The 126585-nt window shown below is 40.8% G+C and overlaps 1 protein-coding gene and 2 long non-coding RNA genes across 14 annotated transcripts; 2 read left to right on the top strand and 1 right to left on the bottom strand.

Annotated features, from left to right (window-relative positions):
* Positions 1-7557: 7557 nt before the first annotated feature.
* Positions 7558-61885, bottom strand: UBE3A (ubiquitin protein ligase E3A). 5 transcript variants are annotated; one of them, XM_051807019.1, is made up of 15 exons: positions 61436-61885; positions 57599-57688; positions 52366-52433; positions 44575-44721; positions 43847-43965; positions 40402-40446; positions 30292-30602; positions 25176-26431; positions 17386-17530; positions 13523-13728; positions 11285-11449; positions 10244-10399; positions 10077-10150; positions 9445-9588; positions 7558-9204 (listed from the first exon to the last, which is right to left on the bottom strand). In XM_051807019.1, exons 5-15 carry the CDS (start codon positions 43864-43866, stop codon positions 9084-9086), a joined length of 2643 nt encoding a protein of 880 aa, XP_051662979.1. In that variant the 5' UTR covers positions 43867-43965; positions 44575-44721; positions 52366-52433; positions 57599-57688; positions 61436-61885; the 3' UTR covers positions 7558-9083. The 5 variants fall into 5 exon arrangements, with proteins under 5 accessions (XP_051662979.1, XP_051662980.1, XP_051662981.1 ...); XM_051807020.1 differs by lacking the exon at positions 44575-44721; XM_051807021.1 differs by lacking the exon at positions 57599-57688.
* A 7606-nt stretch (positions 61886-69491) lies between these two features.
* LOC127479674 (uncharacterized) lies at positions 69492-78526 on the top strand. Its single transcript, XR_007907650.1, has 4 exons — positions 69492-69639; positions 71864-72130; positions 76103-76222; positions 78331-78526. It is a non-coding gene; the product is annotated as an uncharacterized LOC127479674 (long non-coding RNA).
* A 146-nt stretch (positions 78527-78672) lies between these two features.
* On the top strand, positions 78673-124413 carry LOC127479672 (uncharacterized). 8 transcript variants are annotated; one of them, XR_007907645.1, is made up of 5 exons: positions 78673-79100; positions 81609-81686; positions 82816-82923; positions 123188-123306; positions 124289-124413. It is a non-coding gene; the product is annotated as an uncharacterized LOC127479672 (long non-coding RNA). The 8 variants fall into 8 exon arrangements; XR_007907647.1 differs by lacking the exon at positions 124289-124413 and adding an exon at positions 112739-112836 and having other exon boundaries at positions 123188-123809; XR_007907643.1 differs by lacking the exon at positions 124289-124413 and having other exon boundaries at positions 82813-82923; positions 123188-123809.
* The last annotated feature ends 2172 nt before the right edge of the window (positions 124414-126585 follow it).

Below are 126585 nucleotides of genomic sequence, written 5' to 3'. Positions count from 1 at the left end.
GCTTTCTGCTACTTGCACACACATCACCTACCAAAAATTACCTGGCAGGGGCTGGGCTGGGCCTTCAACCCACCACGAGAGAAAGCAAGGAATGGGACAGCGCTTACAGAGTGTTTGAATATAGGCCCCGAAACTACAAGTGGGGGGTAACGGCCACTGTACCTGGGTCAATTGGGGGGTACTGCTGCTCCAAACTGTGTGTTCTGAGTGAAACACCAGATGGGCAAAGGAGATGTTTAAACATCTGCTCCACATGCAAAAGGAGAGTAAAAGTGGTGGAGCGGCACACCATGCTCCAACTGCTGCTCAGAGCTAACTTTTCTAGGGAAAAGGCCTCCAGTCATGGACCCTGTGCCCCGACAGCAAATGATTAAAGCCTTGCTACTCTTGGAAATGCTCTCAAATCCTTTTACCCTCATCCCCTACTATTATTTACTTTACAGTTTTTGCAGTAGAAAACTACTCTGGAAAATTCAATGTACTGGACAACAGAAGGGGCAGTGACAGCAAAACAGCTCCTGTATTTGTACAGCTGAGGGTTGAGGTTAACTTGACTGTGCAGCTCTGTCTTCGGGAACAGCCCAGAGAAAGTACAACCCTGCTTTTAATTCTTTTCTCTTAGGCATCTGCTTTACAGTTTTATTCCTGCCAAATATTTATTAACCTACAAGAGGGTTCTGCTTTACATTAAAAAATAAACTGCTCGTTTTCTTTTCCCCCACAAAAGCATCAGTGCTTTCTCTGAGCTGGTCTGTATGTTGCTGGCTTGGAAAACACATTCCTGTCTGTATCACTGCTGACACCAAGGATGAGAGAGAGGTTCATAGGCCAAACTAGTCAGGCGGACTAAAGGAGAGCTGCTCTTCACCCTGAAGATTTGCAAGATGACAGCATCTGCACTTGGCTTCAAAGGGTCCCAGCTCTTCTGTTAATGTTTCCAACCTGGAACAAACAGAAAGACTCAAACCCTTGTTTATGTAATTCAACATTTGTAAAAGCCCTGTGTGTATCCCTGAGAGCAAAATGAATTATGCACTAAGTGGATCTGGCAACCATATAGGCAGTTAAAGCACAGGATTTCAGCTGTGGCAGCTTTCCTGAGCGAAGCCATCAATCCTAGACTTCCACTCTCACCCCTTAGCCCCATTCACAGTCCAAAGCAGGAGGAGAATGGTGCCTGGGAAGTCCTTACAAGGAGGATGGGGAAGCCTTGCTCCCTTACACTCTGCCTTGGGTGGATGGGGAGGAAAACACACAAGCCCTGAGGAACAAGCTCTGGGGCTAAAAATGGTCAGGCCTTTTTGTTTCTGAAATTCAGATTTTGCAGCAATTTCCATCTCACAGATCAATGGCTGAGGCCTGTTGCTGCCAACTGCCCTTGCAGCTTCACTGTGGAAAATACAGTTCTGCTGTTCTGTGTTTGTAATCCTCCCCCTTTCATACCCTAGGAATGGAGTAAGGAGGAAGGACTTGTATTATTTAAGTAATTATTTAAGGATGAACACAAACATCAGCTTTACTGCAGACACACCAGCAATTCTCACACAGAGATTTCCTTCATCAGCTCTACTGATTCTGCTATGCTCCTGCAGGGAGAGCACAGGCTGCGATGCCAATGGCTCAACTTCCATGGGCTGTCTTCCCAACAGACCAAGGAGGACACTGTCCAGCTCTAACAGAGACCTGTCTTATTTATATAGGTAAATCAGGGGCAAGTTATTAACACCAGAAATAGAGATGCATGAAAGGAATTACTACTGTCTGCTATTCCATTTTTCTTTCCTTAGCATTTGTGGTGGCTGGTACCAACGTTTCTGTAATAGGCAACTGAAGAACATGGAAAATCAGAAAGCAGAAATGATGGGGAGCTTGATGATTAGCTATTAATTTCTCAGCTTTTTGTCTATTTTACAATGTCATTTCTTCATTTTCCTGGCAAGACAAAAAAAACCCCAGACCATTCCGTTCTTATTGCCAACAGTTATTCCCCCCATTGCTCTGGAAGTGGAGCCTGCCCACAGCAGTCACAATACCTGAGCAGCTCATCCAGGTGTACAGCATGGCAAGAACCCATGGGCACTACCTGCCTTTCCAGAGAAGGAGACAGAGAAGCACAAAAGGGTTTTATTTTGGCATAGCCTGTTTCCAGGGCTGATGAATCAAACCAACTGTACTGTAAAGATCTACTCTTTTTAGGAGAACAGATTGGCAGTTACTCACTGAAGTATTTTAATTGCAGAATAGCATAGATAATTCACCCAATTTACTTCAGTGGGATTCCCACTATTTTCAAATTACTTGCAAATTTAGGCTGTTTAGCAAGTCCTCAGGGGTGCTTGTTCACAGGTACTCCTCCGATGTGTGGCACAGGGAAGCCTCCCTTAGAGCAGCAACTTTGGGCACTCTTGGTGAAGGAAATGATCCAGAGGTGGGATTTGTAATAGTTCTGACTACTGAAAAGCCAATGCTCCACCTCTTTGCAATAGCACAGCTGCCTCTGACCACACTTGAATGAAGGCTAGGAAGAAAGCTTATGTCTACCAACACAAAGCTGCAGAGCTTTTCTAGGAAAGAACCCTTCCAAACACATCAGTTGCCACCACAGCTGATTTATCCTGTCAGCCACAGCCAGGCTCCTCCATGCCTGGTTCAGTCCCAAGTGCTGACAGTACAGATGAGGCTCACAGCTACCAGGCAGATTGACAGAGGAGCTGCCCCAAACAGAACACTTTCAGTTCAGCGATTCAAGGCTCACTGTTTCACCTGCCATAACCCAAATGCCGTTAGCAGTGGCAGCCAAAGGAGGAGGGGTGGGATGAGGAAGGAGAGGAGCAAAAGAGCCATGCAGCACCTCGGGACAGCTGGTAGCAGTTCAAAACCACAGCCGAGAGCAGGGGTGACAGACATGCAGGGCAAGGGAGAAGCACCAAGCAGCTCAGCTTACTGCCACTGGGGAAGGAAGGCTGTTAGAGAAGAGATGCTGCAATCTGCAGCCCAAGAAAGCAGACAGGGAAGCCCCTTTCTATCAACCAGTTTTCTGATTTACACTTGAAGTTTGGTGGTCAGAAGGGGCCCAAGCCAGATCAATAAGTGACAAGGACGACTCCGCTGCAGCACACTCCCCCCCTCCAGCTACTGCCAGTGCCAAGGACAGAAGTGCAGCACAGCAGAGCTGCCTACTCCATACAGGTTTCAGTCTTACAGAGCTTCACTCTCACCTCAGTAGGGGGAAGGGAAAATTGCAGAGCAAACTCAGGAGATGATGAGATCAACTGACATTGCCATCAGCCCCTAGGAAACTCCAGAGACCACAACCATCTTTGGGATGAGAGATTCCCACAGGAAAGGTGAAAAACAGCAGAGTATAGCTGCTGGAGGCTTTCACCTTACAGATTCTATGAAGAAACTGCTGAAAGAGTCCATTTTTACTACCCACAGCTCAGCAGCAGGAACGCTTGGAGGCAGCAGGCAAACGACTGCTGCCACTTCAGCACCACCAGCTGCCCCCATTGCCACTGCTGGTCTGCAGCAGCACGTGGCAGCCAAGAGTGCTGGCTCCAGGCCATCCCCTGTCCTGCAGGAGAAGCCAAGAGCACAAAAGAGAAAGAAGGGACTAAGTACATCTTCTTAAGGTGGGAACAGCTGCAGTGGGTGGTCCCAGAAACAGAATCCCAAATCCAGGAAACCTTTCCTAGGCCTGAGACACTGAGAAGGCCTCTCTTCTCCAAAGTCAAAGCCAGCAAGGAAACTGGCTTGGATGATAAAACTGTCCAAAAAGCTGCAAGTCTGGAGCAGGATTGCCTCAAAGGCCTGAGGACGCTGTCTGGAACAACTCCAGTGCAGAAGCAATGCTCTCACCCGGGCTGTTTGCTGGATGTTCCAACTGGGGCAGAAAGCAGAGCCTGGTGGCTGCAGCCCCAAAGCAGTCACAGGAATTTTGTTAGAAAGGGTATCTTCCTGTGGATTTTAGTTTGGGAATAAGAGACCCTCCACAGAGATTCAAGGTGTAAAGAACTAGCGCAAGATAAGAAACCCTTATCAGATGCTCATAAAGAAGTAAGTCTGTGTTGGGCTTTGAAAAGAATGTACTGGTATTGGTGAGGCCAGAATGTCACCTGCTTTGTTTCAGGTGACTTGCTACAAAATTCACAGGATTCATGCATAGATGGCAGTTAAAGAAAATTAAAAATCAGTGTGCATGGCACAGGGAGATTATTCTTTGAAAATTTGAAAATTCCTTTTCATTTAGGAAACATGCTTGTGCCGAATTTCCCATTTTTTGTTAAAAATCAATAGCATTAGGAAATAAACCCCCTTTATTTGTAACATTGGCTCACCTGATCTTTATCCTTGCTGCTCAAACACTGAGTGCTTGCAAGGGGAAATAACTAAATTAAATGTAGCAGCACACAATGTACGGCAGCTCAAAACTTGGAACAGAAAAGTTCAGCTAGTTGCCATGTTACAGACAGTTTCTCCTGAGCATCGTTGCTTGCACTGCTGTACTACACAGGTCTGGAAGCAGATGAATGCCGTGGGAAGGTAGATTTGAGGGATTTTCTCTGTACATGAACCCACTGGCACAGCAGATACACCAGAGCTTTTTGTGAAGTTAAAAAAGGCTTCATGTCAGCTTTGCACATGACAATAGTTCAGTCACAAATCTTCAGGCTGCTGCAGTTTTTACCTTCACCTGACATTGCTCAGTACCAGCTGCGAGCCAAGGCCATAGGAGCAGCAGCAGCATCCCTGCACACACAGTTGTTTATAGCTGAGCTGTGCTGCATGTCCTTCCAAAGGCAGAAGCCTAACTCCAGCAATCGCTGTCTGACTTTCAGAGCCAGCTCTGCTCTCACTCTTTTAATCTCAAAACTCTGCACAAACCTATGCAGCAAGATAACATAAGCAGTTCCTAATGCTACTTTATTGTCCTAAAATAGAATGATGATTCGCATCATTTTACTTGCACCTCCAATGTCCTTGACTCTTAGACATTTCCCCACACAGAAATCCCAAAGCAGGATATAATACTGAGAAAAGACATCCATAAACACAAGCACAGTAGGTAAACTTCAATTATATATCAGGATCACTTTCTTGATGTATCCTACTGCAGAATAGAACAAAACTATAGTTGCATATTGGAAAGATGCACATCTGCAATTAAAACCACCTTCACACACACATTTTAATTTTGTTAATGAAAAATAAAACAAATCAACAGCTGAAAACACCTTTAGATGCAGCACTAGAGAAAAATACAATGACATTATTTCATGGGTTTTCTGGGTGAGAAGTGACCTGTCTAAAGACAAATGGCAGTATTAACTCTTATTTCCAAAGCAGTATCCCTTCCATGATATGCTACAAAACTAAATTTTAAAATAAAATTAAGTCCTTGATGGTCTTACAAATTTGGTGACAACTTTAATTAAACTTTTAAGTATAAACAAGAAGTGTAGGTAACCTCACAGACCCTTGTGACTGAGATTAAACATAATAAACTTGACTCTTGTCAGGAAAGGCTTGATTTTGCATAGCTAAACTTGGAAGAAATTCCTGCTCCATCTTGCATGCTGAAACACTGGAGTTTTTCTGCAGAATAAATAAGGCACAACTCAACATTCCATCCAACTGAAACATCTTCATCCTGAAAATTCTTGAGGCAACCAGGAAATTTTTAATCCTCTAGTGAGATTAAAAATTTACCTGCAGGTAACTGGCTACAACAGTGCCAAGGAAACACCTTAAAGCTGATGATGTGGGGGTTGTCCTCTTGCAGAACATCAGCAGTGTGGAAACCTGTGTCCAACTCCCTGCTCCACAGAGCAGAAACCCAGGAAAGCATCTGGGTAGCCCACACTGCAGGCTACCTGGAGGCTCAGCCCACCAGGTCCATCACACCTGTGTGTTATTGCATGTGGTATGAAGCTCCTGCTTCAGCAGCGAAACCCACTGTTGGGTGAGAGGCACAGACTGACTGCTGAAACACAGTTGCTTGGAGCCCTGGGCCTATTGCCAGCCCATTCCAGCATCAGCTTTCCTCAAATTGCAGGGTTGGAGGGGTCCCCTTGGCTGCCACAGTCCCGTCTCAGGCTGCTGCCTGCCAAATGGAAGATAAACGAAGTCAGAAATTCACAAAATGCTGTTCCTTAGTTAACTGAACTGTGCTCACTCCCGACGGCCATTCTGGAAATCTTTTTAGCAAGAAGCAAAAGCTTTCTATTGGGGTGCAGAAGGAGATACTTGAAGAGGCATTTCTCATGTCAAATGAGGCAATGCTGAGGCATCCAACACGTTTTCTTGTTAACTATTAAGGACACCCTGTGGAGAGAGCACCAGCACACTGGCATCAGACTCCTCCCTCGGAAGAGGAATCTTCTGTCTCACTCACGAGAGTTATTTCAGCGACACATAAGTACACTTAAGTTTCCAAGGTAAGCTTTGTAGACCTAAAATATGCTAAATGCTGTTGAAGGACTAAGTGAGGATGCAAGACATTTTGTGTGTGCCTAGAGCTGCCACCCCCCCAAAAAAAAAACAAACCCCAAAAAACTTAAAATGGCATGTTCACTTTCAAGTAACAGAAGGTTGACTGGTACTTCTGCAGGGCAGGAATGCAGCCTGCAGCTACAACACTTCAAGACTTACTTATTTTACACTTTATCAACTGCTGCTGCTGGACGTTTATAACACCACTAAGGAGATATCGAAACTATCTCCTTAGTGGTATTTTGGGGGAGGCAGTATATATTTAAATGAGAAATCAGTCAAATATGAAGTATTTATATCTTACCTGAAAATGACTCCTTGACAAACAGCTTACGCTTTTAAAGGCCAATACAATTACGTAATATTTTAATCTTAATGCTAAAGGAAAACAGAAAAAGCATATTTACAATGTCAACACCTCAGTTAGAAGACTTTGTGTCGCTATCCAATTATGCTATCTGCATAGCTTTTAGACCTACATAAAGAACCCCAACATGAATCGTGTACCTGTCAGCTGGGCATACCCACATCAGAATAAAACAAGTTGTAGGGATACAGCTTACAGTATTGGACTGTTGATGCAGTACATACCACACAGCAGTATCAAGATGTTCTCATACTTGTAACGAAGCACCTCAAGGCACTCGGCAAATCTTGTTCTTACCACCTACAGCAAAAGATGCTCCAGACCTGAAGGGCTCAGCAAAGATCTGTTGTCAGCCACACTACTGAGAGGTAGGATATGTTGTGTTTTCCTCTTCAGGGACATGCAACAAGGTGGACATTCAAGAAGGCATGTCCTAAGGTCCACCTTGAGAGCAAAGGCCAGAAGACAGACAGCACCTCGCCCTCCCCAACAAGTTCCAGTCCCCATGTCCAGGCCATCTGGCATTGGCTTAGATTTGACAGGGGAACATGGCTGGACCCCACATCACTACAGTTCGCTTCTGGAGTTTCTGTAGCTGCAACCCTCAAATTATGCCGTACTAGAACATTTTCTAACCAAATAATTTAATATCCAATTTATCAAAGTAAGGAAGTCACTTGTTTTCTTTTTCACTGAACCGTGGTGAAAAAAGGTCATTGTTTTATTCAGCATCATAGTTACATAACAGTTGTCTGTTTCTATTACTAGAAAGAATTTATTAAAATAGTCCTGAAAGACATCTTTTCTTTCTGCAATGATTTCAAAACTATGCCTCTTAATGCCAATTCCACACAGTCACGGGTTTGATCGGTAGTAGCCAGTTATAGCAAATTGTCAAGGCACAAGCTCAGCTCTGCACACCCGCTGCAGCTTGTATTGCAAAAGAGATATGCCAGTTGTGTCGCCACTTAAAAATGCATAATCCCTTCATTGTGTATTGCAACAGGAGAAATTAACATTAAACACAGACTACGAAAGGTAAAGGATTTATTTCTGATATGATTTGTAGAGTTAAATTAAAAACCTACTGAATACTTTATGTAGTAGATGAACATAACCTTAGTACTTACTTTCTAACAGTTTAATGGTTGGAAGTGTACAACATGAAGTAGGCCTCATGTTTAATATTGTTCAATTTTGCTTATTGTTAGATGAGATTAAAACACAGTAGCCATCCCTTTAGATTATGGCGCAACACTGATCATGTGCCTTGATAGGTAGGAAAAATGATTCATTAAATAAATGATGATGACATAACATGTAGGGAAGACTTTGGATTGTCTATTTAAAATGTCAACATAATAGGCAATTAAGAATAAAACTTCATTTTAAGTGCACTTCCACATGCTTTTTTTATAATATAGCAAAAACTTCCTATCTTTTTTTTGAGACACTTCACTCCCTACTCTAAAGCTGTTCATTGAAAATGCACTTTCCCCAGTAAACTTCTTTTTTTAAAAAAGTAACTAAAATTTCTATCCTTTCATATGCTAAGAAATGTTTCCTAATTAAAAACACAGTTTATTACAAGACATGTGAAGACAACATATAGTGAAATGAATTTTAATTGTTGTGCTGTGACTAAAGTAAAGTTCTCAAGGCTGCAATTTAACATTCCAAGTTCTCCCTTCCATCTTTATTGATTCTTAAGATTTTGCACAGAAACTCTTTGGGGGCTAGAACAGCAGTAATTGCATCACACTGTTTTCCAAGACTTCAAGTTTCAAAAGCAAACTTCTCAAAAAGTACAGTTCTTGATTTGATTAGATACAGGGACAAAAATATAGCACATACTTGAAGGTTACATGGTCTACAAATGATGGCAATATTTTCCTTGGGAGAGTACAGTTTGTTTTCTTGTAAATACTCAAAAAGGCTCAACTTCAAGCAGTAATAAACACAAGCAAAAGTGATTTAACCCTTAAAATAAATATTCAGGAAAACCTCTCTGTACATACAAGTGAAAGAATATGTAACACTTTCACGCTAAAAGAAAAAATAAAGATTTTGTTCATATAAGCAGCTGAAATCTGCTGTTCCAGCCCAATGTCCCCAGTAAAGAAGGGAGGCACAAACACAGGTGACTACTGTAGCTCACTATCTTATGGCCTTTTTGGACAGGGACATCATCACCATCATTTTTTAATCCCTTTTGTTATATTTATTACAGCATGCCAAATCCTTTGGCATACGTGATGGCCTTCAATAATCTTTCTTTAAGCTTTTCTTTGCTTGAGTACTCCGGAAGCAAAAGTACATTAAAGCATGTGTGAGATGTAGGTAACCTGGGGGGAAAACAAAAACAAACAAACAAGATACTAATTCAGATCTGGGAACATGCAGTACATGCAAAAGAAATACATCGCTATTTCACAAGTACAAAATAATACATTTAAAGGAAATTTACTCTTCTTATAGATTCAACTTTCAGATTTAACTAGGTTAATAACTTAAAAGCACAGAATTCCCTTCCATTTATGAACAAACACAAAAAATGTAGGTGTTTTTTTTTTCTTTTTATTTACCTCTCTGTATCTGGGCCATTTTTGGCTATGATCATCTTTAACTTTCCAAGTCCTCCCACAGGGGCTCTGTCTGTGCCTGTTGTAAACTGCAAGAATAGTCTTTTCTGTTCATCCGTAAATGAATGGACTATTTCCCAGAATTCCCTACCAAGGAAGAAATCAAAAAGTAAGTAAACTGTAAATTTTCTTTGGTATAAATGAGACTTTCAAAAGTAATTGAGCTTTGAAGGTGTAGTAATTCTAATTAGGTTTAACATCAAGTTTACAAGTTGTATTCATAAACCAAAACTAACAGAATACATTTACCAATCAATGAGATTCAGAAGTAGAAATCAGAAATATTATCCAAACACCGCAGTTTAACTGTCTTTAAAACATTAACTTAGCTAGGAAGTGTTCTGCAGATATTCTTACTTTATTTTATTATTCCTATTTCCTAAGGAAATACTGATTCAACAATGCTTATATCATCTCCTCTTTCCTAATAACAATACTTGAGTAAAGTGAAATTATACATAAGACATTTGCATCTCCAGTACTAGAAAAATACCAAAAATTACAATATTAAATTCATTATTAAGACACAGGTAGATAAAGTGCTTTTTTATCTTTAAAAATTAGAAAAAAATTACCTAATAATAAGAGAGTCTCTTGTATAGCCACCATCATATTCTGTGGTTTCTTCTAGTGCTTGAAAATCTAAATTCTGTAAGAAGATGATATTTTTAAAGATGACCACTAATTATATATTTAGGATCAAAAAAAGCTCCACTCTCTGGTGTACATTCAGAATTCTTACCCTACTTCCACAAATAAGTAATTCAATTTCCTCTGGTCTAAATAAATATTTCAAAGGAGATTCATTGGTCACCATGTGGAATCCTCTCCGAAAGGCCTTGAACTGCTTTTCTACCGACTTATTGAGTATGTAGTCAGCGTACAGATTGACAAATTCCTGTAAGGAAATAAATCCCTTAGTGCTTCAACACATGCCACTTGAAGTACCTCCCAAAAATACAAGACCCCAAAATATGTGTAATTCTATAATTCTACATGGATTATCTGGGCTCAGCTTTTATTCAGCAACAATAAAGAATTAGTCTCAATGTTGCTCAAACAGGCCGAACACCACACCCAGAAGCTACAGGTGCATGTATCAATGCTTTCTTTAAGAGGAGCCTTTTCCATTCACAACTACCCTGTGGTATGCCAATTTTAAAAGGCTTTTAAATTTACATTATAAGTGAGACCAAACCTTTATAGAGCACTACATAATTCTACATATAGTAAGCATATCTAAGAACTACAGATCCTGTTTCATGGCCCCTGGCCTGGCACATAGGCGCACGGTGCGGTCCGGCCCCTGGCGCTCGGGTCCAGCCCCAGGCGCGGAAAGGAGAGAGAGGGGGGAGCTTCGCTGGCAAGGACTCATCTCATGGGAGATGAGAGGGGGAGCCTCGGAGCACACAGAGGAGAAGAACAACTCTAAACCTGGGCAGATGGAGCTCGATTAGCCCTGTAAGGCCATCCATCTAAGAGAAGGTCACTCTAAACAAACCTACATCCTGAGGACCTCGCTGCCACTGTCCAAGCTCGCTCGGCCCTGGCAGATGAACCTCAGGATTAAAGGGTGGGCTCAGTTCAGCGCACACTGTGTCTCACCTAAAAAATCCATTGTGCAGGCTCGAAGGCCTTACCCACATTTGCAAAGCCCTGTAGCGACATCTTACCAGCGCGCTTGTAACAAACGTGGGCAAAGCCCTTCCCAAATCTTTGTTCGCGAAGCCTAGCCACGACCCATGACCATGATGACAGATTCTGCTTAAAAAGTTGAGCGTACCTTTCTGTTTTCATTTGTAATAGGAATTTTATCACCGTTTTCCTTTAAATCATGCATCATTGGATTGCCAAAGAGATCCGTGTGAGATATTTGAAACGTTATCATCATATCATCTTCCACACTTCCTTCATACTCTAGCAAGTCTCTCAAGCTCTGGTAAAGAACCTAACAGAATAAGAAATACATCTCTGTCAAAAAATGAGCTTCAATATATTTCACCAAGTAATATCAGAGGACATGAAATCACCTGCCTCAAAAAAGGGTTGTTATATTCTATGACACAAGTCACCTGAAATCTCCCATGGCAGTCCAAACAATGGTTTATTAAGCTCAGCATTTGTAAAAATGAAAAACAGCAGATATTAAGATAAAAAAGAAACATGGCAATGAATATAACTCTTAAAAGAGCCTATAGTACCCAGCAATATTCCTAAATGCAATGATCAAACCTGCAGCTTAAGAGCCATTAATTGCCTCTTCTTAACTCTTTTGAGACGATATTTACTTTTGGCATCCAGAACACGTTACACTAGTAACTGGAACATTTATGTGTTAAAATCAAAGAAAATGCTGTATTTTATATCATATAAAGTTCAGGCACCAGGCTTTTATTTCCTACATCTTGATTTAAAACGCAAACCACATAGGAAGTAATCCTGAAGCAACAGGCAATCTTGGGGGGCAATCTTTAACATAAGAAGACATTTACAAACAACAAAAAATAAATCACAAGTTAGGTCAGAATTTACCAAGTGGAATCTGAAATTACCTGGAAGAGTTTGCTCTATTCAAAGGAGCAACCAGCCTTCCTCCCTGCTATGCCTTAGGAAAAGCCCAAGACTCTCTTGGAAACCAAAGGCTATGCAGAAAAGGAACAATTATTTGGCTGAGACAGATGTACAGAGCTAGAAAATGCAAAGGGAAGGTAAAAGCAACAACTGTGTGCAAGAAGTAATAAATGAAAGTAAGTCTCAACCTCTCACTATCTGTGTCTTTTTGATTCTTCCACAGGACCGTTAAAAATAACTTGCATTGAAAATGACTGGACTTGGAACTGTTGGTGAAGGCTGGTGAAAACCCTATTGTTCATGCTGTATAGCATTAGAAAAAACATTGTGCGGCTTGACTACTGAGAATTTCATTTTGGTTTGAAAAGCTCTGAAGTGTTTAAGTCATATTAGAATACAAAGAGTTAAAAAAGGATTATTTTAAAAGTCAGTGTAGGTGTCAGAGGAGCACAGGAGAAAGATTAGGAAATGCCCTGACTGCCTTGTTCCGTAGAAATAAATCCACTTTTTCTGTCACAAAAGCTTTTGAGTATATAATAAAAATCAAAGGAAACTCAGGGCACTGTCTATTTCTCAATATTATACAGAAAAACTGGTTGAATCTGGTACACTGTTGTATGTAGTCATCCAAAGCAAACTGGATAATGTATTTGTTGATCACATATGCCTCAATTTCAAAACTGAAAAGTTAGTTCTTTTTAAACAGTATCATTATTCATCTTCTTTGAATAGCCTAAGATTTTGCATAACTGCTCATAAAAGGGGAATGTCTCACCATTTGAAATTAAATGAAGCTTACTAACAAATCACACCAGCCAAGATGAGGGGAAGCTACCGGTGATCTCTGATTGCAGGTGGAGCACGGCCAAGACATCCTGCACAGACACTTGTATGCTCTACCTACCAAAGCTCACGTACAGCTCAGTGCTTTTGTACAGCCGCTAGCTGGGAAGGGGTGGGGAAGATGGATGCTGATCACTGCTCCCAGACTGTAGGGATATTCATTAACTGCCACATCTATCTTTTGCTTTAGACAAAAAATAGGAGCATCACACCTTTGTATGTCTACTATTACTTTGACATTTTTTTCCTAGAAATCTACTTCTACAAATAGCTATAAGAAGCCTAATTTTAGAAGTCTCTTTGGGAAGATACCATTAATATTTGTTTATGCTTAATAGTGCTTAACGATATTTAGCAATTCATGCAGTAAAAAAATAAAACGAAGCTTTACTGATACCCAGCCTTATTTGTTGACTTTACAGTTCTGCCTCCTCCAAACCAGAGGCTTTATTGCTTATGAATCTATTTTAACAAATACAGACTCTTCACATGAGTCACTGGTTATTTTACTTCCACTTCTGACAGTGATCTTGCGTTTAATTTAAATCTACATTAAGTTATTGCATGGAAAATATATTAATTAACTCAAAGAACATAAGGAACTTACAGGATGAGAGTCTGCCAGATCACGGAAAGTTCCTTTTTTGCCCATTAGCTTCCTGTAGACAACCATGGGAAAATGTACATCCAGTATACAGTTGTTGTAAATAGCCAGACCCAGTACTATGCCAATCAGGGTAAACTGACCCTCAGTTTCAAAAGAGGACGGATTAAACCAGAAGAGTTTTGTAGATTCATCGTATGTGAACATACCTATTAAAAAAAAAAAAGTTGAACAATATCTGTTACAATTCAATAAAAACAGCATGTAAAACTTATCGTTATTAACCCATTTGCATTAGCCTTGAAAACATGTTTAACTTAACATTATACTGAATTTAATGGCAAAGAGAAACTATTTACCTTAGGGTAAACTGGAGCTGCTCAAAACACTGTTACTCACATCACCACTAAAAATATGCAAGAGACCTGTGATACATCTGCAACACCCACCAAGCTGCACCTGTGCAAGCTTTCATCCCCTCCATTTCTGAGGAACCAGCAACACATTGTCAACATCGATTGTAACTTTGACAAATACAACAGGGCAAGAAAAGAACACAATCAAAAACCATGTGGATGAAACAATCCTGAAGGATTCCAATTACTAAAAAGTGACAGCCTTTCCTCAAAGGCTTTTTCAGGCCAGTTCCAGCAAATGAACAGGACTAGATGCAGCCCTATGACTGCATTAGAAACTACGAAGATGGAGCAGGGCTTGACTATCACACATGATTTTAGAGTTAGATGCCCAACAGATTTGTTTGCTTGTTTCAAGGACCATTGTTTCTGCAGCTATTACATACATCTGAACTTGAGGGGAAAAGGGACAATGGGACCACAGGAGGAGCTGCAATTTTACAGCCTCTCACTGTTCAAAGGGAGTCATTTTGCTTTGTCTCCCTCTCTTCATTCAGCTCACTATTTCAGGTGACCAATTTCTGCCCAACTCATGAGCTGAGTGCTGAAGTCTGCAACAAACACCTGAACGGGCACATGACAGAAGTTGCAGGGAGAGGATATGACTGTGCGGACAAGAGATAGGCAAAGAGTCTCTTACCCTTTTGGTTGTATCAAGACACAACATAGCTCTTCATGAAACCAGAGTTTGTATACAGGCTATAAATTATTTAAATGAATCCTACAATTAATCCATTCTTACCTGACTAGATACTGAAACAAGATAAATGCAAACCCCATAGACTTAAGGGGAGAGAGAGACTGCCCTGGACAAGTATAGTCCCAGTGACCTGTTGCTTGTACAGCTAAGTCTCATGATTCCCAGGTAGAACCTAAGAAAAAGTTCCCCAGGCTCCTTATTCCCAACACACTACAAGTCAGATCCATGTGGTCAAGGAATATCGACTACATTTGCCACAGGGATTTATCTTGCAGCTCGTAAAAGATATGCTTATTTACAAGCTATGTAGATGTACAAATTGATTAGTAAGCCACAAGAACAGAGCCACAAAATCACTCTTAACGACTGAAAATGTCACCTTCAGCCAAGAGATAAAGACTGATTTCTCATTCAATGTCAGGATATGAACTGCAAGCTCATTCAGAGACTCTGGCTTTTCCCCAAAATTGATTATTTATCTCAGTAAGGTACTAGGACAGGGTCAGCTATTCAGGAAGCACACAAATAACAGACTGACACATTAGATAAGGCAACTGGAAAATCAGAAACAGATAAGCAACTCAGGCATATATAGGAGAAACATTATATAGAATTATATAGAATCCTGTGTTCCATTTTCTGAATTGACTGAAGTAACTTCTGGATTACTGGCATATAAAAGCAATATGACTTGTACTTTCTGGAAGATGACAGAAGAGTTAAACTGTTAAAACACAAAACACACAAATCCACCAAATGTCTAATCACAATGGATTAACAGTTTACTCAGATCCACATCTGGAAACACTTTAATGTGAAATACAATATTTTATTCCCTGACCAAAATTAATACTACAGTACATTAAAATAATAATGAAACACCAGAAGAAACTGGAATCTTCAGTAAGAGGAAAACAAGTGTATAGTGTTGCTAGGGATATTATATGAAGTTATCACTTCTTCCCTTTTTCCATAGTGACTGTTGCTCATAAATCCAATATTTTTTCTGAGTTACTGCCTCCTCTGAGAAAAACTTTAAGGTAGTCTAATATGGAAACACTTGAAAAAAAACTATTACAACAATATACATCACTCCATACCTACCTATTAGAGGACAGAAATTTTAAATTCCATTTAAAGGATCTCCTTTGTTTTCTCAGGTAAATAAGTGTTTAAAAATCAACAAAAGGCACACTTGGTACATATGGTGCATACATAAACTGTTATGCTGCAATGCATATTAATAGGTGCCAAAGAAAAGACGACTGTGAATGCAAGCTACATTTTCTGCTTTTACATATTTATGCCAAAAGCCAATAAATGTCCTTTCCCCCTACCCCCAAGTTACTACGAATACAAAAAGCGTACATACTTTTTTGTATTTTGAATATGGAAGTAAAATTTAAAATGTGCATGCACATCTAGTCTACAAACACAGTAAGTATATATACATTGGCTGGATCTTAGCTGAAGCAGACTTTAGCGTTATTAAAAAAGAGTATTTCAATATAGGCACCCATACAAGTTCTGTTAGAGATAAACTTGGGTTAAAAATCTATTTATTTAGCATTGGAAAGATAACTTCATCAGTCAAAGTACTAAGACTTCCTTATTTTGCAATACTTTAATTTATTTCAAGTAAGCTTGCTATCTCAGATTCCAAATCTCTCCGAGTTAATAGTTTTCAGAGTAAGACTTGCCTATGGCTCTGTACCACTTGTTATAAGAACTGTCTTGCATATGGTGAAGGGCAAGTGCCAAGGTTCGTATTCTGTTACTGACTCTGGGGACTTCCTCTTTAACCTGGTCAAAACGCATTTCTCTGTATTTTTGTCAATTTTCTAAGCTACAAACCCAAGCTTTCCTTTTTAAAACTGTCCAATGAAACCAAATCAACTAATGGCTGTTGAGCTTCTTTAATGGAAGCCATTACAGGAAGTACAATGAAGTACAATGTGACATCATATATCACATAGAATATATGAAATTAGTATAGGAACCTGGAAGATCTCATTTCTATTCCAACACAAAGTATTTGTATAATTTCATAACATTTTAATCTTTTCAGAATAGCAGACAAGCTGCATACCAAAAGCAGCATGTCCTTGCATGTATAAAGACAGAAGCATAAAAGACTGGTGCAGGAAGCAAGGGAAAACAGGGTAAGATGGAGATGTGACTGCTACAATAGAAATGTTAATTTTTGGTTCTTAACTAACTACAATCAAATTTGACATCATTACGGCCACACTTTGGATCTGTAGAATTGAGACTACCAGATTTATTAAGCTGGAGGAAGGGGAGGAAATAACTCAAAAACTCACCATAGTCCTACTTTTGCTTTATTGCAGAAGCTCTTCCTCTTTGGTTTGATTACTAATTCTAGAAGCTAATCACAAAGCAAAGTGAGGAGAAAGGTGAGAGAACAACAAAGGAACCCTCCAAAGAAACCCTGTACTACTGACTTGTATCTAAACAAGCAATGACAGCTCTCACTAACTACACACAGTTACTCCTTTCATCATTCCTCCTTAGGAGGATGACTGATGATGACAATGAGCCTCAATGTGTGTCAAATACTCTCATGATCACCAGTGAATCTGAAGAGCTTCAGAGAGAAGCAGCAGGGGATACAGAAAGGCAATGTATAAACACAGAACAATCCATATTGGAAGGGACCTTCAAAGATCATCCAGGCAAACCTTTTGTGAGAACAATCCGTTAAATCAGTAAATTATTAGAACACATACCAATATCTGGATTGAAGATTTCTTCTACAACCAGTTGAAAAAATTCTTTGGAAACACCTCCTTCATCTACCCCTTGCTCTCCTTCAAATTCAACATACAATTGCTTCTTCAAGTCTGCAGGATTTTCCATGGCAATCATCTCTAGCTATTGAGTGAATAGAGAAATATTTCATTAGTAAATCTGTTTACTAGAAGAATTTAGTCAAAACTACCCTCCAAACTTAAGAAGAAAGCAAGCATAAATCAAAACAGTAAAACAACATAGAAACCAACAGTAATGCTAAACTACTCTAAACACGTTTTAGAATCTGGGGATTAATGCAGCAAGAAACTTTCCACAGATCTGATCTGTGAGCTCATTAAGGTTCACAGTCTGTTAGCCTTCTTTATTTCTATTCTTCTAAGCACTTATTTTAAATAAGTTATCATTGTGTTGCACACAATTCAGAGAAAACAGGAAGAAAACAAGATATATTACTGGGATAATTAAATTCATCTGACAATGAAAAGAGTCTACAATCTGATCTACATGTTTGACAATAAATGGTTTTCTGAAGGGATTACACAGATATGTTTTCAGAGTGGAAAACAGAAAACAAGCCTTTGATGAGTAGTTGCATCTCTCAAACAAAGAGCTGAGAAAAAAACCCCAGAAATAAAAAAGACACTAATATTATAGTCAAAGTGATCCCCTGTCCTCAACCTTTGTGAGAAAGTCTCAAAAATCTCTTGCTCTCATTTCTTCAGTGCCTTTAAATAGATCTACTGCATTGCTTCTATGAAAATGGAAGTTCAGTTAAGGTCAAACAGAAGTTCTGACATTTCATAATAAAGGGTTTCAAGTCTAGATAACGGCCATTACAGGTCATAGAATCACAAAATGGTTTAGGTTGGAAGTGACCTGAAAGACCATCTAGTTCCAACTCCCTTGCCATGGGTGGGGACACTTCCCAGTAAACCAGTTTCCTCAAAGCCCCATCTAGCATGGCCTTGAACAGTTCCAGGGAAGGGGCATCCACAACTTCTCTGGGCAACCTGTTTCAGCGCCTCACCACTCTCAGAGTAAAGAATTTCTGAACATCTAATCTAAACCTATCCTCCTGTCATTTGAAGCCATTCCTCTTTGTCCTGTCACTATGTGCCCTCATAAAAAATTCCTCTACAGCTCTTGTCAGCCCCCTTTAGGTACTGTAAGGTGCTATGAAGTCTCCCTGGAGCCTTCTCTTCTCTAGGCTGAACAAACACAACACACACAGCCTGTAAGGTGAGGTGCTCCAGCACTCTGATAATTTTTGTGTCCCTCCTCTGGACTTGCTCCAACAAGCCCATGTCATTCCTATGTTGGGGGCCCAGAGCTGGAAGCAGCACTCCAGGTGGGGTCTCACCAGAGCAGGGTAGAAGAGGACAGTCACCTCCCTCGACCTGCTGGCCACAATGTTTTTTATGCAGCCCAGGGTACAGTTGGCCTTCTGGGTTGTGAGTGCACATTGCCAGGTCTTTCATGTTTTTACAACAAAAAAGTATTCTTTCAGTAAATCAAAAGTTAAGCAAGAATATTTTGCAGTTGATTAGAAGTATGCTGCTTAAAAGCATAAACACAGTGGTTAAAGTTATGCAGCACGATTACACTAAACATACCTATGTGGCAAAGAAAACTCAAAAGTAATTTTGAGTAAAAAACTCAAAAGTTAATTACAGCACAGATGGACCTGTACACTCCTCTACCAAGACAATATTACTAGTGAGATTTGCCTCTCATTTGGGCCAGTGCAAATTGTACTTACCAAGTGTCCTTAACACGCTGAACCATTTCTTTTTATTTCGCTACCCTACCTTATGCACACACACATGCTGACACACTCTTTACAGTCCAGAAATTAATTACAGAAGTGTAAAGTAAAACAGGAACAGAAGAGAGAAGGTAAAGGCAGCAATAATGACGCCATCAAGTCATAAAATTACACCACCAGCAAGACACATTTTCTCCTACTAACTGCCAAGTCAACCATCCGTGTTCCAAGCAGCACAGCAGGGCTGGATGGGTGACAGAGCCAGGGTGGTTATCATAATGGCTTCGAAGACTTTGCAGCACCTCATGCAAAAGGAGCATGTGGAGAAAAAATTGCACTATCTGGTACTGAAAACTAGACTCAGAAAGAGAGGGAGTACTGACTTCATAGCATATAAAACTCAGTTAAAAAAGCACGAAGGCAAGCCATGAAGACCCCAATAATGAGAGCAAGTGAGATCAGTCTACATCTCAATCAGGTAAACGACAAGATTTTCTGAAAAATTTAGTTATGTACTACCTAATGTGTTTGGTATTCTATTGTATATCATTTGCAATAAAATATTTTTACCCCTAAGAAGACCAAATAACATTTATTCTTTGAAATTCACTGTATTTTATCAACAGTACTTCTGCTGCAATTCCCCCGTCACTGGTATTCTCATCCCATGCTTTCCATAACAGTGCAGTTTAGCACCTTGCCTTTTATGTAAGTCTTAAAATTATGCATCTTACAGATGTGTAAAAGATTTATTTTCATTACTATGATAACAATGGAGCTTAAGCCATGTTCCAAGTACAACTGTGACTTTTTAAAAGCAGAGAACTAGCAGTTATTTTAAAACTGTAAATACAGGTTATATGTTCAAGCTGGAGAGACACAAGTTCTCCTGTCTGAATTCCTTCCACTTAAAACCAGCACTAATAAAGCTTTGGTTTTTTCTCCCCTATTGGTTTGGTAGTATTTACTACCAGTAATTTAGTATACTGCAAGTTTTATGAATTTGGATGGGTTCTGAGAAAGCAAGTGTTGCCTCTGCATTTCTTTTGGGACAGCAACCCTCTGTCACAGTGTGAAGACTCTCTTGTGTCATGAAAATGCACTTATACCTAGGAAAGTGTTCATATTTACCATCATCATCATCATGGTTAGGCTTCGTGAACGAAGATTTGGGAAGGGCTCTACCCAGTTCATATTTATACATATAGAGCAACTAAAGAAATGTCAATGATTTATTTTTTTTTTTACTGAGAAAAACAGCATTAAAAAAAAGGGGAAGGAAACACTCTTAGTTGAGAAACACTGGCTAGGCAGATTGGAACAGCGTGCTGCTTGTGTGCAAGGGAGTCAGATACAGGATTACCCAAAAGCCAGTATTTTGAGCAAAGCCTGATGCTCCTTGAAGTAGATTCTATAAGCAGGACAATGTTGCTAAGCTGCTCAACTGACAGTTGTAGGTTTAGCTGCTCCTTCGAACATCTGTGTCAACACTGATGCTTCACAAGAAAAACTGAATTCAGCAATTACACACAGTAGTACAGAGGCACTGGATTTTAGCAGAACTGCAGCAGTGTTTCTGTAGCAAGGAATTATGACCTTCAGTTATAGTTATTTGGCTCTTGGTTGTTTTTTCCCCTCTTGTTTATAATAATCAGAGCTACCTCAATCTTGTCAACACAGATGTTGCTGGATAAACATCATCTATGTGTGTGAATTACCAAAGTTTTATATCATGATGGTTTGACTGGTCAAGTCATTGAAATCATCATTACCTTTTGCAGGGACTTCCTAAAAAGCACATGTGTAGCAGGTCTAAAGCAAGAGCATCAAAAATTGAGTATCTGTGAATCCAAAAGCTGAAAGCTGAGAGACCATGTCATGAAGAACATCTGTATTTTGTTTGTTGAAACATGACACTGTACCACAACTTAAGAGATGGTGTGATTCTACTTTGCTTACAGAATAACACTGTGCTTTCCTGAATTATGGGAATCTTCACTGAATGGCAGAAATATAATAACATTTAAAAGCTTAATGTAACACCAGAGTTTGCCTACTTGCTTAAATCTGATAGTAGCTCAACTAATTTCTATTCAATTAAAAATGGTTGAAAATTATTATAAACCACCTCAAGTTCTAGCCATGTAGCATAAAAGTTCTCTTTAGGGCAGTGGCAGGAATATTTTCCACGCTAGATGGCAAAAATGACAGAAACAGTGCTTATTGAAGTTTGAAAATATCAGTGACACATCATGGCATAAGTCAGTCAACACATTTTTCTAAAAAATGGCATGTGAAGCAATAGTTACAGTGACAAAGTAGTGTCCTCTCCAGCTGTACTTCAGAGTTTGAACACATCAGCAGTCACACGTACTCTGCATCCAAGGCAGACTAGTGCTGACATTTTCATCTGGACACAGAAACACTGACAGTCTAAAAGAACATCAAAGCTCCTGAAGTACTTGGTTGCTAATATACGAGAGAATCTGCCTATTGGTTGTCACAGTCATTTACATGCAGGAGAGGTTTGCTGCCTGCTAGCTGTCCACATTACATGTGAAATTTGTCAAAGCTAGTCTCTAATTTTCAAGCAAGTACAAGCCAGACTCTGCTGAAGGAATCCACCACATTTTCACTTGCAGAACTTGTGTGTCATAACTCACACCCTTTAAATTACTGCTGCCTGAGAATAAAGCCACATCTAACGTGGGCCATGGGGGTGGGGGAAGAATAAACTCAGAAGAAGGGGATGAAAGAAATAACTGCTGGGGGATGAAAAGGCAGAAGAAGGGATTTAAGGATATATTTCCTTTCATCACTACCACGTGCATGTACTGTGACTCAGCAGGAGTACAGCTAACCTATTAAACCTGTTAGACAGAAAAAAGCATGTTAACTGCTTTCAAGAATTGCAAACTGAGCTACCAACTCCCAAATGTAAGGGTTCCTTAAAAAAATGGGGACTAAGATGTTACAAATTCCAACGTTCCACTCCTGTCCCCAAGTGACTTTTCAGAATAACATACATACAAGTAAGCATAGAGTAAGTATATAATACAAGGAAAGCATGTTGTTTCATTAAATAATTTTCAATAAAAAAAGGAAAAATAAGTTTCTAAGGCAAGTTTCATACATGAAAAGAAATTGAACAATGAATATGTAAAGAGATTTTTTCCTTACATGTATGTGTTTCAGGGTGAACTAAGAGTCTCTTAATAAGCAACTTGAAACAAGTTATTGCTTCAAAAGTATTTAAAAGGTATTGCTTCAAATTCGTGCTAAAAGAAAGAAGCACAACAGTAATAATACTAACAAAAAAAAATAATCACTTACCAGTACTCGCATTTGCTTTAATGATGTCCAAAAAGTGAGAAAATATATATACTGAATTATAAAAGCTTAAATATTAAGTATCAATAGGTGAAAAACAGCTTGGAAATAACTTAATTAGCTCAACTAATTAGCGTGAAAAGGTCAGTGCTTAGTCCATTTGCAAGAAATTATGAAGGCTGATAGTTATATTTGTTTGAAAAATATCCAGCATCAATAAGGAAAATATGAATAAGACCACCTTAACCTCATTTTAGTCAATATTCCTGAAAATGCTTTTATCAGGAAGTTATCAGTTATTTGATATAACTGAGTTGAGTATATCTCAAAAATGTCTACACCGACTGTTCTGTAAAGACACAGGTCTGGTGCACTCAGTGCCCATCTTTGACTATTATCAGAAATATAGCCAGCTGCTTTAAAGTTTAAGACATAAGACTAAGAGCTTCCTCCACACCTATTTCATACCAATTAGGAAGTGGAAACAAATTGTGAAAATTACTAAAATCACTTCTCAACCAGTTGCAGAAAGTGCCCGTAACAACAGCATGGAATTCTTGAACAGATCAGGCACGCGCTGAAGGAACTGCAGGACAGTGTAGAACAGCACTTTCCCTGCAATACTTTTCCAGCCACCAACACACCTGCAGCTTAGGGACTCCCTGAGGTTTGTGTGGGGGTTGCATCAGAATGCCTTTAATGTCCATTAGCTTTTGATGGATCTTTCTTTCATGAACAGTTACAAGTTCCGGGCAAAGACACTCACCATTTTAAGGTATAGTGTGGAAAAAAATATGCCCCTTTGCTTATGCTAAGCCTACTTCCTGATAATAAGGCTAGGTGCTACCAGGTTGAGAAAATCAGATTTCCCATTCAACTTCTCCATTCCATCTTTTAGGTCCTCGCCATCATCTTTTTTACCCTTAAGAGGACTTTACAATTTCTTTGAAGAGACTCTGGGCTCTTGAAATGTATTGCTATTGCATTCTTTTTGATATTAAAATTAAAAGAAACAAATGAAAGAGACGTAGGCACACTATGGTCAACAGCAACATTGTATTGTTCCATTCACTTCTTTTTTAACTCTGAACACTTCCTGAGGAATATTTAAAATCTATTCTTTGAGCACTGATACTCCATATCATCAGTTAAGACGTATCAATAATTAAAAGGTGGATTCTGTACCCACTACATACATTTATGGATACAATTTTCCCCAGGTTCACAACATCCCACAACAGCTACCTTGTAGAATCTGTTTGAAAGGACAGGAACCCTTCCTCCAGCCAGGATGGTGAGTCTGCGCTCATCTCCATTTCACTGAATATAATCTACTTTCCACTTCTGAGAAATGGCTGGGCTGCACTTGGTCTTGATGATTACCACTACAGTTCAGACTTCTTGAATTTAGAACAATTTTATGTTTTCCTTTAATTTTCTGTCCCAGAATAAACAGTTTAAAATTCTTACTTTCCTCAGGGCTTTGACAGAGTCAGGTCACCATAATTTAGCATGTTCTGGCAGCTTAAATTAACAGTCATACAAGGATCCATGGCAACTGCCCAGGCACGTAACTCCAGACTGCTAGGCTGTGCAAGGGCTGCTGCAAGTGCATCACAATTCAAATCAGTATGTTTGAGCTGAATCTGATTTAAATTTCCTAAATTTCCTAACGACTAAAAGTGTGCACTACAGTGACTGCTGCGGCCTGATTGCAACATAGTTGCTGCAGCAACTATGATGTTGATGTTGCCCACGAGCTTTCTAAGCAACATTAAACTTTTTTTTTGTCCCCAAAGATTTCAACTTCTTTCCCAACAAACTGTATATGGAAGAATGCCTTTCCTGATATTTATGTATTTTCCTTCCAATTATCATCATAAGGAGGAAGCTCTGCTTTCCGTCTGCTGTAATTGACATTAAAAAGAACACCTCCCTAAAACTAGCTCTTATGCTCTTCTAGCCCATCCTCTCCTTAAGAGGTAGTACTGTCCCTCCCTTTTTTCCAGTATTTACATATCCCTCAGTTGAACAGTAAAGGAAAAACTCCCATTACATCAGTGGACAAAACATAACTGGATACAACTGTATGTCTGATAGGAAGTGAAATTACAAAGAGTATTCTTAAATTAAAAACCTGGTAGAGAGTAGGTTTTAATCTTAAAACAGTATATTTCTCAATTGTCTGTCTTCTCCTTTCTCAGTCATGTCAGTATTTGCACCAAATTGCAACAACACTTTACTTCTAGAAGTTCAGAAGTCCACAAGAAGAGTACACAACTGAAAGGTTTTAATTCCAACTTCCATCTGAAAAACCCTACTATCAAAAGATGATCCAGGACAGTCCAGAGGACAGAGAAGTATTGAAACAAGCTGGTCACTCTCACTGTTAAGAGCTGTAACAATGCAGAGTCTGACAAGGGAGAATAAGAACTATGACACTTTAAAACATCTAAGTCTGCAACCACTCTGAGTAGTAGTTCTGCTGAACATACAAATCTTCAGCATCACACTTAGAATTCAAACAATCTGGTAAAGGTATGTGAGATTCTCCTAGAGGAAATCAATATATATCCACTCACACCAAGTCCTTTTCAGTTAGTTAAGGTCCATGTAGGTTGCACTAGTCAGAACCAACAAACCTAAGTTCCATGTTGCTGTATGACTTACCCGGACAAGCGCATCATCTATGATGTGATCACGTCTCACTTTAAGTCGCAAATATGGGTTGAGCTGCTGTCCTTGAACTAAGCTGTAGAGTACAGTTATGCGTCTTTCACTGTACATCCGGATTCTATTGTCATAATACAATCCCAGGTTCTTGGTAACAGCATTCAATATGAAGGGACAGGTCATAAATGAGAATTTATTTTCTGTTTCTACTTTGAAGAAAGTGTAGTCCTTGTCCATTTCTAGAACATCATTCAGTGGTTCATTAATAAATTCTTCAAAAGGGATAAGTGGTTTTCTGCAATCTATAGTTTTAACACCAAGTTCAGTTTCCAGTGGGTCCACTCGAGGACCTTTTTTATTTCTTCTTTCCTCACCCAACAGCTCTTGAAGAGTTAGTTCACTTGATTCAGGGATGGGTTCCTCATCTTCCTCTTCATTATGATCTGTATCCACATCCCCTCCTACTACATTTGCATAGTAAACCATTTTCAAGCACTTTGAAGCAGCAACAACAGCATCATCATCATTCACTAGGTTACGACTATTGAACTCGTTGCTTATGACTTTGTAGGTAATAAGCTGCTGAAATGTTTCCATCATTCTCCGAATTTGGTCTGCTCTGTACTTCGACCACAATCTGACCAGTTTTGCTTGAGCTGCAAGGGGTAGTTTGCTCATTGCTTTGCAAAACAACGGTAGAGCCATTTCCAGATATTCTGGGCTATGAAGATTGCCATTCTCCATAACGATAATAAACAAATTCAGATAGTTAGGATCCCGAGAGTACACATTATGGTAAGTCAAGTCACATTCCACATTAGGTGACAAGTACACAAGTGCATTTAAAAAGGCAGTTTCTATTTTTTCATTAGAAAGTAACCTATCATAGACCCGTCTGACTGCTTCAATATCTACAGACACTTCATCTGGGCCTAGTTTTTGGAGGTTATTATCTCCCTGTGTGTTATCACCTATTCTTGATGACGAAGACGACGATGCGCCAGAATCTTCTTCCATAGCTGCAGCTGAACAGGCAGCTTTTTCCTTTTCATCTTCATCTTTGTCTTCATCCTTTCCTTGAAGGGACTTGAGCTCCTCCTTGGTGTGCTGCTTGGCTTTTCGGAAACTCTGTACCAGTGCTTCAGCACTAGAAAACACTCTCCCAATCACCCGGATTAAAGGGGAATAATCCTCTTTTTCTCGACATAGTTCAAGAATTTCATATATCTTGTCTTCCGTTAGAAAAGTCACATCTATAAAAAGATAAAGTTATTAATTTTATTTAGATAAATATTAAAAAGATAAAATATTTCTTATTTGCTCTTCTGAAGAAATCTGTGTGTCATATCACAAACACTGGAAAAACAGTATCAGTGCTGGATAGTTTCAAAACAGATACTTTATAATTTTATTAGCATGAAGAATCACAATTTCATTCACTGATTTTGTAAATGTAAAATACTTTATTCATGGATGTCAATCAGAATGTGCACAATGCTGAAACTGTTTTTCAGCCAGTTAACTATATTTGGTAGTTAACAGTACTATATTGTCTAAACAAGAGTAATCAGTAAGAGGTTTAAACTGCAACAATACAGTCTTCTGGTAGATCTGCACAGGTAATGTATAAATCATTCAACTAAACAAACCAGATTTTATCAACCGCTTTCTTTCAAATGTAGCATGCCTATGGACTTCACACATTCTTTCTCCCTTAAAAACAGATCTTGAAGAAAAGATTCAATATATTTGTTTTGTTGTTGTATGTTAATGGGAATATAAGATTTCTTATTTCTATTTTTAGTGCTTTCTGCAACTGTTTTTATACTAAAATTGTGCCTGAAAATCCTCCCAAAAACCACAGTGTATGCTCAGCAATGTATGCTGCCTTCTAAATTACACGCACAGGGAGGCATGTGGGTTATTTCTTTGTACGTTAGACCTCACTGAGATAAACAACTTGGGTATACTCATCAACACGCTATTCAGATGAACAAGCTGGTTTACAAACATCATCTGCTCCAAATACCTATCTGTTCTCCCTCTCCCCAAACTCCTGATACAACATAAGTCATCTGGGAGGCCCATTTGTTATTTGAAATCTCTTTCTCTTTAAAAAACAAAAAGAGAAAACATTATTTCTAGCTTTCTATGTTATTCTTAAAACAGAACCCATAGATGCTTTCACATGAGGTGATGCTTTAGAGTAGGATTACCACAATCAGACCCTGAAAAGATATTCTAGTTTATGCAGATTCTTCTGAACTGACACAATTTAGACCTAAAACTGAATCTATTTAATAGCATCTCTAGAGATCTAGAAAACACATATCTCAGAACTGTATTCATCAACCATGCTAGAATAACTAACTACCTCTGCAGAAAGAAGGAAGTGCATCACTGTAATAGACATTTTTAATAAAGACACTATATGTTAAAGTATTTTGAAATGTGATTATCTACACTAATATTCATTCCAAGCAGTCATTAAATTAAAAATTCAAACTAGATGATGCAAAGACAGACAATCTATTGACTTCCACAGAGCCCCACGCCACTCTTAAAGCACACATAACACAGGAAAGGTTAAGATTATGTCATGCTTCTTAGATTCATTTCCAATTAATCTGAAGACAGTGAAAAAGCTCAAAACTAAAATCTGTCCTGTTCAAAAAACAGCAGTACTAACAACATTATGAAAAGCTTAGTGCGACACCTCCTATTTTTATCTGCTGCAGTGCACGCTCAAGAAGCAAAACTCATCTAAAAGAAATTTAACTGCTGATACAGATGTTGTTCTATGACATGGCTCCTCAAAATGAGGACCACAGTCTCAAGTTCACTGACTCTGGACCACCGAGGTCATTCATAACATAAAAATTAGCAGCACAAGTTGGTAACTTAACAATATAACACATTTCAGATTTTCATACTTACAGCAAGGATTCTCAGTCATTCTTCTAAAGGTTTTAGTATTTCAGGAACTAACCATGTGCAAGTTCCAGTTAAAGTATTTAATATTACCATCAGCAGTTTCATAGCAGCTTTAAAAGTCATATCCTGTGACTAGTATGTAAAGGAGCTGCCATAAGAGTCTGCCTCATTTTTACTTTACAGCAGTGAGAACAGCTGGAGGAAAACAAATGTAAGTGAAGCTTCCTTCTAACACAAGCCAATTTTGGCTTACTTATGTCTGAATCTCTGAGCTTTTACATGCCTTCTCCTCTCATCTCTTCTATTTCAAAGAAGCAATCCAGTGAAGTAAATGCAACTCCTCCCAGACCTTGTTCTCAGTAACACTCCATAACAAATCTGTACATGAAGTCAAGCTCTAGCAGTGATCCTTGATGTGAAAAAGACTACCTGTGATCTAAATATTGCCAACAACACACTCCCTAATTAGCAAATTTATTAATTTTATTTTATCTCTTATGGAACCTTTTTAAAATTGTGTGCTTGCTGCCTAACCTTCTCTCTTTCCAATTTAATATTTTGGTGATCGAAATTGAAAATACCTTCCCAGGTAATTACAGAGATCTTTAAATGGTGCCTCCTCTCTCTCTGACAACAATTGTAACCTATGCTTTTTATATATTTGTGATTTCTCTATTTCCTTCCTTTTAAACTGCCATCTAAGATATTACTGAGATGCTTACAATGGCTTCCATGTAGCTTCTTCCCCAAAGGTAAAAGTTCTAGGGCTTAGCACTCCAGAAAAGTAAAGTAAATAATTACTTCTGAAGGGTATTTCTTTCAATTTATTTAGAACTTTAAATCCTATGTCGAGCATAAAGGCAAGCTACACATCCTTTTCCTTGGCTTTCTTAAACACAACTGCAGTTTTCCCAGTAAGTGTTGCAGCAGATGGACCTTAAAAAATTTCAGAGCGTTAGATTCCTTAGACATCATCCAGTTCCAAAAGTAACTAGGTCTCAGAGAGCATTACTGTTCTCTGTCTATACTGTCACAAAGAGAGGTCAATACTTGTGATGTTCCAATAGAGGAAGTCTGAGTCACTGCTGTAGCCAATAGTCTGTCTCTGAAGGTAGGTTGAGAAGACTCTGAGGCATCTACCCTTAGGAGAGGGGATGGTTAGAGAGAATGAGGAAAATTCTGTATATGCACAGCTCCATTAAAAATACACACAATCAAGAGACGAATCACAAAACAGACCTTATGTGCCTTTCAGCCACCTAATACTACACTGCCCCCCCTTTCTCCTCCCTACTGTTTGCCTCTCTGCTTATTTGGATCATAAATAATTTGGGGACAATTTTATCCTTGCATCAGATAAAGAACAAACTGACGCAGCTATTGACTGGAACATCTTAGGTCCCCTATAACACCGTACTATGCTTTATTGCTGACTCTATATGCCTCTTTAATTCTTTGCTGTAAACAATTTCACCTTCTTTAGCTAAAATGAATGAATCTGAACTTCTGTGTTCATACCACTTATTGTCATAATCCTTAAAAAGATCTGCTCAAAGGTTAATGGCTATAATTACATTTGACCTGATTTCTGTTAGCATCACAGGTTTTTGGCAACAACTAGCATTATTCTGTTAGTATGTACTTACTATTTGAGAGTTTGAAAAGCTACATAAAAGTTAGAAAAGATATACAGAACATCATTTCATTTTTGTACACTGGTTTAGAAATAACTTTGCTTAAACATTTTTTAGCTTAGTACATGTATTGCCTATCATCCACTGTATCATTTTTTTCATCTGTTAAGTTTCTTAACATAGAATCTGGAATTAGTTAAAGCATAACTTTTATAACCCATTAATTGCAGAAGAGTTATGAAACTAGTGAAACTAAAACAGTCATACAACAGCACCTAAAAAAGCCTTTCCATACTTGCAAAATCACTATTGTCACAAGACAACAAATGCATGTTGATTTTAACAGACAGGTGGTAAAGATCCACATTCAGAATCAGTATTCAGCATTAATCCAGCCATTTTTCAGAATCCATAGTAAAATACTTGATCGCCCAACATTGTATTTTACTTAAGAAGTCAGCAGAACCCCACCACAGTGAATTCTGTTGGCTTGTACTCTTGCATATGAAATGTGTTTTATTGTAGGAAAATTCTAAACATCTTACCTTTAAAGTCATCTCTTGGGCCTTGCATTTCCCTCTTGTTCATTTTTCTGTCAGTGCAGGAATTGTTATGGGCACCTTTGGAATTGTTTTCTAGGTAAGCTGAGCTCGTTCCTTTCTTGGAGGGATGAGGATCACAGAGTTTTGCATTAATCTTATAAAGCTCGAGGGCCTTAATGGCTGCTGCATTGTTATCCATACGGAGAAAAGTTGGACAGGAAGCACAAAATTCATTCGTGCAGGCTTCATTTCCACAGCCCTCGGTTAACTGGTGGTAGTAGCGCTCTATTAGATGCTTTGCAGCTGCTCGCTTCCTGTAGCAAACATTCAAACAGCAAGTACAAGGATTAGTAGAGCTTTCACATACAAAGCTCATTCAATAGCATCAGCAAGGCAGAGATTAGTCAGGCACTGAAACACAAGATTTCTGTCAGAGAGGACACATCAGGAGATTTTTTTTAAATGCAGGATTCTCATTTTGACAAATGTAAATATATTTAACACACAATTTAATTTATGGGTTCTATGTAAGAGCAAGATAAATCCTATTTATGCACAGCTTTCAGCTTTACATTGTTGTGCTATAGTGGAGACAATCTTCTACAGTTCTGAACAATCTCAACTGTCACTGAAAAAGAGCAATTTGGATGCAAAACAAGGCTGCAAGTGAAACAGAACTGGATCTCATACAGTTTTTGAATCTAATATATAGTACTGATGCACGGTTGCCACTGACAGAGGGAAGAGGCATGAAATACAAACAATTCAGACATTTATTTAGCATACTATCAATAGTACACTAATAAGATATAAAGCCTTTAAAAATCTAAGCCATTTTAGCAAGATTCTAGATGACTAAATTATCATATATTTAGTCTATTTAAACTCATATGAAAAATATTCCTTGATTAATTACACTGATGCCAAAACCACAATTACAGATGACCTAAAGGCTAAATATATTTCTCCTCAGCTTAAATAAATTCTCTAAAAAAAAAGCTATTTGCCAAATCCTTCCCTTTCTCCTGCCATTATAGGTGGTAAGCAAACATCTGAAAAATCAGAGCTGTATTGCTATACAAGTCCATGTGCTCAGTACTATATATACACACAGAAGAAAATTTAACTGCCTTATTAATAAGGTCACAGACTTCTACAGAAATTTGCAAATAGTAAAGAAATTACTGGAAAGCTGCAGGTAATCAGGACAGAAGCAGCTGCATGCAGTACTAAGAGCACCATAATTGACTGCATTTTGGAAAGAAACCCCCAAACTTTGACTTCATTTAATGAAAACAAGTTATTAATGAAAATTATCAACCAGGAAACAATTCAAACATTTTGAATAGGTGTAACATGCAGGCCTTTTATGCAACTTTAGTGATACAGTACTATAAAGATTAGAACATAGGAAGCAAGATTTTCATCAGAAATTGTGATATTAACTTAAAGTTGCCTTTCCTGATGTTGATGCATGCACAGATTCTGCACAGAACAAGTACTTCAGAACTTAAGTGCTAGACCCACTGGTACTACTCAGCACTTGCTGCACCTAGCTATTAACACTGGTTGGCTAAGTATCAGTTTCAATCCAGCTGCTTTAGAAGGGAAAATGTTCTGACTGTGACTACTGAGGTGTGTATTACTCAGCAATAACACCTTTGCTCCTTTCTGTTCACCCTTCAAGATCTCATTATCCTAGAGAAGAAAATATGCCTTAGAAAGAAAACCATGACCTCGATGTCTACCTGACCTTCCAAATGCTCCAGTGCACTACAAGACAAAAAAAAAACAATTGAGGAGAAATGTTTCCCTGCCACCTCGAGATGGAGGTAAAGGACCATAAAAAAAAATTAGGCAGCATGAGCAATATCATCAAAGCCACCACTGTATAAACAGGGAATAGCTATATTCTAATCCAATGAAAGAGTTCTATTCTCTCAAATTTTTATATGTATACTTAGGAAAATCTGCCTCCTTCCATGTACCTCTAAAAGTAAGTGGTTTTTAATCTTGTCTTTCGTACTTCAGCCATTAGCATAGATGCTTAAAAACACCAGTGTTTTAATACAACTTAGACCAGTACAGAATTTCACAGACATCTGTTTGTGAATACCAAGATTTCATGCTTTGATCATTCCTGACCTTTGATCATTCCAGACCTTCAGATTTAGAGTATGAAATATTGTCGTTTGTAAGCAGGTAAGTCTATCACATGAAAAAGCTGAATTTTTACACCTGAGCTATGGCCACATCTCACCAACATGCACACCTTTTTAGCCCACATATCTAGTTTGAATAAAGTTATCTAAATGTATAAACACTGGTATATTAACACCACATTTTAACATATTAAACAACACTTCCCTTTAATTAGGTCATATCTGAGATGCCAGGAGATAAAGATAAGCTTAGATTTGGCTCTAACAGTCAACTTCTGAGGGACTCAATATGTTTTCGTTTCTAATATTTAGCTACCAATTACTTTTCAAACTTTGCCATGCCTACAATAATGCTGTTTGTACAAATACTTTCATTTTGACTCATGGCTGCAGACTCACTGGCTCAAGTTCTGGTGAAACTTCATTAGAGACAGAAGCTCTGACTGAAGGTTAGATTTTTTATTTATTTATTTTTTAAATCAAATATGGAAGGAAACAATACGGTGTACAACAGTACCAGAATACAGCAGTATTAGAATTTCATAGAATGTCCTAAACTGGAAGGGACCCACAGGGATTATCAAAGTCCAATTCCTAGCATTGCACAGGACAACCCCAAGAATTACATCATGTGCCTGAGAGTGTTGTCCAAATGCTTCTTGAACTCTGTCAGGCTTGGTGGTGTGACCACTTCCCTGGAGCTTTTTCCAGTGCCCAACCACCGTCTTGGTAAACATCCCCTGACATGGTTTCATTTTGTTCCCTTGAGTTCTGTCACTGGCCCCCACAGAGAAGAGATCAGTGTCTGCCTTTCTGCTTCCCCTCACGAGGAAGCTGTAGACTGCAATGAGGTCTCCCCTCAGCCTCCTCCAGGCTGAACAGACCAAGTGACCTCAGCCACTCCTCATACGGCTTCCCGTCAAGGCCCTTCACCATCTTCATAGTCCTCCTTTGGATGCCCTCTAATAGCTTTGTACCTTTCTTATATTGCAGTGCCCAAAACTGCACTCAGTATTCAAGGTGAGACCGCTCTAGTGCAGAGCAAAGCAGGACAATCCCCTCCCTCAACTGGATGTTGATGCTTTTCCTGATGCCTCCCCCAAGGACACGGCTGGCCCTCCCCGCTGCCAGGGCACTGCTGACTCATATTCAACTTGCCGTCAACCAGGACCCCCAGGTCCCTTTCCATGGCACTGCTTTCCAGCATTCTTATTGCCCAGTCTGTAGGTACATCCAGGGTTGCCCCATGTCAGGTGCAGAATCTGGCACTTGCCCTTGTTAAACTTCATGTGGCTGGTGATTGCCCAGCCCTCTAATTTGTTGAGGTCTCTCTGTAGGGCCTCCCTGCCTCTGAGGGAGCCAACAGCTCCTCCCAGTTTAGTATCACTGGTAAACTTAGTATCCCTTTGAGTCCTGTGTCCCAGTCATTTATGAAGATGTTGAAGAGCACAGGGCCCAAGATGGAGCCCTGTGGAACCCCACTAGTGACAGGTTGCCAGCCTGATGTTACCCCATTCACTATTACCCCCTGTGCTTGACCTGTGAGCCAATTGCTCACCCACCACATGATGTGTTTATCCAGCTGTGTGATGGACATTTTGACCAGAAGGATCCTGTGAGAGACAGTATCGAAAGCTTTACTGAAATCCAAAAAGATTACATCAACTGGCTTCCCTTGATCAGCTAGGTGGGTTGCCTTGTCATCAAAAAAGAAAATTAAGTCTGATGAGCATGACTTCCCCCTTATGAAGCTGCACTGGCTGTGACTGATGACTGCTTTGTCTTTCAGGTGTTTTTCAGTAACTCCCTGAATCATCTTCACAGAAGTGAGATTGACAAGCCTGTGGTTTCCAGGGTCATCCTTCCTGCCCTTCTTGAATACTAGGCCAATGTTTGCCAGCTTCCAATCTACTGGGACCTCTCCAGATTCCCAAGATCACTCAAAAATCATTGAGAAAGGCCTTGTGATGACATCAGTCACCTCTTCAAGTGTTCCCAGATAAATCCCATAAGCCCTATAAACCTATAGCGATCCAGCTGGACCCCCCCACCTCTCCCTGGGCAACTATCCCACAGACTTTGGACATAAGCTCAGACAAATTATTTAAGAATACAAAAAATGGTGGAGACAAAGGGAGGATACAAACCTAAGAAGGTAGAATAAATTTACCGAGCCTTCCATAAGAGCTACCCTTACTGAGGTCCATTGTTGGAATTACTTACACAGAAAATGCAGTTCCAATAAGTCAATGTGTGATTTTACAGAACAGTAAGATATTCCACATCACATTCCCACTGGGGTACTTCAGGAATTATTATCACTGCTCATTGACAACAGCCCACATTTCCTATTCCCACATTATTCAGCAAAAGCCCCCATATCATACCTTCTGTGTTCTCCAGAAGTGAAAACCTGATCACTTTCTATATTCCCTTGCTCATTTAGCATGCAGAAAACTTAAATTCTTGACCTGAGGGATTAAAACTGGTTGATCAAGTGAGGTAACATAAAACCACTCTCTATTCTTAGCTCATGCTACACCCGTGAAGACCACAGCTCCCTTTAAGTTCCCATAAGGGGATCTAACTCTTCCCTTATAAACTCAAGGACTAGTTCACTGTACATTAGCACACAGTTACTATTGTAGCTAAAGCTGCAGTGACTGACCTGCATATACATTTCAGAATACTCATATTGTTCTTGCACATCCAAGTATGAAACTGCACTGGTGCAGATGCAGTTGTGAACATTTCACAGATATATCACAGGCATCTCCTTATGCCTTAAGGGTAACTCCCCACACAGTGGGCCTGGCATAACCTCCTCAAGCAATATACACTGCTTCAGTGAGGAGAAGAGGCACCTAAAATAGACATCAACTTCCTTCCCCAATGTCCAATAATTTTGTAAGCACATTACTCCATTTAGCATGAAATTAGTATTCACTGACTTACTTTTGCAGTACTTAAAGAAAAAAGAATGCCTTTAGGTTTTTCATTTGTTTTTTTTTTAACTAGTAAAAAGCCAGATAAAAAGTACTTCACATTTGTAATTTAAATGCTGCTAAAACTGTGGAGTATTACTAGAAACATACACCACTGATCCTCTGTGTTTGTAGATTCTTTGGCAAAGGTGAACTGGGCTGAATTTGGGTAGTAATTTTTGAATGTCTAAAATCTAAAGGAAATAAGATATTGAGTGTACTTGCTCAAAAGTTCCTATGAAACAGAATTTAATTTGCATTTCTCAAATATTTTAAACTAAATACAGAGCAATACTATGTAAAGGAAGTTTAAAATATCTGCATAATTGCATCATGTTTTGCTTTCAAGTTTACCTAAATTTCAGAAATACGCATGAATGTTTCAAACTTGTCTGGAAATACCAGCACAAAATTACATACTTCTGAATGGTTTCTGCTTGGGACATAACAACTTTTCTATTAGTTTTACACAGAAGTCTCACACTGGGTGGGAGTGTTGATCTACTGGAGGGCAGGAAGGCTCTGTGGAGAGATCTGGACAGGCTGGATCAACTAGGCCTAGGCCAAGGCCAAGGCCTATGGTATGAGGTTCAATAAGGTGAAGTGTCAGGTCCTGCACTTCAGTCACAATGACCTCACACAGTGCTTCAGGCTGTGGGCAGGGTGGCTGGAAAGTGGCCCAGTGGAAAAGGAACCTGGGGGTGCTGGTCAACAGCAGCTGAACATGAAACAGCAGTGTGCCTAGGTGGCCAAGAAGGCCAATGGCACCCTGGTCTGTACCACAGTATGTATCAATAGTGTGGCCAGCAGGACCAGTCAGTGATCACCCCCCTGTACTCCACACTCGTGAGGCTGCACCTCAAGTGCTCTGTCCAGTTCTGGGCCCCTCACTACAAGAAAGACATTGAGGTGCTGGAGAATGTCCAGAGAAGGGCCACAGAACTGGCAAAGGGTCTAGAGAGTAAGTCATGCAAGGAGTGGCTGAGGGACCTGGGGTTGTTTAGCCCAGAGGAGCTCTGAAAAGGAGGCTCAGGCGTGACCTTATCACTCTCTATGACCACCTGAAAGCAGGCTGTAGCCAGGTGGGGGTTGGCCTCTTCTCCCAGGACAAGAGGACAAGCTGCACCAGGGGAGGTTCAGGTTGGACATCAGGAAAAATTTCTTTGCTGAAAGAGTTGTCAAGCTTTGGAACAGGCTGCTCACAGAGGTGGTGGAGTCACCATCCCTGCAAGTGTTCAATAAACAACTGGACATGGCACTTGGTGCTATGGTCTAGTTGATAAGGCGGTGATTTGTCAAGGGTTGGATTTCATGATCTTGAAGTTCTTTTCCAGTCTTGATGATTCTATAATTGCTCCAAAATAGCTGATTTTAGTAAGTGGAAATTTACAACAGCCTGTTTTACAATGGCAATTAGGAATTTGGAAGTGTCAAAATGTTCATAAGCTATTTTCTTAACAGAAAAAAAAAAACAACAAACAACAAAACTATTAATATCCATGAAAACTAGAAGAAAATCTATGTTTGCCATTTGGATAGGAAAAACAAAACAGGGAACGGTTTTTTTACTACTTATAGCAAAATAACTTTCAGTATATGCATTAACAGACAGAGGCAGAAAGAGACTTATGCATCTGCAACAGTTCTACTACCCTTTGGAAACTAGATGACCAGTGGATCAAAAACTGTTAAAAAAAGTGTGGATTGTGGATGGATATCTGTGAAGTTAAATACTGCTTTCTGAGAGTTTCAGTTTCAAACCCTGCATGTTGGTTTCCTGCTTCTGTTTAGAGTAAGAGCAGCAGTGCTAGAGAAGACAAGCTTCCAGTAATAGCACTGCCCAAAGAGACCCTTTTGAAGTGCCCTGCACACCAAAATGCCAAACACTGCACCCAGAGTTGGAACCAAGCCTGCTGTTCCAGCAGTTTTGTAACACCTTTTCCCCACCTCAGCCACAGACACCACAGCAAATGTGCACGTGTGTGGAACTCACATTTGCCAAACCTCGTTCTTTCCAGTGTAGTGGACCCCAATAGCTGGGGTGCAGACCGTGAACCCCCCTGGACCATACTGGCTTCACCCAAGGGACCTCCCTCCCCACCATATATTCTAGATCCACTGTGCCTCTAGGAACACATTATGTGCTGACAAAGTCAGGCATGGCACTTCCTCAGGAAGGGTGAACCTGAGAACAGATCTCTCCTGGCTATATGGAGCAATGCAGGAAGACTGAGAGAGGGGGAATGAAGAAAACAGTAAGCATCTATCTCGTAAACTTGTCTCTCAGAAAAATTACCTTGCTACAGCCCTATTAGAAAAGCAGAGAGGAGTTTCAAAATTGCAAGGCATCCCATCCTCAAAAGCAGAGAGAGGAAAGATGAATGCACAAAAAGCCATATCAACACACCCAAAACTTTGTCTTGATATGTGACTACATACAATGGAGAGTGAAAACACATGAACAAGAAGTTACTGGTAAACAATTAAATTATGTAATTTAGTGCTAAAGAGGTTTTAAGAAAATTATACTAATCAAAGCTGAAAATCAATGGAGAAGTGTGACAGGAGCAGATAGAAGATACTGACCTTAAAAATTCAAAGACTTGAATGAATGTTAAGGTAAAAAGACTCCTAACTCTAAGCTAGCACCACAATGTTCACCACATGTAGAGCCAGAATTTGAAAAGCTTGGGATAAGCAAGACCTACCCATGGAAGATTTTGCTGTGTAAGAATCCAAGAGTATTTCTTTTTTAATTAATATTCATTCACACGTGTGAAACATGTGATTATGCTCTTGGTATAAAGCTTTGCAATGCAAACCACAGAAATAAATAAAGCAATTATATCAGCCAACCAGAGCAAAAACAACTTAACCATTCATTGTGGAAATAACAAAACACTTGCCTAAGTCCCTGCATTTACTAATGACTTATAGGCATGTAAATAACATATTTTAGCTACACATTCAGCCTGCCATTCCACCTTATGTAGCAAGAACAACTATGCAGCAGGATTGCAAAAATTCTCAGTAACAGGTGCCGTACACATCAAATTGCGATACAATTTTAAACAATTTAGTTTCACAAGTATACTGTATAGGTACTACTCAAATATGTGAATTCCTGTGGCTTAACTGGCTTACATCCATTACAGACAAATACCTGAAATCTATAAAGTCAGGACAACTCTGATTATTGTTCTGCACAAAATAAAGTACTCAGCTATCACGCAGAAAAGCTTACTACTGTAGATTATTTTTTCAGGTTCAGTTTTAAGGAGGACAAACAACATACACAAAAGAATTGTCAAAATTCTAGAAGGAAAAAAAGACTTCTACTGTCTTTTCCTTCTGATTTATCATAAGTCCTTACAGAGTCTTTGTTTCACACCACTCTAGATGACTGGTCCTGATACATCTTTCCTTCCAATGTGTAAAAAACAGTAGTCCAACTGACAATATCCAGAGTGGACTACAGCCAGCCTGCAGCCTGATTTCCCCCGTTTGGCTAGGCCAGGGAAACAAAAGAACACAACTCAACTTGCTGCAGGAACAATAAAAGACAATGCAGCACAGGCCACTACTGGAGCAGAAATAAGAGACTATGGCAGGGCTTTAGCCCTGCAACCTCTAACATGTGTCCACGTAGTGACAGCCAGTCATCTCTCAGGTCTGGATCCCTATTAACCTGTACTCCTAAGGAAGCAGCCAGACAGCACTTCTGCAACAGATGGCATGAGAGAGGGAAAAGAAATTTGTCATCCCAGGAGAAATGCTACTCCTAGTGCAAGAAAAGGCAACACTGCAGTGAATTGCTAAACACACATCAGAAAAGCGTTCTTGCTTCCTTCTCATCACTTTTAAAATTAGGTATGCAGCCCAATGTGTGTGTGGGCTCAACCTCAGTTTTGCACCTCCCCAAGTTGGGCAGCTACAGTAGAGAAGTCCTTGAGCAATTCACACTATGTCCCTAGCCTACAAAACATCCAGAAACTGGCATCCAGCCCATGGTGTGTAAAATACTAGACCACTTGGGGGGCAGGCGTGGAGGAGACAGTTTAAGGTCAGAGAGGAAGTTTGTGGCAGAAGAAAAACAAACCCAGATCCTTTGAAGATTTAGACAGTACACTAACCATTGCGCTTACACTCCCTCTATTATTTTGGAACTTTGCTGTAAGCCAGAAAAGCAGAGTTTGTGGTTTCCCTATTTGAGTTCTATGACAGGACTGTTTGAATAGCTAGGAAAGAATCTTTGTTCGCTAACTCACAGAAGAATAAAGTGTCAAATAACCTTTTTTTTTAAAAAATGGTCCTCTCATTCCTGCAACCCTTTTGAATTTTTAATACAAATGAACATTTCAGCCCATCGCAATCTGCTTCTAGTTGATCTTGGCTTCTATGCTAAAGGCAGAGAAAAACAAGACTCAGAACTGTCAGCATGATGCTATGCAAGATTCACTGTTTAGTGAAAGAGAGCCAATTTGTTGTTTCTAGAATTAACTAGTATATGAATTCACCAAATTAAGTCAGACTTTTTTTTTTCTTAGTTCAACAATCCATGCCACAACAGATATCAGCAAGTGTTGTGCCTTAGTACTGAAGTGTCTTCAAACCCATGCAAGATGTTAGTGAACAGCAGGTAGAAATTACACCCTTACTGTCAAGTCTGAATGTAGGCCCTCAGATTTCTGACACTGTATTATGCTACCATCTACTGGTTCACATTAAGTTAAACCTCTAAACTTTCCCTTCAACTCATTCACCCGCCCAAAAAAAATCATCAGTTTATACAGAGGCTTGAAATTATTTTTCCATAGCAAAATATTAACTTGAAACTTTCTAAGGTAATTCTGCAGTTCTACTCAGCTTTTGTCTTCTTTTTATGAAGCAGATGCAAGAGTAGTTGTTACATAAATTCAAAAGATTTTTAAACAAGATACACCAAACTCATCCACTCATTTACTTACATTCGGCTAGTTTCAATGTTCTCAGAGTGAGGTTCTCCTGGTGATCTGCAAAACCAGATAGAAAACCTTAACCTTTTGTTCTTTTAAGTCATTACAATATGAAAAGTTATGAAAGGTGGAAAGTAATGGTAGTGTACTATTGCCACTAACACCATCAACTTTTTGACACTTACAGATTTAATTTATTTTACCAAACTCTAGAATACAGCTTGTAACATAAAACCTGACAGTATAATTAAGCCAGATTTCTTTAAGGAGGACAGTGCTTTTCCCCCACTGCTTATGCAACAGTAGCCATTAGAGTAGAGATCTGCTGGCAGTACTTCTGTATTCAGGCTGCATAGGGCACCAGTTCTGGGCTAGTTCTTCATAATCACTTCTGTAACCAAAATGTATACTCAAAGTTTATCAGTGATCAACTGCAACAAACAGATTCTCTACACAGTTGGACTCTAAAAAGTAGAAGCTCAGAAGCAGGTTCCAACAGAATCTCATAACAAATTTCATATCTCTCTCCACCTGAATTTGTAGACGTAATCTCAGATAGCTTTTTGTTTCTTCATTCCAGCCAAGAGATCAGACAGTAATATTCAGAATTAGGTGTTATTGTCTGGCATTTTTGAATACACAAGCAGTACCTGTGTTTAGCTTAGCAACCCCTTTGACTTAATTTACAGAATAATTTAAGGGGTATAGCTTCATACTAACTTAAGTAGGCTACATTATATCTATTTAGCTCCTCCTTACTCCCATCTTCTTCCTTAAGGAAGTACTGATTTAAAAAGTTAACTTTTTTTAGGCAATATTTTTTTCTTCCCTTTGGGACTTCCCCTTAGTCAGTGAATTTGTAACTAGACAAGCCAGAAGACAAGGCAGTATAAATGCAGCAGTTTTGATTTTCATTGCCTTACAATGCCTTGAAATCACACCCTAAAGGACCTTATCAAATCTTTACTTGGATATGGATTTTGGTACACTTGACCAGAACTGCCACCCTGGAAATATTCTGAGGAGTGGAAACAGTCACTCCTCAGAGTGTAGAGCACAGCCACTACAGTAAAACTCTGCAGCTTACATGAACAAAAGTCCCTTTCATGACAGCTCTCAAACTAGAAGTGAGCTAAAATAGAACTCACTTTGTAGGTTTCACCAGAGTCTGCTGGAGGACTTCAGTTAGGACAGCTAAGCAGGTTTTCCCATAGCTTTTTCAGGAAAAAAAAACTTTGTTTATAGAAATGGAATTTCTAATATTTACTACATGACTATCTATAATATTCTAAATGATATTGGAAATCTCCATCTGTAGCCTGATACATTCTTTTTTTTCCATGTTTAACTGTGCTATATTACTGGATGGTCTCTAAAGCTTGGATTGTTCTCCAAATTCTCTACTAAAATTTTAGTTCCTTTATTAAAATTCTGTACCTTAACAACTTTCTGCATTTTACCAAACAGACCCAGTGCCTAGAAAGCATTTCTGGCAGACAACTTATAATTCCTAGGCTAGCTGGATACTATGCAGTGACAGACGATGCAGAACACAGTACACTATTTGTTTCTATTTCATTAACTTTTAAAATTTACCTGACATAAGGACAAAATTCCGAACTTCCTATTCAGTTACCTTTATACTCATGCTTAAAATGTAAATGTTCTCTAACTGGAAAATAACATAAAAATCACCCAATCTCAAAATTTGGCCTCTATTTATTCCCTCCAATTATGTTTCCCTTACTCCTTAAGTTCAGGACAAGATAGTTGTTGACAAAAATAATGCTCAGCAGCAAAACAAATAAAAAATTAATTTCCCTTCAACTCCAGTGACCAAAACAAGCCACTAAATACTTAAAAAAACAATCTCAGTTTTTCTTTTCCAATTATTCACCAAAGCATTAAAGCCATACAATCTGAGAAGCACGTGTATATCCATACTGGCTAGCTCCTATTTACTTCCAGGACTTCAGAAAATGATAGCAAAAAGTCTGGATGTTTGAGGTGTTGCTATCTTTAATTCAGTATTGGGAAATACAACACATTGAAGCTTTGGGAAAGAGTAGTGCTTCCAGTTGCTATGAAAATATGAGTGAAGTAGTGGCATTAAAAGAAAAACATCAAGAGTACTAATCACTTTGAGCCTTTAAAATAAACAGCAGTATGAAGAATTAGAGAAAAAGAGCAGTTTGGTATCCAAACTTCGCAGGTAAAAAAGGTAGCCTGGTGATTTGCAGTACAGATATGTAAACACAGTTATCAGTATATCCAAAATCCTTTCCTATCCTCATAATTTGTAAGTATTTTATCTGGGCTGTAAAGAGACAGTACTGTTCAGTACATGTTACTGTGAAAAAAAAAATTATTCTATAAGAGAAACAATTAAAAACCCAACAAAACCCCCAAAACAATAAAAACATTTCAGCAAAGTTCAGAAAAACTTCAATGTAGTTGAGTCGAAAAAGGTTTGGTCCTCTAAGATAAGTGGTTCTACAGAAAACAGGGATCAAATTCCTTCAGCTCATTGTTTTCTAAAACACGAGCAGACCTGCCATAATTCGGATTTGCAGAACTATTAAAGCAAATATTATCTCGATTTTAAAAGGTTTCAAATGGCAATGTAAGCACCAAATAAAATGAGCTTTCAGTACTCATTAAATGAAGTGGAAGATCAATCTAATTACAAAAGTTGTACCTGTTTGCTAAGAAGCTATTTATTCTGCAATACCCAATTGTTTACAAACAAGATACCTTGTTATTTTCTCTGAGCAGGCAATAGTACTGAAAAACAACTATATAGTACAGCAAGATGTCCTTTCATTATGTTTAAAATCTGAAACAAGAGTTCTGTTCAGAGAAAATCTCAGAGCAAATGCTCTTAAAAATTTCAGCTTTGAATTAAATTGTAGATACTGATCACAAGACATCAACTAATCTGAATACTGCAGTATAAGCTAGCAAATTAAAATGGTGGCTCATTTCCAACAACACAGGGAGCAACTTCCCCATTCTGCAAGCCAATCCTTTTACCTTCAGTGTACCTCTTCAGGAGAGGAAAGTAATGGTATGCATGCTTACGCATTTTTAACATCATCAAGCCTCCTGGACAAATACTTTAAAAAAAGAAAAATGAACAAACTGCTTAGATAAGTATGCTAAACAATTTATACAGAAATTCAGTATGACAGTAAAAACCACCAGAGAGTTTTAAGTGATAGTATTGTTCCTAAGAAGGTTTTCATGGAGCACTACAGCTCCAAAGGCAAACGATGTGAGCTTTGAAATCACTGTTAGCAAGAGTGTAAGTCAACTTTGCCAGCTACTTATCTTAAACAAACAATATAACTTACTACTATTTATAAAATTAACTTTAAGCCATACAAATTAAATACTTTAAAATAAACATGATAAGTAAGAAAGTCCTGAGAAACAACCTGCTATGCTTTATACTTACCTTTTACAAGCTGTGGCCATTCGGTGACATCAGGGTGATCACAATTTTCAGTCACTGATCAAAACCGAGTTGTCACACCAGTCCTGTATCACGCTGGGCTAAGCATAAGCTTAACAACTCTAAATAAGTAAAAATAATGTAGTTAAAAAGCCCTTAAAAATTATTTTCAGCCAGTTCTCTAAATAAAAAAACCAACATAGAACAGAAGAAAAATATTGATACTAAGCATTGTTTTATCACCAAGATTAAGACCGACTTACAATCATTTTTTGCAAGGCATTCTACGACTTCTAGAGTAACTTAGTACAGTGCTATCAACTAGTGACTTGAAAATTCAGTAACTTACTTTTAGTCTTTCTAAAAAACCAAAATCCAAACCCATCTTTGGGACCAGTGGAAAGCACCCAACATTAATACAACAAGCATTCAAAGATCTGGAAGCATCTGTGTAAATATGAACTATAATTTCTAACTAGAATAAAATTTCATTATGTGTTTCCCTGATACAACTCAATTATCATTGTTTCTTAGCAAGGCTCTGTTCCCAGGGGAGCAAAAAGTAACCTGCACTTTGTTGTGTGCCTCTCCCCAGAATGAAGTAAGCTACAGCTATGTAAAACTTTCAGAAGAGCAACCTTTGCTATCTGTGACAAATCTTTAGATTCTTTGGTCCATTTATATCATGTGTCCTCTCTCCTCTCCCTTAAATTTTCAAAAATGTATTTTACCTGTCAATTGTTTCCCGTGATCTGGCTCCACTGGTATAAATTGAAGGGTTGGTCCTTTACTTTGTCACGCAGGTGGCAGCCAATGATCACTCAGCAATACTCGTGCCCAGAGCGCCCTGGGACCACCCCAGCTGATTACTTCCATGGCTGAAAAGGAACCAGTTAGTCTCTTACCTACTGCTATTATCTACTCTAAAGTTAACTGATAAAATATTTCCAAACACAATACTCAACACTCAGTTCATCCCATTCTCTCTCCCACCCAAGCTCCTAAGTGCACTGGACAAAGCCTGTAAAGCAAAAAGGCCTTTGATGGAGAGTCAGATGACAAACAGCATTATTCACTTTCTGCTAATATAAAGTTTTGATAAGAATTGGAGTTATTAGTGTATTTAGTAAATAAAAAGTTATCTTACTTCCTCTAAACAGCAGTAGCTATGAAGACAGACCTCTGTACCCTGAGAAGTTCATTCCTGTGGTAACCCAGATGAAGCCCCACATTTGCCAGTTGCCATGCAGCAAGCGCCTCATACAGAACACCAAGGTGCACAAAGCTATTGAGGGCACACCAGCAGCTTTTTGCAACACCCGCAGTCAAAGCAATCTGGTGCAAATACTAAGAGAGCACATCAGGTAGTTTTAAATGTCTCAGTAAAAAACATTTGTTTCTTTACTGCACCTTCTTTTGTGCTTCAGTCCAACCTATTACAAGTCTTTCAGTGAGATCTTAGATTTGATTCTCAATGCTACTTTGTATCTGTCAACTTGTCAGAGATATGAAATCACCGACCAGTAAGCAAGGGTTATGATTTTCTAAAGTTTGTCAGGAAAGCTGCCAAGTTTTGTCATTCTACAGTTTGCTATTCTGATACAAACTCCGAACAGAATGAAATTTGTGTTGGTTTCAGAATTATGCTTATTGGTTTTACCATGAACACTCCTTGAGATAGAAAAAGTACCATTTAATGATTTTAACATCAGTAATATTTGAGTGTTGTCACCTTAACACAAGTGCAGTTGACATAAGGAAAGTGAAAACCAAGCTGGCTAGCAAAAATCTCCAAAACAAAACAGAGGTTCTTTACTACCTATGTTTTACAGGTGTAAATTGTCAAAGTTTAACTGAGTCAATGCCAGGAATGCAGTACAACGATTAAAAGTCAGTTGAAAAGGTTCCTCATTTGTCAACATTAAAGGACAAATTTTCAAATTAATGTTTGCTGAGCAGAAAAGCAAAAATTAAGATGGTGATGCAAAACTAATAAGGTGTAAAACACTGCTTAGGCATTCTGATTGTTTAAGACCTGAAAATGTCAACTTTCAGGCAAGTCTTAGCTCTAAAGAAACAGATGCCTATTCTAACACTGATTCTAGCACTTTGCCCAAGTGACTTTCAGTGTGCTGGTCAGAGGACAGACATATAATCTCTAAAGCCTTGTTGGTTGGAAAACCTGTATTCTGTCTGACTGCTGGAAGTATCAGCTCCTTTCTGAAGAGGGTGTGATCAATTGCTCCCTACCTAGACTTGGTCCTATATCACCCAGACTAGGTGCAAAGGTTCCTTACAGCAGTCTTCCATTCAAATGGAAGCCTGTTAGAACAGCAGGCTGATAGCAACCTTAGTAAAACAAGGTCTTCCTGAGACTGTTTCATATGGGAGAAGTCATGAACATGACTGACAACAGTGAAGGAGCAAATACAGTGCTGGATTCAAACACCACCAGATTTTGGAACGTTAAAAACATACATTAAGGTGGCAGTTCTACAAGCATAGCCAAGAAAAGTTTGTGCCAAGGCCTGACACAGATCCAACTCTGTTAGTCAGATTTACCACACCACTGAACATAGGATCTACAGCAGTTCCATGAAGAGAGGCAGTATCTGAACTGTCACAAATCTCACTGAGCCAAAGTTAACTCATCTAAGTTTTGTTGTGAAATTTGTATCTACAAATTGAATTTATCATGGGTCAGAGCTTTGAATACGGTAGTTTCAGCATTTCTGATTTGTTGCATGATATCTTAAAACTAGACTTACTGTACTGGGATCTAAAAATCTCAAGTTACTTACTTTTCAACAATCTAGATGCAAAAAATCTAAATTAATAATTTTTCCCATCTACCTCCTCCTCATCCTACCTTCCCCACCTATTCTTGCTGTCACTCCTGTGGGACAGAACATGATTGGCAAGGATTCCCTAGAACAGATGAAAGAACTAATTTTTCTAAACCTTCTTCATTCATGCATCAGGAGAGTAGTGCCTGCTGGCAAAGAAACCAGCATGTTGAAACATGGGGTGGGTGGTGAAGGAGACTTACCATCAAAGATCACTTATTTTGAATCTAGTTTGAACAAAGGACATTTTGACTACCTGACACAAACGAGGCAGAAAAAAATCAACTGGTAAGAGAGTAAAAGGACACTACTTGATCAGGAAAGGGAAACCACACTGAGGAATACACTAACATCTTGGATAAGGGTATTATGAAGAATAGGAAACTGACCTAAACCAACTGCTTTTTTTGTCACAGGAATTCCCTTACAAAAAAACCCTGTTTCTAACTTAACTTTTAGAAGGTAGGAACGGCAGCCCCAGAGCAGATATTTATTCTTTGTACTCAAATGAATTTCACTGGTCTTTGTTGTTCTGATCATCATGGCTTACGGTTTAGGTTTTCACAGACACACAGAGCAGCTGAAGGTATGAAACGAAGTCTGTGCCTGTGGAGTATGTCCAAGAAACCCAAGAAGGTCGCTAGGCTCTTTGGGACTGGGCAGGCCATATCTGCCTCGTGAATAGTTATGAGGGGTAGAATCAACTAGGACTACAACAACCCCTACTGCAATTAGGAAGACAATACACAAGTTCCATGTCTTCAAGCCACATGTCTGAAGAACCTTGTGTGTTTTGGGCTAGCCCTCATCAAGAGGGAACAGGATAAATAATGTTTATACAGTGATTTGGAACAGCACCTATTTCTACAAGGTAGCATAGGTGAATATTTTCTGAAAAGAACGTTCCTGTCAGCTCAAGAAGAGGGAGGAAATAAATAATAAATGAGTGAAAGAAAAAGATGTCAGAAAGCAAGTTCAGATGCATCAGAAGGGGCTAAGAGCAACTTAGTTGCATAGCTTGATGAGATCTTCTCTTTGTACATTTCATTTACTGTTGAAAAGTCTGCCATCACAAACGTGAGCCAAGAAGAGGTCCCCAGCTGCAACATACAGAACCTAAAGCCACAGCATGAAGAGTTTAAGTACTTATTTGTCAGCAATGAAAAATAAAGACAAATAACTTCCAGGTACAAATCACTAAATTAAACGTTGCTACTTATATGGATTTCCTAAACCTACTACTTTCCCTGGGTTATTTGATGTTTATTTTCTGTGAGAGCACAGCAATCTGGCAGCTGACACACAGTATCTGACGTCTATGAAGATCCCTTAGAGAAGGAACACTTTTGTATACTCTAACTTCTTACTGACCTTATTAAAAGATAGGTGCCTTGGGTGGTGGCATGTGTAAGAATTTAGGTTTCCTTTACAGAAGTAGCTATCCAAGTAATCTTTGATACAATTATTTTTTATTATTCTCTTTTTGATCTATGTTGAATATGGGAGTGATTCACATCTGTACAAAGAAGTGCCATGATCTACCTTACCATTCAGCATCAGAATCTGAGTTGCTTAATTAATCATCTCAAGAAGATACCACTAAAGATAGCTTTTGTATGTTTTCTGAAGAATCCCTCTGAATCCTCCGAGAATGAATTTGGTATGTTCCCAGAATGACTTTGAACACCACAACGAAACAGTCATCTCTGTACAGTAAGGAACTGACAACTGATAGAAAAGTTGGCCTTTTATAACTTGAGATTGATTCAAGTGTCTTGAAGAATATTTACCAAATCCCTACGTTCAATCTTAATTGTCATCTGCAGAGAAAAACCAAATAAATAATGTAATAGGCACATTTAAGCCTTAATTTCTTGATAAGGTTGGAAATATCATTTACTTTGGCTGCCTGCATGCTGCTTCCAACACACAAAACATAAAAAGTCATAAGATTCCAGAAGTTGTCTTCATGCATCTAATTAGAAGGTCAAATTATTAATGATCCTACGGTAAAATAAACCAGTACTAATACAATCTGATCATATAAATCCTAATGGAGCCACAAAAAACCCCAACCAAACAGTAATAAGGCATCTATATGTTGGGGTTTTTTTCCACTGTCCAGTAAACGAAACAATTCAACTAATGACAACAAATGCAAAATCACATTCGTTAGAAGACCCAAAGAATTGGGTTCTATCCTGGAAAATGCCAACCTGAAGTGACTAAGGCAGTCACAACCAATGAGCAAACGTACACACGCTCCGAGTGTCACAAGAATGACAGATATGACTCATGAAGGATTCATGGAAAAGTGTCTATTCATCTGCACAAAGTATTTCAGACACCTTCAAAACTTAAACCCAGTTCTCCAATTATTCAATATTCTTCAAAAGTGTAGTAGAAAAGAGCTACAAAGACAACGTGAAGATGGAGGAAAATGCGCTGTGATTAGACAATGAAAAGAATTCAAAGTTAATCAAGCTAATAATTATGGACACTGGAAGAAACTAAGTCTTCTCATAGCACAGAAAGAACAAAAATATCTTCCAACTAAAAGAAAGCACAAACACCCCATGACTAGAAACTGAAGAATGCAGGATAATGAGGACAAGTAATACTTGAAGAAATTATTTGGGGTGGGGATCTGAATTTGCTACTATCTTCAAATTAAAGTTGGTGCCATTTTGCAATTTACACTTCAGTAAATATACAAGTTATGAGTTTAATAAAGGTAGAATTTTGTGCATCTCAATACAAAGAGATCGAGCATCGATTTATATAAATCTCCATCCTATAATATCTGTATACTTACTTTGCTTTTATGTCAATACTCTACTGTGCTGGTTTTGGCTGGGATAGAGTCCGTTTTCTTCACAGTAGCTAGTGTGGAGCTGTGTTTTGGATTTGTGCAGGGAACAGCATAGGTAACATAGGGACGTTTTTGTTACTGTTGAGCAGTGCTTGCACAGAGTCAAGGCCTTTCCTGCTCTTCACCCCACCCACGAGCAGGCACAAGGAGTTGGAAGGGGACACAGCCAGGACAGCTGACCCCAGTTGACCAAAGAGACATTTCCCTATCATATGGTGTCATGCTTAGCATATAAAGCTGAGGGAAAAAGGAAGAACACGGATAATGTTCGGAGTCATGGCATTTGTCTTCCCAAGTCATTGTTTCATGTGACAGAACACATGTAACTGTCACATGTTCCCTGCTTTCTTGGAGATGGCAGAACACCTGCCTGACCATGGGAAGTGGTGAACAATCTCTCTGTTTTGCTTTGCTTGTGTGTGTAGCTTTTGCTTTATCTAACAGACTGTCTTTATCTCAACCCATGAGTTTTCTCACTTTTACTCTTCCCATTCTCTTCCACATCCCACTGCTGGGGGGAGTAAGACAGTGGCTGCATGGTGTTCAGTTGCCAGCTGGGGTTAAACCATGATATCCACAAAGCACAGAATAACAGAAAAATATCTAATGTTTGCCCTCGTTCCCTCCCCCCAAGTCAAAGTTAAAGGCCTGTGTGTTATTTTCATTTTCTACAACTGCCCCTGCAACTCTGGACCCTAGATTTTGCCTTCAACATTTAGTTTTGGCTTGCTATTTCAGTAAGATCATAGATATATTTTATTCACCTTTGTAAAAGAAGGAGAGACTCAAAATTATCTTTAGCTTCTGCATTTTTCACTTAGACTACAGCTGATTTTTCTTCCACTACACACACTCCTAATTTTTTTGCAGCAGAACCATTTGTTTCTATTTCAGTTATACCTGTTACTCCAGGCTCCCTCCAAAATGATATAAAGTTATGAATAGAAAGCCCCTCCTACATCAGTAGGTGAAATCCAATCATCTATTTAAATTTCTTTTAGTATCTCTTCTTTTACTGGCTAATTATCAAGTTCAGTTACTTTCAGGTAAGTTTTACAGCTTTGCTTCAGCTTTAATATTTACACTTTCATTCTGTCTGTCCTTTTGCTTATGGTCTGTTATTTTGATTTCTTTTGCCACCCAGTTTTCATGCTGCCTTCCATGTAAAGCACCTTTCTGTTCACCAAGTCTTCAGTGTCACCAGCATGTTTGTTTAAATACAGTTTATATTAAGACCAAGCAACCATGCAATTGTATAGCATGACATTCAGCTTTTCTGATGTTCCACTAGTATTCACTACTCACCACTTGTGGGGGACTAGAGGGGAATTCTTCATCACTTTATGAAGCACATATCATTACAAAGACTCTACACGTACATACAGTGGCAAGCAGTTAAACATCCAGAAAAAAAGCAGCCAGCAGGAATAATGGCAATAAATAAACAATGGCTTAGGTTTGAAGAGCCATCACACACACAACTGATATTGAACTGGAGAGCAAGAAGCAGGTGGGTGGTCCCAGTGGTGCTGTGGGTGCAAAAATGAATATACACTACCTGCCAGATGCCTGCTAGAGTAAAGGACCAATCTACACAATTCTCTCAGGAACATCTGGATTGTGATAATGTAACATTGTAGTTTTTTGACAGATTTACAATTTTTAATTAGTATACACTACAGCTAAAGTTCCAGCTTAGAATTAATCATATTATTATCACCTATCTATAGCTTCCTACAAAACAACTTAAAAACATCCAACAACTTTTCTGCTAACTTGAGACTTCAAAACTTTAAGTACATTCCTATGTAAATTACCTTCAAAAGAAAAATCCAGACATAAACCCATGGCACAGAAAACTCCTGTCAGCAGTTACTGAGCTCTTCCCCACATTTTAAGAGGTTAAAAGAGGAAGTACATACATAGCTTAGAAGCTGTTGTTGAAGTAACTACATATAATCTTATATATGCATTAATAGACCTATTTAATATGGTAGAAAAATTAACTTAAACAATAATTGGTTTTTTGAATGCAGTGATGCAAACAGTTTAAAAAATTCTTTATATACCAAGTTGCAGAACTATAGGACTTAAAAGACTGCAAAGTGGTGCATCTCCAGGTACACAGGAATACCAGGTATCTCCACAGAACTACACCAGAATAAAGTCAGGAAATGGAAATCAAAATAACTACAAGTTCCAACCCTGCTGCAATTCAAGTACATATTTTTAAACTGGTTGGATACTTAGGAGCCTAGACAAAAAGAGATACATGTACCATGGGTTTATGTTAACACTGCTAGAAAAGATTATATTTCTGTAATTCACAGCATTCCTATCTGTAAATTTGACTTACACTGATGATTGCATAAGTTTTTAGTAGTTCTGAACTTACTTTTCGAGTCATATCTAAAGGGTGTACAAGCCTGACTATAAATATGCTCAGCAGCAAATAAAATCAACCCACATAGCTTTCAGAAAAACACCAATTCTTATCTAATCCATGGAGAAATAAATGAATGGCAGCAGCATGATGCTGAGTTTGTTAAATCAAAAGGGAATTCATCAATGTTACATCACGAGTATTTATTTTCTCCAAGAAAAATCAAATAACTCAGTTTTCTAGAGAATTACAACTAAGTAATAGTTAACATCATCAAAAAATAAGGGGTAAATGAACGTATGTTTCTTCCTGAATTTATTTTCAACTTTGTTTTTCTTTTTAAAATCAGGAAACAAAAGTGTAACTATTTGCTTTTATAATTACTAGAATACAAATAATATAAGTGAAAACATAAACATACCATATCTTTCAAGAGCTGAACAATCTTGCTCTTTCAAATTCCAAAATGGACTTCTACAGTTCTTGTACCTATAATGCAAAACATTACAGTTCAGTTTTTGCACCGTGCTCCATATTGATCTGAAGCTCAATACGACTTTAAGACAATACATTCAAGAATGGCTATTCAATTAGTCACAAGTCTGCAAAGAAAGGAAACACAGAACTGTACAATATGTCAACTTGGAAGGAACCTAACAAGGATCATTGCACCCAACTCCTTGCTCCTCACAGGATACCTAAAACTAAACCATATAACTTACCAAACTAAATCATACTTCCTATAAAAAAAACACAATAGAAAATACTTACTATGTTAACGAAGCTACAAAAGCAGAAAGTTCATAGAAACAGTGTTCCCTATTCTTTCCCCTGTAGTGATACTACAGGACTTCCCATCCCTGGAGGTCTTCAAGACCACGCTGAATGGGGCTCTCAGTAACCTGGTCTAGTGGAAGGTACCCCTGCCCATGGCAGGGGGGTTGGAACTAGGTGATCTTTAACGTCCCTTCCAACCCTAATCACTCCCTGATTCTATGAAATCTAGCAATTACTTTCCAAAAAGTTAGTCATTTGGCATAGAGTAATACATTTTCAGTACCGTGAAGATTTGATACATAATTTCTTGGTTTAAAAACTCTATTAAGAACAAAAAAATCCAACAGAGCTTATTTTAGGCTGATCTCCAACACAGATCAGAGTTCTCATGAAGGAAATCCTGATCTGGTTACTTTAAGCGAAGATTCAGGTTTATCTTTAAATACGTCAAACCTCATTTAGTGCCAAGGGTCCATTCCTTTATCAGAAAAGTGAAATGGGGTGATCCTGGACCAACAGAGTCTTGCCAGTAAAGCTCTAAGCACTAACAGTTTATACACAATTTTTTGTAATAAAAAAAAAGTTATATAGGGCACCCAACCTGTTTCATGAAACAAGGCTGCTATTTTGACAAAAAATTCTAATAATTACGGTAGCTTTCTGTAGAGTTAGGATTAATGATACACAACTGTATCAAGAAAACTTTACTGTCAGTCAGAAGAAAAAAAGAAAAATTTATTTGAACAATATGAAAGAGTAACTGATGATTTTCCTGTTTGGAGGCAGCACTTCCACTCCATATCAACAACAGAAATCCAGAACCCTTTATATTCTACTGAAGAATAATTCTTTACTTACAGTAACTCCATTAGACATTCAGTTAAAAGTATTCTAAGAAATGCGACCAATATTTTCCCACCTTGCATAGCAGGACTTCCACCTTAAACTTCAATGTATATATTTGTTCCTGTACATACACAGAGCAATGTCATCTGTATAAAATTCTCTCATTCTCTTCTAAGGTACAAAAGCACCAATTTTCGGCTTGCACAGAGTAGGAGGAGAGCACCAAGTACAGCATGAAGAAGTATCACAAATACATCTACCAGGGATCTTATGAATATTGCTCAGCAATAGGAGGAAACAATGTTTCCCAACATAACTGAAGCTAGGGAGTAGAGTAGGACAGCACCATTGATAGAGCAAACAAGACCACAAAGGAGGAGATGCAGACAGGGGATTTGCATAATAACATGCAGTTAGCAGAAGAGCAAATAATTCCAGCAACACAAAACTGAAATTCCTGGACTTCCACTTCTCCTTCTTCAGTCTCAACCCACCAGCCACCACTAAGGCAGAACAGAGAGTTCAGCATTCTACTAAAAACGTTTGCTCAAAGATTACATGGTCAACAACAAAATGAAATAAGGATCTTTAATGCTTGTCCAAAAGGAATGAAAATGATTTCATGAAGTCAGACACGCTTTCACATTCACCTTTAGAATACTTCTTAATTAGCACTAAGCCACATCTGCCTAAAAAAATGTAAATGGCCAGTGTGACTAAATTCTTGGCCAACACTATTGTGTCCACTCAACATTAAAAAAAAAAAATCTTGATCTGTCACATGACCAGAGCGAAGAGAGCTGCTTGTTTACAACTATGTCATACATTTTCAATAAGAAAAAGAAACTTCAAGGCACACTGGATTATAATAACACAGACTTGTAAACTACTGAATTAACCACACGGTACTAAACAGAATTGCAAAATATTTAAGAAATTAATTATAAATTACAAAAAATGCTTTGCAACTCTCATATCTGGTTTGATAAAAGATATCATAAAATCACCTCTATTAGTCCTTAAATGATATTTTCCACTTGTGTATTTGGGTTGTTTGCCTAGTTTTTTTTTTTTCAATAACTGTCATACAACAGGAATACAAGAAAAAATTCTGAGAGCATTACCCTAAAGAAAATGGTAGGTATGTTACCCAGTATTATAGATTTTCTAATACAATTTCAAATATTTAAATTCAATTAATAATAATTTTCTTCCACAACTGACATTTTAATGTTAACCAAAATAAAATTTAACCAAAATCACGTTAGCCAAATAAAAAACAAGTATTCACAAACATCTTTCTTTCAATAAGATATTCAGGTTATAGAAATCCTGCAAATGGAGTATTTATCACAACCTTACTATGTAAAGGGCTCAACCTTCACAACCAAAAAATACCAGTGTTTCACAGAAGTGGTATACTCTCTCAGGAATTCTCTTGTCCTGGAATTCTGATGGGATTTGCAGGTTGTGTGGACTCTTAAGTACGTATTTCTATTATCTACAACGAGCAAATTTTCCTACAACAGCTGAAACATGCCTGGATTTAGCTACTCAGCCAATGTACACTGGTATACCTTGGACTTTCTAAAAATAAAGTAGGGTGTATCCACATAGTAAACCATAATATTCATCACCAAGACTTTGGACATGAGATTTCACTATGAAAAAAAAAAGCAAGCATTACCTGAATATGGCTATACAAATAAGAAAGATGAAACATTGTACTAGAAACAGAAATTCTACGGTAGTGGTAAACTTCTTCAGAAGAGCCACTCCACCACCCTCTAACACCCCAAGTCTGCTGAACGGCAGCTGCTCCAGCCTGGGTCCCACAGAGCATACCAGAGCAGGAGCACACAAGTAATGTCAGAGCCTGGCTGCCTGGACAAGCCTGGCATCTCTCAGCACTGTGCAAGCTTGGCAACACAATATTGATCGCTCTTGTGCCTCCTCTGTGCACAGCTCCTAAAGGTAAGGGAGAGGAGTGTTTGTCATCCTAATCTCCTCATTTCATCAACTTCTTTGGTGTAATGACTATCAAGAAAGTATTAACAAGTCCTAAAAGGGGTCTGTCCAAGGAAACAAAGATGGTGGTCTTCTCTGTAAAGTAGAGATGAACTAGCTTCACCTCTAGAACTCTATCTCAGTCAAGACAGAAGTTCTGTTACAGTTTTCACATGACACCAGAATGAAAAGCAAACTATATGGACTAATTGTTGCCAGATAGTTATGCAGCAACTACAAACCTCAAATACACGTTCCATGATTTTCTGCTTGCGATCCTACTGGATGATGCACAACCCATCAAGATCAAATTCCTTTCGGGTTTCAAACTATCCTATAGTTTATACATAAATTTCGTCTTTAATTATTTAGGTCACAGCTTTGACATTTTGTCACAAAAGGACTGAACATGAAGGCATATGGAGGACAGGGAGGCGATTTGAGACAGCCACCACAGCTTCACCAAGGGCAAGTCTTGCCTGACCGACCTAGTGCTGTTCTATGATAGAGTGACTGCACCAGTGGACAAGGGAAGGGCTACTGATGTTGTCTAGCTGGACTTGTGTAAGACCTTTGACTTGGTCCCCCACAACACCCTTCACCCTAAATCGGAGAGATGTGGATTTAATGGTGGGACTCTTGGCGGATGAGGAATTGACTGGATGGTTGCATGCAGAAGGTCAGTGGCTCAATGTTCAGATGGATGTCAATGGCAGCTGGTATCCCTCAGGGGTCCATACTGGGACCAGCACTGTTTAGTATCTTCACTGACAGACAGCGGGATTTTAGTGCTCCCTCAGCAAACCTGCAGATGACACCAAGCTGTGTGATGTGGTTGACAGGCCTGAGGAACGGAATGCCACCAGGAGGAAACTGGACAAGCTTGAAAAGTGGGCCAAGGGGAACCTCATTCAACAGTCCAAGTGCAAGGTCCTGAACCTGGGTCAGGACAACCTCTGGTGTCAATACAGGCTGAGGGATGAGGGAATTGACAGTTGTGCAGAGAAGGACTTGGAGATACTGATGGCTTGTGGACCAGGATGTATCCTGGGTTGCATCAGAGGCAGCAGAACCAGTAGGTTGAAGGAGGTGAGTCTGCCCCTCTACTTCACTCTTCTGAGACCCCACCGGGAGTACTGCATCCAGTTCTGGAGTTCTCAGCACAGGAAAGACATAGATCTGTTGGAGCAAGTCTGGAGCAGGGCCACAAAAATGATCACAAGGCTGGAGTACCTCTCCTGTGAGGAAAGGTTGAGAGAGCTGGTGTTGTTCATCCTGGAGAAGAGAAGGATCTGTAGAAGCCTGACTGCAGCCATTCAGTACTTACGGGGAGTTTATAGGAAAGATGAGGACAAACATTTTAAAAGGGCCTGCTATGACAGGACAAGGTAATGATTTTTAACTAAAAGATGGTAGATGAGGACTAGATATAAGAAAGGAAATTTTTTCAATCAGGGTGGTAAAACACTGGAACAGGTTGCCCAGAGAGATGGGAGATGCCCCATCCCCGGAAACATTCAAGGTCAAGCTGGACGGGGCTGTGAGCAACCTGACCTAGCTGAAAATGTTCCTTCTTATTGCAGGGAGGTTGGACTAGATGACATTTAAAGGTCGCTTCCAACCCAAACTATTCCAAGTCTATGGAAAAAAAAAGTAGTACACTCCATATTAAGCAGTCAACTGGTACATCAGTTCAAGTTTGTCCTAAATCATCACTGCTGTGATACACCTCTGGTGACAGTCCCACTTTTGACATACTACATAAGGTAAGCATGATCCTCAAAATGAAATCATGTTAGTATATGAAGCATGTTTTTAAAGTTATTTGAATGGATGCAAACAGCAACACTTTTCAATGAAAGTACTGGGACAGCTACATGCTATGAACACCCCTTTCAAGCCACCAGACTGAAAAAAAAAGTTCAAACCTCTGCTTTGCTAACCAGAAGTTTCTGTTAAAACACATACACTTCTGCTCTAAGAAAATGCAAGTTGCTTCAAAAGAAGCGAATCACCCCTCTTACCTAAAACAGTGAAGTGAGGGTCCAGAGGGAAGCCACCCATTTAGTTCCACTCAGCTGAACAACTGCAGTTTCTCCTAATTCTTCACCACTCTGTAAAACATGGGCAAAGAGCCATGCAGGATGAGCATGGAAAGAATATTGGTAAAGACTGACTTCCACCCCCTTCCTCCATTCATCAGTTTGCATAATACAGGGAAGCAGGCTCAACCTATTAAGGTAAGTAAGAAGTAGTTAATGCTTCCTTTAAGAGATTCACTCATAAGAGTATTTTCTGAGACAGAACACCATGGTAATATTTAATTTATAATGTAATTTTGCACCCAGTAAGTTATTTTGTCCATAAGTTCTGTCACTCCTAGCCACAGCAAAGTGGAACTATTCAAAAATAGCAATTTAAAGTGCTATTTAGTCACGTGTTATATTGCCAAACCTGGATCTCAACATTGTTTCATTTTCTTTTTCATGTTTCTCCTATGAGGTTATTTTCTGAAGAAATGTGTCACCAGCTGGTGCAGCTACTGAAGTGTGGCTTCCTTACAAAATGCTACCTCTAGATTGTATTTGCGGGCCTTCTGCTAACCAACCAGATATGTCAGACACATTAGTATTCATACGAACCAGCTTTTTCCCAAACTTTTATTCATGGACAACACAACCTTATGAGGCTGTCAGGCACTGCCTGCAAATACCAGAAGTTAATGCAGTAAACGCTGAGGTCAAAGTATCTAAGGTGACAAAATTAACTTCAAACAAGAGATTTGCTCATTGCTGCTGTCTCTGGGAACCAGCTATTTAGCAATGCTTACAGCACATTTCTGGGAGGGGGGAAGGAGTAATTTTTTTTTTAAGTAAACAACATACTCTAGATTTTTTTGTTACAGATCCTGGTAACAAATTTATTAACCCTCTCCTTCCATGTACAAATCAGAATTTGATTAATGACAGGAAACTTTTCAACACTGCTTCTCTATGGAACTATAAAACTACCTTAAATATACAGGATAATTCAGAAAAATTGTAAAACACGCTTCCTTTGTTTAAAAATTAATATCAGTTCATTAATTAGAGTGAAGACCCGGCCCACAGTACCAGAAATGAAGACTGATGCTGGAAATGAGATATATGCCTACATACTTCATGAATTCTGTCCCCTTTTCCCTCAATTGCATGTTCTATTTTTGAAAATTAGTGGCTTTTATCTTCAGGTGTATGAATACATCAGTGTGGGGAGGGAGAAAGACATTTCCTGTGCTTAAAAAAGATGAATTCTCTCTGGACAGTCACTAAGTAAACTGAAACTAAAAGTAGCAGAGGGTGGAAGAAAATTCTTTCCTTCACAGCCAAAATTAAGATGATGCATATTTACAAACGGTAATCACTAAATTAATTTCATCATAAGTGTCATATCATGTACTACACTAATTATTGTTTATTAAAATGTTATATACTTAAATATGTTCACAATTAAGCATGTTTATTACTTAAAGATATTTCTACCCCTATTATTTATTCGGTAAATAGAACCTGTCAATTCAGAGAACTAGTGAAGAAAATGTCAACAAGGGACATAATCATAATGAAACATAATGATTTGATACTGTGGTACATATGTCATTTCATATTTTTGAAAGAGAAGTTAAATTATATGAAAAAGAACCTGTTTTATTTTCTCAAGTCAATTAGAATAGGGACAACCTCAAGGTGCTCTAACAAGTTGAGAACATCCCTATATGTATTTAACATATACACCTAATTTCAAATCCATTCACAAAAGAATCATTGTTTGCGTGTTTTTAAGCACCAGCAGCAATTAAAAAAAAAGACTAAGTTTTGTTTGGTATTGAAAAAAAAGGATTAAACACATACAACTTCAGAGTTCTGAGGAGGACTTGGACTGAGAAATCCAGGCGTTGAAGCACACTCCTGTGAAAGTCTCTGCTTTTTCAAGCCTGGCTTTTTCTACACGGTCACAGAACCATATCCCAAAACGAACCCAAACAAATCAACAGCTGATATTGCCAAATTGGTGGTTTTGTTTCTAAATTCCTAGGATATACTCAGGACACTCCAGTGAAGAGAAATAGCAAAGAACTCTGATAAACAAAATTAACTTGTGAATTCCATTAGGAAAGATGCTACATTAAACAGCAAACATTTACACCAGAATGGAAGGTATTTGTAAAAGAGATGAAGCATCTATAATATTGTACAGAAATAATTTCAATTAAAGGTATTTTTCAGCTTTGTAAACCTAAGCAGTGGACTAGGTCTTCTTTGAATGTTTTTCTGTATTGAGTTGACAGAATATTACTATAAGGAAGACAAGTCATAAGCACTGCAAACTACATCTGTTTTAAAAGACAAACATAAGTGATAGTTTTCTTCACATATTCACAGCAGTTTAGCAATGCACATTTAATATTTTCAATTCAACACACTCATTAAACGAGTTTTACCATGTTTTCCAATTTCTCAAAAGTACCTTAAACTGCTTCCATGATAAAAGGGCACAGAGTATTCAGTACCACCATCCAAACCAAGCAGTTTGTGAAAAGTGTAAAGCCCGTTTCCCAGCAGTTTTCATTCTTATCAAGAGGTACCTCTTACCACCTGCATTATTCTCCCCCACCAGTCATAGATGTCTAACAACACAGTACAACCTCTAAGAGTGTAGCTTCTCCCTTAGCAGGGAATCTCTCTCCAAGTGGATGCTATTTGCATGAATTAGGAACTTAATCTTATCTTTTAGACCTCTCCCTTTCAAACCAGTCAGCCAGTCAGAAAAACAAAAGATAAACTGACAATACAACCACTTTCTTAGGAAATCAAAGTGAAAATTGGGTACAATTTTCCACTGAGCAACTTTTTGCTAGATGTGCAAGATGCTCGACAGAGTCAATCTGAGAAGCCAAGTTCTCACAGGGCTTCGGGTCTGCAGACTCCTACTGAGGCAGGTAAGTTTCAATACAGACAGAGGGAGCATCCCTGAAGTGATGTGTAAGACACGTGGTTTGTCTCAGAGTCAGAACATCAGACACATTACAGAGAAGGAAATACAAACAAGTATTTTCATTAACTGGAGGGAAAACAAAAAAGGAATAACTGCAAGTTTATAGATTACAGGTTTCTGCCACTTAAAGGAGAGTCGTGGAACATATTTTGTTTCCTAAGCAGTAGTAACTTCTGAACGACCACAACACATCGTCTTAGACATCTGATTTACAAATCAACAGTGAACCATAACATCCTTTAAGAGAAATACTGCTTAAAAACTGAAACCCAGAAAGACCCGCAATCAGGAGCGACCGATCACATGCATCATCAAGGCTGCCTGCGCACAGGTGAGCAGACTCAACTCCTCAGGCTGCGCAAGAGGTAACACGAGCAAGTGAGCGGAGCCACTTTGTGAAGCAGGCCCTGCACACCGGTCAGAGACCCTCGCAGCACTTCCCGTTACCGCAGCGGCCGCGCCGACGGTAACGAGCCGGCCTATGCCCAGGGCAGTCCCGCGGAGCAGCCCCGGCCCGGGCAGCGGAGGCAGGGCAGGCGGGTTCATCCAAGGTCGCCCGGCGAACCCGGTTTCCCGGGGGGGCGGGGGAAGCCCGGAGCCACCCGCCCGGCCGGCCTTCCCGCTCCTGGGGAGCGCCGGGGCGGCTCCACACCCGTGTGCCTCCCGGGGAGCGGGAGAGGACCCCGGGGTCGCTGCCTCCCGTCCGCCCTCCCCACCCCGGCGGCGGAGAGCGGGCAAGGCCGCCTCTCCCGCGACTCCCTCCCCTCCAGGCTCGGCGTGAACCAGGCGCCATCCCCGCTCCCACCCTGCGCGGTACCCACACGGACCTGGGCGCCGCGGCTGCTGCTCCGGGGCGCTCCCGCCGCCGCCGCCGCCCGGGCTCATGCGGGGGCCGCGCCGCGCTCGGGGCCGGGCCGCGGGCGAGGAGGAGGCGCCGCCGCTGCTGCCGGTGCCGCCGGAGCCGCGGCCTGGCGGGGCGGAGAGGGAGAGGCGGCCGGGCCGGGCGGGCGCGTCTCCTCCTCCTGTTCCTCCTGCTGCTCCTGCTGCTGTGCCGGGCCGGGCCGCGCTCAGCGCGAGCCCCGCGCCTCCATCTTGGGACAACGCGGATGTCGGCGCGGCGCAGGCTCGGGGCGCGCGGGGGGGCGGGAGGGAGGCAGGGAGGACCGGCCGTGTCCCGGCGTGCAGCGCGGGCGGGGGCGAGGCGAGGCGAGGCGGCGGCGCGCTACCCACCGCGGGGAACCATAGAGAGCGGCCAGACCGGCGCCTTCCGGCCCTGTGCGCTTGCGGCGGCGCCCGGCGGAAAGGGCGAGGCGGGGCGGCGCCTGCGCACTCACGCATTCGAGGCGAAGGCCGCCATGTTGGAAGAGGGCAAGGGGGAGGTGGTGGGGTGGGGCCGGGGCTCCTCCCCGTCAGTAGAGCGGCTGTCAGCCTGGCGCGCGAGGCGAGGCGAGGCGAGGCGGGGCGGGGCGGGGCGCGGGACCGTGCGTGCGCAGTCGCAACACCCGGGGGGGGGGGTGCGACTCGCGGGCGGGCGAGGGGCGCGGAGGGCTCTGGGGGTGCGCGGCTGGTCGGCTGCGCGCACACGTACACGCGCACACGTACACGCGCACACGTACACGCGCACACGTACACGTGCACTGCAGGCGCGCACACATATACAGGCACATACACATGTATACAGGCACATATATAGACACACACGTACACATACACGTACACAGGCATATCCACACACATGCACACACATGCAAACATATACGTACACACCCATACGCACATATGCAGACACATTTACAGACACACATATACAGACATACACATATATATGCACACATACACACATATACATACACACACACATACACCCAAATATACACATGCGTGCCTGCACACAGTCATACATAGACACATATTTACGCACATACATATACAGACATAGACGCACATATACATGTACATAACCATGCACATACAGACATTTACGTATACGAACACACATGTCACACATAGACACATGCATTACACATGTGTGGGTTGACAGGTACACATACGTACATACACACCCACATGCAGGCACACGTACCCTGGGACACTCACATAAGGACACATATGTAGGAGGCATGTATGCAGGGTTGCACATGCCCATGAGCACACACAGGTGCTCTTGCGTATGTGAATGCACATGCACACGTCACACACATGCACATATACGTGCGTGCATGCTGAAACACGACAGGCATGTGGGTGCACATGGATGCACACACATATGTACAGACCCTTGTATGCACACACACACACACACACGTACACACACACACACACATGTACACACACACATACACACACATCCAACTGCGCTTGCAGCCATGGAGGCCAGGGCACAGCCCAGGGATTGCCAGCACAGCAAGGGGCCATCACTGCTGCGTACAAGGAGAGTGGCCGCCACCAACTCCATGCCTTTGGCAGGTCCCCACTGAGCCCCACCACAGACTCTAGCCCAACTGGTGGGCCCCATGGCAGCCCGCCCAGGGTTTATCGGGTTTAATCTGGGCAGGCAGCCAGGGCTGGCCGTCAGGAGGGAATGCTGGAAGGGGAACGGTCAGTGACCTCTGGAGGGGAGCCCATGCTGAAGCCATATGCTGGTCTAAGCACAAGAGGACAGGCAGTGCCAGGCCTGGCCAATCCTGCCCTGTCCAACCCCTTGGCATGCAAGCAAGGAGAGGATGGAGAGACCAAAAACGGGGAAGTTTCCTTAACGTGGGAGCAGGCCTGCTGTCCCAGCCTGCAGCAGTGGGCAGAGGGCCACCATAGTGTAAATTTAGGTCACCAAGCCTGGCGATACTCAAACCCAACACCCTGGGGTGCACAAAGAGCAGAGCTGACTAACGGGCTGGGAAGGGTCGGGAGTGAGGCTCAGGGATGCAGCCTGTAGGTTGGGCAAGAAACCCTCTGATCCTCTGATCAGCCCTGCCTGAGGCCTGGCTCGCTCCTCTGCTCTTATGAATAGTTTTTCCATTGCCTCCTGGGTAATTCCTTTCCCTCCCCTACCTACAACCAGGCCCTATGTGTTGCAAGTACTCTTTTTGTGGGATTTTAAAAACGTAAGTAAAAGTTGCATTTTGGCAGGTCAGTGCTGAAAGCAGGTTGATCAAATAATTTCAAAATTGACAAACGCATGCGAAATATGACTTTTTTTTGGATATTGAATTTTTAAACTTTAAATATGTGGATCTGCAAGCATTGAAGGGGAGAAGGAGCAAGTAGAAAGAAAAAAAGGAAAACCGATCTGTATGTTTTTTACATTATCCCCTAATAAGGGGAATTAAACAGAGGTGGTTTTATTGTGGCAGAAAGTATGTTTTTTTTGTTTTGTTTTTAAAAGTGTAAACTAGAAATATGAGAAGTTCTCAAAAGTTAGAATAAGCTGTTAAAACCATAAACATAAATTCTCAAAAACATGATACTGAAGCCAAGGTCTGCGTCAGGAAATGAGTTTAAGAACACATGAATGTATAACAGTTTTTAGCACAATTATGGAAGTCCTAATATGTATGTTGCAGGCTAATAGCTGGTAAGACCAGTGGACTTAACATCATTATGCATCAGTGCAGAGTCCTAATACTCAGAGGGAACATGGTGGACAGATGTATAATTGAAATATTAGGACTGAATGAAGTATTCTTGTCCTTCAGTGTGATCTGAAAGCAGGGTACATTGTTGTGCTCAGATGGACTTTGGTAATCATCTAAAAATAATCACTGGAATGAGCACAGCCCTTCTACATCTGGAGGCTCACTCCCACACAGTAGCAAAAACTGCCAACTTTCATGTATTAAAATTTCAGATTCAGGCCACAGTTTATTATGCCATGAGCTTTGCTGTTACCTCAGAAATAATAATATTGAGAAAACTGGATCTGGAATATGCACTGTCTTGCTGCTTTTCCCTTTCTCTGTTGCAGATCCCACATGTCCAGTCCTTATCTCCTGCTTGACTCTGTGGATGCTATGGGAAGCATGTCACAGTATAAATCCAAGTAAACAACATCACCTGGTCCCCTTTTACTTACATAACCAGTCTTCTCATTGCTGGGCAGGCATTATTTGTTTTTAGTATATCCATGCTGGCTGTTTCCAGTCACATTCTTGCTCTTATTGAGTCTGGAAATAATCTTCCAGAGTTTCAGGTGAAGCTGCTCAACCATACCTTCCATGATCTCCATACCCCAGGGGCCTCTGTCCCTTAGGGATCTCTCACAAATGCCATGATCATTCAGAGATGGCAGAAGGTGTCCTCACAATGACATTGGCCAGCTCTCAGTGTTCTTTGTTGCTTTCCAGCTGATGCTGTGAGTTTACATATGTGCAGTTTATCCAAGTATCCATAGCTTCCTCCTCCTCTTCTGAAAACATCGTCTTTCTCCCTTAGGCTTTGCTACTACCCATAGGAATCTGGGAGCTCCAAGACCACACCATGCCAGTAGGCATTCTTTTCTATGTCCTGTGCCACTAATGCTCTGCCTCATGTAGCAGCAATACCACAATTTCCTTAGTCCTCCTTTTGCTTCTGATGTACCTATAAATCCTCTTACTGTCCTTCACATCCCTCAATTGTTTTAACTCTGGTCTAGCTTTAGCCTTCACAATCTTATCCCTGCATGCTCAAATGGTTCTCCTAAAGCACTTCCTGGAATATGTCCCAGTCAATCGTTGCTGGAAGCTGTCTCCATAACTTTTATCAAGACATTAATTTATCTTTTTTTCTTATAGCAGAAGGAACGCGGACCGCTCAAAATCCTATCCAGGGTAGGGACACCGTGGATTTATGATGGTCTTTTTTACCCCTGTCTTTCCAAGTAGCTGACACTTGACTGGACTTGGGTTTTTTGGCCCTCACAGAACATGAAGTGTATTTTTTTCCCATGGATTGCAATCCTGAGATCTTGTCCCTGCTTAGTAATGAACAGTTCATGACCCGTCACGGCGCCAAGGTAATATTGTTTAGATGTTTCTCAGCTTTTCCTCTGAACAAACCAATGCAATTGTGAGGAAGAGGCAGATGACAGCAGATGGAGAAGATATGCAGGATGGATTAAGGTGATATGTATGCTGGGGTTTATTTATCGCACTGGCTGGATGCAGAGGTATGGGAAGGAAACTTCTCTGAATAGGACACAGGTATGAAAAGACTCAGCCTTCCTTCTGTTTTAAGAATCTATGGGACAAATCACATTGTCAGGGGACATGCAATATTCCCATTAAGGAATATACCCAGAACAAATTGCAACATAGCAGTGTTTTATGGATTACCAAACTGCATGATGGATTTCACTTTGATTCTGCTAGGGATAAGTTCCTATTTTGGGGGGGAAATACTAAATCACTTTTAGGTTCTATAGCATGTGCTTGGTACTTTATTTTACTTTAAGAAAGCTTGACTAGCCACGGCTTAACTCTGGCCATTGATGGGCCCAAGTTGCTTCTCTTACAATGGGGATAATTGTACTTTCCTGCCTCATTTAAGTATGTTGCCTATTCTGAAGTGCTTAGATATTAGGGTACAGAAACGCTTTTGCTGCCATGATTGCTTTCACCTACTTTACATTGGTATAGTCAGCTGCTGGAAAGCATCTGAATCTGCCCAGTGGAACAGGTTCTGAATTTGGAAAAATCTGATTGGAATTCCCAATGGAAAAGCCACCACTCTCTCCCTACTTCCTTGCTAATCCCTGCAGATTCAGGGCCTGAGTATGGACTGCAGCTGAGGGGAACAAACTGTTTGACTGTATTTTGCAGTGATCCCCTCAACAGAGCAGACTGTGGTGAGATGCTCCAATTACATGACTGAAGCAACGTTTGTTAAAAAAGTAAAAATCAACAATTAAAGCTATAATCTCGTCACTAAGTAGAAGTCCCGCAGAAAATCTAGTCTCAGCATTTTAACACTTGGAAACAAGCAGGGTTTTTTTAACTGCTGAAGGGAACAAATGCAACTTCCTGATACACAAGTTGTATGGAATAGTCAGTGTTTTCCAGCAGGAGGAAAAGGACATTAAAAATAGAACCCCAAACTCATTCACCACTTGCTTGTGATGCTGGAGAAATGCCATTGTTAACCAAGTCTGCTGCATATTCATTTCGGTAATGTTGATGTTTCACTTCAGAGATTTGTAGCAAATAATTTCCTCTGGAGAAGTCTTTGTAAACACACAAAGCACTGTGTGTGTCCTGTTCTCATTTAATTTGAAAACCCCAATACAAATGACCTGATAATACTATGTTTTTGATATTGCTTTTAAATAATTATGTGAGTGAAAGTTACATAGTGAAGCTCTGTAAGTGTAACCCCTTAAATGATAAAGGTACACTGAAGTGTTCTGAGCCTTTGTGAGCCAAACCAAATGCTTCAGCTTGCTGGTAACTGAAGCCTTTATGCATCCTTTTGCAGATAAAAAGATAAGGGAGGCAAAAAGTTCATCAGCAATAGAATGAAAAACTGAAGTTCTGAGTTAGTTGTTCCTCTTCTGTAGGCATTTCTGAAGGGCTGTGCTTCTGAGTCCTGAGAAGCATACTTGTTCTCCCTTTTCTCCAGATAAAGAGAGGAATTGGTCTCTTGGTTAAGCTGTGATGTGGAGGTTCGTGTTGTCTTGAAGTGGCTCTCATTTCTGGCCTGAAGACTTATCTCAATTGAGTGAGGTTGTTTCAGTTCCTCCCTGCAAGCTGAAGGAGGTTTCACGATGCATTTTGCTGAAAGAGGATTGTCGGGTAAAGTCTTGTTTCCCTGAGTGCTTTGCCCAGCCCAGTGGCATCTGGAAGGAAATAGGGTGAAAAGAGAAGCAGCTCACATGCATCCCTTCGCCTCCAAGTCTCGTGTACCATCTTTCTGCTAGCCTTGCATTTACCTCCTCCAGTCTTCTTGAAGGAGCAGAATATAGATAATTTTGTTCTTTCCTGTGGGGTGGGGAGTTTGTGGTCTGCTGCAGGTCTTCATGATGTTTGCTTTGCTCACCTGTGCAGATGAACTGGGAATACTCTCTTTTTTTGGCCATTGTGCATTCTTTCCAGTTCTGTGCCTTTAGGTTGCCAGCACTGCAGGCGTTTTCAACCCATTTTTTTCCACCTTCCTGCTCTCTGCTGTCCTGTATCAATGCACTTTTCTACATTCAAAACCTGGCCCTGGTTTCTGACGTGTCTGGTTTCAGAAAGAAGTCTCAAACAGTTGCTGTATCTGTGAAAGATATTTAGGAATGATGCTTTGTTTACTCAGAGATTTCATGGGGACATCTTGGTATATTCTGCAGCACGCAGCACTCCTAAAACTGCCTTACATTACATAGCTGCGCAGGTTTGGGCTAGCCGTTGTTTTGGTTGTAGAAGAGGAGCCTCACTGACAGCTGTTTTTCTGACCACATGCCTACGTTATTTTTCCTAGATATATATAGAAGTCTGACTTGCTGAGCAGAGCAAAACGGCTTTGTGCAATTAATGTGACATGCTTAATAATGCTTGGAAGGGTGCAGGCATCTGCATTTATTAACCTGCTACAACCAAAAAAAAAAAAAAATCTGACAAGCAATCCCAGTGCAAACACAGCACATGTTTTTCTAAAAAAGGGACAGCACAGTGCCCAGTTATAAAATTGCTTTTGAGATGAAACACTCTGTATTTCCAAGAGAAACTTATGTCATGCCAGAAACTTACTTTATCCTTGGGTTATCCTACACAGTGACAAATTCAATTTACGACTTTTTTTTCTTCTTTGGCATTTTAATTTCATAATTACTTTCCTATTTAAGCAGCTCATTCCTTGAATGCAAAGTATGGTTTGGTTATTAGCACTGCAGTGGCACCTTGGTGAAATCAGGTTCAACCAGCTCTCCATATTTTTCCCAGTCAATAAATGATTTTTAATAGTTCATCATGACATAATTGAAAAGTTGAAGGCTCAGATAATTAGCATCAATATACAGCTTTCCAGACCCAGCATTTTATACATCTGCTTTACTAATACTGTTGTCTGGAGAGGTTTCAATTTGAAAAGGAGGGCACTCCTGAGGGGTGCCTGCATGAAAATGAGACCTTATTTAGCTTGAGAAGAAAAAGCATCAGCCACAGCTCCAAGGTCCCTTGTCTTGGGTGCAAGATATTAGAAGAGAAGCCCATCTGCACTCCTGTCCTCAGCAGCAGCACTCATTTTACTGTACATGTTACTGCTGCAGAGACAGATACACCAAGTTCAACCTCCTGTAGCTATTAAGACCTACCCTGCAGTATGACCTTACTCAAAAGGTATAATATACAACTCACAACATTTCTTCATCAGTGTATAAACACCGTATTCTTGGCTGGCTGCCCCTTTCAGGAAAACAAGAGGAGACTGGGGAGAAGATGAAGGGTTGGAACTGCCTCACATGCTTTCTCATAGTGAATTGCCTGGTTTCAGTATTAGGGGAAAATTTAATTCCTGTGTTTGCGTCTCGGTCCCTGCCTTATTTTCAAAGAACATCAGAGGGGGAAGAAGGACAAGAATGTGGGAGGCATTGATCCTTGAAGAAGAATGTAGCTGGGGACAAGGAGATGAAAACGTTAATTTATTGCCAAAGTGGGGGAGAATTGTGTTTGAACCCAGAGGTTAAAAATACTATAGATTGTTTGCCTCCTGAGACAAGCGCTATCAACAGTGCTGAGCTCATCACAGAAGGGTAGGATTGAGAGACACTATACAGATAAAGTTTTGTGCTTGGAGTCCTGCTAGAGCATGTTGGAATCTGACCTATGTGCCTGAATTGCCTTTCTATGGAAACTACTGTCTCAGCCCTGTCTCAGCCCCATGTGACATTGGCATGTGGCCATGTCACACCTCTTGACCCCAGAACTGAAATGTACTTTGGACTCATAAAACCCATATTGCAGAAGAGATCACCAGGCTGTTATGTACCCAGAAATTGCAATCAGTAAGTGCTTGGTCTGAAAAAGCACTGAGCATCTATCTGATTCCTGTCAATCCACTACTGCTGAAACATAGATCTATGGTAAGGGTTCTTCTTTGCATTAGTGCTTTTGCTTTCAGTTTTCCTTTCTTAATTTTACATTTTAGAATATTAGAACATAATACTTTCTGAAGAAATAGAGCTGTTTTCACTGAGCAAGTGAAATCCTATGTGGCAGAGGAAAATCCACTTGAAATAGGTGGGAATTTTCCTCAGTAAGCACTGAAATGTTTGGCCCTTGGGATGGAAATAGACCTTGGAGTTTTACCAAGGTGCTTCAGAGATCCTTGTTCCCATTGCTTTTCTCTTTCAAATATGACTGGAGCTGTCTAGAATCAGGACTCATTTGAACTAAAAATAAGTATCTTTTAAAACAGGATCTTCATTCTCTGGTCTCTTAGAAAGTCTGCTGACGTATGAAATGGAGTATTGCTTTTGGTGCTGATTTTCTAGCCTGTGGTTTAATCTGTGCGAACTCTGAAATGCTGTTTTTACTTTACTAAAGGCCAAGCCTGTGAGTGAATGATTGTGTTGCTAAAGATCTGATAAGCTTCTTTGAACTAGTTCCTTTAGTAACCTACAGTACTTATTTATTGTAGGTACCTGAAAATAAAACCCAGCTACTTCACATTATTTAGAGACACTGAAGAAGAAATATAGAGCTCTTTATGCACATGAGAATCAGATTCAAACAGATACAATAAATGTTTCCTTTGTAAGCCTAAAAGTTCCCCTAAAGTCTTGCAATTGCGGGAAAAAATATAAAAAAAAAAATCACAGAGCAGATGTGATTCTGTGCCCAGGGATTATTCTATAACCCTGAAAGGTTGAACAAACACTGCTTTTACAGAGGGAATCTGTGAGTGAGTGCTTCTATGCTTTTCCACAAGTGACATCTGATTTAAGAAGTACCTCACCTCGTATCCTCACCATTCTAGAGAGGATTTTGAAAATGAATACAGTCTCATGCTTGTGAAAATTGATCAAAATTGATGTCACTGCAGACTTAAAAGTGTTGTAAAGTTGAATAAGTAATCACAAGACAAGACCGTTATTCAGTGTGGATTCTATAACAGCAGCTATCATGGTGTCATCTGCTGGGGTTCAGTTTCTTATTCTTACTGTATGAACAAGACTGGATGCTTGTTTGTTATTTAAGACATCTTATCTGTAATGACCATAAAGGAGTTGAAAAGGTACAGTTAATTTTAAATTGGTGTGCTGTTGGAGCCAAAGTTATAAGAATTGCATTTTTGAGATTCAATCATGAACTTCTGTGTTAGAATGGAAAATTTTCCTTCAAGGCACAAATTACCTTCTCGAGCTTGAAGTGAACAGCTGGAAATAGCTGAAGAATCTGTCCCTCAGAATGGGTGGAAATATGGTGAGATGCATTGTGTAGGATGGGAAATTTATCTTTTATTAAAGTACCTGCACTGATTTTACTAAGACTGGCATGTTACACCCCAGAAGGAATACCCTTCAGTTTCCATCTTATAATTTTTGTTAATTCCATGCTTACAGACACTGTTATGCTCTCCACGCTTCAACTAAATAAATGACCTCCTAAATGTAGCAAGTAACACCCCCCTGTTTTCTTTCTTTCCCTTCTCCATAAAAACACTCCTACTGATCCTGAAAGCAAGATTTACACAAGAAAATCTTTGCCCTGGGAGTAAATAGTGTGGTTTGATTTCTCTGCCAAGGCTCCAGGTTTCTCAAAACCTAGTTATAAGCATCTAGAAACCTCAGCTAAGTTATATAGCATAGTAAGTGCTTACAATAATTTATGAACTGGAATTAGAGTTGTAGAGTTATTTCTAATACTATAATCCTTGTAATGCTGGAAATAGTATCTTCATACAGTGTCATATGCTTAATTGCTAATTAAGGCATAGCTTACTAAAACACTAACTAGCATGCTTAAATAATTTTTTTTGTCTTAAGAATATGATGCCAAATTTGTGAAGTGAAAGTAGTTGAAAATAATATCAAAGTTAGTGTCAAAAAACTCAGGGTTAGATATGAACTCTGAAGCTTAACACTAAGTGAAGTTTTGATCCTTAGTCCTACTGTAACAATATGCAAATACGGGTAAGGAATACATAAGGATCAACAACTCTATACTTCACGTTGAACTTTCCTTATGTTCCGCTTTTGGCTGGAGTAGAGCTAATTTTCTCCATGGTGGCTAGTGTGGGGCTGTGTTTTGGATTTGTGCTAACACAGTGATGAAGATATAGAGGTGTTTATTATTGCTGAGCAGTTTTCACACAGTGCCAAGACCTCTTCTGCTTTCCGTATTGCCACGCTGGTGAGGAAGTTGGGGTGCATGGCAAGCTGGGAGGAGACACAGCCAGGACAGCTGACCCTAACTGACCAAAGGGATATTCCAAACCATACATCATTCTCAGTACATAAAGTGGGGGGAAGAAAGAGGAGTTATGGCGTTTGTCTTCCCAAGTCACTGTTATGTTTGATGGGACCCTGCTCTCCTGGAGTTGGCTGAACACCTGCTTGTCTATGGGAAGCAGTGAGTTAATTCTTTATTTTGTTTTGCTTGCATGTACAGCTTTTGCTTTCCCTATTAAAATGACTTTATCTCAACCTATGAGTTTCCCATTCTCTCCCTGATTCTGCTGGTGGGGGAGCGAGCTAGTGGCTGTGTGGGGCTTGGCTGCTGGCTGAGGTTAAACCATGACACCTTACAAGAAGAAAACACCTCTCATGCTGTCCTGCAGAGGACATCTTGAGATGTCATCCCAGACACAGAGGGCTTGTGACCTTTACCTTCCTTGTGCAGACACGTATTTATGGTGAGTGAGAAGTGAAGAGACCACGCCACAGACTGACACCCATTGATGATTCCTCTGTACTCATATTTCAGTTTCCACTCATTTATATTATAAATAAATAAATATATACCTAGCACAAGAGAAGCTCACTTTCCATGGTGTTTATGCTGCTGACTACATGGAAGTCATGTGAATGTTGGAATATTTGAACTACAAGATCTTTCACAATACATTTACATTAAACAACACCCTAGACGAAGTCTTTCCTGACCTACTCGAGCAAATAATTCTCTTGCGTATAGAGATCATGATTTGTCTGATTTTTAAGTGTCTGTTGCCAGCAGTGATTGATTTTGTTTTCCCTAGCTTTTCTGTTTGTATTTATGTGTATGTGCATACTGATGCAGGAAAAAAAAAATCAAACATATGATAAAGGCTAAAATTTGAAAAGGTTGTTTTGGAGTGTTAAAACATACCTGTATTGGACTATCATACACCTACACATAGACAATGTTTATTATCCTGATGATGAATTGGTAGGAAAACAACAGTGGCTTATTTTTGAAAAAAAATTACAGGATTTGAATTAATACACATACTACTAAAGTAAAATGGGGATAACTGGAAAAAATTGCTAATTACTTATATAGATGCATTGTAAATCTAAATGAGTATTCATGAGGAATGATATGACTGATAAGACCCTTATATGATGTAGATTCTCCGTCAATGGTTATCACTGTGTAGTCTGCTGTGTTACAATTTCTTTCTTTTATCATTTGAGGAAGACTTGTGTTTGAAAAGATGTGTGATATTGTTAGCTTTGTGGCTGTGAAAATGTTTTCAGTCAAGGCAGCACAGATAAAAGGGCTGCAGGGAAAGCATCAGAGAGCGATATCTGTGCTCCATGGGTGCTGGCAGAAGCTGATTATTTTAACAGAGTTGCTCCCTAGAAGTTTGTGCCAGGTTCTGGTAGCTGCAAAGAGTGATGATTGCTATAGGGCTGTCTGTGAAAAACTAAATTTTATCTTTAGATAAAGTAGTCATAAAGGTACTGTATGCACTGCTATCACTATACTGATTTCTTAACCACTTGGGAGGATAAAGTGAGAGGCTTTGGACAACCTCTGTTGTTACAGAGGAGGTCATATGAGGTGGGTTTTGCAGGTTCGGTTCTTTGTACAGTTCTTTGCAAGAAGAGAGATTGTAATGTGGGGAAATCTTTCTGTAGATCCAAATTCCCTTTCAACCATCTTGTTACTTGAGTTCTGAAATCTGACTTTTCATATATGAATTGATTAATACAATTGAAAAGATCTTGTCTCTTCAGTAGTGTTCCTTGTAATGATCTTGTAACATTGTATTTTCCCCCTGCTCAATGTAAGTCATCTCAGGTGTCCCTCTCAGCTGCTGGAATTTCAGCTTCCATTTATTTTGTAGGAATGTGGTTAAAATCAATATGATGATTAGTTTTATTACTTTGTTTTTTTACTTGATGCACCTATAGAACACCTCCAGGTACACTTAACACAGATATAAAAGGAGTAGCAAAATTAAGTAGCATATGTAAGCAAGTACAAGCTAAAGGACCAAAATACCCTTCAAGCTCTCTGGCCTTCTAAATAACACTCTTAGAAATGGTCTAGTTAAAAAACTAATTATCCTCAAAGCATCCTCTGAAGTTGTTTAGACTTGGTCTTTGACAGGGAAAGTGAGTTTGAATGGTATATCCTCTGAGACATGAGGCCTCTATTTGGGTAACTATGAGGATGGCTCTGAACTGTGATACCTGCACCCTGACAGCACATTAGGGAGTGAGCCAGCATACATCAGTCCCTCCACACTGCCTGCCCTGCTTTCCACGGGAAGAAAACCTGTAAGAAACTCAAGGAAGAATCTATGGTGGCCTCCATCAGCCCCCTCATCTGGACTTTGAGGGACCCAGACTTTGGGGCACAGTGCAGAAGGCACTGCATTTGCCCCATAGTTCTTGTGTAGCATCCGAGTCCTTGAGCTGATGAATTACTAGGCTAAAAATACTCAGTACTGGATTTGGACCAGAGAACCGAATTTGGAAGCCAGTGGAGTTTATGCAACATCGAAGTCGTGTGGCCCAGGGGGATAAACCTAGATGTGCAGCTGCCTGAGATCTGAGTTGCACAGAGTAACAGCACTTGGGGAATTGCAGAAACATTCACACCTCCAAGAGGGACTTCTAATTCCTTAGCCAACTGGACAGGCAGAAACATCCCCAGCTACTGCTGCTAGCAATCACGTTGCAACACTGTGGGATCCAAGCAAGAGATTTTATATTTGGGGGTCAAATTCTTGAGGGGATGTAAAATGGTTCCCTCATGTTTTCTGCACTGGGGAGCAGATGACTCATCCTCACTGCACAGTTATGCACTGAGCAGGGATGTTTTTTTTCAGTATTGACCTAATAACATTCTTATTGGTGTTATGCAGAACAGAAGCACACCAGAGCTAACCATTTAGTGCAACTATTTAAGTAAATGGTGCAAGTAACACGTCATATGTGAAACTTGCAGGAAGTCCCAGGGCTTCTGGGTGGATGTCTGAGTCACAGGGAGGGGGTGTCACAGAAAAGGAGTTTCCTTCTCAGCTCTCCTGGCTTTTGTTCTTAAAGATTTATAATAGATTTTGCCAGGATAAACCGAGTGGCTTTTCCCAACTGCATCCTGTAGGTCTATGGTGCCCAAACTGAATGGTCTTTAACATTAGTCTTTAAATCTTTTAATGTAGTGATTAAACATGACAGGGATTAAGTCCCTGTCCAATAGCAGCTCACCTAGGTGCGTTGTTAGATGCAAAGCACAAAGCCAAATGCTCTTAAGCACCCAAGCATACGGCTGTTTCAAAATGGAGCAAGCTCCATCACGTCTTGTGATTAGGAAGCATTTCTTTTTTATTGAAGATAGAGTGGAATAAAATGGTGATAAAAAGAAAGACTTCCAGAGCAGAAGAAATAGATTGCTGACGAAGGTTAGAAATGCAAGGGTTTTATCCTAAGTGTTTTTAAATATAGGTATATAGTATAGTTTAGATATATTTATGAGGTACCTAGTCTAATGGAAAAAGAACTTGCAATTTCGTAATTTCCTCAAGTATCCAGGCAAGAGACTAAATTACTCATATAAAGCAAATCAAATAGAGTTTGACACACAAACCATCAACTAATAAAAACATTCTTCTGGTTGCCAAGTCACCTAAAAATCTCTCAGAAAATGTCAGAAAGGAAGTATATGTGTGAGCCATAGAGCCTTTAATTATGCCAACACATGGTATATTTATTCTTGCAGAATTTTTGCCTCAGCATGTTTTTTCCCCTCATCTTTTTATGTGGTTTTTAAGGTTACCATACAATTCATGCTTGATTTTAACCCAAAATCCTTTGTTTCCTTATTGGCCTTTTCCTATGATGTTAAATTACTATAGCAACTGAGTGCTTCCCATGGCTTTATTTTCATAACATCTCAAAAAGATGAATGGATAGCATTACTGTGCTTTACAGTTTAACAATAGAAAGTTTGAGGTAAAAAAATGAAGTAAGTTTATTCATTTACTGAGGGAAAATGCCATTTAAAGAAAATTAAATTGTTCATTGATGGGTTTTGTTTTTAGCTGGAAACCCCTCTGGGAAGTGTAATTGTGTCACTCTGGAAGTGTAATACTTCTGTTTTTTCCTCCAGAAGAATAAAATCAAAATGTTTTCCTTCCACGTTTGAATTTAAGAGGAACACATTTGGGATTTTTTGCACTGGCTCAAATATTTAATTTGAAATCTTGTATCTTAAAAAGAAGTGAACTCGGTAAGTGGAGCTGAGTCCTTTGCAGATTGTGTCTCCTAGCGTATATTCTCTCTATAGGGTTACGTTATGCTACCAGCTGTGGCAGATGGAATCAAGACTGGGAGCCTGGCTTTCTAAAAAGCGAAGAGAACCCATAGATTTATAATATTATTGATACCTGTGGACATGCTAACAGCCAGGACAAAAATGTGAATTTCCCTGCAGAACTGGTGCTGGGTGTGAAATGAAGTAGGTGGCGGAGAGCAGCTGCCTGCTGCCTTTTGTGGGGTGGCTTTTGGGAGATATGGGATGCTTTGTCAGAAACTCCCATAGGCATTTCTGGACAGAAAATTGAAAAAAAAAAAAAAGGAGAGCCTCAATACCTCTCAGGTCCCAAAACTTTTGCTTTAATCTTTCTACTTTTTCTTTGCTTGCTGCTTTGCACTTCTTGCTCTCTCCTGTTGCCGCATGCTTGCTCTGCATTCCTGGCTCTCCCCAGACTTCTGTACTTCTCGTGCTATGTTTTATTTATACATTATTCTTCCTATTCCTTTGCTGAACACCAACCCCTGCTTTGCTCTTTCATGCTCTCACTACTCAGCCAGTCCCAGTTTTCCAATTCTACTCCCCCTGAATGTTGTTTTCCTCATTTTCTTGTTATTCTCCAAACCTGTGTCTTCCATTTTGCCCTCCTGATCTTCTTTGCCTTTTCTCCCTCCAGCTGCTGGTCCTCTGCCCCCTGCCTCTCCAAAACCCTTCAGACTGATTGTCCCCATTCTCTCCATATCTGAATCAGATGTCTTTTACATGATGCTTAGATGGGGTATTGCTCTTCACTTTCAGCCACTGCTCAGGCTGAAGCATCTCAGAGCCATGGAAGCGCAGCTCCAGGCAAAAGGGATAGCATGTGACAACACTGTCAGTCACTTTGAGGAGACCTTTCTGAGGACGGAGGGGTGTGGACATCAATAAGGCTGCTCATGGACAAACAAGATGTATAAATCAGGATCCTTTAGCAGACCTGGGGAGGATGTGGGGGGCAGAGGGAAGGGATTGTGGGTGGAAGGCAGGGGGTTGAGGTGGAGACTGCCCAATTCCTCCAAGGTGGCCTTTTAGACAGCCTTGTTACTGCCAGCTCCTCTCCAGGGTTTGCTTTTCCCATCCCCTCTGAAGGAGCAAGAGTTAAAGTAAATGGAGGCAGCTGGATGTGGCCAAAGCCCTTGGCATGCCTGCCTGACCCATCCGGCGGCACCTGCCTCCTTCACTCTCTCCCACCCACACCCTTCATGCACAGGGCTGTCTCCTCTCTCCAGGCAGAAAGGCAGCATGAGGCAGGTGCTGTTTTGATCCTACTCTCTTTTTTTGATGCATGGTGGCATGATCCGGCTAGGATTTTGTGGGGTTGCATAAAGGATGCTTTGGCCTTTCACAAAATCCCTTTACATGAACTGCTGCTGGAGGGAAGCTGCCCTTCAAGGGGGAGAGATTTTTCAACACAGGAGATTATTTGCAGCAATGTGTGCAGGCAGGGTTGGTCAGAGCCATCTTCCAGCTTAGTTGCTGCCTAACCTAAATTTTGAGGTTGCTCAAGGAAGGCTGAAGAAACAGGGAAATGGTGCATAAGCTGAGGACAAAGCACACTGAAACTGAAAAACTACACAAGGAAAGACATCCTCTGCGTGGCAAAGAAACTGTGATCTGTACTTACTGCTGGACTTATCTGTACCTTATTTCTGAAAACCGTTCATCTGTATGGATAGTACAGCTGGGTTAAGTTTAAGGAAACAAAGACTTTACCCAAAGTTGTTCTCCATCCCAGGAAATTACCTGAAAATATAATACATATGGAGCAATCTAATTTTTAAAATGGCTAAAAAATTAAAAGGAAAACACTTTTAATGTGTATTTTAATGAGTTTCAAGGACAGCAAAAAAAATTTAGCTGTATGTGGAAAGCTAATGTAATCCATATCGGTAGGGAGTTACCTAACACATCTGGGCAGAGTTTCTGCTGGTGGCCTTTGCTGGTCATCTTTGCAATGGAACAGGCAATATGTGAATGTTTTGGGGCCCCTGCTCTAGATTACTCTCTTAGAGCCTGTTATTTCTGTTTCCCTTGTTTGCTGACAGTCACCAACTGGGTCCTGACTTTGGGGCTTGGCTATCCCACAAAATGAGCAGGAACAATGTGCCTTGGACCCCCAGAAGGTACAGGTAGAAATGACAGAGGCCTTTCTGATAGCTTCAGTTGGGGTATTTTGTTATTATTTGTGTTTCTTTTGAGCTGAAAGGATCACAAAGAAGATTTAAGTACCCTTGCACTGAATTTCACAGGCAAAACAACCATGAACATTGAAAATAAAAGTGTCTGTGGAGAGAAGCAGGAGGTGAAAACAGCAGGTGCCTTGAATGCTACTGCAAAGATGGTCACCGGGGTTAGCAGAGGTCCCAAGTAACCTGTAAGTATATAAAACCCCTTTTCAGCTAAAATAAATCACTGCAGCTTCCCTCTCACAGGTGACCAGAGATTTACTCAGTTTACACTCAGTTTAGGATCCTCCCAAAGAGCTTGCAGCCTCTTCTGAACTCCTCTGCACAAATAATCCCCAACTCTTGCTAAGTGTCCAGGCAACCCCAAAATAATTTTTATCTTTATGCTTTCAAATATCACTGTTGCTAACCGAAAAATCACTACTGTTTCCTCCTCAGCTTTCTCTTTGCTGCTCTCCCCCTTGTCAGTGAGGATTAGGCTTGACTGCAGCTGATTTTGCTGTCTCACTCCCTGCAATGGGGTGCCAAGCATTCCACAGTGACACAGCAGCTTTTCCCCTGTCCCTCCATTTCCCTTGGCTGTTCCAACTCCCCCAAAGCCACGGGGCTGCAGATTTTCAGCGATGCAGGTAGGTGATAAGACTTTGAACTTTTGCTGGGGGCTGGCTTGCTGCAGCGGGTCTGAAGGGTGCAGTGAGGTAAAGGAGCAGGTGAGGGGCCACTGGCTTATAATGGACCTTACCAGGGGTGAAGCAATTCAGTGTTTACTAATATTCTGCATTGGTAAAACAACACAAACCACTTTTTTTTTCTTTATTTTTTTGTGGAAGCAAGGATACCATTATGAAAAAGTTGTAAGTATGTATATCGATGTGTGCATGTGTGCACATATGCTTGTTTGGATTCAGAAATGGAATTGATGGCAACTAAGACAAAAAATGCAAGCACATTCTTTTTTACTTTTGTCAGACCTTTTCATGAGCCTGACCAGTAGTCACAGGACTACTGGTTGTTGATTTTCAAAAATGCAATGAAATTGTGATCCCATTAACATTTCTATGAATTTTAATGGATATGAGCTATTAAGACAGTGAATAAAACCTATAAGACCTAACTTTTCTCTTGACTACTTGAAATATGGTGGTTTATTATTATTGCTGTCATTCTTGTGGCCAGTCTGATGTGCTAATGCTAAATTTCAATCTTTTTGAAGACTCTCCTGGAAAACAAATTAGGAATAATCCTGCATTAGCATGGACAGCTCACATTCCGCTCTAATTGGTACATTATAATTTTCCCTCTTCTTTTTTCCTTCTGATTTTCTAAAGTACTTTTCAGTTTCTCCAAATCACTTTGTAAATTTACATTCTGGCTCGGCCGGTCTATTTTTCTATTTTAGAAAAGACAAGTTGGCTTGGCTAAGTAAATTATTTTCCTTCAGATGAGAGGGGTTTCGCTAAAGTGTTAGTTCACAAAATGCAAAGTTCCCTGACTGGTGAACTGTATTAATTGATGCAGATGCAAAGTTGTCCAGCTGGAGGAGTTGCTACTTGTAAAGGCATGAGTAGGAAAGAAAGTTGTTCCCCCCACCCCACCCTGTGTTACCTGTATATCCAAGGCCAAGGCCAAGTCTTTGGGTGGGGTGCCTGCAGGATAAGCCTACGGATGAGCAGCAAAGGAAAGGATCTTACCTCTGCTTTTTCTTTCAGGTTTCACGCACATACTCACACTCTACCACAATCACTTTGGTCTTCCCTGGGTTAAATTTTTAACTCAAGATGCCTGTCTCAACTGAACTTCAGAAAACCCAGGAAAGCACATCATCTGTTTTATAGGGAGCAGGGATGCAGAACTAAGTGATATGAGAGCACCTCTGCAGTACCAGCTGATGCTAGTGCAGAGGCTGAAGATATCATACTAATTTCATTTTTTTTGTTTTATATTTATACTTTATTGCACTGGTGTCATCAGAGAAGCTTAAGCTCTAGACGATAATCTAGACAAGCTTGTCCTTTCTATTTCATTGACAATCATCATCTGTCCCAAAAATTTTATGTACTCTAAGCCGCTTACACTCACAGACTTTTGACTTTACTTTTTTTTTTCACTGAAATCCTTGTACCTATCTCTGGCTTGAAGTCTTATGCAGACTGAGAACTGTATTGTGAAAAATCTGTGAATAAGTATTTTGGCTGGTTAATATTCCCTGCCCGGTGCTGAATAGCAAATTAACTCTGCATGTATTAAAATGCTAACCATTCTAAGCACTGGTTCAAAACTTATATTAGTTATTGCAAAACTTCATCAACTTGCTGATCATTATCTGTGCACTGGAACAGCCCGTCTATACAAAAATTAAAAATCAAAGAGCAGATCAGGTTGATGATGTTCTCAGCTGTATTTCTTTCTGTCAGTGTGTGCTGAGGGACTGAAGGAAAGAGGTGTGTGAAATTCTTCCCAGGCTGTAATTGGCTGTTTTTCCTTGCTGCTCTGCCTGACTTTCCCCTTAGGCCGTACTCAGAGATGAACTCCTGTACAGAAATGGGGAAAATCTCAGAATAATTGCACAGCCCTCAAAAAGAGCAGCTTGTCCTTTATAGAAGAAAGAACTAGCAAGTAATATTTTATGTATCTTTAAGGGAAAGGAACACTACTTGCAAATGAATGATTTTATATGCAATGGAATTTCAAATCAATAAGCAAAAAGGAACACATAATGCATGGATAGAGGCGTCAAGTGAATCTTTTCATCAGGACTCTTGGAAAATGCTACCCAAGAAAAAAATTAGTTGTGTAAAAAGCTATGATATGCTTAACTCTGCAAGCAGAGTGGCTGTATAATTAACCACACTATCCGGGGAGGATGCTGTGTTAGAAGATCAGCTGAGAGAAGTGGAGTTAAAATAGCACAACAAAAGAACTGTGGAGAAGAACTGATGTTAGTGACTGCCATCCACACATGCAAAGGAATAGTTGTTGCATTTCAGATTCCAGTCATAGCAGACTTCAGAGCCTCTGCTACTTTTGAAGAGAAACATGCTGAAACTAGGATTTCTGAAATAGTGAAATAATGAAATACTGAAAACTCGTGTGTGCGTTATACCATCTTTTTTTTGTTTGCAAACCTTTGTTTGTAGGTTAGAGGTTTGGCCCACCCCAAGTCCCCGAATAGGCAATGAAGAGAGAGGGACTCCTGGCTGGAATCTGCAAAAGTGGTAAAGCACCCCTGCTTGTTTGTGAAATCCCTGAGAGCAACACAGTGGACCTTAACAAATATTTCAACACAGAGTATGCTGAAAGATATTCAATATGGCAGATATGCCAAAATGGGTCCCATTTTTCTATTTCATATCTTAAAAAAAAAAGCCAAAAAAGATTTAGTTTTAGCCAAGCCACTAAGAAAAAAATGAAATCATCATACAGTGTTTCAACTATGGCAACAACACAGGAAAACTGTCAACAAAAGCTATAAATTGAGTATGAGTTTTTGAGCATGTTTGAGTATGTTTGAGCATGTTTGAGCATGTTTGAGCATGCAGGGATGAAAATAAGACCAGTTAGGGAAATTTGAGGTATCTTTGTTCCTCTTTAGAGCAAAGACACCATTTCCAATCTTTTCTTGGACAACTGCCATCTCTTGCTGCCCTCGTACTTCCTGGGTTGCTCATGGCTCTTCTCTCTTGCACAGACAGTGACATTTTCTCTCAGTGTCTTGTGTCAGTTTATTAATCTTTTCTGAAGAGCACTGTGCTCAGGGCTTCTCTCTGTTTTCCCCTGCTGGTTTCAAAGTGGGAACACCACTCTCTTGAAACTTGGCTGTTTGGGAACTCAGCTGAACTGTGGGTCTGGTTTTCATTTTTGCAGTCTTGTGAATTCTGTCTGGTTTTGTCTCCCTGTGGCCACATTTAGCTTCTCCCAGCTTTTTCCTGTTTGCTGGTGCAGTAGAACAGGACCTGCTAATTCATAAACAGGCACTCCTGTGTCTGCTCCAGCATCCTCTTTGGGACAATGGAAAGGGCTAGATTTGGCAGTGAAAGGTCTGAGAAATGTTGGAGCAAGATAGATGAAATGAATCTCCTTGGAGGGGAAAAAGTTTGCTCTTGCCTACCCTCAAAGACCACTTTATGTCTTGCAGCCTATGCTGGAAGGTAACCTCCATTAAAATCAAATCACATCTTTATTTTTAGCACTTGACATATTGTCTTTTTTTCCATGCAAATTTCCATTCCCTTTTAATTTGCAAACTGCCAGCCTCGGTTGCCTCCAGTGGGAAGGAACTTCACCAGGCAGTCATATGCTGTGGGAAAGGATTGCTCTTCACCCTTTGTCTTTCATTTTCAGCAGATGCCCTCCTGCTCCTGTATGATGGGAAATGATGAACAGGACCCATATTCTTTGGTGCCATTCATTATTTTGAACACCTTCATCTTTTCCCTTCTCTGAAGCAAAAAGGTTTGATTTTACTATTAATCTATAAGCTTTTCATGCCTCTAATTATTTTCATTGTCATTTCTGAACTCCTTTCATGTCTGCTTTGTCCTTCTCAAGGTGTCCAGAACTGATCCAGAAGCACTTGGTTTGGGTAATAAAAAGTATTTTCAGAATTGCCTCCCTGTTTCATTCTTTTTCTTTCCTAACTCTTCCTCTTTTTAGCACTACGAGACATCTATGGCAAAATACCTACAGTGACAACCAAGTGTTTTTCTGACTCTTGACAGTTAAATTTAGAACCTAGAAGATGTAGTTCATATTCTTCCTCTCAGAAAGCATCATCTTCTGTTTGAAAATGCTGCATTCAGCTGTGATGGCATCTTGCTTTGCTGGTATCTCATCCAAGCTTCTCTCTTGATTTACTTAAATTTTTTTTGCTTTCCACCATTTTCACTCTCCCATTTCTTTGTTAATTTTCAAACCCCCAGAAAAAAAATCTTTTGTCACTTGATTGTCCAAGATTGTTTTGTATCTGCATGTTGTTTCTCTCCATTCCCAGAGCCTGAGTTTATCTGTACTTGTTACAACATAACTTGAGTAATTTTGTACTTTTTTGTATTGTCCATTTTTAAAATACTTTTAATCCAGGTCAGATTAAGGCATTACTATGATTTATTAGCAGGTCTGAAAAAGTCTGACTAGTCTTGACTAGCCTGTACTTATGACGAAACCACTTTATCAACTAGGATAAATCATTAAGGTTCACTCGGAAGCACAGATGTCAATCAGATCATCAGTCGTACAGGCTGCAGAAGGCCACGGTGCAGCAAATAATAATTGTTTGCAAATTTGTAGGCTTTTTTTTTCATGAGACATAGTGACCTACAAACAAGGAGAACAGTGTAGATATGTATATCATGATTACATCAGCCATCATAGGGCCAAATTGGCTGATCGGAGAAGATGACAAAATTCTTTTTTAGATAAAAATGCTTATTCAAGAATTGCTAAATCTTTTCTCATGACTGAAAAATAGTCGCAGTTAAAAAAATTTAGTTAGGTATTTTTTAAAAAAAATACAAAAAAACTCCACACAAAGCCCAGTTTCTTTGTCAGTTGCTGGTTTCTGACTTGGGGACTGTTTCCAGAGCAACAGTTGATAATATAACAAACACTGAAGGAAGTACACGAGATAATTCCCTCTTCTACTTTAGGTGAGAGTTGTGTCCCTCCATTATCACTAAGGAAATGAGGAGTATCTTGCACTGAAAAGTATTTACTGCGCATCTCTGCCTGAAGTACGTGGAGCCTGTGCAGTATCTTTGATACCTGATGTTTGCCAAGAGATGGAGCTGCAGAGTCAGGCTACCTCCCAAGCCTGACCCGGTAAATCAGGAACGATAGAATAAAACCCTTGGCAGCAAAAGCCTGTAGCCTCTCATACTGATGCCTGCTACTCTTCCCAAGTGACAACGAGGCTTGTGTTGGGCACTTAGCCAACTCTGTCCAATCTATTCCAGTTTATTTCATTAAGCCATGGCTCAGAAAAGCCAAGAAACAAGCCATATTAATCTTGATGGATCCTGGCCTCTGCTCAGGTAATGTTATAGAAAATGCTCAGCAGCCCCAGAGTTGAGCAGTAACAGGATGAAAACAGCTGCTCTCTTGGACTTGCCTTAAAACCTCTGTTCCCTACATATACTCAGTTCCACTGAAATGTCAGTTCCACTGCACAGTTGTTACTCAGCTGGTGTTTTTCTGGTTTACTTTCACAATTTAGGCATTGCTCTAAACCTTGTCTCAGTTTTTAGTCATCTGCAGTGTGAGACAGAAGATAGCAAAAGGATTCCCAAACTACCAGAGACCTGAGTTTGTCAATCTGTGAAGCGTCCCTCTCCATATGGATTTACAGGCTTAGCTCTGGAAGCCATAAACCTGTGTTAGTACAGAGTAAAGCCAAGTATTTTTGGAGCAGAGCTCGGGTTCAACCCTGGGTTAATGCAGTGATCTGGCATGTCTGAGCCAGCTCCCATCCACACCATGCTCCTGTCCTTCCCATCCCAGCACCCCGCCAAGTGGAACAAGTCCAGGTTTGTCTGTACCTGCCCGTAGTATCCCGGGATTGCCTGGAGCTACTTCGGGATAAGGTACATCATGGGGAGTCTGCTGAGCTAATCGGGCTCTCAGTCCTCTCCAAGGCCCAGGGGATTCTCAGAGTAGACATTCCTGCAAACCAAGTCACTCCAGTTTCTGGGTCTTCCCACAACAGTTGGGTCTGAGTCTGCCACATCAGTCTCATGCAAAAAAAAAGAGCCATGAAAGGGCAAGAACTGACTTACCCAAGTACCCTCTTGCACCCATGAGCAGTCAGGGCATTTTGTTGTTTTAAAATCTGTGTTCTGCTTCATTTGCTTAATTCAAAATCCTTGTGCCTACTGATTCATTAGGTGAGAACCAGCAGATTAATATGGGATAAATTCTGCCTCAGTTGTGCTCCCAGATGAGGGAGGAAGGGAGAGAGGGAGGTGAGGGAAGAGAGGTGAGTCTGCCTCTGCCTTTGGCTTGTGTTGCAAACCTCAGGTCTGTGCCAGCCAGTTTTGAACCTTTCTTCTAATGAAGATTTCATCCTTTGTGTTATGTCAATAAGAGAGACACCCAAAACTAAACAGATTAGAAGAAAGGCCACTTGCGTATTTGCTAAATAGGATTGGAAAAAAGTCCTTTTTCCTCCCTGTTTTTTTCATGGGAAAAAGCCAACCTGGTTATAAGCATAAGTCCGGCAGAAATATCTTTGCTGGGAATACTGATCAGAGAGAAGGGTTCAAATACTTTTGGGGATAAGGATCCGGTAGCCTGTGTCTAGTTGGTATTTCCTTTTGGGTGTCCAGGGCAGCTCTTTGCTTGCTAATTTCTGAAATTGTTGTTCTTTTCTGTAATTTTAGGCTATGATTGGCCCTGGCTGTCAGATATTCTGAAAATGTAGTGTGGCAGCCCCAAGCTCTCTTTGGAGTTTTAGACTACACAGAGTTTGGTGAAATATTTTTTAATCTGATTTCTCAGTGAAAAGTCTGTTTGTCAATCAGTCTGTTGTTTTTTGGTTGGGGAGGGCAGAAAATCCACAAATAATGCATGAGAGAAGTGGACCATTATCCATGCTTGTAGATGGCAGATGACTGGTCAATATACATGTCCTTTTTGGCCATGCGTAGATCCAAAATACCATAACACACATTGTCCCTTGCTCTGGTGTCAAAAGAGAGAAGATTTTGAGTTACAAGAAAAAAAATACGTATCTAACTTTACATAATAACTTCTTGAAATACCCGTGGGTTTTTTAGTGTGGTAAATAAATGATGGTTTTTTAAACCAAAATAACCCCCTTATACCTTAAGTCTTCTGATACAAGGACCTTCAGGTACATACACTCCACTGGAGCAGTGACTCCCAGCTTTCACTACCATGTCCCTGAGCCCAACAAGTCTGTGTGGAGCCCACACTGGGCTTGTGGGACTGCTAGCTTGGGAACTGGGCTATGGTTCAGATAAAATATGCTCGTTCCTCATCTCTGAAGCCCACATTATTGGTTAGAAACTGTAGCTTTAGGTGAGCCCTGGTAACTCACTGAAACTTTGTGCCTCATCCTCTCTGCTCTGGTAAATAGAAACATCAATATTGGATAAATATAATTATATGTTTTGTCATAGCTTAAAGATGTTCTTCTTTATACAGATAAGCAACATTTTCTTACTGTCTCTTACTGTCTCTGGTTTAGAGATGTGGTTACTCACAGAGGAGTGGGTAAGCAACTCTACATGGAGCTCACTGAATTCACCAGGAAGCCCTTAGAGACTTCACTTAGCATTGGAGAGATGCCAGTATATCCCTGTGAAACACTTGAGGCAATTTGGTCCTATCTCCTGTGAATATTTATTTCAGTTTTCAGGGAGTAGTTCCACACCCTGGAGAGCAGAAAAACCACATGCATGGAGCTGAGCTGTATTTTAACAAAGCAACTGAGAGCAATATTTTTGCACTGCACAGGTAGTCGATATTCTAAATAATGTAATTGCATGCACACGCTTTGTTTATTACAGATAAAGCATCTCTATTAAAGTATTATAATTAAATAACCACCTTTTGTTGGAGCAGCTTTATTTTCTAAATTGTAAAACCACTTTCCCCTAGCACAAAACTTGTGCCAGAACTCAGTTGCTCCCTGAGGCCATGAGGACATTTGCAAATGCTTTGCTTCGCCATAACCAGGAGCTGGGTGGGTCTGGTGCTCAAAACATGCCAGCTTTCAACACAAGAAGTAGGCTTTGGTGGTTACTTCTGGAGTTAATTCTTGACACCAATCAAAATCTTTAGTCATTAAATCATCTTTAATTTTAAAATAATTTAAATAACAGCTTTTCTCACTCTCTAGCTGAAGTCCTGTGTTAAGATGATGTTAGATACTTAGCGTATGAGGTCAAACAGGCAACTCTTGGACGTTCCAGTGTTGGTCCTCTGGTAAGACATGGGGTGACTCAGACTTCTGGAATTTTAAGTTATGAAATGTTGGGACTATTTGAGGCCCTGCTCCTTCCTATGCTTACCTCTTTGTGGAGCAATGATTCAGTGTCAGTTATAATGTGATTATAATGGGATGAGTATACACCATATTATTTTAAAACTAATTTATCTGTGTATCATTGGCTGATGTCATACATAAGATTGAAGAGTGGGAAAAGAAAAGCATAGCACATTTGGGCTTTTAAGATGGAAGCACTAAAGGGGTAGCTTAGGGTGACTGGACAACTAATAACATCAGTCAATGTGCTTCCCTTTAGCTAACCAGACATTTTCCAGTGAAGCATGCTACTGATAAAAAATAGTTATTTGAACCCAGAATATTTCATGGACACATCTAAGGGTTCATGGTCTTTCAGTATTCACAGGTAGGAATCTCTCAGCCATAGCAAAGCTTGGAAGTAGCCCCCCTGAAAGGCTCTTGGCTAAGGGAAAAAAACTGCCAATGTTAGCTGGTTTTGTGGCTACACAGCACTGACTAGTATAGGTGAAATGACCAATGCTAGGAGAATATTTTTTATGGGATACAACAGCTGCTGGTGTTCCAGCTTATGGCAGTTTTGACATGGAGGCCAGTCTTCACGAACGAAGATTTGGGAAAGGTCTTTACCCTTTGAGCCTGCGCAGTGGATTTTTTAGGTGAGACACAGTGTGCGCTGAATTGAGCCCACCCTTTAATCCTAAGGTTCATCTGCTGGGGCCAAGTGAGCTCAGACGGTGGCAGCGAGGTTCTCAGGACGTAGGTTTTATGTTTTAGAGTGACCTTCTCTTAGATGGATGGCCTTACAGGGCTGATGAGCTCCATCTGCCTGGAGGAGTTCCCCGACGAGGAATCGAACCCTGGGCTGCGGCGGTGAGAGCGCTGCATCCTAACCACTAGACCACCGGGGGTCCTGACATGGAGGAGGGATATGGGGAATACCTGAACACCTGAGAATGAAAGTAGTAGGGCAGGTGGACTAAGATCCCTTCTACCTCAGGGCTGTCATGTTATTTAGATAAAAAAAATGTCTGTTTTTCTTTAAAAACACTTCTTTACTTTTTACTCCAAGTATGTGATTACAGCCAGTTTTGTAGTCTACATCACAAAAAGTCACTTATTGTTGGCTCGTCTAAGACATCAGAAAAAACTAAGAGTAAAAAAATGAGTAATATCTGTGTAGGCTTGGAGATCTAATTCCTGCTTTGTTTTTTTGGGCATTCCTTTGGAACAACATGAATAACATTTTCTAGGGTAATATGTGTAAGAGTAGTTTGCCCTTTGAGGGACTTGGGATGACCGTAACAGTTCTTGAAAAATTTAGGTTCAGCTCTGCTATTCCCAAGTGTTGGGATGAGCAGCTTCAAAGACTCTCAGGGATTTGTCTTTCCTCTCTGACCTTTCCCTCTGACTTTTCTTAACCTCACTGCTATTCAGCTCAAGACTTATCATAGCATATGGGTCCCAGTTCAGAGTTCCCTTCTTTTATGAGGTTGGGGTGGGCTGTTCAATATGTGTCCCACTGTTGTTAATGCCACGTACGGGAAAAGAGAGGTAAAGCCCTTTAGCTTCCGGAGCTGTCAGTCCGGGTACTTTTCACAAGCAACACATTCAGCCTTTTCTGATGGCTCAAGCTGTTCCCTCTGAGCTTCCTGTACTGTGTTGATATGGCAATAGGCTACCAGATTTTACATCAAGAGCAGTGCCACAGCATTTCATTATAAAAATTTATGGAGGTTGATTCAAGATACCTGGAGAACTTTCTTAATTGTTTCCCTTACCTCTCTGGAGCTTCAAGGTCAATCTATTTTTCTGCCTACAAAACCATCAGATTATTTCCTTTCCCCTTGCATTCCCCTCTGGACCACTCTCTCCATAGGAACATACACCTATGGGGAGAGGTATAGGCAATGCCTGGCTATTTTTGATGTATATTTTAGCAATGCCAGGTGCTTGCAATTCCTGGACTGTTAAGCTGTTGGAAAGCCTAGCTCCAATGACAATATGCCTGGTTTCCCACCAGCTCTCAAGCTCAGGCTTCTGGCCAGTGGTCCTGCACTTCTGATAGCTTTCAAGTTTTATATTCTTAGAAAATGTGTCCAAGGTTCCCTGGCAGGAACCAGACAAGGGGGCACTGCAGTGTAAAGGTCCAAAAACTAAACGATCTCAGGTTTTGGGGATGAAAACTGGAATCTTTATTGAACACATGAAATGCTATTTAGGGGTCTCAGGGGAAGAACACGCTAATGAGGAGGCCGGGTTATGCCAACTAGGGAACTACGCAATTGATTAGCATTTCCAGTAACAAGGATTACATAGGGGGGAAAAATGATTAACATTTCCCATATCCAGGATTACATGTGGGGGGAAGAGGATTAATATTTCCAGTAACCAGGATTACACTGTGGCTAACATTGGTTAACATTTCCTGAAACAAGGATTACAAGGGAGGAGAGAAAACAAATGGGCTTCTGCATGGACTGATAGCATCATCACAAAGTCTTTCCATATCCTGCTGCAGGAGATAGGACAGTCCACATGGTTGAATATCAGTGAGTCTTGTCTGGCCCTTAGATGATGAAATTTCCCTCAGCTCCTGTTGTCCACGGCCTGCTACATAATCCTAACAGTTCCTTTTCTGCTGATATCCGAATTTTGGATTGCTACACTGCAGGATGTGCCCATCAGCGGAGCATCTGAGCTCCATTTGTGGTTCGTAAGGGTTGGGGCATATGTTTGAGCACTGCCCTGTGGTTTCCCACATTGTTTGGCTGGGTTATCCTGGCTGCTGGCGTGGTTTTGAGGGTGGTACTGACTACCGGCTGCTGGTACTGGGCACTGTGAGGAGAGCAGCAGATACCAAGGACCTTTCCTGCCAGGCAGTGTGGATATGACCACCTTGATTTTGGGAGAAGTGTCTGCCATGCAGGGGAGAACCGGGGACTGCCATTTGTCCACAGTGCCAGAGCACAGCCCATTTTACCAGTCCAGACAAACCAGTAGGTGACTGCTAAGAGATTAAATGTGCTCTGGCTGCTCTAGGGCAGCATGCTCCCAAAGAAATATAAAAGGCACATAAAACAGTCCTGTTCAGATGGCTCAGAGCTGACTGCCTCTATAGAAGCCTGCCCTGTGGAACAGCTGGGCACGACGTGCTGCCCTTTTGCCTCTGTGATTGTTGCTGCTGCCGCTGTTACTGTTATTGTGGTGATGATGATGATGATGTGTGACTTTCTGAGCTTCCAACCTTCAAAACAATCTGAAGACTCTGCTCTAACATACCGCAGCACACTTTAATGGCAAGGAATTGTAGATGCAAGATTCATGAACCAAGTTGGGGCATCAAAGCTTTCAGGACCACATGGAGATCAAGAATGGGCTGGGGTCATGCTGGAGGGTGGTGGTGGGTAGCCAGACACAAAGCTGGTGTCACTACTTTCAAACTGCCTGGTGGGAGCTGCTCCAGGAGCCTGCTGTCACCCAAAGCAGAGAGCAAACAAACATTTATCCAGTGTAGAAGATCATCAAAGGCCAGGGCTTAAACTGTGTTATTTGAGAGCAGACATACCCTAATAGTTCGAACCAGCAGTTAGGAAGCCCCAGCTCTGCAACTTCTTATGGTCTGCTGTCCCAGAGTGGGGCATCACTGTGCCATCAGTCCCCAGAATTTGTCCCAAGTGTGCTGGAGACTTCCTCAAATAATGACAGTTGTCCTGACATGCCTTTCAGTAGCTTCTCAGGAGTCATGGACTGTCAGTGGCAGTAAACGAGGACAGCAGCAAGCAGGTATTTCTAAATTTCCTCCCCTTGACTGGTGTTGCAAATCCCCATGTCACAAATATGAGTATTTTCTCTTCTTGTGGGATGTCAAATGACACACTTGCACCCCAGTAGTATTTGTGAAAACTCACAGTAGCTTCTTCTAATTCAGTGTGCAAGAAACATGTGGAAATTCCTTTTCCCCAAAAGAACATATTTTTTTTCAAATAATTTGGTAATTTAAAGAAATTATTTCTTTAAGGGATGAGGAAACAAAGTTTGGGAATAAAACAGTCATCTTGGATCAGTGAACAAAAACTTCAGAGATATGTTTTTCCAGAATGACTAGTCTCACAGTCCTGGTGGAATTTCTCCTTTTAATTAAAACCAAGGAATTTTCAGAACATGCTACATGCATCTGAATAAGAAGTATTCTGGAAGCCTGCAAAACTAAATCTAAAATAGTTCTTAAGCATAAATAACTGATCCATTCAAAAGAGGGGATAAACCTTTCCACGGTGAATCTTCTTTAACTGATGGCAAAGACAGTTTTCATGTTGTACACTTTAGCACTTTCAAGTTGGTGCCATGCTGAATGACTAGACCTTAAAGTGGAAGAGGAATTCAGGCCTGAAAATGATGCACTGCTTCCCAGGATATTGCTATGACTTTGATATTATTATAATTTAGCATAAAAAAGCATGGCTAGAACAGCTGTATTTTCCTTGCCATTGTATATATATCTTCTGTTTTATACTTGTGCTAACACATCATCTGAGCATGGAATGAGTTAGGAACTTGTACGTTTATATATTAGTCACACTCCTGATGTTTTTACTGGAACTAAACCCAGTGAAATTATTTCATGGTTAGCTTCATTCCCACACTTGAAGAACTGGAGCTCATGGGAGCATAACTCCAGAACCAATTATGAATAACATTGCTGAATTTCCTAGTGTTCTTTGTTGCTTTAGTAATACACTTTTTCTTCAGGATTGTCCAAATAAGGATAAAATTGTGCTTTTAAAAACATGTTGGATATGTTAGCTCAGAAGTTTTAGGATTTAGATCAGGCAGGGATAGCTAACCTAGTGTCAGTAGTTAGTTGACATGGAATCTGGTGTTAAAAAACACTTCTTCAAGGAAAGACTAGGCTCTAAGTATTGCAATGCCAATATATTTTTCAAAGATTTTAAAAGATTTTTTTTCAGGTTTTTTAAAGAGACAATATGCTCTTTTGTGATTCATAAAAGTAATATTTTTTGAAACACACAGTAAAACCATCTGTACTGTCATTAAAAGAGGCATATTAGTTGCACTAGTTGTACAACCAGTAAGAAGTCATGGAGTTTGCAGTGAGTTATATATCCAAACAGGAGCAGACAAACAGAACTAACTCTTGTTATGAAACTCCAGGCTGAAAAGGGGAATGACAGGTGACATATTTTGGTTATATGTTACTCAAAGTTGACCTTTATTTTTCTACTGTCAGTGCATGATTAACAGTTTTAAAAAGGATTTATCCCAGAAATAGCTATAGTCAAAGACACAGGAAGTTCTTTACTTAAAATGAAGTAGCTGCCTCATCCACCAAAAGCATGATATAATGAATAGACTGAATTTTCCATTTCTGTCACATTGATAGTGCACTTGAAATATAATCTTCCTGCATTCTGATTTTTTGTTTTATTGCAGAAGGACTGACTACTAAAAAGGGGCAAGCTCTTGTCATGTATATTTCTAATTATTGTGAGTTAATATTTCATTACTTAAGTGAGAAAAGAAGAAAGACATTCTTATTCTTAAAGAATATCTGCCAGTCCTTTCTTACTCCTTTCCTAGCTGTGTTAAGGATATGTATTAATCACACCTAGGTATGATTCTGGAGATATCTCCAGAGTTGGAAAGCCATGAGAACATCTAGACACATCATATATAGCTGCACTCCACTCCACTGAGTTGGAGTGGAGGAAGAGAGAGGATAACACCCCATGTTGTTTCATTATGTACAGATAGCCACAACTCACACTTATACATATGCTCTTGCCTTTAGCTTGGTAGTCTTTTTCCCTGTGCAGCTCCGTGCCACTTTGCATCACATATTATGAAAACTGCTGAAAAGCATATAGGCTGTTACCACAGGAATGTTTCCCCACCTAAGTACAATCTGCTTATGAGCGCTGGAAGTTGAATCCACCAGTTGAACTGCTTGGATGCAGCAGAAACAAGATAGAGAAACATTATCAGAGAGGACTTCTTGATGGTTTTGCTTCTTTCTGGTCCTTTGGTGAAACTATGCCATCCTGCTGAAGAAAACAGGACCCTGTCTACTCTTGGTTGTTTTAATAAAAACAAGTTTGATCTTCTTAGAAGTTGCTAGAATCAAAGTGAATGCCTCAGTACCTTTTACTTCATTTTAAGAAAGAGTCAACCCTGCCTGTTTATTTGGGACAGTTTGAAGACATAAAGTGGGTGTTTGAAAGTGGCAGAAAAATCAATGAGGTGTTCCTATACCTGTCAAATTCAAATAGAATGACGCTTAATGAAGCCCTTCCCTTTCCTTCCCTTCCCTTCCCTCTGTTTCCAGAAGGTTATCAGGTGATACCAAGGCAGCTCCTTGTGCCTGCTGTTTTTTCTGCAGTTAGATCAAGAAGAAAATGGAGAGTGTTTGCCAGTCCTTTAGTACATCCTCTGCAAGTTGGCCCCATAGTTTAAGGGAAAAAAAGGCAGCTTGGTTGACAATAGAATAACTTCACATTGAAGAAGAGAAGAAAGCTGGCACAATCTGACCATTCCCTTATGAAAAGGAGACTGCAGAAGAGAGGAGAGGGAGAAAATGAACTTATTAGTTCAAAAACCAGGTTTGACTCCATGCCTCACTGTTACTTACCTTGTTTCCCTTTTTCCAGTCTGCTCAGGCAGGGTTAACATTTCTAACAGCAGTTGTTGCAGTAGGAGTAAGTCACTGTAAGACTGCAGCTTGTTTTTTAATCTCTCCTTGTGAGAAGGATAAAATCCCTGTATTTCAAAAGACTGCAGTGTCAAGTGTAATACACTGAGAGGCAATGCTGAGATGCTTGTAATTGTGGAGATTGCAGAAGCACTGTGTCTGTGCTCTCTCTATGCTAGCTGGGTATGCTGGGAAGCTTTTCTTTCAGTACTTTAAAGGCTTGTTTTGCACTGTTTATCTTGATAATCTGGGAGAATGCAATCCCTTGGGAGCAGTGAAGGTGTAGGGACAATACTAGAGGGACAAGGTATTCTTAGTGTGGTGAACTATGGATAAGGAGGCTTGGAGTGAGTACAGATAGTGCTCACGAATTTAAAACAAGCTTTGAGCTTTCACTTCAACCAGGCAGTGTAAGAGTCGAACCTCAGCTGTCATCAGGAGGAGGCTTGGTGGGCTTAAGCTGGAAACCTTGGGGCACAGAGGCTGGGGAAAAAAACATCACCTAAAAGACCAGACAAGAGCCATTGACATTCATGTCGTGTGGATTGTCCTGATCAACTCCAGGAGGATGTAGAGAGACTTTGCATGATGCTATCAGTTATCCCCTTGTTTTCTCCCTCCCTCTGTAAATCCTTATTTTGGGAAAAGCTGACCACCCTTCCCCAGTATAATCTTGCTTACTGGAAATATCAAATCCTTTTCCCCCAAATGTAAATACTGTATCCAAGAAATGTAAATCAATTTTTCCCCTTATGTCACCCCTGTTACTGGAAATGCTAATAAATTGTGGAATCCCCTGTTTGGAAAAACCCTGCCTCCTCATTAGCATGGAAGCCCCCAAGACCCTTAAATAGCACTCACGTGTTCAATAAATCATTCCAGTTTTTTGCCTCTGTATCTGGAGTCATGATAGCTTTATTAGACCGTTACAAGGCAGTCTCCTGAGTGCTTGTCAGCAGTAGGGTAGCTCTGAAATTTTGAGTAGAGAGCAAGCCTGTTACAATCCCAGCATATATACTTCTGTTCCTAGTTTCTAGACTTCATATGTTCTGAAACAGAACATAAAATAGAACATGACCAAGCTGTATTGAAAGTTAGATGTAATTGGGATACTACAGATAGCACAGCTGCCTCACATAAATCCTTAGAGGTTTCTCCTTTCACAACATAGCCTGGAGAGGCTGACCAGGGTGTCCTCTTCAGAAGCTGCTGGTTAAGATGAAAGAGTGGAGAGACACTTAGTCCCTGTTTCACACCATGTTTCAGAAGTGCAGCATTTTACCTTTCAGCTTTGCTTTCCTCATGACGTTGCTTTAGGTTTTCTTGTTCCTGGACAGAGGAGGCTATTTATTGCTTTTGTTTCTCTTTTGTCCTTTGGTGAAGTTATTCATACAGTCAAAAGGAGTAAAGCCTACCATTTCTTACCCTCTGGTCACCTGATTACAGTGCTCAGTCTTTATAAAGCTGCTACAATCAAAACAAACACCAGAATATCTCTTGTTTCAGTTCAAGAAAGAGAGTCAACTCTGTCTAGCTGATGGGAAAATCTTGGAAATGTGAAGAAGGTATATACCATAATGGCACAGACAGCAGAAAGATTCCCCAGGCTGTTTTTTGAACCTCATTCTTTTGGTGCTAACTTCAAGATTTTGACTGCTTTGCAGAAGTGTTATTGCCAGTATGCTAAATTTGAACACACACCCAAACATATGCATATATGTACAGTTCTTCAGGGCTCAGTTACTCAGCCTCCTTCTTGGTGCAGAGTTGTTTAGCAATCATTCTGCTTGCTTTCAACTCCAGCTTTTGCCTAGCAGATGCAAGGTGATTGCTTCACAGTAAGAGAAGTTAGTCCTGCCTGTGCAAAAACAAGTATTTTTCTGGTGCTTTCTTAAGCACTTCATTCAGTTGTCTTTTCCTTGTGGGTCCCTGTCAGGTCTCCCCCTGTATCAGTGCATGAGTGCAAAAGAGATTCCTGACACCTGCTATATCATCTCCAGCTCTGTGGTCTAAAACAAGCAAGGCTGTGGCTCTGGCTGTCCCAACTTTCCTTCTCAGTGCTGTGAGCTGGATATTGACTCTTCTGAGTAAACTGGTGATTCATATGAATATGCTCAGCTATGTAGGAAGAGTCACAGATCAGTAATATGAAAATGAAGGTTATTTTTTTTCCCAAAGAATGTTTTGCAAGGTTTTACTTTGATTTCTTTGAAAATCTTTTATTTCCTTCTCCAGATCACAAACAGAAAGTTAGATGTGTTTATTATTTTTTTTACTAGCTTAAAAATTATAGTTTCAAGTGTAATTTCAGGTGAAAAGCCCTCTTCCAAGTTAGGAAAATAGTAAAGGAGCTTTTATAGTGGTGCTTATTTCAGTATTTCTTTCTTTCACTGTCTCTCTCTTCCCCAGCATCCCAAAGGTCTTCCTCTCTTCATCATCTCTCTGTCTCTCCAAAAGGGGAGAGTCTCCCAAAGATTCCACTTGCTTCCCATTCTGCTTCTTCCTGGCTCTGAACATTTCACCCCACCTCGTGGTGTTTGCCTCACTGCAGACCTCTCTTAGTAGTTTCTCTGGGGATGTTTCTCACCTTGAGACATCTCTGTACCTTTCTGTAGGTTAGGCTTTGCTAAACAAAGCAAGAAAGCAGGTTGTCTTACGTAATGATATCTTCAAGTCAGAAGGCTTTTGGGGATACAGTGAGAAGAGTCATTCAGAGCTACCCTCCACAGAAAACTTGTATTCAAAATTTGTGCTTTGTCTGTATCCTCCATAAGACCAGAGAAAACCAGCATGGGAAGGAAGTGGACAGCAGCATAGGGATAGAATCTCATTCTGGATGCATTACCTACATACATGCTTGGACAAATCATATTTGTTCTGGGAAAGCCATTATTTCTCCTGGGCTGGCAGCAGCATGCTGCCTGAGTCCTCTGTCAGGCAGTCCATGGGGGATTGCCTTTTTCTTCCTCCTTGGCATCAGGGAGCATCTGCCACTTGCTTCAATGCCCAAGAACCAGAGGATGCCATCCATTGTCGGCTGGGGGTTCTGAAAGCAAATGTGTTCAGGCGTGGGAGGGAGTTGCAGAGTGGCAATTGCCTATGTGGCACGTGCATACAATTTGCCATTACTTCCTCTTCTGTTCTGGTGATTTGTGGACCAGTGAATTTCTCCAGCCTCATGACCTGAGTTTTGTAAAGTATTATTCACATTTGCAGAGGGAAGTACATAAATTACTGGCTGAGTTATGCACTTGGTGAGACCTTCTTTTATCTTTGAACAGCGCATTTATTTTAGATCATGTTTCCTTGGGCAGCAGGGACATGCAGAAGAGGAAAAGAAACATGATTCCTGGAAATATTTTCATCATGGCTGGGCTTCGCGAACGAAGATTTGGGAAGGCTCTATCCACATTTGTTACAGGCATGTTGGTGACTTATGAGGCCAGTACGAGACAGACATATCCGATTGCAAAAGGCACAGTAGAAAGACTCTTTAGATGGTATATTCTGCAGAACATGGTTCTTTCTGCGTTGTCTTTTCTTCTCGAGAGTGATCCTGCATGTGTTCTTAAAGGAGACAGCTGCGTTATAGATGGTGTGTATCCAGACCTCCCGACTGGAGGCCAGAGTAGACCAGTTATGGTGATCAATATGACCAAGGCTGAGATGTTGTTTCAGGGAGTCCTTGTATCTTTTCTTCAGGGCTCCTCTCTTGCAGCAGCCGGTGGCAAGTTCACCATAAAGCAAGATCTTAGGGAGGCGGTGGTCCTTCATCCTGGAGACGTGCCCTGCCCATCGCAGCTGCATTCTCATCAACATGGCTTCTATACTTGTGACTGCTGCTTGCTCTAGAACAGATGTATTGGTCACATAATCTGACCAGTGGATGTTTAAGATTGTTCGGAGGCAGCGCTGATGGAAGCGTTCTAGGAGACGCAGGTGGTGGCCGTAGATGACCCATGATTCGGAACCATACAAGAGAGTAGACAGCACTGTGGCTCTGTAAACACTGATCTTGGTACTTTTCTTCAAGTAATGTGGTGATATTAGCAGGGTTCTCAGGGAGAAGAGGCTGAGTCATGGGAATTTCAGAGCAGAAATCCCTGATGGGGTTGAGATGGGGGTGTCTGAGCCTTGGGGTGGGAGAACAGGAAGTGTAGGGACCTTCATGGAGGAAGGACTGGATGATGAGGGCTCTGTGGTGGAAGGAAGACAGCTTGAGCTGAAGGCAAATTTGGGCTTGGGTCCTGGTACCATGTGTTGCCTAGCAAGTTCAGGTGTAGTGAAGCAAATTCAGATGCACTGTATTTTCCTCTTCCTTCAGCTAAAAGCAAGCACTTCTTGCACCACCGTATTTCTAGGCCAGAAGAAGCAGCTCGATTTGGTGAGCAGCTCAGTTTCCCTGCAAAAGGATGTGCTTTAGGGTCAAGATGTTAGTAATTTTCTTTTTTACAGTTACATAATGATCAACATGAGCTGACACTCTTAAGTTGCAATAGCTCTTGTGTTCAATAACATGAGAAAATCGTGCAGAAGAGTTAAATGATATGTACAAGACATATCACTGGTGCCTGCTGCTGGGCTTTTAGCCACACACCTCTCCCAGGGAAACTGGAAGACAGAGCTCTTGCAAAATCACCTAACCACTATGATACAGTCAGAGGGCTCCTGACCATAATGAGGGTCCTTTAAATTGTCTGGATCCTGCATGATCCAGAGGTGTACTGCTAATGCCTCAAACAACCCAAGAAAGTGCACAGCTAGTTACATGACAGGTCCAGTGCTTCACTTGGAGTGACAGATTGTATTTTTCCTAATGTAAAGATTTTTTATATTTTTTTTTTGAAGGGGAGGGAATTTTACAGAGAGTATAATATTGTGTCATTTATATGGGACATCAGAGACATGCTTCACTCCAGCTGAAGAGACACCCCAGTGCCTGTAGTAACACAGTCCTTGCTGTCAGTTACTGCTTGCAATTCTGCCAGGGAATTTCACTTTTAGATAAGTACTCTTGTAGATATAATTTAATAAAAGGGAAGGCAGCAGGAAATCATAGTGCAGGATGGGAGAGAGATAAAGGACTGCAATGCTCAGAGAGACGTGGATAAAAGCTCTGAGCGCTCAGCCACTGCGTGCCACGACCCCATGCCCCATGCACACATGCAACCTTTATCACTTGAAAAAGCAATAAGAAAATAGATACAAACCTATTGAATTTTATCAATTGCTCCTTATACAGTCAGACGGGTATAGGCTTAATTGTTCCAAACTGGAATGATTGGTGTGCAGCTAATGAGCCCTATGGGCAGTGGAAGAGCCCTGTCTGCCCCCTCTGGCAGGGGAGGGGGAGTGGAGGGAGGGATGCAGGGGGTGCAGGGGATGGAGGAGTGCATGGATGCTGGGCACCTCGAGAACCCAGTCCGCCTCCCGGGGATTTTTCCCAGCAGATGTCACTGTTCACCCATCAAATAAAACCAATCCCAGGCAGTAAAGGACCTTTGGAAAAAGCCACTGCAGACTATTACTTAAAAATGAAATACACTGCCTTAGAAGAACATTTCCACTTGGGGCTAAGAGAGAGAGCAGTTTATTTTTATAAAGATGGTATGGGATGGAAATTTGCTGTAAACCTGGAGGAGAGCATTTCTGGGAGAGCTGTGCCTGCAGCAGCCCCCAGCCCTGCACTGCCATACCTAGCACACAGCTTTAGGGTGAGTGACGGGAGGTGGATGGGCACCTTGGAGGGTGGATGAGGAAAGTTTTAGCTGGTCTCACTAATGTTCCTGCACTGGAAGGTTTAGTAGGATTTAATAATGACTAATAATTTAGTGATTTAATCATGACATAATTTTGTAGTATTAAATCATGACTAGCCCTGACCACGCTTTATTTATTCAATATATAGGTCCTTATGATATTATATAGATACAAAATTCATATTCAGTATTGGAGGAGCTGAACTCTCCCTCAGTACATATATTAGCCATGAGCAATTTGAAACTAGGCAATTTCTACTAGAAGCAACTTACATCCTTATTCTCTTTTAAAGGTTTTCAGGGATACCGTTCAGTACTCATCACGAGAAAGGCTATTAGGAGAGCTTTGTTTTCCATGCAGTATGACAGAGCTGTGCCTGGCACACAAGCAAAGTATCACTGCAGAGATATGCAGATACAACAATAAAGAGGCTCAGACTCCCAAGTGACAGATGAGCAGAAATGCTGCACTGCACACAGGAGATGATGGGTAGCCGGGATCTTGCTGGCCTAATGATGGGGCTGTAAATGGGATAAAGGGTGTGTTCAACATGGGACATGAGAAATGTTCACAATCCTGTAGTTGCAAATTTCAGCCTTGTCGATTTTGCATTTTAAAACAGGCGAGAAGGCGTGCATCAAGAGAAAAGCAATCATCTTACTGCTGGGATATCATTAGCCTCTAACGTGTAGGGGCACACAGCACAGACTGACAAAGGGCAAAGCTGTGTGCTACACTGCTTATTTCAGCCCCCCTGGGTGCAGAGCACTCTTGATGCTACAAAATGCCTTGAAGAAGGGCTTCTTTACCTGAAAAAGTGTTCAATTTTTTTCAGTTCCAAAATCCTGGCTTTTCCCTCCAGCCAAAACTCCCTTGTCTCCTCACCCCAATGACACCCTTGTACTTTCATAACCATAGCAGGCTCCAGCCGGGAAGAAGTTTAGACTCTTTCCCCCACTGCCCTACATGAAATTTGATGCTGAATCCCTCCTCTCATCTCTGTTTCCAGACTGAATTATTCATAGTCATTTAAACTTGTGTCAGCATTGTCTTTTCAGGTGAGGAACTCCTCTGCCCTTCAGCAGACATTTCTAGAAAAGCAATAGAATCCCCCTCTGCCTTTCCTCCACAGGATAAACAACCTGGCCTCTCTCGGTCTCTGCTTGTTGGACTGGCTCCCCAGCACAGGCCCTCTTAGCAGGCTCATGTGGGTATTTCATGTTCCTCCTTGTAAGGGGGATGAGCAGAAGTGGAATGTTGTGCTCACCTGTATCCTGTACCAGGCATATTTTATTCCTCTAAAGAGCTCTTGATGGAAAAGTTTGAGCTGTTGATGATGTCTGAAAGCAAGTATCTGTATTCAGACTGAAAGCCATTGCTAAGACACTCCACGAGATTGCCTCAAATGTGATTTCCTTGAGGAACTGCACTGGTGATTCCCTCTTAGCCTGAGAGCTCTCCTTATGGAGCTGCTTCATTCTCCACTCCAAATCGTGCTTCATCTATTTGGCGTGTCCTGACAGTAAACTCTATTTTTGACATTATGCAACAGCAATGAGGGTGACTCTGTGTGGAAGATGAGACGTGCAAAACATACCATGGATGGGCTCAACCATTGCTATTTTTTTCATTGTTCATGAAGCCTCAATAGAAAAACAATTGGTTAAGCAAAAGAGTCATTGAGTACCCAAACTCTGTAAACCACAGGGCTGGATTCCTGCCATGGGCTCTGACCTTCCCTCTAACTCATAAGGGGTTTCCATCAACTCTGGCAGGAGCAGGAAGAGTTTGTTACAGAAAACATTGAAGGCAGATCATTTTGGGGGCAGGGAGGAGATGCCTGTGAGATACTGATGAAGGAGAAGAGGACAGAGCTGGTTCTCTCCAAGGTGAAGGAAGGAGGAGCAGGGTGATTTTCAGGTGCTCTCGGGGTCCAGGGTAACTCTCCTCCTGCCTGTGTCTCACTGGATAGTAGGTGAACCACTTCAAAGCTCATTTTCTCAGAAAGTGGCAGATTATTTTACTGAGGCTGTGAAGTGATAAGGCACTCCCTCATCACCTGAGTCTTACCCTGCCTGAAATCAGATTGCCACACTTGCTGGCTCTCAGCTCAGCCAAGAACCATCATAAATTGCCCCTCATCAAATGCAAAATGCTTGTCTGGCAGAGCTAGAGAAGACATATTCTGTTCCTTGGGTTTTGCTGTGACTAAAATACACTGTAGTGAATAAATCAGCCCCTGGAGAGCACCTTGTTTGGGAGAGGAATTTATCAGTGTTGGAGGTGTAAATTAAATGCAGTGAAGACCTGGAGTCAGTGGAGAGGGGAAGATCAGCACCTGCACATCATGTTGGTACAGTGTGTGCTCCTCTGGCAGCACCAGGAAGAGTTTGGCTCTCCAAAGAGGATTTGGTATAAGGCACAGCATAACCCACTGACTTTAGCTGTGTTATCAGACTGGATCTAAATAGCATCACACTAAAGACATAGTATGGGCCTCAGCTCTAAGGTTCAGTGATTTGTAGTTAGATGTGTACATGTGTACACCCAACTGTGAAATGGGTGCCCAAGTCCTCTTCTGCTCTTGGAGTTCAAGGGCTAAATTCAGGCCTCTCAATACAGGTATTGGGACCCATGGTAGACCCAGGTCCTTCTGGAGTGACAGCTGAAGGCATCTGAAGTGGTCCTGGCAATGGCACTAACCCCACCCTAACTCACATTGAGGTGCCTGGATGGAGGAATCTCACCCACATTGTAATCAAAATACAGTGAAATGAGGCCACTGCTGCATCTTCAAAAACTCCTGTATGGACATTTACTCAATTAAAGCAAGTTGTGGTCGGCTGAACACTCCTGAAGTGCTGCAGGCTCCGTTGGTGGGTTTAGGTGGAAGAAGTCTGTCAGCGGATGCCCTGGGCTCCTGCACATCCTGAGGATGACCCAAGGGAAAGGTTTTGGACTAGCAAACTAATGTAAAAAAAAAGTATGTAAATTGTTTTTGATGGAAAGCTTGTGCTTTGCTAAATTGTACCGTTTAATGAAAAATACTACCTTCTTACAGTAAAATGCAGATTTTTGTTGTCAAAAGCCAGGTTACAGAAAATGAGCACAGAGACAAGGTACAAGGATTTCTTCATGTGGGATGCTGGGTTGTCTTGTGGGGTGGATCGTCTTAGCTAGCTGCTCATACCATAGCAGCAGCAGAAAAAGGAGGCTCCTGAATCAGTGCTGTTGTGAAACACAGCAATACTCACAGCCAAAATTTCAGAGGAAAGCTCATATTTTGTCTGAACATTTCCATGGAAATATCCATAAAACCTTTTCATTTATTTACATTTTGATTGAGAAAATAGTTTGTTTTGTGGCCAGCCTTTGGAAGGACCATCCTGGAAGAGGCAAGGACTCCAGCTGGTGTTCAGCAAAGCAGAAGGCAGGAGCAGTCATGTGTTTCAGATGGCAGTGGTCATCAGCATCCAACCTGGAGTTACAGGGGAGACTTACAAACACCAGGCAGAGGGGGAAGCACAGAGGTTGGCCTTACATGCAGACAAGATAACATCTTTTCATAGGTGGCTGAAAGCAGAGATAAAATGAACTAATGGGGGGAGAAATGGGCTTTGAGAGGCTTGGAAAAGTGAATTACAGGGTTCACAAAGGAACTTTCTGTGAGAATATACACGGTTTTTTAAAAGCTCTATATGTGAAGGTGACTGAGAAAATCAAGGCACAGCTACCAGGTGAAACAAAAACCAGCTGTACTGTTCCTGCCATTCCTCTGTGGGAGAGATCATTAAAAGAGTTCTCTCCTTTACTTTACCACCTGTCTTGATGAAGTATGTGTGAAGCACAGAAGAGACTACTGCTGCCTCAGTCCAGAGGAAATTGGTCAATATGTTCAGAAGAACATTCTTTGCTAAGAAAAAATGGACATACAGGAAAACCATCTGATTGTGTTAGCCTTGTTTCCTTCAGGCTAATAGTAAACCTATAATGTTCACATCAATAGATGGGCCTGCCGAGCCTCCCAGTGGACTAAGATGGACCTCAACTTGCTTTGTGGATGTTAAGTAGCCAAAACAGGTCACAGCCTCTCGAGGTGATAGTTTAAAAGTGTCTTTTACAAAGGATGTGAAGAGACAGAGAAAGGTCATGCATTGTTCAGGACACACTGAGGCAGTTAATGTTCTTGCTCTCCTGCTGTGAGTGTGGCATCACAGTACAAGAAGCATTTTGGTGTGTGATACTCAGTTTTACAAACATATGAAACCATAAGTGGACCAAAATAATCAGAAATGGAAGCTTACCTAAAATAATTAAAAATGCACAGTGTTGCTACTAAAAATTTGCATTTTAAAATTTTCCTAGGAGTGACACAAAAGTCTTGCCCAGCACTTAACACCTGCAGACAGTAACAGCTGCGTAATCTCAGCAATTATGCAACTAATGTTCTAATGAAGCAAACTCAATTTAACTTTCCCTCATCCTTTCCCTCAACTAGAAACTTGGTGCTAATAAAAAAGCCTATCTGTGTTTATTTAAAAAAAAAGAAATGTTTGTGACACCATTTAAACCAAATGAAGAAAATAGAACTGAAGACAGAGCTCTACTGCCTTATATCCTTCCTTGATGCTGTTAAAGGACAGTGTAGTAAAAATGTGGGCTGATTTACTGAAAATGTGGGATTTGTTAGTTTTTTTCTACCAGGGAAATCCAGACTCTGCTGGTTTAAAGGTAAACCAGCAGGGGAAATGAACCCAACTCAAAAGAGAGATTATAAGTCAGAATAACAATTTAATAAAATAATACAATAAGTGCAATTATACAGACAAACAGTTGGTTTTAACCCACAAAACCCAAATATATAACCCAGCACCCTGGGGCATGAAGAGAGTGGTGTTCTTTGGACCCCCTGAATCCAAAGGAAAAGGAGAGGGGAAAACCTGTTGGTGAGAGTGCTGTTGCAGTCTGGTCAAGAGTGGTGATTGCAGTCTGTTTGAAAAGTGGTGGTTGCATTCCAGTCGAGAGTGATGGTTGCAGTCTGGTTGAGAGCGGTGGTCTGCAGTCTTCCTCTGGATCCCACGAGTGGTTAAAAAGGTCCCAAGACTCCAAGATTATATATCCTCCAGTTCAGGCAGGAATGCCCAGTACCTCCCTCAGGGCGGGGAGTTCCACAAAGGGTGTGAGGACAAGAGCACCCTCCTATCTCACAGGCCTCTTAACACCCAGTTTATAGCCTGAGGAGTCAGGCTCTATGTGCAGATAGTGTAAATGGTCTATTGATAACAGTTTCTGGGAAACAGCATGGAAGGCTATAGAATACACAGTTTTGGGTTACACCCATCCAGTGATGAACTGGTCCCAGCTGTTCTAACTAGGACACAGACTCATACAGTTCTTCACCACTCCAAGCAAAGAATTTGATTTTGAAACACAAAAGCTGTTTAATTCAATGCATGGCAGTAGAAAAGTGGGGAAAACTACCCTTTCACAACTGCAACAACATGAAATTTGCCTGGAATCCACCTTCTTCCACAAAGTAGGGCAAACTTTGTTTTTCATTGTAGGCTCTAGAATATAATATATGTATCATGATACACAATGTCTCAGATAAGAGTGTTTGTGGCAGAAAATCTAATCCTACTCTAATGCTTATGGGACTATTGAACCAAAAAGCTAAGTTGTTCTAGGTAATTCCTTTTCCAGAGGTTTACTGATGGTCCTTCTAGTGAGAAACATCTTTCTTAGTACAGGCAGCACCAGACCTGAAAACAAACTTTAAGATAGAAAAGCTTTATATTTCGAATTAGTTTCTAAACATCTTAAATAGTCCATATGGTAAAGATATTTATGAAATGAATTGGATATATTCCAGCAGAACGTATCTGTAAGAAACTGTAAATCCAGTTGCATATGGTTCAAAAAAGCTGCCTTACATCTCTTTAAAGAGTAAAAATTGCTGTCTTCCTTGATAGGTGTTGATAGTACACTAACTGTAACCACACTTCCCATGGCCATGTGTGCAGACTGAGCGATGGTAGGAGGATGTATTCCAGTGTCTTCCTCTCCCAGCGTCTCCGTGCCCTGGGAGGAGCTGTGTTAGAGAGGGGCTTCAGAACGATGTCGCTCCAGCATTTAACATCAATAACAGAAAAGAGTGGGAGGTCACCTTTGGGCACTTTGTGCTGTTATATCCCAACTTGCAATGCATGCAAAAATGCCTGGCTTGTTCTGAGGGTCATATATGTGGAGTACTATCTACATCTTACTGGTGTGAGGGGAAATTCTAGATTAGATAATTTTCACCCTGCAGACTCAAAAATAACATAGGCACTACTCAATGATAGTGGCAAATTGCAGCTTATTATTTTTATCTGCAGCTTGAGTCTGGCATTTTCCAGCCAGCACATCCCCAACTTTGTATCCGTTTGCTTTGTGTTTTTTTGCCAACACAGGTGTAAGATTTATCCCTTACTTAGGACAAACTCTGAGCCCTATGAATGGGTCTGTTTGATTCCATTCCTCCAAACCACTTCGTGCTTTGTCCTCCAGATTCTTTTACAATTGAGCAGAGTTGATACTGATACACACGGTAGGCTAGATTCTGTCATTCTTCTCAGTTGAAGATGGTCATAATTCAAGTTTTGGTGACAGGGTGCTGCCTTAGAAATGCCGAGTCATACTGTAGACTTCCAGTATTTGCTACTTCCCATTTAGAGCACTTAAAAAAAAAAAAAAAATCACTCCAAAATCACTGCCAAACACCCTCTAAATCTATGTGATGATATTTTCATTTACTTTTTATTTACTAGTTTAAAATGCCACCTTCTGTGATTTATGTCTTGCAGTGTTCACTAGGAGCCTTTAAATATATCATAGCAATGATTTATTAACGTTTTCAACAATTCTCTATTGGAAGTGAGGTTTTGTGTGAAAAATCAGGAATTACTGCACCCTCTCTCACATCAGGCAATAACTTCTCAGTAATAAATTTTACACCCAGACATATTTACCACTTCTTTAGTTTGCAAATGATGATCATGATTCTTAATGGTGCAGTGTTAATAATAATTAAAAAAAAAGACATAAATGGCTTTCCGGAATACGACTAAATAGGGCTGAATGCTTTGTTCCAGTATCCAGGACTTTGTCAGCTATTACCAGGTAGTGAATGAACATTTATTCAGCTTTGAGAGGACCACAAAAGACACATGATTATGATGAATTTTCATGATTAGCTTCTGGTGTGTGAATGTTGTAGCAATGCAGTGTGCCTTCGGTGCAGTGCCCTCAATTTGATCTGCTGCTTTGCCTCTGTCCATCCACATGTAATTTCTTTGCTCCATTGAAGAGCCCAGTATTAGCCAAGTTCAAAGGAGAGTAGCTATAATTTAAGACTCTTATGCTTTCACTTGTTAGTCATCAAAATGAAATTAAGCACGAGAAAAAAAAATTGCTCAGAGGACTGGCTCTGGCTCTCCACGCCTTAAAATTATGTACTAAAGTGATTCCAGCGTCAGTGGAGAGTGGTAGGCAAACCCAAAGGGAAATAAGCCAATGTGATGTCTGGTTTTCAAAAGTGCCTCTCTGGTGGCTGCAGTGGGACCTAGGCATGCTGTGTTTCCAGCATGATGATGTTATGTGAGGTGAAACCATGCCTTGCTTCCCATGGTTTTCAGACCCATTCCCTCTTCAGCCTTTTTTCCTGGTTATTGGTACTCCATCTGGCTTCAGCTAGGCTTTGCTGTTTAGAAAACAGAGCCAGTCTTCGCTAAGTTTATACTAAGACCAAAGTCCTCAGTGCTTTACAACATCTGAGAGGAGATTTTTTCTTTGCCCCTTTCCAGGGGATTTTTTCCTACCTATGGCTTCTCAGTGCAAAATCACATCTGAGCATGCAAAGAAGTAGTGCTCCTGAGGTCTTGTCTGGCAAGCTGACTACAAACAAGGCACAGCATCTGATCGCCTTCACAGCTCATGCAGCTCTGCAGGTACTTGTGCTTCCAGATTGAAGAAAGAATCAGAGTTAGTCTGTAGGGTTTAAGCCTTTCCATATAATTTCTCCGATTGAACATCCTTTCCAAAATGAATGTATAATCAGCTTTCAATTATTGTTGCAAAAAGAAATGACAAAACAATCCACCTATTTTTGAGTGTACTACGTGAGACAAGAAGAACCATAATCCTACAGACAAATAAAAATCTTTTTGAACTTCCATGTGTCCATGACAGAGGATATATAAATCCCAACTTTGGAGCTAGTTCTTCTGTATTGCAAGTGAACTAATTGGTGCTGGAATCGTAGCCATCTATGAAGTTGGATTAGTTGTAGAACAGTCATTGTCTGTACTAGACAAGTAGTCAGGGTTTGGGTTTGTTTGTTTGTTTTTCCTTTTCTTTTGTAATATGGACAATTAGATTCTTTCAGCTCTTACTGGCTCTGTTTGGGATGAAGTTAGCTTTCTTCACACCAATCTGTATTGTGAAGGAACAAGATTCAGGATGGGAGAGGTTCCAGGCATAGAGAAAAACATACAGCAATTGACAGGACTTTATTATATGGACCTTACAGTTATTATACGGACTTTACTGTTTTTATGTGGTTTCATTGCATCCACACTACACAGTGCACAGCCTGGGCATACTCGGGCTTGCCACGAGTTTGCCTGCTCCCTGCTTTCCTGCTCCCCTCTCTGATAGGCTGCAGAAGCTGCAGAGAGGAGACAGTTACATTTCGCCCTCTCCTTCCCCAGTTCCTCCCACATTCCTTCCCCTTTGCCTGTGTCCCTACCCCGATTTGTTCCCCCATTTGTCTGTCTCATGCTCCACCCCATGTTCTAGCCCTTTCCCCGCCTGAAACCCACAATACCTCTGGACACCTCAGTAAAGTATTCCAGTTGCACCTCTACCTTGTCTCCAGACCTGTCCGTGCTGTGTCACAGCCCCATCCCCCCTTGGACCGTGGCACTGTAGAGTCCTGGGTTTTGCATTTGTGGCTGGAACAGTACTGAGAAGATACCAGTGTTCTGGCTACTGCTGAGCAATGACTGTACAGCATCAAGGCTGTCTTGACAATCCTCTCACCACAAAAAAGCCTAGTCTGGGCAAGGGGCTAGATGAGACAGGTGACCAAAGGGATATTCCATACCATATGACATCGTACTCAGCAATAGAAGGGGGATAATGAGGAAATAAAGGGGGAGAATGAGGAGACATCAGAGTTATGATGTTTATGTTCCTAAGAAACTGCTATATGTACTGAAGCCATGTTTTCTAGGGAGTGCATGGACATCTGCCTGCTGATGGGAAGTAGTGAATAAAATTGTCTTTTTGTTTTGTTTCCACGCACAGATTTTGATTTTCTTACTCAACCCATGAGCTTCTCTATCTTATTTTCTCCCTCTGGAGTGAGACAGCATCTGGGTCGGTGTCTGGCAGCCAGCTGAGGTGAACCCACCACATCTTACCAGCACAGCATTCTGCCAACAACTACAAAAGCTTTCAGCTTTTGTGTGACTTCCCAATTGGGTGTTTGAGATTTTAACCACTGTATTGCCAGTGACAAATTGAAAGGTTAAGTTTTACTGTGAACTATGCTGAGTCTCAGTGGGGGCCATGATGACAGTAAGAGCAGGATGAGCCTTAAAATGGGATAAGGCAGAGAAAGCAAAAACAAAGGCAAATGCTGTTTGTGAAAAACAACAGAAGAACTTTTTCTCCTTTAAAGTAATGCTAGTTACTCTGCATCTCCACTGCCAGACCCCCAGATGAAGCTGCACAGCTCGAGGGCTTTTGGCTTACCCAGCTGCCCATGCCAGCATTTGGACAGCTGGTAGGTGCCACTGTGTCAGCACTATCCCTGACCAAAATATATACTCCTTACACAAAAAAACAGAAAGCAGAGGAGATCCTCCAGGAGAGAGCTGGGGGAGCAGAGCCTCAAGCAGGGTTTTTTAATGACACAATCTATGAATAGCCTGAGAAACGAGATCATTAAACGTATTCTTGAAGGGATTTGCTGTTACATTTTTTTTCTTTTCTTAGTTTTCACAGAACCTCAGTGACTCACTTGAAAATTTTCCTCCTCCAACATCCCTTGTGTTTGACCTCAGAAACCTGGTCTTTTCCTTGTCCCTTTCCAGGACAAGGCCAGAGATAGCTGGAATTGGTTGGGTGAGCTGGAATTGGTTGGGTGAACCTGTCCCCATCAGGTTTTCTTATTGAGCATTTCATATGTTAGCACAAGGTACACTCAGTTCTTAATGTGCTAATAGACATGATTCCTTTATGTTACTAGTACAGACAGCAAGCTGTCCTTAGTCATTGATCTGATTAATAAGGTTGTTTAGGCGTCTAAACATGCCACCAGTGCCTTCGGGGATTTAGCAAAATTCCTGAACAGGATGAGATCATAGGTGCTCTGTATCCAGACCACTGCTGAAAGGGGCTGCAGGAGCGGATCCTGCAGGAGGGTCTTGCTCCAGGGGAGCCAGAGGAGCTGACAACCACTGCTCCTGAGCTGCGAGCAGTGTCAGGCGGGGAGGTGAGGCTGTTCAGCACTGCAGGCAGAAGCCACATGTCCAGGCGCTTGGCTATGATGAGAGAAGTGCTGGTTGGTGACCATGCCCTTAGCATGAGGACTTGTGCTTTGCTATGTCCTTTTTTGAGTGTTGTAGGTTTAGGGGTCTTGCCTGCCTCAAACACACACTGTAAAGTAGTCTGGCTCCACAGCCTGGGGTAAGGGATTCAGTGTAAGGCAAGGCAAGGCAAGATAAGGCACTTCTGCTCCCTTTATTTTAATGGATTTTATGCATTTCAAGCTTTTAAGAAATGACTGTATAAAAAAATACATATAGTTCTGGAGCATGGATCTGTCTATCTATCTATCTATCTATCTATCTATCTATCTATCTATCTATTTATCTATCATCTACCTATTTCTGGAACAGGCTTATGACTTTCATGTCCAAGATAAGCATCTAGCTGCTAGGACATAAAGTCAAACCCTCTTCTGTCACCTCTCTTCGTGATGAATCTTTCTTAGGCAAAGTAGAGGGTGTGGTGAAGAGACCCTTCCAGGACACCACTGTGCCAGAAGGGCCCTCCCATGGGGATTAGGAGATAAGAGATGGGCTAGTTTTCCAAAGGAGGGAAAACAACCTGGTACCCCATCCTTTAGGGAGATACTAACATAACTGCAATAAATTAGCAATATTTGTACAACTTTCAAAGCTAAGTTTTGCATTCACTTGGTTAGCTACAAAAACTGCTTCCAGTCTAAAAACTGCTTCCAGTCTAAAAACTGTGATGATAAAAAAAAGAAAGAAAATCAGAACAAATTCTCAGACTTATAAAGTACAATATGAATTTTAAGAATATTCAACCAATAAGAAAGAGTCATATAAAAGTATAAAGCTATGGAAGTTACAGGTCTAATCAACTCTCACCTTCATTAAGCTGACCTCAGGTGGCACATTCTATCTGCTATCTCAGAGTACCACCCTTGGGGCCGTATTTTTTTCTCAAAAAAGTGCCAGTTTTCAGTGGGCTTTATATTTTTCTTGTACCATTCTACTGACAGAAGTGTGCAGTGTCAGCACTTTATTGTCTTTCATGTGATTTTCTTCCTCATGATATGATGAATATCCAAGGTTTTTAATTTCTTAAAATTGTATATAAATATATTGCCCAGGTAACTGTTTTGACACTTTAATGCTTCATTAATTTAACATCATAAGATTCTGTGATTTTTATTCAGGCTTTTAAGACTAGGAAAAATACATATCTGTGTTTTGTTCCTAGGGTTTATTAGCCACATAATCCCATGATTTCTCCTGAAAACTTCCTATGTATCAGATGATACATGAAGTGTCACATAAGTAGAAGGTGCAATTTGCAGTAACTCAGTTACTCCCACATAGTTTCATACTCAGTTACTCTACACCACAGAACCATAGAACGGTTTGGTTGGAAGGGACCTTAAAGGTCATCTAGTTCCAACCCCCCTGCCATGGGCAGGGACACTTTCCACTAGACTAGGTTGCTCAGAGCTCCATCCAACCTGGCCTTGAACACTTCTAGGGATGGGAATTCCACAACTTCTCTGGGCAACCTGTTCCAGTGTCTCACGACCCTTGTAGCAAAGAATTTCTTTCTAATATCTAATCTAATTCTGCCCTCTTTCAGTTTGATGATGTATTGCCAGAATTAGTGGTAAACCTGGCTTCTACCTCTTCTAAAGCCTATATGCTCAGGTGCTTATCTGGGTTGCTTAAGCTGGGAAAAAAAAGAAATCCTCTGTTAACTGCAATATCTTATTTTGACTGAGATTTTAATAATTTCCTTTGGACTCTGCAGTTTTACCCATCATGGTATCTGATAAATCTGACTCTGCTAAACTGTGGAGGTTATAAGCCTGTAAAACAGTGTGGCCTCAGCAAAAGCACAGTAGTGAAGTCTGGGAAAACTGGATGTTTCATAAACAAAATGGAATTTTACTGTGTATGCTAAAAATATTGTAAGTGCACTGGCTGGGATAAGGACTCCCAGATAAGCTGAAGCAGCAAAGCAGAAATCTTCATTTGGCGATCAGAGATGTGGAAGTGTTTGCAGGGAAAATTCTGGTGAGAGTAGTTGCTGGTAGTGATTTCTCTGGCCCCGAAGCTCCCTGGTGCTTTTCTGAAGTTTCACAGTCTTTCACTTAATTTCACATAGGCAGAGCAACCCACGGGATGGCCTAAAGCCTTCACCTTATGTGGACCTGCTCTCTGTTTCTCAGCACCCTTCCCATCATACACTCTTTCATTTTGTCCCTTCAGATTCCTCAGCTTTCAACTGAGAGACCTCAGGATCAATTTTCCAGCAGTGCAAAACAAACGTGTGCCAACCTAACTCAGTGTTGATGCCCTCTGTTAGAGTAAGCTGCTTCTGTTCTCATTATATGCTATTTGACCCTGGGTTTTTTTGAGTCACTTGGGGTACTCCTGTGCCTGTGCTTGTGTGTGGGTGTCCCTCTTGCTTTTACAGTTTCTCAGGAAGCAGAAGCCATGCTGAAGCCCACCAGAGTGATGCTTTTAGAGTGGGAAACTTCTGCATGTGTTGCAGCCTCTGGGGAACAGCACAAGACTTGCAGGTGCAAAGGCAGCTGTGGTAGTGCAAGAGGGTTGTATGGGCTGGGGAGAAACAGACCTGGGATTGCTTTGTCCTTTCTGTCTTTTTTTCAGCAAAATCTGGGGTGCAGTAACCCTATGAGATTACTGTGGCTTTGTTTCAGAAGAAAATAACCAATTGGCTCCAAAGGAAACCCGGGGAACAAAATAATATTTGTTCATTTGCCTCCTTCTCTGGCAGAGGTGAAATGAACTTACACATAATGATTTGATAAGCTAACATTCACTGAATTTCATGTAGCTGAACATCAGAAAACTGAATTTCTAACTCCAGTGAGCTGTGAACTGGACCCCAAACTACCAGTATGGAAACTGTAATCATTGTAAACACATTAGGGTGAGAGTTACCACAGTAGGTTAGACAAAGTGCCCTGTGCATGTTCTTTCCAGCATCCAGTAACCAATGCCAAGGGCAGGTAGAGAGGAAATATGGGATATTACCTGGCATGCTTTTACAGCTTCACTCTCTCTTCTTCAGGAATTTTCCTCAGTAAGTAGCTGCAGACAGATTATCATGTTTAATAGCCTTTGATGAGGTTTCATAAACTGATCTATCCCCATTCAAAATGATTACTACTTCTTCACATCTCATTGTCTTGTGTCACTGAGTGCAGTGGTACAGTTGTGTGCTAGGTTAAAAAGTTCTTCCTATTCTTTGTTTTAATCCTTCTACTAGACAATGTCACTCTTCCCAGACAAAATATCAAGTAGGGAACAAACTTTCCCTATTTGTTTTAGCAACAGTGTGTTGTTTGTGGAGCCCTGTATTATATGTCCCTTCAATCATAAAATTTCCAAAGTGAATTCCTAGTCTCTTTAGTCATTGCCTCATTCAGAAGTTGTACCATCCTGTTGTCCCACCAGCACCACTTCCAACTGTGTTGCATTCCTTTTGAGATGGCATGACCAGAGTGGTACTCAATATTCAATGAATATATACTCTGGGGATTTATATGATGGTATAATAGTATTGTCCGGTTTTTTTCCTCTATTCTTTTGCTAGTAATTCCTTAAATGCCTTTTAAACCACTGTTGAACATCGAGTTACTTCCAGAGAAGTAACACATGGTTTCAAGATTTCTTTCCTGACTGATTATACCTTCTTTAGACTCTGTCAGATATAGTTTCAGGTTTGTTTTTTTCCCCATGTGCTTTACTTTGCAGTTACTGACACTGAAATTTGCCTGCTGTTATCTCCATGTTGTGTAACCCCTCTGCAGCTCTGCACCATCAGCTTGCCTCCAGCTTTTCCCTGCAGTTGAGCCTGACTGCTCTGAATCACTCTGCAACCCCTGTGAACCTGTCACTTCAGTTACCCCCTTTTTCCTTTCCAGGTGATACACAGATATGCTATTTAATACAGGTCTCTGTATCCTCACTGGATCCTGCTGTGAAATTCACTTCATTGTGAACTTGAACCATATCCATGTCCTTTGTGTTACTTCTTCTCACTAGTCACTAATTCAGAAGAGTGTGTTCTCACATATATCGTGACAACTCAGGTGCTTAACAGTCTTTGGTGAGGAGCTTGTTCAAAGCCTTTTGAATATCCAAACATGTACACCTCCAAGACACCAACCCTTTGCTTGCATACTAATGTCTCATTTCTTTGGTTTGAACTGAATACTTCTCATCTTATATGAGCTCTTGAAAGATTTTCCTGCATGCATGAGTAGGGTTTGAGGGCCATTATTCATGTATAAATGCCAGAGAAGATCATTGGCAAAGAGTAACTACAGCTACATTTCTATTTACTCAGTAAGTTTAAGTTAACTCACAACAATTGGCTTTGAATTTATTTACTTACATCATTGCAGTTTATACAGCTGAGGAAAGAGATACACTTCTCCTTCATTGTCTGATAATTTGTGTTTTATCAGAGAGGTAGTTTCTTGATGAAGAAAGTAGGACAAAGGATATTTCCAAGCCCTCCTGTGTCATATTGCCACTGAACAATCCACTTAGTGACAAAGGTTGCACCTGAAGAACTGGTACCTGGACCTTGAACTTTCTGTCTGTCAAAATAGAGAAATAATCACCTCCAGCCCATGCCAAAGATGTCACTATGAGCAGACAAGACACAGTCTTTTCACTTAATAACAGGGCAGATGGCAGACTTTGGCAAAACTTGTAACGAAAGGAGATTATATAAATATTCAGTTTCATCTTTGTCATGTATGCATAAAGTAATTTAGAGTCTATAGTAAGGACTATATTTTCATCTTCATGTGTCAGAATGATGTTGGCTTTGGAAATACCTCTGTGCCAGAGCTATAAAACTCAAATAACCCTTGGTCTGCCAAGAGCCTGACAGGAAGGCAATTGGGAATGACTGCTATTATAAAGACTTTTTGCTTGTCCATTGATTCTCCACTTTTCCTATTATGTAAATGTGTAATTAATTCACTGAGAAATTCACCTTTGGCTCTGGTGCAGAGGTGACATACCCTTGTTGCGCTAACCCATTTTCCATTGCAATTGTGGACGAGGTGTTCAGGCTGTCAGATTGCTTTCCTAATGCTCCTCGCAAGGGGTCTTGTTAACTGAGACTGTATCTTAGAGGGCTGAGTGTGATAAAACAGACATTCCCACTTGTGATCTCTGAAGTAGCATGTTTAAACTTACATGAGACTCACAAAATAAAGCTAGTCGTGAATATAGAAAGGAGATACAATGTTAATACTTATCATAATATCATCCACAAGATTTGTCAGCGTTTCCTCAGGATATTGTAACAGACAAGCAGCCTGAAGCCAAAACCCATCTGTAGAAGAAAAGGAATGGAAAGAAGCAACTTTTTAATTTCCTTACTGGACACAGAGCACCAAGTGGTGTCTAATTCCCATGCACAGGCAACAAGGAGGGAGGTTTCACAGGGGAGAAGCAAGCGAGCTTTGAATGTCTTGGCTGTGGCTGGCATGAAGGAATGATCTGAGCACTCTGCTGTGCCTCTTCTTTCAGTGCTTACCCGGGAGAGGGCAGGTAGGATGACTGAGGAAAAGATGCAAGAGGAATCAGAAACAATCTCAAAAGAAAAAATAACTCAATTATTTTGGAGATATTATTGTTTAACCTAGAATAAAAAAAAGGTAGACACCAGATGCTATGGAGGAGGATGTCTATTGTTAAACACATCCTTGTTAAGACAATTTATTTTATCTTTTTATAATATAATTCCATGATTGCCTATCAACGTTTTAAAGTAAACATTTTATTCTTAAATCCTGATTTGTGTTAAACCTGACTCTGAGTGATTTGGCTGGCAGCATGTCGCTCCTCTGGAGGTCTGGTGCAGGCAAACCCAGGGACTGTGAGCCCTGACTAAGAGTCGAGGTCTCTGTGCATTGCTCGAAAAAAAGGGTTGTTCCTGCTGCCATTGAAGTAGCATGGGTCTGAGTTAAAAGATAAGATCCGTAGGCTGGAAAAGAAGAAATGTATCTTACAAGGGAAAACTAGGAAGTTCTTTGCTAAGGAAGAAGATGCTTCAGCCCTGAAGGTCTGCAGGGAGTTGGTAATGTACCAGCAGACTCTCATGGACTTCAAAACTCGCCTCAAGATTGTGATCTGGTCAAAAGCCCTTTGGAGGACTGTCTTCACTGATTCCCAGGATATTTAGAAACAGAATACCCATGCCAGGCTTCTGAGTCTCAGGAACAAGAAAACAAAGCCTTCTGTGTTTGCAGTAACCATATCAGAAATAATGTAAACTACTAGAAAAGCCACTCCTTCTCTCAAGGGTTTGTATTAGTTCATTATTACATGTATTTTGGGCCAAGAGGAATTGCCTATATGAAGTCATTAATTGCCTGTTAAGTCTTAAAAATTTTAGTCTGGGACACTGCAGTGTGTTGACCGTGGCTAGATGCCAGGCACCCACCAAAGCTGCTCTATTACTCCCTTCTGCAAGTGGGCAAGGGAGAGAAAATATAACGAGAGGTTCATGAGAGATAAGGACCGGGACAGATCATTCTGTCACAGGCAAAACAAACTCAGCTTGGGGATACTAACTGAATTTCTTACTAAAATAAGAGCGGGATAATGAGAAGTAAAATAAATCTTAAAAATATCTTCCCCCACCACTCCCTCCTTCCAGGGCTCTACCTCCTCTCCCCCCAGTGCTGCAGGGAGACAGGGGATGGGTGTTACGGTCAATCCATCACTTGTTGTTCCTACTGCTTCTCAGGGAGAAGAGTCCTTCCCCTGCTTCAGCGTGGGGTCCCTCCCAAGGGAAATATCCTCTACAGACTTCTCTAATGTGAGTCCTTACCACAGACAACAGTTCTTTATGAAGTGTTCCAACATGGGTCACTTTTCCACGGGGTGCAGTCCTTCCAGCACAAGCTGCTCCAGTGTGGGTCCCCCACATGTCACAAGTTCTAACAGTAAACTGGCTCCAGTGTGGGCTCCTCTCCTCATGGGTCAGCAGGTCCCTGCCAGGACCCTGCTCCAGCTTAGGCTTCTCATGAATTCACAGCCTTCTTTCAGGCATCCACCTGCTCTGGCACGGGCTCCTCCACAGGCTGCAGGTGAATCTCTGCACCTGCATGGTCCTCCGTGGGCTGCAGGGGCACAGCTGCTTCACCATGGTCTGCACCATGGACTGCAGGGGAACCTCAGCTCCGATGCCTGGAGCACCTCCACCCCCTCCTTCTTCACTAACCTTGGTGTCCACATTGTTGTTCATATGTTCTCACTCTGTTCTTGTCTGGCTGCAATTACTGGGCAATAACTTTTTTCCCTTCCTAAATGTTATCACAGAGGCATTCCCATCATTCCTGATTGGCTCAGCCTTAGCCAGGAGCCAGTCCATCCTGGAACTGGCTGTTATTGGCTCTGCTGGACTTGGGAAAACTTCTGGCAACTTCTCACAGAAGCCGCTCCTGTACAAAAGGAGCTACAAAAGGAGTTAGTTGTGAATATAGAAAGGAGATACTTACCATAATATCATCCACAAGATTTGTCAATGTTTCCTCAGGATTGCTACAAAATCCTGGCTACAAAAACCTGGCCAAGAAAACCCAGTGCAGCTCATGGTAGAATTTTAAACTTGCCAGCTGCAAAATGCACCACTCTTGTTGATAGAATCAACCTCCACCCATACTTGCTCCTATGATTCTTACTGCTCTTTGTGTTTAAAGATGGTTTTTGTCACTGGGATATGTTTATTTCAAAGCATTTGAAGAGATTGGTTTCATGCAGATTAGCATAATTATTAGAATGGTGCTTATTTTACTAATCTCTATTATGCAACTGTTCATTCTTGATCATTAATAATCATTTCCTTTTGATAGAAACACTTCCACAGCAACCAATTATAGTGCTTTGTGCAAACACAGGATTATGAATTCCAATGGGGAATAAACAGCAAGAGCAGTGGAATTTTAAAAACAAAGAGCTTGTTTTCATGCAAATGCAGAAAATTGTATGCTGGAGAAGCAAAAGTTCCTTCCAATTAGAATGTTTTTCAACAATTTCCATAAAATGCCTAAATTAAGAACTTAGCACTTGCTGGAGCAGTACATCTCATCTGGTGTTCTCCCTCCGGCAGCAGCCAATGTCAGAAACATGTAATCACAACTCCTCCCCAGAAACAGTTTCCCTGAAAAGGCTCATCTGATGTCATGTCTAGTCCCGTCTGCCTAATTAGGCAGGACTCCAGCCATCTCCAAGAAGAGTTTTTTATTGAGCACATACAGCTGAAAGAGGATGCCCTTAGTTATTTGTTTCCTGGTTATCTTTGGCAGTGTAAAAGCTGGAGCAAATGGTGTCTCTGTGCTGCAAATACTTAGGTGTATGATTAATGCTGTGCACTTGATGAGTGTTTTTGTGTCTAACGATAAGCAGAGGACAAAGAATTTGCAGAACCTGGTACACACTTGCTCTTTGCTCTACAAAGGGTGGTCTATCTTCGAGAAGTGAACTTTGCAGTTTCTTTTAAACAGCTGATGATACGTAGGCTTAAACTGGAATACTATATATAGTACTCAGGTAAAAATCTTCAGATTAGAATAAGACATATTACAAAAGTATTTAATTTTTGTTTTATCAATCAAGAAATTTCCTCTGCATTTGCAATTCCATTTTAGTACTTATATAGTGGGATTTTTTTTCCTGAACAAATACAGCCTTGTACCCCCTATCTACAATAATGATTGATTCAAATAAAATTTCTGTCAGCAAAAACAATTTCAAGGGTAAATAGCAATTTGCTAGCGTATGCTTTAAATAAGCTTTATTTTGTTGATGTTGTATGTGATTATTTGGAAAAGACATTTTATTCCCTAAGAATCAGCTTGTGTTGTGAGGAAACTTGATCACCTCACAAAAGCAGACATGGGGTTACTTTATGGTAGAAAAAAGAGAGTATAACTGTCTCATGGGCCCATTTGAAAGACACAGAGAGACAAATCAGAGAGGGTCCATTTTCCAAAGGTCAGCTGTGCTCCTGATGTCTGGAGAGCTAACAGATGCTTCTCTGCTGAGATGAATTTCCCTCAATTTCAAAAAACAATTTAGGGTGGTGAGGCAAAGCGAGTATGGCACAGCATATAGATGATTTCTTCTTTGAGATGGATCTGTGGATTTCTTGTGTGGTCGTCTAAAGAAAATTACTTAAAAACGAAAAGGACCAAAACCCCCACTGTGGCAGAAGTTGTGTGTTATGGGCTCTGTGGGGTGCAAGTACAAGGTACCAGGAGGGCTAAGCCATGAACCACTCACGCAGCCCCATGAAGACTGTGTTACATGAAAAGATGGCCCTGAGGTGTGCTGGAGGTCAGCAGGGATGTGCCTGGGACTTGGTCAGCTTTGCTGGAGTGTGAACCCTTTGCTGGGGTATAGGACAGCCTAGTGCACTCCTGAGTGAACCTGGAAAGAAAAACCTGGAGTAGTCCCTGGATGTTGCTGCTCCTCAAAGCACAGGTGCTGGACTGAAAGCAGTGCAGGAGCGTGCTCAGTAGGTGAGGGTACCAGGGCTAAGAGACCTTGAACTTTTAAACACTGTCATGGTTTGAGAACCCCAAAAATCCAATTCCCTAGTCCTAGCCCCTTCCCACATCTCAATCCAGTGTGAGATGGTTTCCAGACACCACACAAGACTCAAAATGGGTGAAAGGGAATATATTACAATGACTGTACAAAATAAATACTACAATACATTATATACAATCTTAATTCTCTCTACCATGACATAAGTATTTACAAGGGATCAAATCTCTTCTCCCCTGCAAATAGAAGTCCAAGAGGGAAGAAGGAAAAGATCCTTTTCTATTCTCAGAGCAGCAATGTCTCTAAGGCAGCAGGTTCTCTTCTTCTCATGCAGCAGCATCTATATCTGGATCTCTGCCAGTACACATGAGGGGTATCCAAGCCCCTCGCCCTGTCGTCTTCAAGTGAGGGTCTTCTCTTCTGTGGACTGCATAGCAGGGACAAAACTCGCTTCACCACGGTCATATCATGGGGTGTAAGACCCCCATGAAGGTCCCTTCCTCAGGGAATTCACCCCTGAGTCAGAACATCTCGGACGGCTTTCAGTTGAAGGCCTTTGCCTCAAGAGTTCTACCAGAGCTCCTGTGCTCTGTCTCAAGCAGCGGGGGGGGCCCAAGGTCACCCTCTCCGCATTCCTTTGGCCGTCCTGGTCCAGTTTTCCAGGATGCTTTGAGCTTTTTCTGCTCCTCTGCAGTGCATGTTGCACTTCACCCCTCCCTTCTAGGACGTGAGGGGTCTCCAAGGAGTTTGGGGTCTTTTGGTTTTAGTTCTTATCCCAGCTTCCTCTCTCTCTGCTGCTGGGTCTCTCTCGGCTCTCTCAGACAACTCTGTGTCTTATTTAGTTGCATGCTGTTTGCTGCTGCTTCTCTGGTTCAGTTCTTATCTGTTGGCTTTTAGCCACAGCCTCTGTTCACTGCTGTCTCTGCTGCTGCTTTTCAGTATCTCTTGCTGCGGCTCACAGTGGAGAAACATCCCCCAGCTCATAGCTACAGATACATAGTCCAGCTTAACACTGTTCCAAGTCTCTGTAGCCCCCCTGCCGGGGGCTGGGGGGGCCCAGCCCCCATTGGGGGCTCCTGCTGTTTCTCCTCATGGCTTCACAACACGGTTACTTCTTCTACAACAACTACAACAACCTTCTCTTCCGTTGTGATATGTTTATATTTTGCAGAAGCGCTCATTGGGTAAACCCTCAAAACTTCAAGGGTCACCACCCCCTGGGGTTTTACCATTTTATAACTGCAGGGTGAAAACTGTTTTCCCCCCACCACATGTTGTGAAGTTGTGAAAGGAGCAAAAACCTCATGGGTCCCACTTATCCCAAGTGTAACATGGCTGAAATCAGAGTGCTTGGCCTCTTGGTTTTGATTTCCCTCATACGACAATGTCACAGCTGCCTCTTAACTGCCTGGATTTATTAACCTTGTCAGTTTTTCTCATCTATCCAAAGGAATTCAGGGAACTTAAAAACCAGAACAACCACTTGGCCTGTAAAGTAACTGGGTCTTAACCTGCCAGCCCTGACTGTACAGGGCAGACTTGGAATTTCACAGCCACCTCTGCCTCATCAAGGGATTCTAGTAGCAGTAATTGAAATACAGGTGTGTTTTCCCCTCAAAAAAATCCCCCTGAAAAATTCCTTTACAATTTCTATAATTATTCTGTTTGATAGGCTCCAATTCTCTCTGTTAGGATGGCTCTGCTTTTCCCATAAGAGAGCACCTCATCCTGATCTAGCTGAAGTCAAGGGCATTTTTGGCACTCGTTGTGATGGGAGCAGATGCAGACTTGCAGAGGGTTCTGTTTGGGGACCTCGCAGTTCAGCAGGGCTTGCCTTGGCTGCCGTGGTGTTTTTGCCTCAGTGGAGTTGCTTTAGTAATGCAAATGGTCCTTTCTATTTCTTCTAGAGCAGCAGTGTCAGTAAGGTCAACTCATGTCATTCTGGGACATCTGGTGACAAAATGCTGACTTAAGAGCAGGACTAGTCCCCAGGCACAGATGCTTTAGTATGATTTGCAAGCCTGGCACACATCTGCAGGTTGTGCCTTAGCAGCAAGCAGACAGTGTGGCACAAATAAAAAGCAAAGGTTTTTATTTTAAAATTTTCCCCCCTTTCTTTTGTTTCTTTCCTCTTGACTTAAGTCTTTTAAAACAGGCTACTGCTTTTAAGCCCAAATTGGTTTGTACTTCTTCATAGGAAGGCATTGCACTGTCAATGTTGGTAGCTACTGGGCTGGCCATGGCTTTTTTCCACCTCTGCTTGCTGCTCTGCAGTGACCCTAGTAGTCCTGTGTCAGGCTATTCATGAAACTATTTTGTTTCTTCTCAAAACAATTGCAGATTTTAACTTTTACCTTTTATTCACTCATTAGAAAAATTCTTGACAACCCTAAAGCTCTGCCACCTCTTGCTATATCTGGAAGTTTCTGGCAGCTTGGTTATGATGCTGACTTGAAGAGCATGCTCACGGGACTAAAAGCCACCACATTTTCTTCTTCACACTTATTCTCTGTAGGAGCAGGGAAATATCTTATGTGCCATGCATGAACGGGGCTCTCAGGAAACCCATAACTGCAGGAGAGGAGGATTCTATGAGTACAGTTCGACCATCCCATCTTCACCTACACATACAGAACCTAGTGGACAGTGTTGTCTACTGATGAGTAAATTAGTCACTGTCAGCCATAAAGACACTCCATCTGTGTCTTTACACAGGACTGTGGAATGGGGGGCATCTTCTACTGTGACCTATTTCTTATTTAATAGCTGTTTGTGTTTGTTTTCAACACTTTTTTATTTTAGTAATTATTCTGCATTGTGGGCAGTGATAATTTGATCTTGAAGTTTCAACAGCATAAAAGAGATCTCATACTGGAGCTGATCAGGAAGCTGAAACTACAAATAAAGAGCTTGATCTTTTCCCACTGCTGGAACTTTTTTTTCCTGATTTTGCATTATTATTTACTTCCTGCCCTTTTGACTCTCGCCAGGGATAAACCTACTGACCTCATCAGCAGATGTATTTTTAGATGTATTGTTTCTAGCCAAAAGGTTGCAACAGAACAGGCTGCTAGCACTTGTTACTTTGAATTTGTGCTTTTTATGTTTCAGAATACAAATAACTGCAGCCTTCAGCGCCTTTGAAGGAGATGGCCTTGCTGCTCTTCTATTGCTCTTTTACGGACTGCCTTGACAGATGAAAGTTATCTCTACCAATGAAACAATCTTGGGTTTGGCCACTTTTGATCTGTAACATATTTGATATTGTTTATAACACTGCTAAATAAACAAAATTATTAGCCTGGATTTGACTCCCTTTAAAACAGAAGCAAATACTGTGTTACATGGAAATACATGTTTAATAATTAGTACTTATTGTGCAGCATCACAGAGCCATTCACTGTCAGAATGCACACTGGCTCTGCTCATGCCTCATGGTTAACCTGTACGTTTTGTTACTTGAATGATAATGCTACAATACAAAATGTGTCTGTAAAGCTGTGATACCAGCTCATTCCTGGACCTCATTCTCCAAATCACAATCAATTTTGAGTTATGTTTGTTTAGGAAAAAAAAAAGTGGAAAGAATTGAGAAGCTATTATAGAGGACCTGTTTGATTAATACTCTTCTGCAACCTGGTGGGACAGACCACTGATAGCTATCCATACACCATACCCTCCCCTGTTCTACTGCTTTGTTGACCATAAAAGCATGCCCCTAATTTCCCACAAAAATGCCACCAGGCGGCTGTATCTGTCAGCTGTATGTTAGGAGGTGTTTTGGGTAGGGGACAGCTCTTAGCTGACCAAGGCTGTCACATGATGTCTGTGTGCCAGGCTCCCCTATGATAGTGTAACTGTGGCTGCAAAGTTAATGGGAACTAGGAGTAATGTCTTTCAAACTACCAGGAACAACAACAGGACAAAAATTGTGACAGAACACAAAGTGGAGGGCACAAAATCATTTAGAAACTTAGGATGCTGTGGGATTTGGCCCTTTAACATAATTAACTTTTCTCTGACCTCTGTTCCAGGGTTATTTAGTTCTGGTATTTTCAATAGTAAAATAGAGCATTTTTGTAGAATAGGGGTCACTTAAAAATAATGAGGGGCAGCCCTCAAATAGTTACACTGAACAACAAATGAAAAAATGCTCTAGTTGATGGTTATGTGGACACATGTGGACAAACACCTCCCTCTCTTCCTCTTCAGGGCGCAGTATCCTTGTGCTGGGTGACCCCATCATTGATGTTCCAGGTGCAATGAAAACAGACTTTTGGGCACACTTCTTGTGGTTTTGGGCATCTCTCTCCTCCAGTTTTCCCAAGGTGTGCAAGGTTTAAAGGTAAGGTGGTGGAGGATGACCAGTGGATGCTGTGCCACCTCCCGCTGGCCCAGTCCCAAGCCCTTGGTGCATCCCAACAGCATCTCTATTTGAAAAAACTGCTCCTGGGGCACAGCAGAGGGAAATTGGGTTTGTCTCAAATGGGGAGGCATGTCCTACAGACCTGGCCCAAGTACCAGTCTATGGCAAGCTTGAAAAGGAGGTAGGAAGCACTCTGGGCCACTTCTGCCTTGTCAGAGATGACCTGTGTTCTAGTTAGGTAGGACAGTCATGAGGATGCTGTGAAAAGCAGCATCATTTTCCATGCAACTTCACCGCCTTCTCATTGCCTCTGCTGTGGAGAGAAATTCACTTGGCTATTTTGTAGATGGTGTTATATATAGCCCAAACACTTATTGCCTCTACTTATATGGGTACTGTTGCCCGTAAACAAAGACACAAACCAACAGAGTGCCGGTTTATGGGTGCTTTATTCGGGGCCCCGGGAACCTGCGGGCTAACGCCCCAAGTCAGGATTCCGACGACCCTCGTTCTCAGTTCAACTTTTATACACAAACAAGTTTACATGTATTCTCACGGCTAAAACAATTACAGTTTCTATAGCAACCCAGGTGCAGTAGTTTATAACAATTAACAATCATCTACTTTAATCATAAATCTGCTTAAGTTGTCCTACCCCCCTAGAAACTGTTTAACAGACCCTTACCACATCTAAGGTACAAATCGTTACGTACATGCTTGACTACATCTTTTGATTATTGTTTCTACTTCTTCAGTACATTCTATTCCCACGAACAAGGCTGCTGCTTAACTCACTACTGTAATGTGTTGCTTTCTAGGCCTACCCTTTTACTTAAGCCTTAGCCATTCTACTACTAAATTTAAACTGCTTTGCAACAGTCCCCCCTTTTTGAGCATTCTTCAGGCTTTGCTTGCAAGGATGCTCAAATACAGCAATCTTCAGGTTGCAGTTTCTTGATGGATAGGAGGTGATCCATTTTGCGGTGAGATTACTTCTTTTCTTGTTATAGCTTTCATGATGCGTCTCGTATGTTGACCTTCTTTTACAATCATTCCTAAAAGACACTTGTAAACAGTTATGGCTATGACAACAATTATTACAATCAATATTCCGTACTGGATAACAGAAGATATCCATCCTGACACATGGAGACCTAGGGAGCTGAATAATTGTCCTATCCAATTGTGTTCCGCTTCTCTCTGCAGTTTATGAACATTCTCGTCAATTTGTTCTAATTGATTAATATCTTTCTCTACTTCTTGAGTGACATTTGGGATGTGTACACAACAATGCTCATCCTTTGCATGCAGGTAACCGCAAACTCCATGTTCTTTGAGTAATATCAGGTCTAATGCCATGCGGTTTTGTATGGTCATTCTAGAGGTGGCTTGTAATTGTAAATTTAGATCTTTAAATCCTTTCTTAGTGACTGCTGCTAACCTTTCGGTCTGGCTCATCAATTTGAACAACATTTCTCTATTTCGATATGTTGAAATTGGGGCAAACAAAGATTCTAGTGCCCATCCGAATTTAACTCCTGCTGATGGCTCATGCCAATCTGTTAGTTCCAGATCATTAATGTCATTACTAACTTCTCTTTTCTCCCGTGATCGCATCTCTGCTGGTGTTAACTTCTCTTTTCTCCAGAGTGGACAAAGAGTAGGTATCCCTAGTGTGACAGGTACAACCGGACCGTCTAGTGGCATGTGGGTGGTCCATTGACCATGTCCCATGACCCATACTAGGTTTCCGGGACTTCTAACTGTAGTAGTGTGACAATCAATGTTTTTCACATGTCCTTTAATAGTATGGTTATATCCTCGACACTCACATCCTAACTGCAGGAGTGTTTTGACTGGCATTAAGCCTATTTCATCGTCTGGGGTATCACATGTGTATATTCGGGTACAATTCCAATCCTCTTTTGTATGTGTTTCTGTCCTCCAATTATGATTCCTTCTATTTCCTGTAGAATAAGTCTGATTCTTTTTCCCCTTCCAGTGAATGCACCACTGTACCTTTCCAATATAACTATATGTCTCTAGCAGGCTGGGTCCCCAAATTGTTTGCCATTCTTCCATGGTTGTAGAACTGGTAATATTTTGACAGACCTCTTCTTGTTTTTCTCGTTTTACTGAAGCC

The sequence above is a fragment of the Manacus candei genome, unplaced genomic scaffold, assembly GCF_025592945.1.
Source record: "Manacus candei isolate 608988 ecotype Guabito, Panama unplaced genomic scaffold, ASM2559294v1 h1tg000069l, whole genome shotgun sequence".
Lineage (NCBI taxonomy): Eukaryota > Metazoa > Chordata > Aves > Passeriformes > Pipridae > Manacus > Manacus candei.
The sequence above is the reverse complement of the archived record's forward strand: the minus strand, read 5'-3'. Positions and strand labels throughout refer to the sequence as shown.

Bases quoted from the DNA above. Each gene is read 5' to 3' on its own strand.
- UBE3A (XM_051807019.1), bottom strand. From the start codon at position 43,866: ATGGCCACAGCTTGTAAAAG. The intron at 17,531-25,175 runs GTAAGTCATACA...TTCACTCAATAG, and splicing joins TAGATGATGCGCTTGTCCGG to CTAGAGATGATTGCCATGGA. The intron at 10,400-11,284 runs GTACGCTCAACT...ATTTCCTTACAG, and splicing joins TTACAAATGAAAACAGAAAG to GAATTTGTCAATCTGTACGC.